Source organism: Coregonus clupeaformis, chromosome 27, assembly GCF_020615455.1.
Source record: "Coregonus clupeaformis isolate EN_2021a chromosome 27, ASM2061545v1, whole genome shotgun sequence".
Lineage (NCBI taxonomy): Eukaryota > Metazoa > Chordata > Actinopteri > Salmoniformes > Salmonidae > Coregonus > Coregonus clupeaformis.
Genome location: NC_059218.1, coordinates 25,149,236 through 25,293,414, shown reverse-complemented (window position 1 = coordinate 25,293,414; position 144,179 = coordinate 25,149,236). Strand labels below are relative to the sequence as shown.

Here is a 144,179-nt window from a genome sequence, read left to right as displayed (position 1 = left end):
CACAAAATTCTGTGTATATAGAATTAAGATACTTGTATTCCATTTTATATAGTTAACTACTCTTTCCTACAATCAAAGTATTATGAGTGTCTCCATGGTAGTTCTGCCAAGTTGCCCATGTGCCAAGATGCCAGGTCTGTGTCCTCACCATGTGGGGAGTAGACCCTGAGGTTGATTGGCACCGGTGAGATTCCCTTATTCTGCCCAGTGATGCGATCCGTCTCCGCCTCGATCTCCCCACGAACCTCATCGAAGTCTGTGAACTTCTTTCCCTTACAGTGAAGGAACTCAGCATATTCTGCAGAAGAAGAGGGCGACAGAGAAGAGGAGAGGAAAGGAGAGGAGGAGGGAGGATAGCAAAATCATTCAAGAACAATGACAAAAACAGTACACCTTTTTGAATTGAAATGAGCACAGTTGTTCTGTCATATCTTCACTTTTCATCACGCTCAGTTTGATAGAAAATGTAACAATAGATGGCACTATTGATGAAACTGTGAGACGGACACAGACCTTGCCATGATCCTAAAATAATAAGAAGCTCATTTTGTCCAATTGGGAATATAGGATATGAATAAGTGCTTAGATGTAAACACCGCTGCTACCAGGATCTCAAGTGACCAAGGTTGGTCTTGACGGTTGATAAGATTGGTGATTTGTTGTATTTATTTTGCAAAGGGATTATTTAGAATCTACCTCTCCGATGGTAGGCTATACATTACTTGAGCATTAAGGACTGAACCAGGTTTTCCTCTAGGACAGTTTGGTCTTCATAAACCTTATAATATATTGAAATGTTGTACTATACAGTAAATGCACTACAGCTGCAAACTGGGTTTCAAAAAACATATAAAGCAACACCTCACGGCACAACGCCTCTCCCCCATGTGACCAAATGTTTGTGTGTATGTACGGACATGTATGTGTAACTGATAGATGCACACACTACACACACCCACATATCATTATTATAAATTTTTTATTGTGTACATTTGTGTCTTTCGTTTTATTTTAATGTTTTAAATGTATTTAAATTGTAAAGTATTTTTGCCTGTAAAGTTTTTTCCATTATGTGTCAGGTTATATATACAGTGGGGAGAACAAGTATTTGATACACTGCCAATTTTGCAGGTTTTCCTACTTACAAAGCATGTAGAGGTATGTAATTTTTATCTCACTTCAACTGTGAGAGACGGAATCTAAAACAAAAATCCAGAAAATCACATTGTATGATTTTTAAGTAATTCATTTGCATTTTATTGCATGACATATGTATTTGATACATCAGAAAAGCAAAACTTAATATTTGGTACAGAAACCTTTGTTTGCAATTACAGAGATCATACGTTTCCTGTAGGTCTTGACCAGGTTTGCACACACTGCAGCAGGAATTTTGGCCCACTCCTCCATACAGACCTTCTCCAGATCCTTCAGGTTTCGGGGCTGTCGCTGGGCAATACGGACTTTCAGCTCCCTCCAAAGATGTTCTATTGGGTTCAGGTCTGGAGACTGGCTAGGCCACTCCAGGACCTTGAGATGCTTCTTATGGAGCCACTCCTTAGTTGCCCTGGCTGTGTGTTTCGGGTCGTTGTCATGCTGGAAGACCCAGCCACGACCCATCTTCAATGCTCTTACTGAGGGAAGGAGGTTGTTGGCCAAGATCTTGCGATACATGGCCCCATCCATCCTCCCCTCAATACGGTGCAGTGGTCCTGTCCCCTTTGCAGAAAAGCATCCCCAAAGAATGATGTTTTCACCTCCATGCTTCACGGTTGGGATGGTGTTCTTGGGGTTTTACTCATCCTTCTTCTTCCTCCAAATACGGCGAGTGGAGTTTAGACCAAAAAGCTATATTTTTGTCTCATCAGACCACATGACCTTCTCCCATTCCTCCTCTGGATCATCCAGATGGTCATTGGCAAACTTCAGACGGGCCTGGACATGCGCTGGCTTGAGCAGGGGGACCTTGCGTGCGCTGCAGGTTTTTAATCGTGTGTTACTAATGGTTTTCTTTGAGACTGTGGTCCCAGCTCTCTTCAGGTCATTGACCAGGTCCTGCCGTGTAGTTCTGGGCTGATCCCTCACCTTCCTCATGATCATTGATGCCCCACGATGTGAGATCTTGCATGGAGCCCCAGACCGAGGGTGATTGACCGTCATCTTGAACTTCTTCCATTTTCTAATAATTGCGCCAACAGTTGTTGCCTTCTCACCAAGCTGCTTGCCTATTGTCCTGTAGCCCATCCCAGCCTTGTGCAGGTCTACAATTTTATCCCTGATGTCCTGACACAGCTCTCTGGTCTTGGCCATTGTGGAGAGGTTGGAGTCTGTTTGATTGAGTGTGTCTTTTATACAGGTAACAAGTTCAAACAGGTGCAGTTAATACAGGTAATGAGTGGAGAACAGGAGGGCTTCTTAAAGAAAAACTAACAGGTCTGTGAGAGCCGGAATTCTTACTGGTTGGTAGGTGATCAAATACTTATTTCATGCAATACAATGCAAATTAATTACTTAAAAATCTCTAACAGTTGAAGTGTACCTATGATAACAATTACAGACCTCTACATGCTTTGTAAGTAGGAAAACCTGCAAAATCGGCAGTGTATCAAATACTTGTTCTCCCCACTGTATATATATATATACACTACCAGTCAAAAGTTATGACACACCTACTCATTCAAGGGTTTTTCTTTATTTTTACTATTTTTTACACTGTAGAATAATAGTGAAGACATCAAAACTATGAAATAACACATATGGAATCATGTAGTAAACAAAAAAAGTGTTAAACAAATCAAAATATATTTTATATTTGAGATTCTTCAAATAGCCACCCTTTGCCTTTATGACAGCTTTGCACACTCTTGGCATTCTCTCAACCAGCTTCACCTGGAATGGTTTTCCAACAGTGTTGAAGGAGTTCACACATTTGCTGAGCACTTGTTGGCTGCTTTTCCTTCAATCTGTGGTCCGACTCGTCCCAAACCATCTCAATTTGGTTGAGGTCGGGGGATTGTGGAGGCCAGGTCTTCTGATGCAGCACTCCATTACTCTTCTTATTGGTAAAATAGCCCTTACACAGCCTGGATGTGTGTTGGGTCATTGTCCTGTTGAAAAACAAATGATAGTCCCACTAAGCCCAAACCAGATGGGATGGCGTATCGCTGCAGAATGCTGTGGTAGCCATGCTGGTTAAGTATGCCTTGAATTCTAAATAAATCACAGACATTGTCACCAGCAAAGCACCTCCACACCATAACACCTCCTCCTCCATGCTTTACGGTGGGAAATACACATGCGGAGATCATCCGTTCACCCACACCACGTCTCATAAAGCCACAGTGGTTGGAACCAAAAATCTCCAATTTGGACTCCAGACCAAAGGACAAATTTCCACCGGTCTAACGTCCATTGCTCGTGTTTCTTGGCCCAAGCAAGTCTCTTCTTATTATTGGTGTCCTTTAGTAGTGGTTTCTTTGCAGCAATTCGACCATGAAGGCCTGATTCACACAGTCTCCTCTGAACAGTTGATGTTGAGATGTGTCTGTTACTTGAGCTCTGTGAAGCATTTATTTGGGCTGCAATTTCTGAGGCTGGTAACTCTAATGAACTTATCCTCTGCAGCAGAGGTAACTCTGGGTCTTCCATTCCTGTGGCGGTCCTTATGAGAGCCAGTTTCATCATAGCGCTTGATGGTTTTTGCGACTGCACTTTCAAAGTTCTTGAAATGTTCCATATTGACTGACCTTCATGTCTTAAAGTAATGATGGACTGTCGTTTCCCTTTGCTTATTTGAGCTGTTCTTGCCATAATATGGACTTGGTCTTTCACCAAATAGGACTATCTTCTGTATACCTTGTCACAACGCAACTGATTGGCTCAAACGCATTAAGAAGGAAAGAAATTCCACAAATTAACTTTTAAGAAGGCACACCTGTTAATTGAAATGCATTCCAGGTGGCTACCTCATGAAGCTGGTTGAGAGAATGCCAATAGTGTGCAAAGCTGTCATCAAGGCAAAGGGTGGCTATTTGAAGAATCTCAAATATAAAATATATTTTGATTTGTTTAACACATTTTTGGTTACTACATGATTCCATATGTGTTATTTCATAGTTTTGATGTCTTCACTATTATTCTACAATGTAGAAAATATTAAAAATAAAGAAAAACCCTTGAATGAGTAGGTGTGTCCAAACTTTTGACTGGTAGTGTATATATATATACAGTGGGGAAAAAAAGTATTTAGTCAGCCACCAATTGTGCATGTTCTCCCACTTAAAAAGATGAGAGAGGCCTGTAATTTTCATCATAGGTACACGCCAACTATGACAGACAAAATGAGGAAAAAATTTCCAGAAAATCACATTGTAGGATTTTTAATGAATTTATTTGCAAATTATGGTGGAAAATAAGTATTTGGTCAATAACAAAAGTTTCTCAATACTTTGTTATATACCCTTTGTTGGCAATGACACAGGTCAAACGTTTTCTGTAAGTCTTCACAAGGTTTTCACACACTGTTGCTGGTATTTTGGCCCATTCCTCCATGCAGATCTCCTCTAGAGCAGTGATGTTTTGGGGCTGTCGCTGGGCAACACGGACTTTCAACTCCCTCCAAAGATGTTCTATGGGGTTGAGATCTGGAGACTGGCTAGGCCACACCAGGACCTTGAAATGCTTCTTACGAAGCCACTCCTTCGTTGCCCGGGCGGTGTGTTTGGGATCATTGTCATGCTGAAAGACCCAGCCACGTTTCATCTTCAATGCCCTTGCTGATGGAAGGAGGTTTTCACTCAAAATCTCACGATACATGGCCCTATTCATTCTTTCCTTTACACAGATCAGTCGTCCTGGTCCCTTTGCAGAAAAACAGCTCCAAAGCATGATGTTTCCACCCCCATGCTTCACAGTAGGTATGGTGTTCTTTGGATGCAACTCAGCATTCTTTGTCCTCCAAACACGACGAGTTGAGTTTTTACCAAAAAGTTATATTTTGGTTTCATCTGACCATATGACATTCTCCCAATCCTCTTCTGGATCATCCAAATGCACTCTAGCAAACTTCAGACGGGCCTGGACATGTACTGGCTTAAGCAGGGGGACACGTCTCGCACTGCAGGATTTGAGTCCCTGGCGGCGTAGTGTGTTACTGATGGTAGGCTTTGTTACTTTGGTCCCAGCTCTCTGCAGGTCATTCACTAGGTCCCCCCCGTGTGGTTCTGGGATTTTTGCTCACCGTTCTTGTGATCATTTTGACCCCACGGGGTGAGATCTTGCGTGGAGCCCCAGATCGAGGGAGATTATCAGTGGTCTTGTATGTCTTCCATTTCCTAATAATTGCTCCCACAGTTGATTTCTTCAAACCAAGCTGCTTACCTATTGCAGATTCAGTCTTCCCAGCCTGGTGCAGGTCTACAATTTTGTTTCTGGTGTCCTTTGACAGCTCTTTAGTCTTGGCCATAGTGGAGTTTGGAGTGTGACTGTTTGAGGTTGTGGACAGGTGTCTTTTATACTGATAACAAGTTCAAACAGGTGCCATTAATACAGGTAACGAGTGGAGGACAGAGGAGCCTCTTAAAGAAGAAGTTACAGGTCTGTGAGAGCCAGAAATCTTGCTTGTTTGTAGGTGACCAAATACTTATTTTCCACCATAATATGCAAATAAATTCATAAAAAATCCTACAATGTGATTTTCTGGAATTTTTTTCCTCATTTTGTCTGTCATAGTTGACGTGTACCTATGATGAAAATTACAGGCCTCTCTCATCTTTTTAAGTGGGAGAACTTGCACAATTTGTAGCTGACTAAATACTTTTTTTCCCCACTGTATATATATATACATTTTATACTGGCCCCCCGTGGGGGTATCGAACACACAACCCTGGTGTTGCAAGCGCCATGCTCTACCAACTGAGCTACACGGGGCCCTTGATGCAGCCACCACCAAAATATAAAGAGTGGTACTCACTGATGTGTTGTATTGGATTTTCGCCAAACATAACACTTTGTATTAGGACAGAAATATCATTTCTTTGCCACATATTTGGCAGTTTTACTTTAGTGCCTTATTGCAAACAGGATGTATGTTTTGGAATATTTGTATTCTGTACAGGCTTCCTTCTTTTCACTCTGTCATTTAGGTTAGTATTGTGGAGTAACTACAATGTTGTTGATCCATACTCAGTTTTCTCCTATCACAGCCATTAAACTCTGTAACTGTTTTAAAGTCACCATTGGCCTCGTGGTGAAATCCCTGAGTGGTTTCCTTCCTCTACGGCAACTGAGTTAGGAAGGATGCCTGTATCTTTGTAGTGACTGGGTGTATTGATACACCATCCAAAGTGTAATTAATAACTTTACCATGCGCAAAGAGATATTTAATCTCCGTTTTTTTTATTTTGACCCATCTACCAATAGGTGCCCTTCTTTGCGTGGCATTGGAAAACCTCCCTGGTCTTTGTGGTTGAATCTGTGTTTGAAATTCACTGCTCGACTAAGGGACCTTACAGATAATTGTGTGTGTGGGGTACAGAGATGAGGTAGTCATTCAAAAATCATGTTAAACACTATTATTGCACACAGAGTGAGTCCATGTAACTTGTTAAGCACATTTTTACTCCTGAACTTATTTAGGGTTGCCATAACAAAAGGGTTGAATACTTATTGACTCAAGACATTTCAGCTTTTCATTTTTTAAAATACATTTGTAAACATTTCTAAAAACTTAATTCCACTTTGACATTATGGGTTATTGTGTGTAGGCCAATGACACCAAATCTCAATTTAATCCATTTTAAATTCAGGCTGTAGCACAACAAAATGTGGCAAAAGTCAAGGGGTGTGAATACTTTCTGAAGGCACTGTAAGTAAATGGTGGTTTCTTCCCTGTCTTCTGTCTGGCGGTGGCGAGAATGATGAAGAACTATGTTGAGGCTCGTCTGAGGCTTGACCGTGTGTCTGCATTGATGTTCATAAACTCCACGGACCCCCTCTCTACTCTAGCACAGTGGAACCCAGAATATATGTGACCACTTGGTTACAGCGACACCGTTCTCCCGAAGACACCGAAACCAGAGTGGCCACCGCAAAGCCCAAGGAGCCTGACCCTCTCTGGAAGTTGCTGTAGCCCTGCTTGGAATATTTAGCCTACATTCGCTATTGGTTGAGACGCTGGGCCCGTTCTAGCTTGGTATGCCAGGATGGGCAATTGGAAATGTGAATTGGGCCAAGTTGGAGGTAATAATGCATTTAGGTTATAGTTTATTGAGCTGCATGAATACACCACACCAAAAGCTTGAGCATATGGCTGTTTTAAAACGAATGTACAGAGCTATCCTTCACTTTTCCTTCAGCACCACAAATTGGTTCAACCTCTTTAATATCATTGCGCGATCCTGGCGCTGTCCTTTCAGCACCACGAAGGGCGCTACAAATGCTTAAAATGACATCTCATCAAGATCTGCTGCCTATGCCTAATAGTCATACTCATCACTTATTATTATTATTATTACTACTAAAAAATAGAAGATTATCACTTCTCACAATGGTGCTTGTTTATAAATCAATGTCTCGCAAGTTCACATAATGATTAATTTGCATTTTACATAACAGAACCAAATATAATACCATAACATAGTAGGCCTATAACTTTACTGTTACACCAAAAACACCTAATTTCTAATGAGATTTTAGGATGGTTAGTTGAAACTGAATAATAATTTTTAAATGATCATGCGTCAAAACTCAACAAGGCATGCCACTAGCCAGGATATATGCTTTGATTGAAACAAAATACAAGACTAATAATTTGTTAACAACATCGGCTCTAATTCACTCACGAAATAGTAATTCAAGAAGATCTAAATGCATATTCCCATGAACCTGATTGAGATCAATCAAATGATTGGCATAGAGATGCAGTTTGGACATTTCACCGGTAAAACGTGAATAATTATCATTCACATTTGAGAGTGGTGATGGCAGACGATGCAATTGGAGGATGCATTTTATGCATATTCCATAATGATAGGCTATTAATTTGGCTACATCTTACGGTACAAACTTTGACAGAGGAAATTATGATGTCATTAACAAAAACCAATTGCGATCCCTCACCTAAACAAATAGCACTACACCACTACTCTGGAGAGGAGGCTGGTGGAAGGGAGGGATGGGGAAGGCTTTACCTGTGGGACAGGGAGGGGAAGGGGGAAGAGTTTACCTGTGGGACAGTTGATCAGCTGGAGGACCAAGGGACGGCGGGTTACGATGCCAGAGCCACGGGGAAGAAAATCTCTGTAACACACAGAAGGAGAGAGAAGTGAGAAAAGAACCATGCTTATGGAAACACCTGGGCCCATATTCATTAAGCTTCTCAGAGTAGGAGTAATGATCATGTCGGGGCAGCAGGTAGCTTAGTGGTTAAGAGCGTTGTGCCAGTAACCGAAAGGTCGCTGGTTCTAATCCCCGAGCTGACTAGGTGAAAAATCTGTCGTTGTGCCCTTGAGCAAGGCACTTAACCCTAATTGCTCCTGTAAGTCGCTCTGGATAAGAGCGTCTGCTAAATGACTAAAATGTAAATGTAAATGTATGTCAAATTGATTAATCTAATTCATTACCTCATAGAAAGTGGGACTGTGAGACAAATTCAAGGTGAAAATGAACAAACTGTCACTGCAGTTCCAGTAAACGACTGTTGACTTAAAGTCTCTGCTGCTTTTCAGGACACACGTTCTGTTCCACCTGGCAGTCTTTGTCTGGGATGTGATGCTAATAGCTCTTTCTGAGAGTAGTCCACTTAAGAGCCTGTGTGCGTTGTAGACTCCCTCTCAAATCTTAGAATCAACTATTAAAGACTACCAGAACCCACTGGATTCTCCAATTACATTGAATGAACTACAGTACAACATACAAACCCTCCAACCCAAAAAGGCCTTTGGGATTGATGGTATCCTAAATGAAATGATAAAATATACAGACCACAAATTCCAATTGGCTATACTTAAACTCTTTAACATCATCCTCAGCTCTGGCATATTCCCCAATATTTGGAAACAAGGATGATCACCCCAATCCACAAAAGTGGAGACAAATTTGACCCCAATAACTACCGTTGGATATGCGTCAACAGCAACCTAGGGAAAATCCTCTGCATTATCATTAACAGCAGACTCGTATATTTCCTCAGCGAAAAAAATGTACTGAGCAAATGTCAAATTGTCTTTTTACCAAATTACCGTATGACAGACCACGTATTCACCCTGCACACCCTAATTGACAAACAAACAAACCAAAACAAAGGCAAAGTCTTCTCATGCTTTGTTGATTTCAAAAAAGCTTTAGACTCAATTTGGCATGAGGGCCTGCTATACAAATTGATGGAAAGTGGTGTTGGGGGAAAGACTTACGACATTATAAAATAATGTACTCAAACAACAAGTGTGCGGTTAAAATTGGCAAAAAACACACACATTTCTTTCCACAGGGCCGGGGGTGAGACAGGGATGTAGCTTAAGCCCCACCCTCTTCAACATATATATCAATGAATTGGCGAGGGTACTAGAACAGTCTGCAGCACCCTTCCTCACCCTACTAGAATCTGAAGTCAAATGTCTACTGTTTGCTGATGATCTGGTGCTTCTGTCCCCAACCAAGGAGGTCCTACAGCAGCACCTAGATCTTCTGCACAGATTCTGTCAGACCTGGGCCCTGACAGTAAATCTCAGTAAGACAAAAATAATGGTGTTCCAAAAAAGGTCCAGTTGCCCTAGAGCACACAAAAAACGATACATACCTCGGCCTAAACATCAGCGCCACAGGTAACTTCCACAAAGCTGTGAACGATCTGAGAGACAAGGCAAGAAGGTTCTTCTATGCCATCAAAAGGAACATAAAATTCGACATACCAATTAGGCTCTGGCTAACAATACTTGAATCAGTTGTAGAACCCATTGCCCTTTATGGTTGTGAGGTCTGGGGTCCACTCACCAACCAATAATTCACAAAATGGGACAAACACCAAATTGAGACTCTGCATGCAGAATTCTGCAAAAATATCCTCTGTGTACAACGTAAAACACAAAATAATGCAGAGCAGAATTAGGCCGATACCCGCTAATTATCTAAATCCAGAAAAGAGCCGTTAAATTCTACAACCACCTAAAAGGAAGCGATTCCCAAACCTTCCATAACAAAGCCATCACCTACAGAGAAATGAACCTGGAGAAGAGCCCCCTAAGCCTGGTCCTGGGGCTCTGTTCACAAACACAAACAGACCCCACAGAGCCCCAGGACAGCAACACAATTAGACCCAACCAAATCATGAGAAAACAAAAAGAGAATTACTTGACACATTGGAAAGAATTAACAAAAAAACTGAGCAAACTACTGTAGAATGCTATTTGGCCCTAAACAGAGAGTACACCGTGGCAGAATACCTGACCACTGTGACTGACCCAAAATTAAGGAAATCTTTGACTATGTACAGACTCAGTGAGCATAGCCTGGCTATTGAGAAAGGCAGCCGCAGGTAGACCTGGCTATGTGCACACTGCCCACAAAATGAGGTGGAAACTGAGCTGCACTTCCTAACCTCCTGCCAAATGTATGACCATATTAGAGACAGATATTTCCCTCAGATTACACAGACCCACAAAGAATTCGAAAACTAATCCAATTTTGATAATCTCTCATATCTATTGGGTGAAATACCACAGTGTGCAATCACAGCAGCAAGATGTGTGAGCTGTTGCCACAAGAAAAGGGCATCCAGTGAAGGAATATCACCATTGTAAATACAACCCATATTTATATTTATTTATTTTCCCTTTTGTACTTTAACTATTTGCACATCATTACAACACTGCATATAGACATAATATGACATTTGAAATGTCTTTATTCTTTTGGAACTTTTGTGAGTGTAATGTTTACTGTTAATTTTTTATTGTTTATTTCACTTTTGTTTATTATCGATTTCACTTGCTTTGGCAATGTAAACATATGTTTCCCATGCCAATAAAGCCTCTTAAACTGAAATTGAATTGAATTGAATTTATATTAGTTTCTCTTCATCTGCCTCAGTAAAAGAGATAAAGAGAGAGAGAGAGAGAGAGTGAGAAAGACAGAGAGAGAGAGAGAGAGAGAGAGAGAGAGAGAGAGAGAGAGAGAGAGAGAGAGAGAGAGAGAGAGAGAGAGAGAGAGAGAGAGATGAGTATCTTCATCTGCCTCCAGCTATCTGCGAGACTGGGAACATGCAGATGGTATGGTACACAACGTGGTCCTGAAGTGGCTGTGTGTGTGTGTGTGTGTGTGTGTGTGTGTGTGTGTGTGTGTGTGTGTGTGTGTCAGAACACACAATGTGTGTTTTATTCTGAAGGACTCTGACGACACTGCATTACGTAATGTCAGCAGCTGCCATGGTGGCATTGTTTGTATGTATGCTTCTACATTACCAGCTGACCTGACACTAGTCTTAGATAATTCACTAACAGATTTGGATCAACATCAAGGGTCTATTAGGGACATGCACTCAGATAGAATCTGATGGTGTCCTGCAAACCAAGAGTGTGTAGGCTACTACAGTGCATTTCACTACACCCGCAATAACATCTGTTGAATATGTATATGTGACCAATAAAATGTGATTTGATTTGAATAGTAGTAACGCCTGATCTCTTCATTGCATCATCACCATAGATTTTCACTTTACTATGCTTGCAGGTCAATAACAACCATGGCTGAATATTGACGGACGATGATAATAGTGAAGTATGCTCAGTGGGTTACTAAATGGACAATTAACATTGGTATTGTTATGAGGCTGCAGCTTATGAGAATATTTTCAGTTATGAATTATAATTGGCCAACTAAGAATAGTAGCCCTGCTAGCCACATAATGTGACTTCAATTGTGGATATTGCTATAATCAGAGCCACAATGCTAGCAGTTAATGAAGGCCCATTTGGCCGGGGAGGAAGATATTATGCTAATTGAACTGCAGTCTCACAACAAATTATTCTATAAGTTTTTATGCACAAATATGTTCCAGCCATTCTCCAAGGCAAACACACACAAACACATGCACACACATAAAAACACGCATGTACACACACACACACACACACACACACACACACACACACACACACACACACACACACACACACATAAGCGTGCACACTTATAAACACACATGTGTACACATAAACACACGTATGCATGCAACACGTGAAAACATAAACACACATATGTATGCATGAATGCACGCCTACACACACCTAACCTATGTCATTACAATAATGTAATGATTAAATCCATTTCATATCACTATCTGAATAGAGATAAACAGACAAACCATTGGCAGCAGTGTCTAGTCTGCAACAGTACTATTTCCTACTGTGTCAAATCAATTTCCTGCAACAGTACTATTTCCTACTGTGTCAAATCTATTTCCTGTCTACGTTCTCTCTCCTCTTGGGGTGTGAGCCTGGCTTTCTCTGCACCTTCCTCTCCTCTAGTAACATTTTGGCCCCATCACTGGGGCCAAGCTTCCTGCCATCCAGGACCTCTATACCAGTCGGTGTCAGAGGAAGGCCCTCAAAATTGTCAAAGACTCCAGCCACGCTAGTCATAGACTGTTCTCTCTAATACCGCACGGCAAGCGGTACCGGAGTGCCAAGTCTAGGTCCAAAAGACTTCTCAACAGCTTCTACCCCCAAGCCATAAGACTCCTGAACAGCTAATCATGGCTACCCGGACTGTTTGCACTGCCCCCCCACCCCCACCCCATCTTTTTACGCTGCTGCTACTCTGTTAATTATTTATGCATAGTCACTTTAACTCTACCCACATGTACATATTACCTCAACTACCTCAACTAGCCGGTGCCCCCGCACATTGACTCTGCACCGGTACCCCCCTGTATATATAGCCTCCCTACTGTAATTTTATGTAACTGTAACTTTTTTGTTGTTGTTTTATTTTACTTTTTTATAAAAAAATAAATTCATTGTTGGTTAAGGGCTGTAAGTAAGCATTTCACTGTAATGTCTACACCTGTTGTATTCGGCGCATGTGGCCAATAAAATTTTATTTGATTTGATTTTGTAGGGGACAGATGGCCCAAACCGCAGGACTCCTCCTCTACCCCTTCTCCACTACGCCTTCCCCAAAAACGCCACCATATGGACCATCCAGATGGGCGGAGGTGGCACAAACCAACCAGACCCTGTCACACACCCCACACCACTCCATCTCCATCCCAAATGCCATTCATCACTGCTATTGCTGGGGGGGGATGGCTCAAGGCAAGGCATGGTTCCTGGGGTATCCACCACACACACACATACACACACCCGCGCACACATTCATACATATGCTACATACTTGCTAAATGGACTCAGTCGCACAAATTAGCAAAACACGGATGGATGCACACATGCACATACAGTACCCATGCACACAACATCATGTAGCAATGCTGAAAAGCATTCACCACATAAATAGCCTGTTATATGTGACTGCAGGGGAAAACGCAGTGAAGGAGTGAGAAAACAAAGTCTAATCAAATCAAATCAAATTTCATTTGTCACATACACGTGTTTAGCAGATGTTATTGCAGGTGTAGCGAAATGCTTGTGCTTCTAACTCCGACAGTGAAGTAATATCTAACAAGTAATATCTAACAATTTCACAACATATACCCAATACACACAAATCTACGTAAGGAATAGAATTAAGAATATATACATATATGGACGAGCAATGACAGAGCGGCATGGACTAAGATACAGTAGAATAGTATAGAATACAGTATATACATATGAGATGAGTAATGCAAGATATGTAAACATTATTAAAGTGACTAGTGTTCCATTTCTTAAAGTGGCCAGTGATTTCTAGTCTATGTCTATAGGCAGCAGCCTCTAATGTGCTAGTGATGGCTATTTTACAGTCTGATAGCCTTGAGATAGAAGCTGTCTCTCGGTCCCAGCTTTGATGCACCTGTACTGACCTCACCTTCTGGATGATAGCAGGGTGAACAGGCAGTGGCTCGGGTGGTTGATGTCCTTCATGATCTTTTTGGCCTTCCTGTGACATCGGGTGCTGTAGGTGTCCTGGAGGGCGGGTAGTTTGCCCCCGGTAATGCGTTAGGCAGACCGCACCACCCACTGGAGAGCCCTGTGGTTGCAGGCGGTGCAGTTGCCGTACCAGGTGGTGATACAGCCCGACAAGATGCTCTCAATTGTGCATCTGTAAAGGTTTGTGAGGGTTTTAGGTGCCAAGCCTGAGGTTGAAGAGGCTCTATTGCACCTTCTTCACCATACTGTCTGTGTGGGTGGACCATTTCAGTTTGTCAGTGATGTGTACGCCAAGGAACTTGAAGCTTTCCACCTTCTCCACTGTGGTCCCGTCGATGTGGATAAGGGAGTGCACCCCCTGCTGTTTCCTGAGGTACACTATCATCTCCTTTGTTTTGTTGACGTTGAGTGAGAGGTTATTTTCCTGGCACCACACTCCCAGAGCCCTCACCTCCTCCCTGTAGACTGTCTCGTCATTGTTGGTAATCAAGCCTACTACTGTTGTGTCATCTGCAAACTTGATGATTGAGTTGGAGGGGGCTGAGCACGCACCCTTGTGTTTCCCCAGTGTTGAGGATCAGCGAAGTGGAGATGTTGTTTCCTACCTTCACCACCTGGGGGCGACACATCAGGAAGTCCAGGACCCAGTTGCACAGAGCGGGGCTCAGAACCAGGGCCTCGAGCTTAATGATGAGCTTGGAGGGTACTATGGTGTTAAATGCTGAGCTATTGTCAATGAACAGCATTCTTACATAGGTATTCCTCGTGTCCAGATGGGATAGGGCAGTGTGCAGTGTGATGGCGATTGCATCGTCTGTGGATCTATTGGGGTGGTAAGCATATTGAAGTGGGTCTAGGGTGACAGATAAGGTAGAGGTGATATGATCCTTGACTAGTCTCTGAAAGCACTTCATGATGACAGAGGTGAGTGCTACGGGGCGATAGTCATTTAGTTCAGTTACCTTCGCTTTCTTGGGTATAGGAACAATGGTGTGCATCTTGAAGCATGTGGGGACAGCAGGCAAGGCATGCCCCACCCCAGCCTGCACCTCTCCTCCACCCCAACCGCCTAATCCCACTGGGAGACTCAACCCCTCCCCCTGTCTGGTGATGGCACACAAACTTACCAGCCAGTGGCTGTCCACTATCAAAGCAAGGTCGACTATGAAGGCACTGAGGAGACAAAAATATCCACCCATAAGGAAACGGTATAAACAAACAGATATACAGTACTATATTGTGTCACACACTTGTACACACAAAACCACACACACACACACACAGACAGACAGACACAGTCAATAGACCTGTCCAGCACTGGCAACCTGCCAGGAATCTGCAGCAGAGCATCATTGACTCATACACATTTACTGCACACACACACACACACACTCCAAAGAATGCATGTATGCATGTGAATATACTGTGCCTTGCTTAGTGGAAACACTGAGAGGACGTTGTCATTGTCTGACATTCAGCTTCTTAGCCAGAGGCTTTGTGAGGAATAACAACAGAACCATGATGAGCTTTATTCCAATAACAGTCAGATAATTTCCTCTCCATTGGTTTCTCTTACACAGTCACTCTCATTGATCGACATAACAAGTTGACAGTAACATAACATATATTTATCTAAACTGACCTAGAGTCATATATTATATATATATACACATATTCAAAACACATGGTCCTGGTGGGACTTGAACCCACAACCTTAATGTTGCTAACACCATGCTCCAACACACGCCAGTGGAGCTCCTGCCAGTAATGATAATGTATTAGGCCTGGTCTAATAAATAAAATAAAATAAAATAAAATTTTATTTGTCACATGCTTCGTAAACAAAAGATGTAGACTAACAGTGAAACACTTACTTGGGGGCCATTCCCAAAAATGCATAATTGCACTCTTCAGCTTTAAATGTACAAACTACAGGCTGTAATCTAATCCTGATCAAAGGTGTGCAGCAATTACAGTCACGCTATGAATATGATAACTAGAAAAAGGAATTTCACTATCTCCAGGCCACAGTCTTAGTGGCTGAGATTGCTTGTTGTTGTCGACATGTACATCTCCAGATTACAGTCATTGTAGTGAAAGGGCCAATCAAACGGCTCGTTCTTGGCCGATGGCGGGTGCCCAGATTAAAGTAGGGGCGGGAGCCAATGAGAGGGCTTGTTGTTGGTGAGCTGTGTGTACACTCATAGATTAAATGTAATCCCTTTGAGCAGTGTAAAGGCAGCTAACCCAGCTCCACTCTCGCTCTCTCTTTCTTTCCTCTCACACTTTCCCTAGCCTCTTTCCCCCCATCTTCCACTTTCTTGCTTATTTTACCCTCTCTCACCAGAATCATTTCACAAGCAACAAATAATGATACAACTGCTTCTATCAGTGATCCTAAAAACAATAGTGTATACAAAGCATAGCCAACTGTAGAACTAGGCCCACCTTCCATCAATAATAGCCATGAAGTGCTTTGAAAGGCTGGTCATGGCTCACATCAACACCATTATCCCAGAAACCCTAGACCCACTCTAATTTGCATACCGCCCCAACAGATCCACAGATGATGCAATCTCTATTGCCCTCCACACTGCCCTTTCCCACCTGGACAAGAGGAACACCTACGTGAGAATGCTATTCATTGACTACAGCTCAGCGTTCAACACCATAGTGCCCTCAAAGCTCATCACTAAGCTAAGGATCCTGGGACTAAACACCTCCCTCTGCAAATGGATCCTGGACTTCCTGACGGGCCGCCCCCAGGTGGTAAGGGTAGGTAACAACACATCAGCCACGCTGATCCTCAACACGGGGGCCCCTCAGGGGTGCGTGCTCAGTCCCCTCCTGTACTCCATGTTCACCCATGACTGCATGGCCAGGCACGACTCCAACACCATCATTAAGTTTGCCGACGACACAACAGTGGTAGACCTGATCACCGACAACGATGAGACAGCCTATAGGGAGGAGGTCAGAGACCTGGCCGTGTGGTGCCAGGATAACAACCTCTCCCTCAACGTGACCAAGACAAAGGAGATGATTGTTGACTACAGGAAAAAAAAGAGGACTGAGCACGCCCCCATTCTCATTGACGGGGCTGTAGTGGAACAGGTTGAGAGCTTCAAGTTCCTTGGTGTCCACATCACCAATGAACTACCATGGTCCAAACACACCAAGACAGTTGGGAAGAGGGCACGACAAAGCCTATTCCCCCTCAGGAGACTGAAAAGATTTGGCATGGGTCCTCAGATCCTCAAAAGGTTATACAGCTGCACCATCGAGAGCATCCTGACTGGTTGCATCACCGCCTGGTATGGCAACTGCTCAGCCTCCGACCGCAAGGCACTACAGAGGGTAGTGCGTACGGCCCAGTACATCACTGGGGCCAAGCTTCCTGCCATCCAGGACCTCTATACCAGGCGGTGTCAGAGGAAGGCCCTCAAAATTGTCAAAGACTCCAGCCACCCTAGTCATAGACTGTTCTCTCTGCTACCGCACGGCAAGCGGTACCGGAGTGCCAAGTCTAGGTCCAAAAGGCTTCTCAACAGCTTCTACCCCCAAGCCATAAGACTCCTGAACAGCTAATCATGGCTACCCGGACTATTTGCACTGCCCCCCCACCCCCACCCCATCTTTTTACACTGCTGCTACTCTGTTAATTATTTATGCATAGTCACTTTAACTCTACCCACATGTACATATTACCTCAACTACCTCAACTGGCCGGTGCCCCCGCACCTTGACTCTGCACCGGTACCCCCTGTATATAGCCTCCCTACTGTTATTTTATTTTACTTCTGCTCTTTTTTTCTCAACACTTTTTTGTTGTTGTTATTTTCTTTTACTTTTTTATTAAAAAATAAATGCATTGTTGGTTAAGGGCTGTAAGTAAGTATTTCACGGTAATGTCTACACCTGTTGTATTCGGCGCATGTGGCAAATACATTTTGATTTGATTTGATTTAATAATAGGCCAACATAAATGAAACAAGACGATAAATAAAGTGACATACAGTAATACATCTCTCAAAGGGAAAACAATGATCATCAATAAATCACCAAATTAGACTACACTTCCCAGCAGTGCTAGCCAGTGAGTAGCCCATCATCTATTCGTGTCAGTCAGGCAGTAAAGGGCTATCTATCTACAGTATATCTTCCCTCTCACAGACTAGAAATAGGATTACAGAAAGAGAGTCGGGCCATACTACAGCCCATACTGTCCTTCTCGTGTTGGGGATACAGATAATCCCTTGCATTTTGCATTCTTCATATTATGTAATATACTGTAATTCCGCCCTGCAATAATAGTCTCTCCAATTGGACCAGTAGAGATGCATTTTTTGCCTCGTCAGCAAATGAGAGGAAGCCTACGCAGCAGAAGAGACTATTTTACATATTCTAGTCTGATGTGCTAAATGCTGCAAGCACCCGCACTCTAATAAAGGTGGGTTCTCAAACGGGGTTCTCCAGAGGAAAACAGTGCAATCCACTCTGCAGTAAGCACTTCTTTGACCTAGAACAGCTGCATCAGTAGAAATCGGTGGTGATCTGAGAAATAGATATTCATATAACTTTCAATTAGTAATTTATTTGGAAATCTGTTGACAAGGCTCATATTTCTAGAGCAATACTTCACCTTATTTCCATTATTCAGTCATTTATTATCTAAGCGATTATAAAACACAAAGGCTAGAGCTCACATGCTCATTCATGCTCATCCTAACCTAACCTTACAAAACGTACAAGTTTTGTTGCAAGGTCTTGAATCCCCCAGGTGACAGAGGTCACAGTGATAGTCTATGGCAGTATTCCCTGACTGAGTTGTTATTGTGGGTCTGCTGTACAGATGTAGGATCTTGATTTGATCCCCCTGTTGCAGGAGAACTTTAAAACTTGTATTGTTTGAGGTTTAAAAAGGCTTCTGAAGTTTGTAATTTCCACTTTGACATTTCAGACTTGATTTTCCCTTACTAAGAATGTATTAATCCCTACAAAAATGGCCATTAATTATAATCCACGTAATAATTTGCATTTCCTGTTCCTGCAGGATTATTTTCCTGCTGTAACAAACTGGCTCAAATTAAGATCCTGCATCTGTAGTGTGACATTCCTCTGAAGAGCTCTCCTAGGTCCTGAAAGCAGCCTCAGAGGAAAGTATAGGCTCTGTACACCAAACAGCCAGCAACCAACCCGTGTTCATCTGATAGGGACAGATAAAAGAATAGGTTTATGACACCTCTCATCTTCTACCCTGAAATCAGCCAATGGCTCCAGCATGCCAATCAGAGCCCAACAGTACATGATTGACAGATATGGGGCCCGGCCGCTTCCAGGAAATACACTGGGAGGCCATTTTGTGTCTGACATAAAATGTATTGTATTATAGTGTATTACATAAAGAAATATATGTTTTATTGTCACATACACCGGATAGGTGCAGTGAAATGTGTTGTTTTACAGGGTCAGCCATAGTAGTGTGGCGTCCCTGGAGCAAATTAGGGTTTAGTGCCTTGCTCAAGGGTACATCGACAGATTCTTCAACTTGTTGGCTATGCTGTGCCCTTACTGTAGTATAGGGATCAGGGACTGAGGACAAGAAAAGACACATGGGTTGTGCCATTGAAAGACATATGAGGGGAGGTCAAGGGAACGATATGAGGGTGGAGAGATGGACGCTTGTGGCTGATCACCACTGTTCTCTCTCATGGTGGGGGAGGTTCCCCTATAGAGGGCTAACCGAGGGTGACACATGACATGTGCATTACGTAGAGTGCTCAGAGTAGCAGAGAGAGAGAGGGGGTTAGATAGAGAACGTGAGAGAGTGTAAGCGGGAGACAGATAGAAAAACAGAGGGCAGAGAATCAAACCAAATCCAAAGGTATTTGTCACATGCGCAAATACAACAGGTGTAGACTTTAGCGTGAAATGCTTACTTAGGAGCCCTTTCCCAACAATGCAGAGCTAAAAAGTAAGAAAAATTACCAGATTTAAATGTTAAAAAAGAACACAATAAAATAACAATAGCAAGCCTATATACAAGGAGTACCGGTACCGAGTCAACTTGCAGGGATACGAGGTAATTGAGGTAATATGTACATGTAGGTAGGGGTAAAAGTGGCGGCATTATGCATGTGTTTTGTGTGTGTGAGCGTATGTAGTGGGTGTGTGTGTGTGTGTGTGTGTGTGTGTGTGTGTGTGTGTGTGTGTGTGTGTGTGTGTGTGTGTGTGTGTGTGTGTGTGTGTGTGTGTGTGTGTGTGTGTGTGTGTGTGTGTGTGTGTGTGTATGTGTGTGTTGGAGTGTCAGTGTAGTCCAGTGAGTGTGCATAGAGCTGGTGCAAGATAGTCGATGCAAATAAAAAGGCGGTCAATCCAAATAGTATTTTTAATCCGTGATAGTTTGCAGGCACTGCCACATCTGTTGAGCATCAGAGCCGGTGTAGTAGGATTCGATCTTAGTCCTATATTGATGCTTTGCCTGTTTGTTGGTTCGCCGGAGGGCATAGCAGGATTTCTTATAAGTGTCCCGATTAGTGTCCCGCTCCTTGAAAGCGGCAGCTCTAGCATTCAGTGTACCTCCACTGTACTCATATCCTTCCATATCCTTGTCTATACATAATGCCCTAATCTATTCTACAATGCCCGGATATCTGCCCCGTTTATTCTCTGTACCCAACGCACTAGAAGACCAGTTTTTAAAGCCTTTAGCCGTATACTTATTCTATTCCTCCTCTGTTCCTCTGGTGATGTAGAGGTTAACCCAGGCCCTGTAGCCCCCAGTATCACTCCTACTCCCCAGGCGCTATCATTTGTTGACTTCTGTAACCGTAAAAGCCTTGGTTTCTTGCATGTTAACATCAGAAGCCTCCTCCCCAAGTTTGAGTTATTCACTGCGTTAGCACACTCTGCCAACCCTGATGTTCTAGCAGTGTCTGAATCCTGGCTTAGGAAGGCCACCAAAAATTCAGAAATGTCCATCCCGAACTACGCCATTTTACGTCTAGATAGAACTGCCAAAGGGGGCAGAGTTGCAATCTACTGTAGAGATAGCCTGAAGAGCTCTATCATACTATCCAGGTCTGTGCCCAAACAGTTTGAGCTTCTACTTCTAAAAATTCACCTTTCCAGAAATAAGTCTCTCACTGTTGCCCATCTATCCTCAGAGTTCGTACTGCTTGGTGACCTAAACTGGGATATGCTTAACACCCCAGCCGTCCTACAATCTGAACTAAATGCCCTCAATCTCACACAAATTATCAAGGAACCTACCAGGTACAACCCTAAATCCATTAACATGGGCACCCTCATAGATATCATCCTGACTAATTTACCCTCTAAATACACCTCCGCTGTCTTCAACCAGGATCTCAGCGATCACTGCCTCATTGCCTGCGTCCGTAATGGGTCCGCGGTCAAACGACCACACCTCATCACTGTCAAACGCTCCCTAAAACACTTCAGCGAGCAGACCTTTCTAATTGACCTGGCCCGGGTATCCTGGATGGATATTGACCTCATTCCGTCAGTAGAGGATGCCTGGATGTTCTTCAAAAGTGCTTTCCTCTCCATCTTAAATAAGCATGCCCCATTCAAAAAATTCAGAACTAAGAACAGATATAGCCCCTGGTTCACCCCAGACTTGACTACCCTTGACCAGCACAAAAACATCCTGTGGCGTACTGCATTAGCATCGAACAGCCCCCGCGATATGCAACTTTTCAGGGAAGTCAGGAACCAATATACACAATCAGTTAGGAAAGCAAAGGCTAGCTTTTTCAAACAGAAATTTGCATCCTGTAGCACTAACTCCAAAAAGTTTTGGGACACTGTAAAGTCCATGGAGAATAAAAGCACCTCCTCCCAGCTACCCACTGCACTGAGGCTAGGAAACACTGTCACCACCGATAAATCTACGATAATCGAGAATTTCAATAAGCATTTAGCTACGGCTGGCCATGCTTTCCACCTGGCTACCTCTACCCCGGCCGCCAGATCTGCACCCTCCGCTGTAACTTGCCCATGCTCTTAAACGCAAGTAAAACTAAATGCATGCTCTTCAATCAAACGCTGTTTGCACCCGCCCGCCCGACTAGAATCACTACTCTCGGTGGGTCTGACTTAGAATATATGGACAACTACAAATACCTAGGTGTCTGGTTAGACCGTAAACTCTCCTTCCAGACTCACATTAAGCATCTCCAATCCAAAGTTAAATCTAGAATCGGCTTCCTGTTTCGCAACAAAGCCTCCTTCACTCATGCTGCTAAACATGCCCTCGTAAAACTGACTATCCTACCGATCCTTGACTTCGGCGATGTCATTTACAAAATAGCTTCCAACACTCAACTCAGCAAATTGGATGTAGTCTATCACAGTGCCATCCGTTTTGTCACCAAAGCCCCATATACTACCCACCATTGTGACCTGTACGCTCTCGTTGGCTGGCCCTCACTACATATTCGTTGCCAAACCCACTGGCTCTAGGTCATCTATAAATCACTTCTAGGCAAATCCCCGCCTTATCTTAGCTCATTGGTCACCATAGCAACACCCACCCGTAGTATGCGCTCCAGCAGGTATATCTCACTGGTCATCCCCAAAGCCAAATGAAATAAGATGGATTTCAGTTTTCCTGCATTCAAATCACCAGCCACTACCAGCACCCCCTCTGGGTGAACATTTTCTTGTTTGCTTATGGCCCTATACAGCTCGTTGAGTGCGGTCTTAGTGCCAGCATCGGTTTATGGTGGTAAGTAGACAGCAATGACAAATATAGATGAAAACTCTCTTGGTAAATAGTGTGGTGTACAGCTTATCATGAGGTATTCTAACTCAGGCGAGCCAAACCTTGAGACTTCCTTAATATTAGATATTGCGCACCAGCTGTTAACAAAGAGACCCCCCGAGTTTGCCCGACACTGCCTTTATGTCCTGCAGATTGATAGAAAAAGCAGCTAGATTTATATGTCCTTGCTCAGACACGACTCGAAGAAACATAGGATATTGACGTTCTTCAGAGCACGTTGATAGAGAGAGAGAGAGTGTGTAGGGTTTTGACAACCTCCATTACCGACAATGCACTGTGTCGTTGACCCTGTGTCTATTACATTGTCATGTCTACTCCTGCTCCTCCCCTCCGGCATTCGACGTCGCCGGTTTACTAACCACCGGCCCTGGCAACCCATCACTACGCACACCTGCGCCTCATCATCAGGCACACCTGGACTCTATCACCTTCCTTGTTACTCCCCCATATACAGTGGGGAAAAAAAGTATTTAGTCAACCACCAATTGTGCAAGTTCTCCCACTTAAAAAGATGAGAGAGGCCTGTAATTTTCATCATAGGTACACGTCAACTATGACAGACAAAATGAGAAAAAAAATTCCAGAAAATCACATTGTAGGATTTGTAATGAATTTATTTGCAAATTATGGTGGAAAATAAGTATTTGGTCAATAACAAAAGTTTCTCAATACTTTGTTATATACCCTTTGTTGACAATGACACAGGTCAAACGTTTTCTGTAAGTCTTCACAAGGTTTTCACACACTGTTGCTGGTATTTTGGCCCATTCCTCCATTAAGATCTCCTCTAGAGCAGTGATGTTTTGGGGCTGTCGCTGGGCAACACAGACTTTCAACTCCCTCCAAAGATTTTCTATGGGGTTGAGATCTGGAGACTGGCTAGGCCACTCCAGGACCTTGAAATGCTTCTTACGAAGCCACACCTTCGGTGTGTTTGGGATCATTGTCATGCTGAAAGACCCAGCCACGTTTCATCTTCAATGCCCTTGCTGATGGAAGGAGGTTTTCACTCAAAATCTCACGATACATGGCCCCATTCATTCTTTCCTTTACACGGATCAGTCGTCCTGGTCCCTTTGCAGTAAAACAGCCCCAAAGCATGATGTTTCCACCCCCATGCTTCACAGTAGGTATGGTGTTCTTTGGATGCAACTCAGCATTCTTTGTCCTCCAAACACGACGAGTTGAGTTTTTACCAAAAAGTTATATTTTGGTTTCATCTGACCATATGACATTCTCCCAATCCTCTTCTGGATCATCCAAATGCACTCTAGCAAACTTCAGATGGGCCTGGACAAGCAGGGGGACACGTCTGGCAGTGCTGGATTTGAGTCCCTCGGCGTAGTGTGTTACTGATGGTAGGCTTTGTTACTTTGGTCCCAGCTCTCTGCAGGTCATTCACTAGGTCCCCCCATGTGGTTCTGGGATTTTTGCTCACCGTTCTTGTGATCATTTTGACCCCACGGGGTGAGATCTTGCGTGGAGCCCCAGATCGAGGGAGATTATCAGTGGTCTTGTATGTCTTCCATTTCCTAATAATTGCTCCCACAGTTGATTTCTTCAAATCAAGCTGCTTACCTATTGCAGATTCAGTCTTCCCAGCCTGGTGCAGGTCTACAATTTTGTTTCTGGTGTCCTTTGACAGCTCTTTGGTCTTGGCCATAGTGGAGTTTGGAGTGTGACTGTTTGAGGTTGTGGACAGGTGTCTTTTATACTGATAACAAGTTCAAACAGGTGCCATTAATACAGGTAACGAGTGGAGGACAGAGGAGCCTCTTAAAGAAGAAGTTACAGGTCTGTGAGAGCCAGAAATCTTGCTTGTTTGTAGGTGACCAAATACTTATTTTCCACCATAATTTGCAAATAAATTCATAAAAAATCCTACAATGTGATTTTCTGGATTTTCTTTTCTGAATTTGTCTGTCATAGTTGACGTGTACCTATGATGAAAATTACAGGCCTCTCTCATCTTTTTAAGTGGGAGAACTTGCACAATTGGTGGCTGACTAAATACTTTTTTTCCCCACTGTATATAGCACTCTGTTGTTAATTCCCATCAGGCGTTATTGACTCTGTTTCCATGTCCCGACGCTACTCCTGTTTTTGTATTGTTTATTGTTCGTGTTCTATTAAACTCTCCAACTGCCCCTGCTTCCTGACTCCCAGCGTCAACGTTACACACATGAGTTGTTTCCCATAATTGTCCTTGTGTCCAAACCAAATAGTGAGTGCAATCAAGTAGGGAAGAGGCTCCCTTTGAGTAAGACAGTCAGCAAAGTTTATAGACTACAAAAGTAGGACAAATATCCAAGTCCTAACAGTGCCGTTTGCCTTTCATACATATAAATAACTGTCTGTTATGTGAGCATCTCACCAGCTGGCCAATTATTATGATCTCTGCAAACCAAAGGCTGTCACACCCACTAGAAATATCAACGCTGGGAGGCTTTGCTCTGGGCATAATGATGAGTTCTACAGTCATTATGAGATAAGCACAACTCATAACCAGACCTGTTGTGTGCTATTATCACAAATACATTCTTTCTCTTTTCTTGAATTCATTTTAGGAGAAATGTCTCCTGTATTTTCCACTAAGGTGTATGGAGAATTGTGATGTAGTTTAGGAAAGTTCAATCAGGAAGGCTGGTCTGAACGGCTTATCACTTTTAAGTTATCTAGTAAAAACAATATAATTCATATTGCTTCCTATCTTACCTCATCAGCATAGCAGGTATTTATATGGTAGTGTCATAATGTTACCTCATCAGCAAGGCATCATGTCTCTCCTCCTCATTTACTATTAGCAAGCGTGTGGAATGTCATTCACCTACTAACTTCAGCCTAAGAGCATGGCACACTAAGGCAATTACACCACGCTTGCTGATGAACCTATGGGCTCACTCGTGCAATAATAACTTTCCTTTCTTTCAACCAATGTACATAAATCTAGGGGAGTATTTACAGTGCCTTGACAAAGTATTCACACCCCTTGACTTTTTACACATTTTGTTGTTAAAAAGTGGGATTAAAATAGATCTACACAAAATACTCTGTAATGTCAAAGTGGAAGAGAAATTCCAACATTTGTAAAAGAAAAGATGTGAAAAAGAAGGACACTAATATAGAGTATCTTGATTAGATAAGCAGCGATAGACAACCATTTTCAGGTCTTGCCATAGATTTTCAAGCAGATTTAAGTCAAAACTGTAACTCGGCCACTTCACAGTCTTCTTGGTAAGGAACTCCAATGTAGATTTGGCCTTGTGTTTTAGGTTATTGTCCTGCTGAAAGGTGAATTCATCTCCCAGTGTCTAGTCGAAAGCAGACTGAACCAGGTTTTCCTCTAGGATTTTCCCTGTGCTTGGCTCCATTCCGTTTCTTTTTTATCCTGAAAAACTCCCCAGTCCTTCATGATTACAAGCATACCCATAACATGATGCAACCACCACTATGCTTGAAAATATGATTGAATTGGTGTCATAACAAATGTTTGATGAATCGTGTCATTTTACATCTGCCTGCAAGTCATCACATCGAGGAAATACATTGAGGAATGACGAATTCTAAATAGGAAATGTGAAAATGTGCCTCTACAGTATCTCTCAATGCAATATGAAACTCAGAAATGGGATCAGCAAAAAGCTAAGATTGTTGTCATGGCTGTGTAAAGTCAGTTGTTACCAACTCTCATCACTGTTTACATCCTACAGTGAGGGAAAAAAGTATTTGATCCCCTGCTGATTTTGTACATTTGCCCACTGACAAAGAAATGATCAGTCTATAATTTTAATGGTAGGTTTATTTGAATAGTGAGAGACAGAATAACAACAAAAAAATCCTGACAAATGCATGTCAAAAATGTTATAAATTGATTTGCATTTTAATGAGGGAAATAAGTATTTGACCCCCTCTCAATCAGAAAGATGTCTGGCTCCCATGTGTCTTTTATACAGGTAACGAGCTGAGATTAGGAGCACACTCTTAAAGGGAGTGCTCCTAATCTCAGCTTGTTACCTGTATAAAAGACACCTGTCCACAGAAGAAATCAATCAATCAGATTCCAAACTCTCCACCATGGCCAAGACCAAAGAGCTCTCCAAGGATATCAGGGACAAGATTGTAGACCTACACAAGGCTGGAATGGGCTACAAGACCATCGCCAAGCAGCTTGGTGAGAAGGTGACAACAGTTGGAACGATAATTCTCAAATGGAAGAAACAAAAAAGAACTGTCAATCTCCCTCTGCCTGGGGCTCCATGCAAGATCTCACCTCGTGGAGTTGCAATGATCATGAGAACGGTGAGGAATGAGCCCAGAACTACACGGGAGGATCTTGTCAATGATCTCAAGGCAGCTGGGACCATAGTCACCAAGAAAACAATTGGTAACACACTACGCTGTGAAGGACTGAAATCCTGCAGCGCCTGCAAGGTCCCCCTGCTCAAGAAAGCACACATACAGGCCCGTCTGAAGTTTGCCAATGAACATCTGAATGATTCAGAGTAGAACTTGGTGAAAGTGTTGTGGTCAGATGAGATCAAAATCGAGCTCTTTGGCATCAACTCAACTCGCCGTGTTTGGAGGAGGAGGAATGCTGCCTATGACCCCAAGAACACCATCCCCACCATCAAACATGGAGGTGGAAACATTATGCTTTGGGGGTGTTTTTCTGCTAAGGGGACAGGACAACTTCACTGCATCAAAGGGACGATGGACAGGGCCATGTACCGTCAAATCTTGGGTGAGAACCTCCTTCCCTCAGCCAGGACATTGAAAATGTGTGGTGGATGGGTATTCCAGCATGACAATGACCCAAAACACACGGCCAAGGCAACAAAGGAGTGGCTCAAGAAGAGGCACATTAAGGTCCTGGAGTGGCCTAGCCAGTCTCCAGACCTTAATCCCATAGAAAATCTGTGGAGGGAGCTGAAGGTTCGAGTTGCCAAACGTCAGGCTCGAAACCTTAATGACTTGGAGAAGATCTGCAAAGAGGAGTGGAACAAAATCCCTCCTGAGATGTGTGCAAACCTGGTGGCCAACTACAAGAAACGTCTGACCTCTGTGATTGTCAACAAGGGTTTTGCCACCAAGTACTAAGTCATGTTTTGCAGAGGGGTCAAATACTTATTTCCCTCATTAAAATGCAAATCAATTTATAAAAATTTTGCTGTGCGTTTTTCTGGATTTTTTTGTTGTTATTTTACATTTTACATTTTAGTCATTTAGCAGACGCTCTTATCCAGAGTGACTTACAGTTAGTGAGTGCATACATTCTTTTTTAATTTTTTTCATACTGGCCCCCCGTGGGAAACGAACCCACAACCCTGGCGTTGCAAACGCCATGCTCTACCAACTGAGCTACATCCCCTGCCGGCCATTCCCTCCCCTACCCTGGACAACGCTGGGCCAATTGTGCGCCGCCCCATGGGTCTCCCGGTCGCGGCCGGCTACGACAGAGCCTGGATTCGAACCAGGATCTCTAGTGGCACAGCTAGCACTGTGATACAGTGCCTTAGACCACTGCGTCTCTCACTGTTCAAATAAACCTACCATTAAAATTATAGACTGATCATGTCTTTGTCAGTGGGCAAACATACAAAATCAGTAGGGGATCAAATACTTTTTCCCCTCACTGTATATCATGTAATTATTGTAATGTTGTACCTCTTATGACAGAGATGTTAAGTAAAGTGTTTACACACTTTCATAAGACCCTGTGGGCTGAGACCCTGTGTCTCCCTCTCTCTCTAGCTCTCTCTCTTTCTCTCTCTCCATCTCTCTGCATTTACACACTTTTATAATAACTGTGGCCTGAGTCTCTCTATCTCGCTTTCTATCTCTGCTCTAATCTCTCAGTGTTTCTACAGTTCCCTGTAAAGCCAATGATGTCACCATGGGGTCAAGGGAGTGAGTGGACTGACAAAACATGGTCAGATGGTCTTCTAGTTCTTCAGGAAATGCCAGTGCCAATAAAATGGTCCTCTGTCTGTCCACACATCCAAACAGACATACAGTGTCTCTGTCTGCATCCATGCTATGAGCCACCTCCATGCTACACGCTGATAGATTCTATTAAAAGTCAAAAGGATAAACAGCAAGCAGCTTAATGAAGGCCAACAGATTAGAGTAGGGCCCCAGTAGAGAGAGAGCATTAAATTACTGTGAGAGGGAGAGTAGGATAGACAGTGAGAGAGTGGAAACACCACATGTGCATTGTGTATGTACAGTATGTTTGTATGTGTGTGTGTATGTATGTGTATGTGTGTGTGTGTATGTGTATGTGTGAGTAAACACAACAAGTGTATTGTGTGTGTGTGTGTGTGTGTGTGTGTGTGTGTGTGTGTGTGTGTGTGTGTGTGTGTGTGTGTGTGTGTGTGTGTGTGTGTGTGTGTGTGTGTGTGTGTGTGTGTGTGTGTGTGTGTGTGTGTGTGTGTGTGTGTTCATGCGTGGTGCATGAGTATGTGTGTGTGAACACAAAAGAAAACAGCAGGGAGGGGGTGCGGCAGTAGTGTGTGATCAGGAAGACCCGGGTGATGTCAGTGCAGCTGGTTAGGGAGAGAAGACTGCACGATGGTATATTCTGCTAGTCAGCAGGCAATTCATTGCGTCCAGACTGCAGTGAACATCTTAATAGGCTCTTACAGTATAAACTTGTCAGGATGACAATGCTGCTGAGAACAAGCATAATTAATATTGACCAGGACATCCAACTGTTCCCATTAACATTAAAAATAAATGTGTAGGCTGTGTGGTTTTGCATACTAAAGCAATGCATTGTATTGCGAAATTTCCAACAGCCAAGGGAGGCCTGACAATCAGTCAGTCACCTATCGTATCGCCCGGTGCTGAGCGGGTGCAGCAGCCTAGCAAAGTACTAACAGATGGATGGGGAGCCGAAGTCGAAGGGCTCAAAGCGACTCTCTCTCCCTTCTCCTTTACATGTATTTTCGCAAGGTCATACTGCAGTATAGCGGGGTTGTGTCCCCAGAGAAATGCGGTTTATCCACCATCAACACCGTGACAGTTGTGACAGGGACTATGACATAATTAGTGTTATGTATTCACTCATATCTCACATTAGGTGTACCCTAATCCGTAAATTACTGAAGGTCAGATACACATAATATCTCTCCTCTGTGGTCTGTGTTTAGTTTATGAACGACAAAATGGCAACCCTGTCTGAGAAACAACTACACATTAGGCTTTCTTGTTGGAATTGTGTGTTTAAAAGGTGCCTACACAGTACTGGGCCGTGGCCTCCAATGCGCTATGCGCCCTGAGCCTAAGGTGGAATAACCCACGAGAGGATGGGGGGAATTGCGTACCCTATTCAACCCCATTAAACAGGTATATTATGATGTCTTTAATCATAAGAACTGGAAACCTCCAATATGCAATTTGTAATATCAAAGGAAACGCACAAATGTTGGGGTATTATTTTAATATCTACTGTAGATTTGTACTACAACAAATATTAGAATAGCACCATAGAGCAAATACATAATTTATATTATTATTGTTTAAGCTTAAATACAATCGTTTTATAACAGGGAGCACTAACAACACAATCAAACGTCCATTTTGGTTAGCTATTCTATTCTGCCAATGCATATAATGCAGCAATTAGCACATGGAAGGTTTTATGTAACCAAATAATCTGTTTACAGTTATTAAGCGTGAAGATGAGGGACTGGTGATTCAAGGCAGCAATTTCAGCAACTCATCTTAATTTAATACATTCGATATAATTCTGAGGTTATCCAATGGATCTCAAAGGCTGTAAATCAAAGCATTGAGGGGGATGGGGATAGGGATGGGTCTGGGTAGGTGTGCAAGAACCATTGCAGCCTAGGAGGCTTTGATAATGGAGGGATGCATTTGCGTACAGAAACACAAAACCACTTACTTCCCAACGAAGTTCTCCAACACCGAGCTTTTCCCTGCACTCTGCCCGCCGACCACAGCAATTTGAGGCAGATCCAACTGGGAATTTTGACCGATGGCCGAGAAGGCGTCTTGCATTTTATTCACAAGAGGAATAAGGTCTTCCATCCCCCGGTTCCCCATGATTGCAAGGGAATCGGTCGCTCCTTCTCAGTAGAATCAAATGAGGGAAAGCGTTCTCTCTCGGAACCGAGCGCTTGTCCCCCCTTTATCGCCCTTCCGTTTTGAGGGTGTTTCAACGTTTGGAATCGGCCTTCTATTTACATTTTACTTGCACCCTCATTGATTACGCTTCCCCGGTGTCCCCTCTACACAGAACGCTTCTCCACTCCTCACTCTCCTCTACAGCTATATTCAACTCTACCACGCAGCACGGAGGGATGATCTCTTATCAGAATACGCTAGGGGATCCTTGCACTGACGCGCATGCACCACTCCTTGATCTATCTCAACAGAATTGCGCCCTAGGCTTTGTGTGCTCTCTCTTACCGCTATGCTGTAAGAAATAGAAAATACAGGCTATGTAAACAATGTATTTATAAATAGGCTATATTGATACATATTGATACTTTGCTACATCATAGATTAATTATGTTATGCCCATGATGATTATGTTTTGTAGGCTTTGCGTGCGTGGCAGTGTTGATCTGTCCATGGTGCTGAAATTGTTAAACGACGTCATCTGTTCTTCAGCCTGCTAGGGGAAAGAGGGCGACATGCGCTATAGACAGTCACAGTGCGCACACCGAGATATTATAAGAGGTGCGCATCCCTGTAAAATACCGGGAGCAGGTGCAGTGTCACCTCCATTCCGCCAGCAAGAATAAGCAATACCTCCCATGAATAAGTGATCTCGGCGATTTCCGTTCAAAATAAAAGTCCCGCAATAAAGACGGGGGAAAAAATACAAATGGTCAGAATTCGTAAACATTTTTTGGGAAATGTTAGCAGACTTTGAATTTTGTTTAACAATATGAAAAAAGGAAAATAGTTAATAGCCATAAAAGCACAAATAATATAATGACAATATTGTTAACAGCAATAAGAGTAATGATTAGGCCCTACTAGATAGTAATTATGGTAACAACAGTAGGCCTAATTAAATTCACAAAACATTATTTATAATGCTGCTATTAATAATAATAATAATAATAATAATAATAATAATAATAATAATATACTTATAATAATGAACTTTAGAAAACACTTTTATATCCCATTGTTCTGTCCCGTTGTTCTGTCATTCAGACTTATTCAATACTTGCATATTAGATAGATTCGTTTTATTTACACAAATACATATGCCACAATGGGTGCCATAATGGAGCACTTTCGCAGGTTACAATAAAATGGAATTGCGGTGCAGTTTACATAAGATATAAGAAAAATAATATGATTAAACAGTCCATCAGCCAGACCTCCAGATTTGGGCTGTCAGGTTAACTTGGGCCGACGATGTCTCACAGTGATTTTTTTAAAGGTCTATGTCCCTAGAGTTGGAAAATGTGTGATAGCAGTGCAGCAATGGTAGCTTTCTTTGTTATCACTCTTTCATCCCTCCATCCCATTCATTTTTCCCATAGGGATTTTCATATAGAGATCCTATTAAATTACCAGAGGGACTATGACATAAACCCTCAATTAAATGATTACGCCCGAGAAGCCGGTGTTTGAAGGATATATTGGCACGGTGTTGTTAGGCCCGAGACGAAGTACTTATCCCTTGCTTGCTAGCTAGCCAACTACGGCTAACTTACAGTCATGTCAAACAGTGCCGACAGAATAAAACAGTAGCTTCATTTCATTTGTTTAAGCTGTTTTCTAGTGACATTTATTTGGATACATCCATAACAATGAGCTAATGAGGCGCGATTTCGCCTGGCATAGAAACTGTCCTCTCTCGTCAGGACACTGTTGTTCAGAGGAGCTAGCCAACAACACAGCTAACACAATCACTTCAAACAGAAGCTGGAAAGACTGCAAACTAGCTGCAGTTCGTTTCGTTTTACCTCTTTTCAATTGACATTTGTTTGTATATATCCATAAAAATTATGCCAGCTGATTCATGATTTCGACTGGCTGAGAAACGCTGCCTACCCCTACACCAGGGGTGTCAAACGTCCAGCCCGCGGGCTGGATCAGGCCCGCAAACGGGTTTAATCCGGCCCGCAAGATGATTTTGTAAAGTATAAAAATGCGCTGCAATTTTTCAATAAAAGAAACTGCTGTTCCAATTGAGTCCACTGGATGGCGCAATAGCAATTGTGTTAAGCAAGCAAACTGTTTATACCGGGGCAGAGCAAGTAGGTCAAGCAAGTGCTGCCAGTCCGGATGAGCTACTTTGTTTTGCCCGCGATATTTATTACGGCTTCTACTATTAACATTATGTGCTTTGGCACCCTCATTGCCCCAATATGTCTCTGTCAAAAAAGAGAAAAGTGGACGCAGAGTGCAGAGTGTTCCAAGAAAAATGGTCATCCTCCTATTTATTCACGGAATTGAATGGGAAAGCTGTATGTTTGGTGTGTTGACAGCATGTTGCAGTGCTGAAAGAATATAACCTTCGTCGCCACTATGTGAGTCTTCATGCGGACAAATATGACAACTTTCAAGGACAGCGGAGAAGAGAGAAGGTGAATGAACTGTTGGCGGGTCTGAAGAAACAGCAGTCTGTGTTTACTCACAGCCGAGACATTAGTGACGCTGCAGTGAAAGCTAGCTACCTCATTGCTAATGAAATCGCAGTGGCTTCAAAATCATTTAGTGAGGGTGAATTTGTAAAAACTTGCATGATGAAGGCAGCGGAGATTGTGTGCCCTGAAAAGCGCCAGGCTTTTGCAAATATTAGCCTGACAAGAAACACAGTTGCAGACAGGATTTCCGATCTTTCAGTGGATTTGGACAGCCAGTTGAAGCAAAAAGTAAAGTCATTTATTGCGTTTTCGGTTGCAATTGATGAAAGCACAGACATTACAGATGTTGCACAACTGGCCATTTTCATCCGTGGAGTTGATGACACATTGACCATCACCGAGGAGTTTGTGGAGTTGGTGCCGATGACAGATACAACGACAGCAGCTGATATTTTCACCGCACTCGTCGGCGCGCTGGACAGGGTCGGAGTGGACTGGTCCCGCGCTGTCAGCCTGGCTACAGATGGTGCGCCCTCAATGATCGGGAAAAAAGCAGGCGTTGTGACAAAGTTCAGAGAGAAAGTGCAATCTGCAAATGGAGGATGTGATTTTTGGACTTTTCACTGTATTTTGCACCAGGAGGCTTTGTGTTGCAAGTCATTAAAGATGGATAACGTCATGAAGGTGGTCATCCAAACTGTTAATTTCATCTGATCCAGAAGCCTGAATCACCGTCAGTTTGACAGCCTTCTCAGAGAGAAAGACCACATCTATGGCCTGCCATACCACACTGAGGTAAGATGGTTAAGCCGAGGTGCTGTGCTGAGGCGTTTCTTTGATTTACGAGAAGAAATTGAACAGTTCATGGAAGAAAAGGGCAAACCAGTGTTAGAATTTCATTCCGCAGAATGGATGCAGGACCTTGCATTTATGGTGGATGTTACAGAGCACCTGAATAACTTGAACAAACAGCTGCAAGGGCGCAACAAAGTTGTCACGCAGTATTATGACAGCATACGTTCTTTCAAGTTGTAGCTGTCATTGTGGGAGACGCAACTCGCCGGTGGTGATGCAGCTCACTTCCCCTGTCTGAAAAATGTGTGCGCGACCCAACATGTGACAGACATGAAGCGGTTCAAAGATAAAATAACGGGATTTTTACGGGAGTTTGAGCAACGCTTTCAGATTTTTGGTGAACGGGAGAAAGACTTCAATGTTTTTTGCTCGCCATTCACCGTGAATCCCTCTGATCTGCCCGTCAGCATCCAACTTGAAATAATAGACTTGCAGTGTGACTCGGATTTGAAGGGCAAATTTGCCGCAGCTGGCTTGGACACATTTTATCAGAATCTCTTGCCAGGTTACCCCAACTTGACAACCCTCGCTGCAAAACTGTTGTGTATGTTTGGAACCACATATCTTTGTGAGCAAGTTTTCTCTGTAATGAGCATAAATAAAACAAAGCTGCGCTCAAGGCTCACGCACAAGCACTTGAATCACATCCTGAAGTTGGCTGCCACTCAGGATGTGACGACTGATATTGATGCGCTGGTGAAAGCTAAAAGATGCCAGGTATCAGGAGTCAAATAAACTATGCAACCCCACTTAAAGTGCTGCATGAGACACCCTGATATAGTTCTGTGATCTGTGATATACTTCTGTGAATCACTGAGGCATTGTGTGTTTGTGTGTTCTTTGTCCTCAGAATTTTCAAATAACTTGAGGTGTTTTATGATTAATAGTGATGTTGTGCTTTTGGACACACTGTCCTCAGGCTCCAGCTTTATGTTTATATGTTTTTATGTTGATGTTGTTTTTAATTGATTTTATTTTATTTATATATTTAACCTATTCTTGACTCTGTGGTTCTTGCACTTGTTTGGGGAACAGGATTTCATTCTTTTTATCTACATTTCTGCCTGAGAAATGACACCCTGATATAGTTCTGTGATCTGTGAAACAGTTCTGTGAATCACTGAGGCATTGTGTGTTTTGTGTGTTCTTTTTCTTTAGAATTTTCAAATAAACTTGAGGTGTTTTATGATTAATAGTGATGTTGTGCTTGTACTATTTTGGACACACTGTCCTCAGGCTCCAGCTTTATGTTTTATGTTAATCGTATTAAAACAATGAAAACAATCTGAAGTTGTTGTTTTTAAGTTATATATACCATGATTTTACCGGTCCGGCCCACTTGGGAATAGATTTTCCTCCATGTGGCCCCTGAGCTAAAATGAGTTTGACACCCCTGCCCTACACATTCATTACTATTGGACAGCTGGAGTTCGAATGTTAATATTGAAACAATGATGCAAATGTCGGAGAGACAGACAGCAAGGTTTATACAACTATCCGCTGTTGAAAACTAAATGTTAGTCTAAAAGAAATGTGAGATAATGTCTAGATGCTTTTTATAGTGGAGATCAAGTTTATAAAGTATGAAAAATTTATGCTCTCACTAACTGTAAGTCGCTCTGGATAAGAGCGTCTGCTAAATGACTAAAATGTAAATGTAATAAAGTGCCTGGCTGGGCTGATGAGACAGTGGATTGCGCAGTCAGATGGAACAGAGTAAATAGGCATTTTAGCGTCATAGATTTAGCCGGTGGTAATTTCTGGAATGCGGTTTAAACCAATCAGCATTCAGGATTAGATCCACCCATTGTCTAAAGTTCCATAATGGGGCGAAATGGCAGCCATCTTGGTCAGAGAGAAATCCCCCAAAAAGTGTAATTGGAATGAATGGCAGTAGAAGCATAATCCTGATTTTACTTATGCAGGAAAATAAAAGCAAGGCATGTGATCTACCAGAAATTCTGAAATGGAATTATAGTCAATATAAAATAGTCATATAATTATAAATACAGTTTATACAGGTTTTATACCCATTTTCTGTGTAAACATCCTGTAAAATACAGTATATGTAAACAGACGATAAATGTCTCACATTTTGTTTTCTTGGAAAGCTGTTTGTGCTATTATATGATACAATATCAGAATTTGTTGCATTTACAACTTGTTTAAGTCCTATCGTCAACTGATTTGAGCCAGGCTTTGGATTGACTACATTGTTTGAATGGAATGTTGGCATATTGGCAGTTAATTTGAAACATTTATGGAATCATTCCTCTAAAACTGTCTGGGTAGCTAACCAACATACAGTGCAGATACATTCTTCACATTCATTGTTTTACACAATATCTTATCACAGCACTGGCAAACCATGGTTGACCAACCTCCTGATCAACATGGCTGACCTTTGAACAAGGTGAATTCCTAATTCTATGGATTTTATCCCATTTGTGGAATGATCAGGTCAACAGAACTTTGACCTTTGACCTAGGGTACATATCAGAATTACCTGTATATGTCACGACATCCGCCGAGGCTGCCTCCCCTCCTTGTTCGGGCAGGCTTCAGCGTTTGTCGTCACCGGCTTACTAGCCACTGCCGCTCCATTATTCATCATTCCATTTGTCTTGTCTTGTCAATTACACACACCTGGTTCTTATCCCCTCATTAGACTGTGTATAAGTGTTCCCTCTGCCCCCCTTGTCCTTGTGGGTGATTGTTTGTTTGTGAGAGTAGTGTAGCTCGGTGGAGCTACTCGTACCTTGTTATTGCCGGGGTAGATATTTCCCCTGTGCCTGTTATTGTTGGAGCTACCGTTACCTTGTATTGCCAGGGTAGATTTCCCCCTGTGCCTGTTTCGTCTGTCGCTATCCAGCGCTATTGGTGTTTACGACGGAATAAACTCTGATTTCGGTGATTACCCTCCTGCGCCTGACTCCTTCTATCACACTCATCACAGAATCACCCACCCGCTATGGCGTCAGCGGGAGAAGAGCGTATGCCTGGAGTCGTGGCACAGGTCCAGGAGCATTCCACGATGCTGGCCAGCTTGGGGGAAGCGATGGATCGGGTTCTTCAGGTCGTCCAACGCCTGGAGAGGAGATTACCCAATCTGTCGAGACCAGCTGGCCAACCGGATCCAGCCACCTACACCCCAGCACCCGGAGGGATCCAGATATCCCAACCACAGGCGTTCGACGAGACGGCGGCGCTCTGCCAAGGATTCCTCCTCCAACTGGAACTTTACTTCTCCAGCATCAGGCCGGCGCCATCGGAGCGGGAGAAGGTGTCCGTCCTCGTTTCCTGCCTCTCGGGGAAAGCCCTGGAGTGGGCCAACGCGGTTTGGAACGAAGGAGGAGCCACGTTGGAGGACTACGGGGAGTTCGCTCGCCTCTTTCGGGCGGTCTTCAATCACCCGCCCGAGGGTCAAGAGGCGGGTGAGCGGCTGGTCCACTTGAGGCAGGGGATGAGGACCGTGCAGGACTTCATGTTGGAGTTTCGGACTCTGGCAGCGGGGTCCGGGTGGAACGAGCGGGCCCTGATCGACTATTTCCGGTGCCATCTGCGGGAGGACGTCCGACGGGAGCTAACCTGCCGGGACACCATGTTGTCTTTCACAAAACTGGTGGACATGGCCATCCGTTTGGACAACCTGCTGGCAGCCAGAGGACGTCCTGGTAGGGGTCTGCCCGTTTCCACCCCGGACGACTAGGATTCCGAGCAGATGGAGCTGGGTGGAGCTGCCATCCGAGAGAGCGGAGGACGACAGCGACAGTGCCACTCTGGTGGCACGAAGGGACAGTACACCACACGTCGTAGTCAAAGCACTTTTGGGCCTGGAGGTGGCAGGCAGGGCACTCACGCATCACCCCAGGTATCAAACACCCACACTTGTTCAGAGCCCTCTGCTGCGCACTGTACCCTACCTATCCACTTTCCCGATCACATGGTAGTTCCCCAGTGTAAGGCGCTAGTCGATTCAGGCACAGCTGGGAACTTTATGGACAGGGCATTCTCACGCCGTCAAGGCATTTCATTGGTTCCCCTATCCATTCCACTCCCCATCAGAGCACTTGAAAGTCGACCATTAGGGTCCGGGTTTGTAAAGGAAGTCACTGTACCAGTCACCATGATCACCCAGGAGACTCATTGTGAGCAGGTTACTTTTTCGATTATTGAGTCTCCTGCTTTCCCTGTGGTATTAGGTATCCCTTGGCTAGCACTCCACAACTCCACCTTCTCATGGCCGCAGAGGGTTTTCACAGGGTGGTCGCGAGAGTGTCAGTGTAGGTGTCTAGGTGTTTCCATTGGTGCAACCACAGTGGAAAGTCCAGAAGGTACCTCCACCGTGCGCATTCCCCCCTGAATACCTCGATTTGGCGCACATGTTTTCTAAGATGCGTGTGACTAAATGACCACCTCATCGGGCGGGGGATTGCGCGATAAACCTTCGGGTAGACGCTGTACCTCCCAGGAGTCATGTGTACCCCCTGTCACAGGCTGAAATGGAGGCTATGGAAACATACGTCACCGAGTCCCTGGGCCAGGGGTATATACGTCCCTCCACTTCACCTGCCTCCTCGAGGATATCCTTCACCAGGACCCAGCACCGTTCCTCCAGACCGTACCCCTCCCACTCCACGAGGTACTGAAGGCCCCCCACCCGACGCTTCGAATCCAGGATGGAACAGACAGAGAAAGCCGGGGCCCCCTCGATGTCCAGAGGAGGTGGAGGAACCTCCCGTACCTCAGATTCCTGGAGCGGACCAACCACCACCAGCCTGAGGAGAGACACATGAAACGAGGGGTTAATATGGTAATCAGGGGGACGTAATAACCTATAAGTGACCGCGTTGATTCTCCTCAGGACTTTGAACGGCCCCACAAACCGCGGACCCAGCTTCCGGCAGGGCAGGCGAAGGGGCAGGTTTTGGGTCGAGAGCCAGACCCGGTCCCCCGGTGCATACACCGGGGCCTCACTGCGGTGGCGGTCGGCGCTCGCCTTCTGTCGCCTGATGGCCCGTTGCAGGTGCACATGGGCAGCGTCCCAGGTCTCCTCCGAGTGCCGAAACCATTCATCCACCGCAGGTGCCTCGATCTGGCTCTGATGCCACGGTGCCAGGACCGGCTGATACCCTAGTACACACTGAAATGGAGACATGTTAGTGGAGGAGTGGCGGAGGGAGTTTTGGGCCATCACTGCCCAGGGGATGAAAGCCGCCCACTCCCCCGGCCGGTCCTGGCAATAGGACCGCAGAAACCTACCCACATCCTGGTTAACTCTCTCCACCTGCCCATTACTCTCGAGGTGAAAACCTGAGGTCAGGCTGACTGAGACCCCCAGACGTTCCATGAACGCCCTCCAGACCCTCGATGTGAACTGGGGACCCCGATCAGACACTATTTCCTCAGGCACCCCGTAGTGCCGGAAGACGTGAGTAAACAGAGCCTCCGCAGTCTGTAGGGCCGTAGGGAGACCGGGCAAAGGAAGAAGACGGCAGGACTTAGAAAACCGATCCACAATGACCAGGATTGTGGTGTTACCTTGTGATGGAGGAAGATCCGTCACGAAGTCCACCGATAGGTGTGACCACGGCCGTTGTGGAACGGGTAGGGGTTGTAATTTCCCTCTGGGCAGGTATCTAGGTGAATTGCACTGGGCGCACACCGAGCAGGAGGAAACATAAACCCTCACGTCCTTAGCTAAAGTGAGCCACCAGTACTTCCCACTAAGACAGCGCACTGCCACTGGGTGGGAGTGGGCTCCGTACGTAACGCCCGCTTGATGTCCGCGTCAACCTCCCATACCACCGGTGCCACCAGGCAAGAAGCCGGTATGGGAGTGGGATCCGTGGACCGCTCCTCTGAGTCATACATCCGGGACAGAGTGTCTGCCTTAGCGTTCTGGGAACCTGGTCTGTAGGATAGGGTGAAAACAAAACGGGTGAAAAACATGGCCCACCTTGCCTGGCGAGGGTTCAGTCTCCTTGCCGCCCGGATGTACTCCAGATTGCGGTGGTCAGTCCAAATGAGGAAAGGGTGTTTAGCCCCCTCAAGCCAATGTCTCCACGCCTTCAGAGCCTTGACAACAGCTAATAGCTCCCGGTCCCCCACATAATAGTTTCGCTCCACCGGGCTGAGCTTCTTCGAAAAGAAAGCACAGGGGCGGAGCTTTGGTGGCGTACCCGAGCGCTGAGACAGCACAGCTCCTATCCCAGCCTCGGACGCGTCCACCTCTACTATGAATGCTAAGGAGGGATCCGGATGAGCCAGCACGGGAGCCGAGGTAAACAGAGCCTTCAGGTGACCAAAAGCCCTGTCCGCCCCAGCTGACCACTGCAGTCGCACCGGTCCCCCCTTCAGCAAGGAGGTAATGGGAGCCGCTACCTGACCAAAGCCCCGGATAAACCTCCGGTATTAGTTGGCAAACTCTAAGAACCACTGCACTTCCTTTACCGTGGTTGGAGTCGGCCAGTTACGCACGGCTGAAATGCGGTCATTCTCCATCTCCACCCCTGTCGCGGATAGGTGGTACCCTAGGAAGGAGACGGACTGTTGGAAGAACAGACATTTCTCAGCCTTGATGTACAGGTCATGCTCCAACAGTCGACCAAGCACCTTGCGCACCTGGGACACATGCTTGGCGCGTGTAGCGGAGTATATGAGAATGTCATCAATATACACCACTACACCCTGCCCGTGCAGGTCCCTGAAGATCTCGTCTACAAAGGATTGGAAGACTGATGGAGCATTAATCAACCCGTATGGCATGACGAGGTACTCATAGTGCCCAGAGGTGGTACTAAATGCCGTCTTCCACTCATTCCCCTCCTGGATACGCACCAGGTTGTACGCGCTCCTGAGATCCAGTTTTGTGAAGAAGCGCGCCCCGTGCAATGACTCGGTCACACTGGCTATGAGAGGCAATGGGTAACTGTACTTCACCGTGATCTGATTTATCCCCTGATAGTCAATGCACGGGCGTAAACCTCCATCCTTCTTCTTCACAAAAAAGAAACTTGAAGAGGCAGGTGAAGTGGAAGGCCGAATGTATCCCTGTCCCAGAGATTCGGAGACATATATTTCCATAGCCGCCGTCTCCTCCTGTGACAGAGGATACACAAGACTCCTGGGAAGTGCTGCGTCTACCTGGAGATTTATCGCACAATCCCCCCGTCGATGGGGGTGGTAATTGAGTCGCCTTCTTTTTACAGAAGGCGAGAGCCAAATTGGCATATTCGGGGGGAATGAGCATGGGGGAGACCTGGTTTGAACTTTCCACCGAAGTTGTACCTACGGAAACACCTACACACCTCCCTGAGCACTGACGTGACCATCCCATGAGAGCCCTCTGTTGCCACGAAATAGTGGGGTCATGATGGGCCAACCAGGGAAGCCCCAACACCACAGGAAACGCAGGAGAATCGATCAGGAAGAGACTAATACTCTCCTCATGACCCTCCTGCGTTATCATACATAGTGGAGCTGTGACCTCCCTAATCAGGCCTGATCCTAAAGGACGACTATCTAAGGCATGTACAGGAAAGGGCACATCAACAGGAACAATAGGGATCCCTAATCTAAGTGCAAATGCACGGTCTACTAGCGCCTTATGCTGGGAATGCGGGGAAAACTCTGGAAACTTTATACAGACATACATGTGCGCAACAGGGAGCTCTGGGTGAGTCGGGTGGCTACTCACCTGGGATGATCCACCAGTGCCCTGCCTGCTGCCTCGACTCCCTGGGGAACCTCCCCAGCACTGACCAGCAGTGTGCCCTCTGCTGCCACACTTGGTGCAGGAAACGGCCCCCCCTCCGTTCACCCTTAGAGCAGCACCTCCGAGCTCCATAGGGGTAGGGTCGGAGGTGCTGGGGGATGGAATTGATGGACCCTGCTCCGGACGTCTGCGGGTGGCCAACAGATTATCCAGCCGGATGGATAAATCCACCAGCTGGTCAAGTGTAAGGGTGGTGTCCCTGCAGGCCAGCTCCCGACGAACGTCCTCCCGTAGACTACACCGGTAATGGTCGATCAGGGCCCTCTCATTCCATCCCGCGCTGGCAGCCAGGGTCCTGAAGTCCAGAGCGAAGTCCTGTGCGCTCCTCTTCCCCTGTCTGAGATGGAACAAGCGTTCCCCCGCCGCTCTCCCCTCAGGTGGATGATCAAAGACCGCCCGGAAACGGCGGGTGAAATCCTCGTAGCGAACCAACGTAGCGTCTATCCCTCCCCATTCGGCATTGGCCCACTCCAGCGCTTTCCCCGACAAACAGGAGATGAGGGCGGACACACTCTCGTAACCCGAGGGAGCCGGGTAGACGGTCGCCAGGTAGAGCTCCACCTGGAGCAGGAACCCCCCTGGCAGCCGTCCCATCATAGGCCTTTGGGAGCGAGAGCCGAATCCCACTGGGTCCAGGTGACGGAGGGGTGAGCGGTGTGGGTTGAGGTGAAGTTGATGGGGTTGTGGGAAAACCCTCTCTCTCCCATCGCTCCATGGCGTGCAGCACGAGATCCATGGCTGTGCCCAGATTGTGGAGTATCGTCGTGTGCTGCTGGACGCGCTCCTCCACCGGTAACGGAGGACTGGGTGCACCTGCTGACTCCAAATGTGGTGCGTGATTCTGTCAGGTGTCAGTGTGCAGCGGTAGGACGGAGTCAGGCGCAGGACACAGAACTGAGTAATAGACTAACTTTACTCGAAAAACAACAAATCTAATTTCCACGCAGGGAAATACATCAGCTCACAGCAGTATAAACACCAAACAAAGAACATTCACGCACAACACCATGAGGGAACCAGAGGGTTAAATAGGGAAACAAATTAACGTGATGGGAACCAGGTGTGTACAATACAGACAAAACAAATGGAAAACAGAAACGTAGATCGGTGGCAGCTAGAAAGCCGGTGACGACGACCGCCGATAGCCGCCCGCACAAGGAGAGGCACCAACTTCGGCGGAAGTCATGACACCAAAGTTACATTCCAAAAACATAGCTGCCCTCAGGGTTTCCTTTATAACGCCATTTTACAGGTAATTCTGATATGTACCTGTCGTGGAAATTGTACACAGGGACACTCGAAGTCAATCTTAAATGAATAATTATTTATTATCAGCATGCTGTAGAGGTTCCAACCAACTCAATGCACCAAGTACACATGTCGATCAGGAGCTCTAACGGGGAAGTCCCATTAGTTCTCTTATATACTGCTTACACAGAAAGTAATATTTGCATGATTTAGCTTATTAATTATTCATAATTAATTATTAATTCATGTTTGCTTCATTCATGTGACCGACCAATACTGGGTCATGCATGTGACAGACCAATACCTCACGAGGCTTCTTCTCTAAGCTGAGACCTTGAAACTGAGATATAGTTCTCAAAACAAGGGTCTGGGCGTGCTGCCAGATTGCAGATACTGATAGTGAGGATTAGTTCAATCAGTCACTTGCATGAACACAGAAATTGGTTATTAGAAAAGCACAAACATTTTTAAAAAATCATCACATACCCTAGAGGTCAAAGGTCAAAGTTCTGTTGGCCTGAACATTCCGAAAATGTGTCTGATGGATTGTTGTGAATCTAAGCTTTCCAATGATATATGATTAAAGGGTACAATTGAGCAATAACTTGTTGTATACTGACATTGTTTGTCAATGAATGGGATGAAGGGATGAAAGAAAGAGTGATAACACAGAAAGCTACCATTGCTGCACTGCTATCACACATTTTCCAACTCTAGGGACATGATCCTTCAAAAAAATCAGCATGAGACATAGTCGGCCCAAGTGAGCCCGACAGACCCCTCTAGCTCATGGATTAACCTCTTAAGGATCGGACCCTTTTTTTACATTTTCGCCTAAAATGACATACCCAAATCTAACTGCCTGTAGCTCAGGACCTGAAGCAAGGATATGCATATTCTAGATACCATTTGAAAGGAAACACTTTGAAGTTTGTAGAAATGTGAAATTAATGTAGGAGAATATAACACATTAGATCTGGTAAAAGATAATCCAAACCAAAAAACATACGTTTTCTTTTTTTCTTTGAAATGCAAGAGAAAGGCCATAATATCATATAGGAGTTTGGACGCAATTTAGATTTTGGCCACCAGATGGCAGTAGTGTGTGTGCAAAGTTTCAGTAATACTGGAATATTTTGTATAAAGTCTGCCCAAATGTGCCGAATTGGTCAATTTATACATTTTCAAGTACATAACTATAGAGAACATACAAAAATGATATGGTAATACAAAATATAAGTTTATACACCCCCAGGAATGTCATACATGATGGATAATTAGCTTATACACTAACTTTCACATATTTAGATGGCCGGGCGGGGTGGGTGTGGAGCCAGAGACACCAAGGGTTCAAACTGTAGAACCCAGTTCCTACATTTGAATACAAAAATGGATTTTATCAAACAAAAGTATGCTACATTTGATCTCTGGGATGCTTAAGATGACAAATCAGAGCAAGATGACTGAATGTAAGTACATTATTTTCCTTCAGAGGTGAATGTATCAAACCAGTTGCCGTGATACGTTTTTTGTTGTTGTGCACTCTCCTCAAACAATAGTATGGTATTGTTTCACTGTAATATCTACTGTAAATTGGACAGTGCAGTTAGATTAACAAGAATGTAAGCTTTCTGCCCATATAAGACATGTCTATGTCCTGGAATGTTTGCTGTTACTTACAACAGTCATGCTAATCACATTAGCGCATGTTAGCTCAACCGTCCCATATATGGGACACCGATCCCGTATTAAAAAGAGAAATGCATTTACAAGAACATTTCACTTTGAACAACTACCCCATCTACTGTCTGTTAAAAACCCTAACTAATGATGGAATTTGGCTTTTTTGTAGGTTTCAGTGTTACATTGAACATACATATTGCACCGTACACAATTTCCTGTACATTATGTCCCAGTAAAAGGGGGGTCCATTCTACTCAGGAGCACTTCTACCTCTGTGGCACTTTAAAGGTCTCTACAGACGGGCCGCGGTAAGCAGCGATTTTCTCACCGTGTCCGTTTACCATGGCCAATCAGCTAAATATGCTGTACGTCGTGTCACAGTAAAAGGGGATTCCATTCTACTCAGGAGCACTTCTACTTTCCAAATCCACAGATTTACACCCCAAGCAGTGTAGCTGCTCATTCTGCGGCCCTTAAAGAGTGGCCAATAAGACTCCTTTCCTGCAGTGTGTGACGTCACGAGAGGCTACACCGCTTTCAGCGGGATTGCTCAAGTAGTGCAAGGAGACAAGGTTCAAACAAAACAAGGATTTTATTATAGGTCTTGGGAAATTAACGAAAATATAACAAAATTCTGTTCTCTTGTGGCTCTTTAAGGGTTAACAGTTCAGGGATGTCTCTTCCACATCCAAAATCATAATTCTCACTCGCTCAGATAACTTTTCCCCAGCCTTACTGTAGTCCACGTTGCAGCTAGTGGCCAACCCAGCAAAAAGTCCTTCCAAATGTCTCTCACGTATTTCCACAGGTGCATATATCCAAAGGTGAGTATTTCCCAAAGGTAAGTATCTCCAAATCCTTATATTCCTCATGGAAGTGGACGTGCAGCACTCTTGTCCTCCAGAGAGCCCAGGTTGGAGACTGTGTCTCTTCCCTTCCCAAACCTTCAGCTCATCAGCTCCTCATTTGTTTCAGCTGCGTGGGAAGATTGGCCATAGAGGGGTGGAGTTCCCGACCATACCAGCAGATGGAGCCATAGCTGTCTGGGTTTGCAGCCACCTCAGGGGGATGTAACGTCCCTCCAGGACACAGCCTCTCGTGACATCACACATCCCCTCCTCGGGACCGACGTCCTCGTCGGGTAAAGGCAGCGAAGAAGGCATCACGCCGGGAGAGGGCGTCCGCATTGCCGTGGTGCTTGCCAGACTGCTCTCTCTTCAACTCCTCCAACTCTAGGACCAGGGACTCAGCCTCCTGTTGTCTCTCCTTGAGTTTCTTACTGAACGCATCAGCCTTGGTTTTAGCAGAGTTTAGCTTCTGTTGAGCAGCTTTCAGTTCCTTCTCTCTCTCTGCCTCCGCATTCTTCATCTTGTTCTCCAACACCTTGTACTTCTCCTCTGCCTTCTTCTGGACCTCCTTACTACTGCGCAGGGTCTCCTCACACTCCTCGATGGTCCTGCGCAGCCTCTCCAGCTCCTCCTGTTGCTTAGGGAAGGAGCTCTGTTGGAGTTTAGCCTGGAGGATATCTAACTCTTCTGTCTTCATGTCTAACTGTTGCTTTAACAAACGATACCTCTCAGCGGTCCCCTTCAGACCAGACAGTTCTTTGTCCAGATTCTGTAGCTCCGTCTCTGTGTCGGTCTGGGCACCTGCCATCCCTATCCGAGCCCGGGCGCGAGTGAGTAACTCGGAGGATTGCACCGGAGCCTTCCCAGGATGAGTCTTGCCTCTCCGTTTCCGAGGTACTCGGGTTATCCTCTCCTGAGACTCTCTCCAGAGTGGGTAAAAGGCTGGGCAGTCTCGTCCAATTAGGACAGGGACGGGGAGGGAATCAACCACCCCCGCCGTCGTGTGTATGGTTCCCCGTGTGCTGGTCATTGTAAGTTCAGTAATGGGGTATTCTCTGGTGTCCCCATGGACACAGGAAACTGGGAGGACTTTCCCCGGGGTCAGACACGTTGGGCCCACCAAATCCTTACGCACCAGGGTGGCCCGGCTACCAGAATCCAGTAAGGCCTCCACATCATGGTGATTCACAGTTACCGGGCAGGTGGGGGGGTCGATCTGGGCCGCCATCTACGACTCCCAAGAGCGAGGCAAAACGGTGTGTGGGTGCTGAGCTGGAGGACTCCGCAGTGGGCATAGGTTCATCGGCTGGTTTCCCACACTGCCAGGAGATATGTCCCATCTCCCCACACCGGTAACACTGTCGAGTTTCCCCCTCCTGGTGTACTCTTCTTGGACCCGCCTGGTTTCTGGCTCCCCTGGAGCCGGGATAAGTCCTGACGTGGCTGGGTTCGAGACCTTGGGGTCCTTTGGACGGGTTCTTCCCATTTGTGGTGGGGCCGCACTCCTGGGGTCTTTTCGGGAAGCATTCAGCATCTCCGCTGTGGCCTGGTACTTTTCCACAGCTTCCACGGTCAGATCAGCCGTGGTCAAGGCCTGTTGACTGATGAACCGTTTTGCCTCATAAGGCAGGGCGCGTAGGTAACGATCCACCACAACGGCCTCCACCACCGCCGCTGCTGTATTCCTCTGCGGATCCAGCCATTTCCTTGCGATTCGGACAAGTTCATGCATCTGCGCCCGAGGAGGTTGGTCTGGTTGGAAGGTCCAACTGTGAAAGCGCTGGGCCATACCAAACTTTGTGAGTCCATATCTGCTGAGGATCTCAGACTTCAGGGCATCATAGTCAGTAACCTGGTCAGGGCCCAGGTCCCGGACAGCATTCAGCGATTCCCCGGTTAGAAAGGGGGCTAACAGACCAACCCACTGTTGCTTGGGCCAGGCTTCCCTAGTGGCCGTGGCCTCAAATGCATGCAGGTATGCCTCAATGTCATCGGTAGCTCCCATCTTAGATATAAAGTCACTTGCCTTTATTGGGCGGGTATTTTGGACAACCCTCTGTCTCTGCAACTGCAATTCCTCTGCCTTCAGAAGGTTGGCTTTCTTTTGCTCCTCCAAGAGAGCCACGTTTGCTTGCATCTGGGCTTGCTGGCCAGCAACAAGGGCTTTCAATATGTCCTCCATTTCAGTCGGCGGGGAGCCTACGGCCAACTTGGAAAACTGGGTGATCAAACCTTCGGTATCCTCCTCTGACATGCACTATTAACGCTTGAGCGTGCCCGTGTTCTCCACCATCTGTGACGTCACGAGAGGCTACACCGCTTTCAGCGGGATTGCTCAAGTAGTGCAAGGAGACAAGGTTCAAACAAAACAAGGATTTTATTATAGGTCTTGGGAAATTAACGAAAATATAACAAAATTCTGTTCTCTTGTGGCTCTTTAAGGGTTAACAGTTCAGGGATGTCTCTTCCACATCCAAAATCATAATTCTCACTCGCTCAGATAACTTTTCCCCAGCCTTACTGTAGTCCACGTTGCAGCTAGTGGCCAACCCAGCAAAAAGTCCTTCCAAATGTCTCTCACGTATTTCCACAGGTGCATATATCCAAAGGTGAGTATTTCCCAAAGGTAAGTATCTCCAAATCCTTATATTCCTCATGGAAGTGGACGTGCAGCACTCTTGTCCTCCAGAGAGCCCAGGTTGGAGACTGTGTCTCTTCCCTTCCCAAACCTTCAGCTCATCAGCTCCTCATTTGTTTCAGCTGCGTGGGAAGATTGGCCATAGAGGGGTGGAGTTCCCGACCATACCAGCAGATGGAGCCATAGCTGTCTGGGTTTGCAGCCACCTCAGGGGGATGTAACGTCCCTCCAGGACACAGCCTCTCGTGACATCACAAGTGAAATGACCTAGTGGCTACATGGGTGGAATGTTATTTTCATAATTTCATCATTAATAAATGTTTGTTTTTTTAACACACAAAATCTGGTGTTTTTGTGAAACGGTTTTGTTATATTTCAGTCTTCTGTGTTGTATATAAAGTGTAATATTGAGATGCAAACTCAAAATTGAATACATTTCAACTCTATATCTGAAATAGCCCACGTTAATATATGTAGCTTAAGAAACAAGTTTTTAATGAAATCAATAATTTGCTAGTAACAAATGACATTCATATTCTGACAATCTCTGAAACTCACTTAGATAATACCTTTGATGATACAGTGGTTGCAATACATGGTTATAACATCTACAGAAATGACAGAAATGCCAAAGGTGGAGGTGTTGCCGTTTTTATTCAGAACCACATTCCTGTAAAGCTTAGAGAGGATCTCATGTTAAATACTGTTGAAGTAATATGGCTACAGGTTCATCTGCATCACCTAAAGCCCATTCTGGTGGGAAGCTGCTATAGATCACCAAGTGCTAACAGTCAATATCTGGATAACATGTGAAATGCTTGATGATGTATGTGATATCAACAGAGAGGTATATTTTCTGGGTGATTTAAATATTGACTGGCTTTCATCAAGCTGCCCACTCAAGAAAAAGCTTCACACTGTAACTAGCGCCTGCAACCTGGTTCAGGTTATCAGTCAACCTACCAGGGTAGTTACAAACAGCACAGGAATGAAATCATCAACATGTATTGATCACATCTTTACTAATGCTGCAGAAATTTCCTTTGCAGCAGTATCCAAATCCATCGGATGTAGTGATCACAATATAGTAACCATAGCTATGAAAACCAGAGTTCCAAAGGCTGGGCCTAATATAGTGTACAGTCGTGGTCAAACGTGTTAAGAATGACACAAGTATTGGTCTTCACAAAGTTTGCTGCTTCAGTGTTTTTAGATATTTTTGTCAGATGTTACTGTCACGATTGTTATAGGAACCGGACCAAGGCACAGCGTGATAGATGTACATCTTTTAATGAGTACTTTACACTAACAACAAAACGATACGTGAAGTCTAAAGGTTCACCAACACAAACCTATACAGAACAAGATCCCACAAACTAACTAGTGCCAACAGGCTGCCTAAGTATGGTTCCCAATCAGAGACAACGAGAATCAGCTGCCCCTGATTGGGAACCACCCTGGCCAACATAGAAAACACGAACTAGAACACAACATAGAAAATCACACATAGAAAATCCACACCCTGGCTCAACATATAAGAGTCCCCAGAGCCAGGGCGTGACAGTACCCCCCCCCCAAAGGCGCGGACTGCGACCGCGCCAACCAAACACAACAGGAGAGGGGCCGGGTGGGCATTCCGCCTCGGTGACCACCACTCTCTCGCTACCCCCCCGTAGCGCCCCTGGTCTGGCCCCGCTGGCCGGAGCTGGACTGGACACCGGTGGAGCGGATTGCTCTTGCTCCGGAGTGGAGCAGCTGACCGGTGCCGGACCAGGCACCGGTGGAACAGGCACGGGCCGTGCCGGACTGACGACGCGCACCACTGGCTTGGTGCGGGGAGCAGGAACGGGCCGGACCGGGCTGACGACGCCCACCACTGGCTTGGTGCGGGGAGCAGGAACGGGCCGGACCGGGCTGACGACGTGCACCACTGGCTTGGTGCGGGGAGCAGGAACAGGCCGAACCGGGCTGACGACGCGCACCACTGGCTTGGTGCGGGGAGCAGGAACAGGCCGAACCGGGCTGGCGACGCGCACCACTGGCTTGGTGCGGGGGAGCAGGAACGGGCCGGACCGGGCTGACGACGCGCACCACTGGCTTGGTGCGGGGAGCAGGAACAGGCCGGACCGGGCTGGCGACGCGCACCACAGGCTTGGTGCGAGAGGCAGGAACAGGCCGGACCGGGCTGGCGACGCGCACCACTGGCTTGGTGCGGGGAGCAGGAACAGGCCGGACCGGGCTGGCGACGCGCACCACAGGCTTGGTGCGAGGGACAGGGACAGGCCGGACCGGGCTGGCGACGCGCACCACTGGCTTGGTGCGGGGAGCAGGAACAGGCCGGACCGGGCTGGCAACGCGCACCCCTGGCTTGGTGCGAGGGACAGGCCGGGCCGGACTGGCGACACGCACCCCTGGCTTGGTGCGGGGAGCAGGAACGGGCCGGACCGGGCTGACGAGACGGACTGGAGCGAAGAGCTGACACAACCCGTCCTGGCTGAATGCCTATTTCTACACACTCTGTGTGAGGCATTAGCACAGGACGTACAGGACTGTGCACTCGTACTGGCACTACAGCACGTGGCACTGGCGCAGGATATCCGGGACCGAGGAGGGGTACTGGAGGCCACGAGCGTTGAGCCGGCACACTCCGTCCTGGCTGCATGCCCACCTTAGCACGACACGTGCGTGGTGCTAGCACAGGACGTACAGGATTGTGCCAGACCACTCGCGGCACAGTACGCAGCTCCGCATAACTCGGAACCTGCCCAGTCTCACGCTGCCTAGCCTGAGTATGGGGAGTTGGCTCTGCTCTACCTCTAGGCTCCGCCAACCTCCCTTCCAGCCCCCCAAACCTGGTGGCCTCCTCTCCTAATCCGCCGATACGTCCTGTAGCTGCCTCCAGCATCCCCGTCGTCCATGCCGTGTGCCCCCCAAAAAATTTTTTGGGGGTTGCCTCTCGCCTGTCCGACGACGGCCCGGTTGGCGCCGCTTCTCCTCTCCTGCCTGGGCATCCTCCCTCATCGCCCTCCGGTAGCGGACGGCCTCCTCCTCTGTGATTCTCCCCCAACCGAGGAGGACATCTACCAGAGTAACCTCCTGTTCCATACCCGGCGTTTGCTCCTGCACACGCTGCTTGGTCCTATTTTGGTGGGATCTTCTGTCACGATCGTTATAGGAACCGGACCAAGGCGCAGCGTGATAGGCGTACATCTTTTAATGAGTACTTTACACTAACAACAAAACGATACGTGAAGTCTAAAGGTTCACCAACACAAACCTATACAGAACAAGATCCCACAAACTAACTAGTGCCAACAGGCTGCCTAAGTATGGTGCCCAATCAGAGACAACGAGAATCAGCTGCCCCTGATTGGGAACCACCCTGGCCAACATAGAAAACACGAACTAGAACACAACATAGAAAATCACACATAGAAAATCCACACCCTGGCTCAACATATAAGAGTCCCCAGAGCCAGGGCGTGACAGTTACTATGGTATACTGAAGTATAATTACAAGCATTCCATAAGTGTCAAAGGCTTTTACTGACTATTACATTAAGTTTATGCAAAGAGTCAATATTTGCAGTGTTGACCCTTCTTTTTCAAGACCTCTGCAATCCGCCCTGGCATGCTGTCAATTAACTTCTGGGCCACATCCTGACTGATGGCAGCCCATTCTTGTATAATCAATGCTTGGAGTTTCTCAGAATTTGTGTGTTTTTGTTTGTCCACCCGCCTCTTGAGGATCGACCACAAGTTCTCAATGGGATTAAGGTCTGGGGAGTTTCCTGGCCATGGACCCAAAATGTTGATGTTTTGTTCCTCGAGCCACTTAGTTATCACTTTTGCCTTATGGCAAGGTGTTCCATCATGCTGGAAAAGGCATTGTTCATCACCAAACTGTTATTGGATGGTTGGGAGAAGTTGCTCTCGGAGGATGTGTTGGTACCATTCTTTATTCATGGCTGTGTTCTTAGGCAAAATTGTGAGTGAGCCCACTCCCTTGGCTGAGAAGCAACACCACACATGAATGGTCTCAGGATGCTTTACTGTTGGCATGACACAGGACTGATGGTAGCGCGCACCTTGTCTTCTCCGAACAAGATTTTTTCCAGATGCCCCAAACAATCGGAAAGGGGATTCATCAGAGAAAATTACTTTACCCCAGTCCTCAGCAGTCCAATCCCTGTACCTTTTGCAGAATATCAGTCTGTCCCTGATGTTTTTCTTGGAGAGAAGTGGCTTCCTCGCTGCCCTTCTTGACACCAGGCCATCCTTCAAAAGTATTCGACTCACTGTGCGTGCAGATGCACTCACACCTGCCTGCTGCCATTCCTGAGCAAGTTCTGCACTGGTGGTGCCCCGATCCCGCAGCTGAATCAACTTTAGGAGACGGTCCTGGCGCTTGCTGGACTTTCTTGGGGGCCCTGAAGCCTTCTTCACAACAATTGAACCTCTCTCCTTGATGTTCTTGATGATCCGATAAATGGTTGATTTAGGTGCAATCTTACTAGCAGCAATATCCTTGCATGTGAAGCCCTTTTTGTACAAAGCAATGATGACGGCACGTGTTTCCTTGCAGGTAACCATGGTTAACAGAGGAAGAACAATGATTTCAAGCACCACCCTCCTTTTAAAGCTTCCAGTCTGTTATTCTAACTCAATCAGCATGACAGAGTGATCTCCAGCCTTGTCCTCGTCAACACTCTCACCTGTGTTAATGAGAGAATCACTGACATGATGTCAGCTGGTCCTTTTGTGGCAGGGCTGAAATGCGGTGGAAATGTTTTTTGGGGATTAAGTTCATTTTCATGGCAAAGAGGGACTTTGCAATTAATTGCAATTCATCTGATCACTCTTCATAACATTCTGGAGTATATGCAAATTGGCATCATAATAACTGAGGCAGCAGACTTTGTGAAAATTAATATTTGTGTCATTCTCAAAACTTTTGACCACGACTGTATATGTTGTTGATGTAAAAAATATTTGATGGTCTGTGGTGTGTAATGAGGAGCAACCAGACGCTGCACTTGACACATTTATGAAATTGCGTATTCCAGTTACTAATAAGCTTGCACCCATTAACAAAATGACTGTAAAAACAGTTTAAAATTGTATGGTTGAGAGGGATGAGGCAAAAGGAATGGCAAATAAGTCTGGCTGCACAGGTGATTGGCAAACATACTGCAAATTGAGAAATCAGTTGACTAAACTGAATAAAAAGAAGAAGAAACTATAGTATGAATCAAAGATGAATGACATAAAGAATAATAGTAAAAAGCTTTGGAGCACCTTAAATGAAATTTTGGGCAAAAAGGCAAACTCAGCTCCATCATTAATTGAATCAGATGGCTCATTCATCACAAAACCCACTGATATTGCCATTTACTTTAATTATTTTTTCATTGGCAAGAATAGCAAACTTAGGCATGACATGCCAGCAACAAACGCTGACACTACACATCCAAGTATAACTGATCAAATTATGAAAGACAAGCATTTTAATTTTGAATTCCATAAATTGAGTGTGGAAGAGGTGAAACAATTATTGTTGTCTATCAACAATGACAAGCCACCGGGGTCTGACAACTTAGATAGAAAATTACTGAGGATAATAGCGAACGATATTGCCATTCCTATTAGCCATATCTTCAATCTGAGCCTACTAGAAAGTGTGTGCCCTCAGTCCTGGAGGGAAGCAAAAGTAATTCCGCTATCCAAGAATAGTAAAGCCCCCTTTACTGGCTCAAATAGCGGACCAATAAGCCTGTTAACAACCCTTAGTAAACTTTTGGAAAAAATTGAAAAAAAAGCACTGCTCTGCCATTTTAACAACACTATCAACATGGCAGGTCCTACAGGCTCTAGTTTTGTCACACCTGGACTAATGTTGAATTGTGTGGTCAGGTGCCACATAGAGAGACCTCGGAAAATTACAATTGGCTCAGAACAGGGCAGCACGGCTGGCCCTTAAATGTACACGGAGAGCAAACAGTAATAATATGCATGTAAATCTCTTATGGCTCAAAGTGGAAGAGAGATTGACTTCATCACTACTTGTTTTTGTAAGAAGTGTTGACAAGCTGAATGCACCGAGGTGTCTGTTTAAACTATTAGCACACAGCTCAGACACCCATGCATACCCCACAAGACATGCTAACAAAGGTCTCTTCACAATCCCCAAGTTAAGAACAGACTATGGGAGGCACACAGTACTACATAGAGCCATGGCTACATTGAACTCTATTCCACATCAGGTAACTGATGCAAGCAGTAAAATCAGATTTAAAAAAAAAACAGATCAAATACACCTTCTGTAAAAGCGGGGACTGTGAAGAGACATGGTATTGTAAGTATGTGATAGTGGAGTAGTGGCCTGAGGGAACACACTAAATGTATTGTGTAAAGTGTTATGAAATGTAATATCATGTAATATTTTAAGTTGTATATAACTGCCTTAATGTTGCAGGACCCCAGGAAGAGTAGCTGCTGTCTTGGCAGAAACTAATGGGGATCCTTAATCAATACAAATATAAATGGTACAGGTGTTTTCTTTTTTTAAAGTCCATAACCATGTATGTATACTTTTGTTTCAAAGTAGATTTGTTTAAGACTACCAAGAAAATGTGTGACCCTGATTTAGCCCAATGCAGTAAAATGTTAAATGCAGTACGTTTTTCATATTGGACATACATATTGCACCGTACATAATTTCCTGTACTTTGTCGCAGTAAAAGGCGGTCCATTTTACTCAGGTGCACTTCTGCTTTCCAAATCCACAGAGTTTACACCCCCAGCAGTGTCCCTACTCATTTTGCGGCCATTAAAGGTAACTAATTCAAAGGTATAGGCTACTGTAGATTTTGATCTTTGAGTACAGTTAATGTACCAAATATCCTGACAAAGTTATATTTATCTGAAAATGTGATTAAACTAGACAATTAATATGTGCGCTTGCTATGTATGCTGGACAGAGTAAAATTTGTCGGTAAATTGCTTTCTGTTGTCATAACCACCTTTCTAGTCTGTTGTGCATGGATTGCAAAGCTGTGATCAATATTGGAAGAAGTATTATACATGCTACAAATCCTACTCTGTTGGGCTAATTGCTGTTCAAGGTAACCTTTGATCATCTGAAATGTATCTTATTTCAAGGATGAGATCTTTCCTATTCTTGCCATAAACCACTGCCTTGTTATTACAAATGAGAAAATCAAGACTGTGATTATAAAGTAGATAATTTGCTAAGAAATGAACTAGAAGCACTTGTTTAGCAAAGTCCTCAAAATGAGCAGTGACATGCTGGGTGTGTAAACTCTATGGATCTGGAAAGCAGAAGTGCTCCTGAGTAGAACGGATCCCCCTTTTACTGCAACACATTACACAGAAAATTGTGGACAGTCCAATAAATGACAGGATTACCCACACCATTTTTGTAATTATCATTTAGTCTTAGATTTAAAACAAATATGTTTTCATCACATAATATCTTATAGAAATACTTTTAATAATTATTTGTATGATAACTAGTGTAAAATGTATTGATAATTGTGACAATATTCCATAATTTTCACCCAATTTACAAAGTATACAGGACGGGACTCTTATTCTGAAGGATTCCAAAAATCCGTGACCCGGAAGAGTTTAGTTAATCTTGCCTGCTTCACAGCCTCAACAGAACGATCGCTGATAACTTTCAACAGGCTGCAGACCGTTACAAACCTGCGCTTCTAAAATAATTTAAAACGATTTATCTGTTAAAAAGTAGGTTATCGTTATATGGTTAAAAAATATATATTACATGTAAATAAAATGTAGCCAGCTACCATTTATTATTCAGATTACATAAAACAAAGGCACTGAACTAAAGCTTGCAGCTAACGTAAACCAAATAGCTAGCTCTGTTGCTAATGCTAGGCTAAATTGCTAGCTAGCTAAACATTACAAACGTTATACGGTGGATAGCTAGCTAGTTATGACGTTAGCCAGAGAAGGTAGACACTGACTGTAGCGTTGCTAGTGCTGACTAGCTAGCTAGAAACCATGGGCAGGAACGTAAGAACATCCTAGCTAGAAAAACACAAATAACTTATACACTAACAAGCTGTATTGATCCTGTTCTCTATAGCCAGAGAGGCGTAGCTAGCTAACTTATGTAGCCAACGTTATACTCTGCATGATATGTAGCTGGATTCAAGGTTTATTGAGATCAGATTATCAAAAGCTTTTTTTCTCTCTCTTATCAAGATCCTGAGCCGAGGAGGTATCATCGATAGGCTTTTTTGCAAGCAACCACGGAAACGTAGCTAACAAGTTACTGAACACATAACGTCGGGATGTTTAACCCACACCACCACCAACAACAACAGCAACAGTTTCACCATCATCTGCGGCAGCTTCAGCAGCTGTTCCAGCACCAGCCACCCCCTCCGCCGCCTCCTCCTCCACCACAACCCCAACCCCCTCCATCGCACCATGTTCCACATCACCACCAAAGAGGACGGTAAGAAGTGTGAACTCGAGGTCGTGGATATACGGCCCTAAATCTGACTTGTTAGCAACAGTTGCTAAAATCAGACAATAAGTATTATGTTTATCTTGTATTAAATTTGCCAGGGGTGTGTTCAGTCAAATATGATCTAGTTATATCTTCCTCTGGTTCAGTTCATTCAACATTTCCCAATGTTGCCTAACTGTGTTTTAGACAAGCTTTCCCAAAACGCTGCAAACCGTTCTACAAGAGAACGGTGTTTAATAAAACGGAAACGACACTACTGAACGACCAGTTGAAGAACGGTGTGATTATGGTGGCCCAGAGGGAGATGTGTTTGGTGTGTGCTGCATGAGTTTTGCGATTTAAAATGGTCACACGCATATTGATCAGGCCACACCCACCAAATGGGAGCAGAAGTATCTCAAAGGCTGAGTTGTAATCATTAAACCATAGATAGCAAACAGCTGCAACGAAAATAAGTTAATATTGGACAGATAGGCCCCTCTCCATTTCGTTTGGTTCTATTTGGTTCCTAGTGAATACACTGCTGTTGAAGAACAGTGTGCACCATTTTGGGGAAACGTGTTGTTCAGTACCAATGGAGGCTGCTGAGGGAAGGACTGCTCATAATAATGTCTGGAACGGAGCCAATGGAATGGCATCAAACACATGGAAACCATGTTTGATGTATTTGATACCATTCCACAGATTCCGCTCCAGCCATTACCACGAGCCCATCCTCCCCAATTAAGGTGCCACCAACCTCCTGTGTTCAGTACCAACCGTCAGGCAACATAGCAAAAGTTGAATTGAACTGAACGTACCCCAGGATTGCGTTCAGTATGACAGAACTGTGTGAAACATTGAATTCAAGGGAAGCTGTGCTGTACGACCAGTTGAAAAACATTGTGATTATCGTGGCCCAGAGGGCGATTGCTGTATGGTGTGCTGCACGATTTCAAATGATCACACCCATATTGATCAGGCCACATATCGCCACACATACCCACCAAACGAGCAAACATACCTCAAAGGCTGTTGAAGAACGGTGCCCACCGTTTTAGGGTCACACTACGTAGCAAAAGTTTAAGCAATTTGAACGCACCCCGGTATCAAAGATAATTTAAATAAAGAGGCCTAGAAACTGCTTCTCCAATAGAAATCCCAGATCACGCTTGTAGGCGATGTCATGGCGACATAAATTAGCTAAGCTCATGCGTAGAAACACTTCATCTGGTATAACGGTCGTCTTGCGCCAAAATACGCATGTGAAGGCCGTTAAATCAGTTATTCCTTCAATATGAAGTTGATGAAAATGAAAACGTGTCAGTTTGTCTCTTTCACAAGGTTGTAGTACAGTTTCAGCTACTTAAGACATTGGCTCGAATCTAGGTTTTGCTAGTGCTGAGCGATTTAGTGTTTTTTGAAGTAGTTTCGGTTAGATTATTTTAAATACAAAAATAAAATACACTATGCATTATGTGGGTTGAATTCTGAACAACACAAAATAAAACAATTCAAAATATGTCCCATGATGGTAGTGACTGCCCATTAGTGCTTATCAATTATTAACCATAATTTATTCACATTACTTTAATAAAATATTTCAGTTGTTGTGTATATTACATTTGTTTTATTTGATGACTTTGTTATTTCATTCCAAGTCATCTCATCTCTATAGAGCTGCTGCCTATGCTGTCTGACAAAATCACTATTTTAGTAGTTCTTCAAAGTAAATAAGGCAGACTTTTATGACTGCTGAATGCCAACTATCAATCACTTAATCATGTATTTTCAGGTAGAGATACCTCGCGAAGCAACTGCTCTCTATCCCTTTGGATCGCGCATTCTTCTCTCCGTCTCCGTGTCTGCTCCACACAGACCGGACCAGTATGCGGGCAATGGATTATGGTCATTGTAGATAATTACCACGTTTTCTGCGCTAAACTATGTCTAATATTGGCCTGTTGGAAACTACAACTTGCTATTACATCGCACAGTTTGGGCTTGCGCTGATTGATCTCTAGATAAACTGTGCATCGCGATGACAGAAAAAACCCCAGAACAAAATGGAATTCAAATAATTGAACTGATGTCTGTCAATTAGTTGTTTAAAAACCAAAAAATAACCAACATTTTGGTTAATCACTCTGCACTAGGTTTTTCCTTTAGATTTAGAGAAAATTAACAACTAAGGACACATTTTTCACTTCTCCCATTGACTTGCCAAACCCTGGTCTGGTCTGCTTCACGACGCGTTCCCGGAAGTATCATGATGTTGGGCCTCTGGGTTTAGAAACTTTGTGCCAGTATGTTTTCTCCCGTTAGGTGGGTGTGGTGGGGTGTGGCCTGATCATGGGTGTGACCATTTGCAAAACTTATGCAGCACACCCCCATAATCACAACATTCTTTGACTTGTCATTCAGAACAGTATAGTTTCTGTTTTAATTAAACGTTGCACACCTTTCTGTCCTGCTGAACGCACCCCACATTTTCTTTGTATAAATAGTATTGAAAGTAACACTGGCCAACTGTTCCAAACTCTGTGGCTGTATTATATTTAAATATAAATACTGCTTAGTAATGGCCATTCTCTCCGTGGCTCTGTGATGACCAGGGCTATGGCCGTACCAGCCCCTGCTCCTCCACCTCCCCGTATGGTCAACCTGGCCACCCAGGCCACCATCATCGCCCCCAACCCAATGTTACAAGGGGCTCTAATGATGCAGCAGATGCAAGGTGAGAGCATTTCATAATGTCAGCAAACGTATAGACAAGTAGATTGACAATATGGTATTACATCTTTATATCTACATAGCTGGTGTGTACATGCAAAAGCTGTATGAGTCTCTGCAATGTTAACACTTTGTTTTGATTGCAATCCCATTGATTTGGTGTTCCTTATAGCTCCTAATGCCACCTGATAGAAACTATGGCACCACCCTATTGCTGAAAAACAGTTTGTTTCACCATTTAGATCTCTTTCTCCTCATACTCATCCCCCATCTCTGCCTCTCCCACACTTTCTCCTACCTCTCTCTCCTTCCCTCCTTCTTTCTCTGGCTTTCCAGGTAGCATGCGGGGCTTTACAGCGAGTGGGCAGCAGTTCACCCAGTTCTTTGCTGCGGGGGCCCGGTCCTCTCTCCTGGGGCCTGTACCCATGGGCATGTCCATCAAGAACCCCCACATGGGCTTCCCTGCCCGACACTACCACCCCCACACCCGCTACTACAACAACAACAACAACAACGTAATAACAACCTCTATTTAACTATGGATAACTACAAGGCACTGAGCACCCACTCTGAGCGGTTTCTGTTTGACTAGCTAAAAGTTCTACTTGAGTTTTACTCTGAGTTGTTAAGATTGCTTTGATTGTTTTGAAACTGTTGGGACAATGCTATGAGGAGGCTTAAAGGGAAAATCCACTCAAACTATATTTTGGTATTTTTTTCCATTAGTCCACATTTGATACAGTCCCAAAATGTTTTGCATGTTAGCAGTCAAGTTTTCAAGATATTGGACTTTCAAGAAGCAAAGTGTCACCGGCCACATCATCATGATGATGCAACATGCGTATAATTATACTGAATTGCTCAAATAATAAGATGTCTTTTACATTTCTTAGTCCTCTATACCTGTTGCACATGTTAACTGTTGTTGTTTGCTGAGAGAGCAGTTGATTGGTTGATCAAATGGCTCACTCTGTCCATGTAGGACTATTCTTCACGGCACCCGGATAGAAAGAGGGAGCAGAGAGCCGTGGGGAGCACAGATAACCAACCTGCAGCCAGCAGGACCCTCCCCAATGACAAGACTCTCAAAGGTAGGACCGTACCTGAACACTCAACGCAAGATAGCAACACCAGCTAGCAACGCCTGCTAGCCCTGGTGTTCATTCGCGTCTTTTCTTTAGAGCTAGTGAAATCTCAGAAGTATGAAAAGGGTTTGTTTTTTGGTTGCTTGCTCTTTTCCTATGTCTCCTTCTCTGTATGTTTTTGAGTGGGTGTGAAACATTCAATATGTGGTTGGAACAGTAGATAGCCCTGTGTCTCCCTCTCCCTACAGGTGGAGGAGTGGGAGGCCCAGATGGAAAGGCACAGCCCTCTGTGCAACCTGAGCCCAAGGAGCCAGCACTGAAGAAGCAGAGGACAGAGGGGTAAGTAACACTGTTTTGAGTTGGGAAAAAAATGCATCCAGGATATCTCAAGTTATAGAGCAGTTGGGTAGTTGTTTTGTTTACGTACCTATTCAGATTAGACTTATATGTTGAGATGAGTCCTTGGAGGGTAGCAGCTTGTAGTGACATGTAACCTTCCCCCTCTGTCCCTCCCCTCCCGTTTCCTTTCTGTCTCAGGTCAGAGGAGACTGTGGATCAGCCTCCTGAGACAGATGGGGTCCTAGGTGCAGCAGTGTATCAATGCCCACAAGATGACAGCCAGCTTGAAGGTGAGTGGTCTTGTATACCATCCTAGCCTCCTACTCTCACCGAGCTACAGCACTGGCCTTTCACATGTGGCTTGGTGGGACTAGTGCTGCCCTTATCTCACCTGTTCTCTCGTTTCCATGAACAGACTGTTTCATTCTGGAGGAGGGCGGGAGCACGGCTGGATCAGAGGCTGCAGAGGCACTAGAGGAGAGCAGAGCAGCCGAGGTGAGTTTTATCATCGCGCTTTACTTAAGACCAAACTGTCAATGTAATGCTAGATCAAACAGATAGCACCCGACTTCTGCTCCCATAAAGTGATATCATGACCTGATTTAAGGGCCCTCCCTGTGTATGAGCAGGTCCAGAGTGGAGTGTCAGCATTTACCCCAGGCCTGAAGGACTTGGCAGAGGGCAAGGCTGCCCCAGGGGTATTGGAAGGGGGGCAGGAAGAGGGCAAGGAGGGGGGTGATGCTGCCAACAAGTTCTATTGCTACATCTGCACCATCACCTGTCACAACCAGCAGGTAGCGCAAACACATACGCACGCACGCACACACACACACACCCACCCACCCTGAGGGTGTAAAGTGAAATGTGTTTGCTTTTGGATGGTCCAAGGCAAGCTCTCAGCTCGACGTATCAGACAGAGGAATCACTCTACTTCATCTCTCTGTATCTCTCTCTTTCCATCTCTCTGTATCTCTCTCTTTCCATCTCTCTGTATCTCTCTCTTTCCATCTCTCTGTATCGCTCTCTCTCCCTTTCGCTCCATCTCTTTTCCTCATTAGGACTTCCAGAGTCACATGAACAGCCTGGCCCACCAGCAGAGGATGATGGAGATCCAACACATGTCCAACGCCTGTCTGGTCACCCTGATGCCCCACGTCCAGGAGTCACTACAGGCAGGCCGCAGGGACAGCTCCTGTTTCAGGGATGGGTCAGTACTAATGCAAGTTGGTGACAAGTAAAGTAAGGACAAAAGCTCACCCAAATAGGAAGGGTCTGCCTAAACTTGTCCAATAAACACTTTTTTCGTTTTCCATTGCAAAATGTTTTGCTACGGTTTATGTCTATGAATATGACCCTGATGGTCCTCATAGAGCTGTCTGTGTTTAACACAGAGAGAAAAGTCCCGGCCTGCAGCGTTGGTGTGCCACCTGCCAAATCCACTACACCAGTACAGTCATGGACCACCGCAGGACCAGTGAGCACAAGCTGACCATCCGCACCTCCAACCCCTCCTGTACTGTCTGCAAGAGTCACTTCAAGAACCCATGCCTGTTCCTGGAACACATGGAGTCCCAGGAGCACAAGCAGAGAGTCGACAAGGTGTGTCTGACGGTCTGCTCATCTCTGCCTCGGCAGCTTGGAAATCCATTAAATTGATTACCTTTCTCGCGTCCCAGATGTGGCCCTATTCCTTATATAGTGCACTAAATAGGATTAGGGTGCTATTTGGGACGCAACACTTGACAACCATTCCCTCCCCCCTCTTTCTTATTCACTGTTCTGTGCTCCTCCCACTACAGCTTCGGGAGGAGGGGGGGCCAGCGGCCTTGGCTGAACTGGTTGCCATGGACGAACAGGGCTGTTTTGTAGATGACGAGAAAGAGGAATGGGAAGATGGTGAACAAAGCAGCTCCCATGGAAAGGTTAGGCATCTCCTTGTACACACTTTGTCACACACGTCTCTTCTTTCCTGCTCTCGCGCTTTCTCCCATGCACACATTCACTTTTTCACAGGATCAATACTGGAGACATTTTGAAGATGTTATTCATGTCGTCATTATTTTGTTGGTTTAGATCTATTTGGTCATGTGTGTGTTTGGTGTGGCAGGAGGGCTGGCCTACCCAGATGGAGGTGGCTCTACTAGAGGACGTAGATGAAGATGAGGAGTATGACCCTGACACGGTGTACGGTGAGTGACACACTCTTCCAGGGGTCACTGTCTCACAACACACCACTCACTGACTTGAAAAGCCATTCTGAATCAATCATTTATCAGTTCATGTTATTTGTATATTGCACATTATGATTTTGTCATGTGCCATTCCATTTTCATTGACTTACAGTACCTCTCTCTGCTCATCTCCCAGGTTCTAGCTTTGTGGTCCCCGTGGCTGGGTTCCTCTGTAGAATCTGCCAGCACTTCTACCATTTTGAGTCCTCAGCCCGCCACTCGCACTGCAAGTCACTCAAACACTTTGAGAACCTCAAGGTTGGTTGTATAATCGCATGTCTTGTATATGAATTAAGACACCACACACATAACATTAACGGGTTTGCCTACAGTTGTCTCGTCTGTTGCAGTCATCTCCTTTAAATCCTATATGTTTGTGCCTTCTCTCCCATACAGAAGTACAGGGCATTGCGTAGCCAGAAGGATGGGACATTGGAACCTACTCCCATAGATGGAGATGCAGAGAGCGATAGTAACCACACCATCTCAGGTTCAAACAGCCTGCCTTCAGAGCTCCTCAGCAGCCCTGCGTTACTGCAGCCCACCATCGCCACCACCACACTGAGGCCCTCTAAGCCCTGCCCTGAACCCCAGGACAACACTCCCTCAGCCTCATCTTCATCCCAGCAGGACCTCACCACTACCACCAGCAGCACTAGGGGGACCCCGGGCCAAGCCACCCCAGAGCAGCAGAGCCTAGCAGTGCCTGAGGACAAGGAGGAAGAGCCAACCCCAGACCTAGGACCAGTCACAGAAGATACAGAGGAGGAACCAGTCACGGGAGAGATGGAAGAGGAGGCAGCTGCCCAAGACGAGAAGATGGGCGACGGGAACGCAAAGGGGGCATCCAAAAGAAGGTCTGGGAGGACAACACAGAGACGTTGAGAGAGGGAGAGAGTGGAAGAAAAATATGATATCCAGTACAATCGCTACCCTAGGACAGGGTCGGTTAGTTTGGGACAAGGTCCCCCACCTCCTTTTCTGTATAACTCAATAGACCAAGAAAAGAACACCCTGGAAACGCAAAACCAGTGGTCCTCCAACCAATAGTTCCTAGGTGTTTAGGTGTTGATTTTTTTTTTATAACACAACCACAACTAGATACAGATCTATTTCTAACAGGCATTCAGTTAAACCTGATTGAAGAGGAGAACCATGGGGAAACAAATTGTGGATGTGTGTGTTGCTATTATAAAGTGTTAAAAGGGTCAAGTGAAAACAAAGGTCAATTGTAGTTCAACAACACGTTGTTGTGTTCAATCTATCTAACTCAATAACATATTGTAGCCAAGTTTATGAAGGGAGTGGTGTTGTTTTAGTCCAGGCATTTCCCACAAAGCTAACAACGGTAGCTCAAGCTTTTAGTGAGACTTAGAATGTAGCATTTTAGCAGGTGACTTTTATCTGGAAGAAGAAAAAATGTGATGGGGGTGGGAACTAAACTGTACTTTTGTTTGAATGTCAAGTAACGATGAACCTTGATTTGATTCTAGCTTTGTTGAAGTGTTACTGTCTTTGACATTTTATTGTCTAAGACATTTTTCACACAAACTCTGAACTGTTCTGCAGTTGTCTTGGGATGTGTTCGCAGGTGAGGGGATAGGATAGAGGGGGGTTTCAAAGGGGAAAAGTCCTAACTGCTTTGTCTGTTTTGCTCAGATACGTCCTGAGCTACTGGTTTCCCCTTGTCACTGTATTACTAAAGTCATTCTAACTGACTTGTTTAGCTCTTTAACCCCTTGGTTGCTGAAACTCTGCCTAAATCCCACTGGTATTGCTCCTAAGTCGCACTTGAACCTCCAAAAGGCTCTGCTATAAGCTCATATGGCTTTGTCAAGACTGGAAGAATTTTAGATCAGTAGTGTTTCTGCAATGTTAGGAAGCAGTGCATGCTTTTAGTGAGCCTTCGAATGTAGCTGCTCTTACTGCAACTCTCACAATGTTGTAAAACTGCTGGACTAGACAAGTCCTAAGACCATAAAACTTTCCTTTAGATGTGACTCAGATAGGGAGAACACGTTGGCCTAGAACAGATCCTCTTTGCCATAGTTTGTTCTCAACAGAGATAACCAGTTTTATGTAAAGTTAAGTGATCACTTATATTTTTCCTCACAGTTGGAAGCATTAGGCTTACCTATGGCCAGTTGATACAATTGGTGGATTTCCAAACCCTTTCACCCCATTAATATTTATCATTTCAAATGTCCTGCAATGTTGCATTAACAAGCTTACACATCACAACACAAACATGACACTGTAAGAGTTTAGTAGTTTTGTGCCTGTTTTCCAACCTTTTCAATTGCGTTGTTACTTCATTCTTTTTTTCACACACATCTTGTACGCTCCAGTACACTTGACTAGTAGAGTAATTTTCATTGAGTAGAATTGTCTGTACAAGAATTGCATGGCAGAGTTGTCACCTTTCAACTGGGTAACATAATATCAAGGTTATTATCAACACCAATGAAGTGGAACGATAGGACCATGAGACATGACTGGTCAAAACCCAGGGCCCTAACTGGTCAGGAAACAATCTTGGCCCCAGGCATGGAGAATTAAGTGTATTTTCCCCAGTGATAGTCAATGAGTGTAGCAGACTAGCAAAGAAACTGATAACCAGCAGCTCTGCTTTTGAAGAGCACCAATAGAAGGAATGGTATGATTCACCAGCTTGTGATTTCAAATCAAATTTTATTTGTCACATGCGCCGAATACAACGGGTGGAGACTTTACAGTGAAATGCTTACTTACAAACCCTTCCCAACAATGCAGAGTTAAGAATAATAATAATAAAAAGAAAAGTAACACAAGAATAATAAAATACACAAGAATGGAGATCTATTCATGGACCATCACAAGACATGGATAAGCATTTGTCACTGATCTCCTGGTGAGAGGATACTTCTCTACCTGAATATAGGATCATGTTTATTAAGTTGTAGACAGAACTACACAATACTAAATCAAGTAATGTAACACTCCACAGATAAGTCACCAATCACAGCAAGTAGAAATAGCCACCTTATTTTCTTCTTTCAAGGAAAATGTAAGGAATCAATCTTTCCCTCTCCCTGATTATACTTTTAAGTTAGTCGCTCTGGATAAGAGCGTCTGCTAAATGACTTAAATGTAAATGTAAGTGAATGGCCAGTTGTTTTATTAGTTAACTTGCAGAGGAAGAGCAGATGAATATTGGTTTTGATGAAGGCATGCGCAGTTGTCTTCTAGTTCAGCTGGTTCCGGTCCCACTGAAATATTAGAGGACCAGAGCGTGACGAAAGTGGTCATTTAAGAGAAATTTCAAACAAAGCTGTATGTTTCTTAATGTATTTTTATTCAACAAATGACAAACTGAGATGAACAAAATAGTTGTTTTCTAGCAGCTAGAAGTTTAATGTATTTTTTTTGGGATGTTTGTTTTCTGTATTGGGGTCATTTTAATTTATAAATAAAATATTTGACTATTGCCTCACATATTGAATATATCACACCTGTACATTGTTTGAAATGTTTTAGAGAGCTAGTGCTTTAAGTTAGCAATTCTCAAGATGTCACACTCGGTAACATTAAATATACTGTATTTATACCTGGCTAAGAAAAACTGAATAGGAAAAAGTGGAACACAGCACAAAACATAGAAAACATTACAATCTCTTGCACATCACAGAAGAACATTGACCAATGAAAGTCATATGATTTGGAATATTGCATTATTGCTGTATAGGTAGTTGCTCCACAAATATGTAAATATTGATGACTACAAACCACCAGTTATGTCAATCGCTGAGCTCATTCCGCATGCTTTCACCCCATACCAAGCACAGAGATAAATAAGTACTATTGTATCAATTGAGGACTGTATACAGGTAACTAAGCTGAAACATTAGTATACATAGTATGTGGTGGTGGATATGTGTTGGCATAACCTAATCACTTAAACACAGAGAATGAACTGTCAGCTTTAGGCTCATTTACTTCACTTAGCAGGAACCATCTAAAGATTTCAACAGCTGAGTATGGATTCAAACTGTATAGTTCAGTGGTGGGGGTTCATAATCACTACATGTAAGGGACAGAAAAGGCCAAACCCCTATTCACTCCTCTTATCTAAGTGTCAACACACCACACAGGAACACTTGAGGAAAGATGCTCATATAGATGGAAGGAATGTTGTTGATTTGTATGAGAAAATCTCTAGTAGTCAAGCTCAGTCCTCTCACTCTCCCTCTTCGCCCTTCTCCCCTTCAGTGGCTGGAGAATCCTTGTCTGGGGAGGGTTGCTCCTCTCCTGGGGCTGTAGCGGTGCTGAGCTGGACTCTAAACTCCTGCCTGGCCTGCAGGTTAGACTCCAACAGTTCATGTAATTTGCCATTCAGGGAGTCGTTGCGTTCCTCCAGGTCATCCAGGCAGGAGTTGATCTGATCCAGCATAGTGTTGATGGCTGCATACTCTGCCAAACGAGAGAGATGTGAGAACAGAGACGATGTGCAAGTCCTAACAGACAAATATAGACACCCTTTTGACTTACCTATGTAGACAGCAGAGAATGAGAACACACACACACCCACCCACCCACACCCACCCACACCCACACCCACACCATGTATCCCTTAGTCACAGCTGAAGAGATGACGCTTCCAGATGGTGCATGACATTGACATCTGAAACATACCAGTATTACCTTCTTCGTTGAATTCATCTTCATCCTCAATGATGCCATCGTCACTTGGGATGTTAGGATCTCCATTTGGTCCAGACATATTGTTGCTTACGTATAATTAACTACACTAAAATGAATTAGGGTAGGATGCGTTAACTAGCTAGGCATTGCCCATACCATAGATAGTAGCTAACTTAACAACAGATGGTAGTTGACTTAAATTACTATGTTCATCACCAGAGCACTTGACATATAAGAGAGGGTTCTAATAGAAAATTCCGCTGAAAAACGAAAAAGTAAAAATGACTAAACCGTAATGCACAAATGTGATTTTTCTTGTCTGCTAGCTAACAACGACTAGTGTCTTTGGTTTAACTCTATCCTGTCACGCACTGTCAGCTGACTGATGACAACATTGAGAAATAAGCTGTCGTCACTAGTTACCACAGCCATAAAGTCATAAACCCCTCCCATTTATATGTAGCTTCTTAAAAAGTGATTTTAAACCTAACCTTAACCACCATGTTAACCTTATGCCTAACCCTAACCTTAAATTAAGACCAAAAAGCAAATGTTTGTTTTCATACATTTTTACGATATAGCCAATTTTGACTTTGTGGTTGTGGTAACTAGTGGAAACCGAAATAAGCTGTCAGAAATGATGCCTTGACGCAATGTCCAAACATTGCTTTACAAATACTTCCAACAAATCTACATCTACAATATATTCGTTCTTGTAATTATGAGTTAAAATCGTCTAATTGTGCATGTGTATCAGATTGGAACACAATATGAGGATCTAAACATTCACATCAGGCAGTTTTGTGGCCAGTTTCGTGATGTAGTTTATCTTGTGATTTATATTAGTATATTATATTTGGCAATTCCCCTCTATCATTCATTCCAACGTCAATGTTTAACTTTTCAGTGTTTAATTTGGTGAATTTTAATGTCAAATTTCTATTGATATCTATGCATTACAGACAGTTTTCTTTATTTTGTATTGAGTACTAGGTCCTATCTCAGACTGCTTCATACTGTAATGAACAATAGGTGGCGCCAAATTACTACACATCTGGAAGAAATACGCCAGGGTACCCACGTGGCTCGGACCCTGCATACATGACAGGGACAGTCAGCTAGAAGCTAAAATAAAATAACCTTATCTAGCTAGCCACTTAATTAATCGACCATGGAGGATCTACCTGCAGATATCAAAGCGTTCCTTCTGAATCATCCATTTCTTGAATTTACGGATGACAGTAGAAAGGTTAGTTAGAACCTTTTTATACAAAATATTGTATAAACTAGCCAGCAAACGTTAGCTAGCTAATAATAATAGGCTGCGCAGCTAGCTTGTCAGCTACTAGCTTCTGCTCTGTGAAATGGCTAGCTGTATATGTGAATGATGTGAGCAAGAAGACGTAAAAAATGACAGCGTTTTGTTTTACACCTCTTTTCAGATTAAATGCACACTCAATGGACATGATTTACCTTGCAACCTCAAAGAGCTCCAGAACTTCACGAAAGGGAAGAAATATCAGAAACTAAGTTCTACTGCAGAGTTCAGCTATAGTCAATATGAACCTCATGTTGTGCCCAGCTCGAAGCAACCGTAAGTATTCCCCAAGAGTCATACTTTCAGTAAGTGACCGGTTTAGTGATTGATGGGGAGTGGGGGTTGAGCGCATGCACCACAAAGGTGCATGATCTCTGGACAGAATCCATTGTACACCCAAATACAAGGAGGCTGAACACCCCTCCTCCCCCCTCCTCCAGGTCTGCCCAGAGGTTCTCTCACTGCTACCACCAATGCAACATGGTTACATGACTTGGGTGATTATCAGCAGCCTGTCTGCCTCAACCAGTTATTTTAATTGTTACTGACCAATTCTGTATGTCTGACCTACAGCAATCATCTCTTCTGCAAGTTAACACTCAGACACATCAATCGCCTGCCACACCAGGTCTTACGGCATGTCAATGGCAAGCGGTTCCAAAAAGCAAAGAAGAAATGTCAGTACTTTTCGCCACCCAAAATGTCCTTCCTCCTACCTACACTCAAATGTTGATGCTTCCTTTCCACTTAAAGTTTTAGAGGGTTTTCCATTTAGATTTTTGTTGGGAGAGGTAGAATAGAACTACCTGAAACATCACAGATGGTTGTTTTCACTGTTGTCAGTACAGTTTATGAATTGTCTAATCTCTCCCCTAGATGAAGAGTGTGTACAACAGGGGGTGGAGTACATTCCAGCGAGCCTCCGACAGAAGAAGCCCAGAGATAGAGGTGGGGAGGGGGAGAGGGGACGCAACACCCAGAGGGGGAATGGAGCGTGGGCTCCTGACTCCAGCAACGAGGGTGGCAGCGACTCAGAGGACAGCATGAGTGACCTGTACCCATGTTAGTACCTCAGTCATTGAATGTGTAAAACAGTCAATGGTGACAATGTCTGCTGTGGATGAGCAATAACCTGATATGTTGTACATTTTATTTATTTGATCAATCTCCTTCCTTTCTGGAAGGTGAAAACTGATTTCTTGCTTTTTCTTTCCCTACAGCCTCTTTATTTTCTCTGCAAAAGGAGACTGAGGAGGGTATGGAAGAGGGAAAAGAGGTTGACTTTAAAACGGATGACGATGAGGAGATGGAAGTTGATAAACAGGCGCCACAGAAACGCAAGAAGGTCAGACGGCTTAACTCTCACAGCACTGTCTTTACACCAATAGTGTTGAGCGGTCTTCCACACAAACAGGGCTGAATATGTGGTTGTTGAATTACTGAAATTAGTAACACAGCTCTCTTTGTATCCTCAACAGGTTCAGGCTGGTGGTTTCCAGAAGAAATCCAAGAATCATAACTGGAAAAGAAAAGGTTTAAAGACCAATGTGAAAGTAAAAAAAGTAAAATAAAGGTGAATATAAAATGCTGTGTTTCTCTATTCGTACTTTGAATTTGTCGAGTGCTGATAAGTAGATGCAAACATGATAAAAGTCTACTTCTAAAAGCTAATTAACGATTTGTAGATCCTATTTTGAGCATGAGTTGACAGATCAACACTAAATCTGTAATGTTCCACACAAAAGCATTTTCCAGTTATGGCATGGATTCTGCTAATGCCCAGAAGTAAATGTAGTCCTGTTAATCATCTCAACTACAGCATTTGATCATCATATAGCTCCAATTATGAAAACGTCCCAAACGTGCTAGAGTATTCATTTTACCATAGAAGAGATTATGGAAAAGTTTGATACAGTAACTGCCAGCTAAGGTATTTAAGAACTGGGTTGTATTCATTCCGCCGATTCTGTTGCAAAACATTTCTTAAACTAGCAAACGAAATGGAGAGGGACTTACCAGGGGTGTATTCATTCCGCTGATTCTGTTGCAAAATCTAAGCAAACAGAACAAAATGGAGGGAATTAGCTGAATTTGTCTAATAGAAACTCCAAACAGTTGCAAATCTGTCTCTGGACAGATGACATGGTACACCCAAACATGATTACAGGGCTTGTGTGATTATCAGCTGCCTGTCTGCCTCTAAACCAGTTATTTTAATTGTTACTGACATTTACATTTACATTTTAGTCATTTAGCAGACGCTCTTATTAGTTAGCACATACATTATTTTATCGAACCCACAACCCTGGCGTTGCAAACACCATGCTCTACCAACTGAGCTACATCCCCTGCCGGCCATTCCCTCCCCTACCCTGGACAACGCTGGGCCAATTGTGCGCCACCCCATGGGTCTCCCGGTCGCGGCCGGCTACGACAGAGCCTGGATTCGAACCAGGATCTCTAGTGGCACAGCTAGCCAATTATGCATGTCTGACTTACAGCAATCATCTCTTCTGCAAGTTAACATTCAGACACATCAATCGCCTGCCACACCACATCTTACGGCATGTCAATGTCAAGCGGTTGCAAAAACTGAAGAAGAAATGTCAGTACTTTGCCACCCACAATGTCCTTCCTACACTCAAATGTTGATTAGGCCTATACTGCCATTCATTCCAATTAGACTGGTTTGGATATCTCCATGACTAACATGGCTGCTATTTTCACCCCATTCTGGAACTTTGAGGATTTAGTTTTGTAACTAAAACAAGAGTTTATTTTGGACAAATTCAGGAGTGTACTCATTCAGCTGATTCTGTTGCGCAACGGAATGCTTTGCAACTGTTTGGAGCAATGATTACACCCCTGATGATTGATTGAGAGGAGAACTCATTAGAGATCCTATAAAAATAAAAGTAAGGCATGTGATATATCAGAAATTGTGTAGTAGAACTATTGTCAACCTTAAAGATGCACTATACAGAAATAGCTGCGCCATTTCCTGGTTGCTAAAATTCAAATAGTTCGCCTAGTAGAGTTTTTGTAACAAATCAAGCAAGTATAGTGTAGATAATCATTGTACCAGCTAAACCTCTGTGAAATATATTTTCCATAACCAAAAATATTGTATTTTCAGCTGTTTGAAGCTGGTGTACAAAACCGAAAGTAAAAGATGCTAAAATGAAACTTATAAACGGGAAGCATAGAACAGATCTACTGCTTCATGGACTTGTTTTCAATGATAATTACAGATCTATAGCTCACATTTGTTTTCTTGGAATTATTGCTATTATTTGATACAATATCAATAGTTGTTGAATTTACAACTTGTCCTATCATCAACTGATTTCAGCCAGTGTATGGCTGTGGATTGACTGCATAGTTTGAATGGAATGTTGGTATATTGGCAGTTCATTTGAAAAATTTATGGAATCATTCCTCTAAAACTGGCTGGCTAGCTAACAAACATACAGTGCAGATAAATTAAAATGCATTATTTTACACAATATCTTATCACAGCACTGGCAGGTTGACCAACTCCCTGACCAAAATGGCTGATCTTTATACCATCATAAAAGGTTCATGGGCATTCTAGTATTCTAATTCCTAATTCTTCGAGAGACCGTGCAATCGTGGGATCTGGTTGTTACTACAGGATCTTTGCTCTTTAGCTTCTGTCGGACAGAGTATGACGTAGGAGCAACTTTGCAGGACATCTCTACACATTTCCTATATCTTTGCAGATCATAATTTCGAATTAACAACAAAGCAACCCTTTTCAGATTCGATTGGGGTAGGTGTGCGTTCATTGTTCTTGCATATATGGTGTCAAATATGCATAGCTACGTTTTCAATGCATTTTTGTTTACCTTCTAGCTAGCTTGCCTGGCTGGTCTGTGCAACGTCAATATACAAATGGGTGAAGGACCACACAAAGAACACAGTTTAATGAAAATTGTATTCGCATACTGCCTAGTCTACTTTCTAAGTGATGTTTATATATATATATATTTTTAAGTATTCTGCCATTTCTTGATAAAATATTAGTGCTTTTGCTTTGCTGCGATGTACTAGCTCTCGAAGCCAGCAGTAGCTTATGACAGCTAGCTAGCTACTGACCAAGCTAGTGAGCTAAAACATTTTAAAAAATATGTGCAATGATGATTAACGTTGATGACCTATGTTGGGCTCATATGGCTATTTATTGTTACAGGGGAGCCAACAATATCAGCCCCACAAATGATCTCCTAAACTGAGAGCATTGGCAGGAGGCATCTTGGGGTCCTTGCTCTCCTCAACAGTTGTTAGCCATGACAACTTCCTCCCCAAGGTTCACGTGGTGTGACTGTGGCAAACACAAGATTCCTGTCAAAGACACCCATGAGCTGTGCCTTCACTGTCTGGGCATCCAACATGCCAATGAGGCTGTGCTGGAGTATGGCAAATGCCCCCAGTGCTCCAAGATGGACTGGAGCACCTGCATCAACCGCCTCACCAAAGTTCAGAAGATAATGCACCGTGAAAGCCAGCAGAGGACGCACAAGGCAGCACAGTCTGAAGTTCAGCCCAAGCCTGAGACCACCTCCGCTCCCATCAAGGAACCAAAACCGGAGGAAGACCCAGTCCCCACTCTGCCCCCACCTCGGCTCTCTACTACCACATCTGTCTATTCGTCCACCATGCCAGTGTTGTTCACCATTCTCTCCCCGCCCCCAGCACAGACAGGGCCCAATTCCAGCTTCCCAAAAGACACGTTCCTCACAACTTGCTATTCAGCAGTCAGCTGACTCCACCCCATCCATGAGCCAATCAGGTTCCCACATGCTGACTTCCAGCTCCCGCAAACGACACCATTTCTCATCATGCTGCTCCAAGCACTCCAAACGGAGCCGCAGTAGCCACCGGCGGAGGCGCTCTCCATCCTCCTCGTCTTCCTCCTCCTACTGGACCTCTGATGAAGATGGATTCTGCCCCTCGGGAAAGTGGAGGAGGTCTCAGAGGGAGTCGCGGCAGGCTGTCCGGTCAGAGAGGAGACATGGGGAGGTGGTTCAACAGAGACTAGAGGCCCAGCAACAGGCCATCCAGCTACAGTGGGCCATTCTGGAGAAGCGCATTGAGGCTCTGGAGAGGAAAGGTGCAGAAGCTGTTGTGTCGTTCCCCACTTCAGCCCAAACTATACATCTTCATGCCTCCATCCCTAAGGCATCCACCTGCTCTCAGGAAAGCGAGCAGAGAGACTTATCTGGCTCTGTCAGCAAGCAGCTGGTGACTGAATCTATCTCCCGTAACATTGTGAAGCAGGAAGAGGAGCCTTCCTCCATCACATCTGCCATGAGACCTCTCAGTGATGGAGATGGTGAAGGGGAGGATGCCTCTCTGTCAACTGTAGCCCCCTGTAGCTCAGTTGGTAGAGCATGGCGCTTGCAACGCCAGGGTTGTGGGTTCGTTTCCCACGGGGGGCCAGTATGAAAATGTATGGACACACTAACTGTAAGTCGCTCTGGATAAGAGCGTCTGCTAAATGACTAAAATTTAAAACTGATGGTCCTATCTCGAAACAGGACTTACTGGCAGCTAAGGAGCTTCAGAGCCTCATAGCACGAGCCGCCAAGTATCTTGTATCTTGGCATAGATTTCATCAGCACACCAACCAGCTCCAGCCCACCAGACCCTACCATGGTTCCATAGTTTGAGGACCTGGTCTAGAGCTCTTGGCCAAACCCTGCCAGCTTGAAGCCGTACAGGGAGCTGTTCTCCAAGATGTACAGGCTTCACGACTGCCAGTCTCCAGCCTACAACCAGATGCCTCAGGTCAACTGCTTTACAAGGAGGCGCCGATCTCGGCTGAGCGATGGTGTTTCCCTGAGACTCTAGTAGAGAGGATGTACCAGACTGCTGGCATGCTTGCCAAGATGGCCAACTACCTGCGCTACCTATCCGACTACCAGAGGAGGCTGCTGCTGGAGATCACTGAGGATCGTTCAGCACAGAGTTTTGTGGCGGTCCTCAATGAGCTGAAGGTCATTGGCCAGTTCACCCTCCAGCTGTCCTCCCACCAGGCTGAACTGTCTGGAAGGGTCCTGGCTTCTTCTGTAGCCATCAGAAGACAGGTCTGGATGGCCAAGAACAACTACACAGACTCTCTGAAAGCCACTGTGGCTGACCTTCCACTTGTGGTCAGTCACACCTTTGGGATCAGCTCAGCTTCAGGCTCTAGCTCGACTGGAATGTTGTGCAAACAGGAACCGTAGTAATGGCTACTTGTTACATGTGTAAAAAGTGTGAGAAGTATGAACTTTTACCTGTGCTAAATGGGTTGAGACCACTAAATGGTTCACTTCTAGATATGCAAATAGGGAAATATTCTCTATAGTCTTAGATAGAATGTTTACTTTATCAAGGAATTTTGCAACTGTTTTTGAACAAAGGTAGTGTAGTGTTTGTGCATTGACTGCCTGTTTGGTACATTTTTTAAAAACTTTTTCCGAGATTATATTGGAAAGTATGTTTCTTGTTCAACATGAGATTTAAGATATCATGCATTATTTTTCTGCCCACTTACTACTTCACTCTTCTCCAGAGATTCTGTGATTAAACAGTACCAATATTCAAAATAGTCCATATTTAGTAACTATAGAATAGTAAAATGTGATCTTATCCTCATAGAGCATGACAATAAAAATCAGTCTGTAACATGCCAATATTGAGTCACATTGAAGATGCTGCATGATACATTACAGTAGGCCATCGTATCTAATGTCAATTAGGAATGGTCTCAGCTAATTGAGCCTACTTGGGTTTACATGCAGACGGACTAACAAATACATTTCATAAAGTCATTTTGCATTACTGAGAACTGTTCTTTTGAAAGTGGGTAACTTTTCCTGGCGTGTGTTGTTGAAAGCTGATGGGTGCCTTGCTGTTGTCTTTGGTGTTTATCGGCGTAGTGGGATGCAGGGGGACTGTGCGATGGCACTGAGCAAACATGGCATAACGTCGAACCACCTGGATCAGTATACGTGGCACACAGCGGTCGGTAGAGCAACTACCGGGGCCATCATCGCAACGCGAAGCATTGTGGGGCAGAGGCGGCCTTCTCTTCATTGAGACCGGCAAGAATTGCTGAAGTAAATATCGGAGGCAGAGGACTTCTACATTAGCTAATTAATATTCCCTTGACTTATAGAACTAAGCCTCCGTTTCGTTAGACATGGGGCAGGAGGAGCTCATGAGTCGAGCCGAAGATGTGGCGGACCAGGTAGCTAACTTCGTTGTTTCACAGGCTAAAGTTAGCTAGCTAACGGCTTGCTAGGTTGCTAACTTTTCAGACTGATTCAGAGGAACAGCGGGTTCTAGCTAGGTAGCCACAGCTACTTGAGTTATTAATTTATAGCTTGCTAATATTACTTGCACAATTAGCTAGTTACACGCATTATTTGCTAGATAACGTTTGGTAGACATTGTTTGCCAACTATCAAACGTTAGCTAGCATGATGTAGTTAGCTAATAGCTAATTACTGCAGCAGAATAAATCCACAGATAATTGCAGTGCTTTCCCTTTTGTGCTTTCCCTAGCTACTTGTATTTAGGTAGCTCACTAGCATGCTACCTAGCCAGTGAATTTGGAAGCAATGATTCAAATTCATAATTCCCGGTTAACTAGTTAATGATGCAACTCTTGCCACACAGTAGCTGAGAATTCTCAACTCCACGATATATAGCTAGCTAACGTTACCGTCCTAACCACTTCACATCTCATTCTCAATGGAGTTGAATGGCGTTGGAGTTTTGGTGGAGTTGAGAATTCTCAGCTAGCCACACAGTAACACACTATAGTTGACTGTGTCTTTGCAAAGACCTGTGCAAATTCACTCCCCCACAGAGACACCACACTCAACTCTTATAATGAAGTGTGTGTGTAAGAACACAAAATAATAGTGTTGTGTAATGTACAAGACAGAGGCAGAAAATGTGAACATATGTTCTTGTATGCCCCTTTGGTAAGTCTAGCTTTTTGCCCTGTGGTTGAAATTGCAATCCCCTTGGAATTCTGATCTATAACTGGAACGTGTCAAGAACCCCATAGTTCAGGTTACAGAGCTGTTACCCAGTTTGAAGATTGGACTGGAAGTCATATTAATACAAGCCTATAGTGCTGTATTTCAGTCAATAGGAATTCACAATATTTCAAGACCGGGGCTATTTCCTCTCGTTCTATAGCCCAGCTCTATCCATGTGAGCTTTTATGTTTGCACAGTTTACATACCCTCAGGACAGACATTAAGTAAGGGTGTAACATAGGCCTGCTGCTTTATCGAAAACTGTCTTGAATAAACCCCAGCTGATACCAAATATTTAGTTCACCCCTAGCTGTAAAATAGCAGTTTGGAAATTTCACCTCTTAAATTGCTTTGCCATGAAACATGTCTTAAGGTAGGCCTGTCCTATACGTTAAAGGCACATTTTAACAAGACAGTGCTGAAAATTCCTCACTAATAAGCTGTAACAAACAGTTCTGATCTAATGTTGGCTACTCCACTAGGCTGTAGCAGCACCTTTTAGGTCCTCTCTGATTGGCCCATTTGTGTGCCTCTATGAATGACGTGGGAGTTGTTGAACTGTGATAGGCCACCTCGAACCAGGCAGTGCTGATGTGGACTGTGTGGTGGGAGGTGTTGTGGGATGGTGTCACGAACCGGCTCAAGTTCGTAACAAAAGGGAGACACGTGGAGACAAGTAGTACTCAAAGTATATATTTATTAATTAAAGTAAACTAAATCAAATAACAATGGTGTGTGTAATCAGTAATCAGTAGTGTACGTGAGTGTTTGCATGCATAAATGTAATATGGAAAAGTGTTGAAAAGTGCCAAAGCAAACAACCCAAAAAGGCCTCAAAAATATCACAACCAAGATCAAAGTAACTGCCTGGAGAGAGTCTCCCTAATGAATGTGGAAGAGGTCCATTTATCCTGGGACACACCCGGCCCAGGTGTTTCCCATGTAGCTGACGACCCTCCCAACTCCGCCCACCGGCATCCTAACAAGGAAACAAGAACAAAGAGAGAATACGGCAGACAGAGTGGGAGGGTCGTCACACCCCCCCCCATAAGACCGGGGACCAACAAGGACCCCGGACCAACGTACCAGCCCCTGCGTCCCAAACCGACAAATTGTACATGTTCACACCTCCACTTGCCCCACCCATCATCCTGCTCTCCAGACCTCAGCAACCTTTACACAGGAAGCAACCTTTAAGAGGAAAGAAGAACACAAGACTAGGAGGGGACAAACAGGAAAGATAGAACATGACAAAATCAAAAAATGGTCGGTCACATCAATATTCATGAACAGGGCGCACGTCACCCTGCCCAACCACCTTTCCAAGGTATACAACAGTCGCCTGAGCAAACTCACATTCAGCCAAATTCATCGTGAGGCGACCCGCAGCCAGACGTCCGAACAAGGCCTGAATACGGGACAGATGCTCCTCCCAAGCATCTGCATATATCACTACATCGTCCAGATAAACAGCGCAACCGGCCAGACCAGAGACAACCCTGTTCATAACTCGCTGAAAAGTGGCAGGCGCATTACGCAGTCCGAAACTCATAACCGAATACGAGTACAGACCAAAAGGTGTAATAAAGGCAGAGATTTCACGTGCCCTACTCATCAGTGGCACCTGCCAATACCCCCTTTAACAGGTCAAATTTGCTCACAAACGTAGCTGCGCCGACTTGACCAACGCAGTCCTCCATCCGAGGAAGAGGAAATGAATCCGGCCCAGTGACATCGTTTACCTTACGGTAGTCCGTACAAAATCTATTTGTTCCATCCGATTTACTGCCCAAGATACAGGGAGAAGCCCAACTGGAGAAAGAAGGATCTGCTATTTTACTCTCCAGCATGTACCTGACCTCAGCATCCAGACAACGCAGTTTCTCTGAAGAAACTCTATAGAACCGTTGACGAATTCTTAGAATGGGGTCAGCATCTCCAATGTCAATATCATGTTCTATTAAGTTTGTACGTGTAGGTGTATCCGAAAACAACCCTGGAAATCTCCGAATCAAACCAACCCTCTCTTTCCGCTCATCAACAGGTAGATGAGTAAGAAGGCTATCTACAATCTCCAGTGTCTCTGAATTTTTCAATCTACCCTGCAGTATGCAATCGTCAGGACCAGAAACATCTTCCTGCTCCTGCACAGACCTAGCATGACCAGAACTCAGGGAATAAACAATATCAGCCAAAAGAACAGCCTTACCGTCCTCTGTAGACTCCCCCTGTTCAGTCTCAGAGGAACGTGCATAATAGGGTTTTACCAAATTTACATGGCACAGTTGGTGTGCTTTCCTCCGTTCTGGAGTGGCAACTAGATAATTTTGCTCAGTGTACTGGCGCACCACTGTATATGAACCTTGAAACTTGGCTTGAAAAGGAGAACCAACAATTGGCAGCAGAGCCAGAACCTGCTCACCTGGACTACAGTGATGAGGCTCAGCTCGGCGATCATATATGCTCTTCATCCTGTCCTGTGAAGATGATAGCTCCTCTTTAGCCATTTCACCAGCGGCATACAAGCGTCGCCGAAAATCACCCACATATGATAACAGGGACTGAGGAGGCTCGGGGAGACTTCCAGTCATCCTGGAGAACAGATAAAAGCCCACGCACCCGATGTCCAAACACTAGGTCATTTGGGCTAAAACCCGTGCTCTCCTGTGAAACCTCCCTAGCAGCTAACAGTAACCAAGGCAACCCCTCCTCCCAATCCTTATCCATCTCAGTACAATAAGCTCTCAACAAAGACTTAAGTGTTTGATGGAAACGCTCCAGTGCTCCTTGACTTTGGGCATGATAAGCGCTAGACAAGTTGTGTTTAATATGGAGTTGTTGGAGAACCTGTCCAAAGAGATTAGAGGTGAAATTAGATCCTTGATCACTTTGAATGACCTTAGGGATTCCAACCAGTGAGAGAAACTGAGTCAAAGCTTTTAACACAGCCTTAGTCGTGATAGACCGGAGAGGGTAGGCAACAGGAAACCTAGTGGTCTGACACATCACAGTCAACAAATAATTACTACCCTTTCTAGAACGAGGCAGAGGACCAACACAGTCAATAATCAAATACTCAAAAGGTTTACTGAGTACAGGAATAGGGAACAGTGGTACCGGCTTAATAGCTTGATTAGGTTTACCCGTTAATTGACAGGTGTGACAAGTTTTGATGAAATCAAAAACATCCCTCTTTAATCTTGGCCAAAAAAAATGTCGTAATATGCGATTGTAGGTTTTTCTCACACCCATATGCCCAGCAACGTCGTTGTGAGAAGTTGTCAGCACCAACTCACGAAGCCTAACTGGTACCACAACCTGACTAATCGCCTCCCCAGAAAACAACTACCATGAGACATCCACTTCCTCATCAGGACCTCCTCTTGGAGAAAATAGCCCTGTGCGACATCTCCCAACTGTTCTACAGGCACAATTTGGTCCCGCAACTCTTCTAATGTAGGGTCAGCCCGTTGCGCCTCGATTAAATCGGAGCGGGATACGGATAACGGGATAACAGGGAAAACAGTAACAGACTTCTTTATGGTATTCTCGTTAGCCAGTTCCGTGACCAAGTCATCAGGGATCATAGAACGCGTCACTGCACACGCAGAAAACACCTCTGGGAAATTCTCGCACTCTCATCAGGAATCCCTACAATTGAAGGCTTAGTAGAAACCGCTAAAGATGGAAACACGATAGGCCACACACGCTCCCCAGCCAAGTTATTTCCAAGGATCACGTCAACACCCTCAATAGGCAATGAAGGACGCACCCCCACAACAACCTCACCTTTCACCAGTCCACAATCCAACATCAGTTTATGCAATGGAACTGACAGAGTGTTCAAACCTATTCCCCTAATTAGAACACTATTCCCCGAATCAGTCTCCGCAGAGAAGGGTAACACAGATTCCAACACAAATGATTCAGAGGCACCTGTATCTCTTAGGATCTTTACTGGCACTAGGTTCTTACTTCCTACCATAGACACAAAACCCTCCGTAACAAAAGGTAAATAGTCGGGATCAATATAGCCCTTCACATGGCTCTGGGCATGAGACAATGCGTCAGGAGTGAACTGATGTGGAACAGGCGCTGCTAACGCTATAGGCCTCGATTTACCATAAGCACCTGTACTGAATTTACCCCTAGACCTAAGAATCGGACATTCATTTTTCCAATGACCTAATTCTCGACAGTAGTGACACTCTTGACCAAAGTCAGTTTTACCACGGGTATCAGGCTCAACCCCATTTGAATGAAACTCTGCCCGGGAACCGAAGTATCTCGGCGAGCGAGGCCCAAATCTCTGCAAACACCCCCACTCACTCCGAATACGGGGTTCTGCAAAAAAATTTGTGTGAGTCAACACATATTCATCTGCCAAAACCGCAGCTTCAGCGACAGTCTTTATTTTTCGTTCGTTAATGTACGTCGCTATAAGATCAGGGATTGTGTCCTTAAATTGTTCTAACATAATCAGATCACACAACCCTTGGAAAGTCATAACTGCAGAGGCGGAACACCAGCGATTGAACTGTGAAGATAATATTCGCGCAAACTCAACATGAGTCTGCTGATCATCCCCTTTTTAAAGTTCTAAATCGTTGGCGGTAAGCCTCAGGGACCAATTCATAACTCTGTAACACAGCCGTTTTAACCTTCTCATAACTAACACTGTCTGCTACACTAAGAGCTGAATATGCTTCTTGCGCTTTGCCAGTCAGCACACACTGCAACATCAAAGTGCGATCAGAATCAGGCCAACTCCTAGCGTCAGCAACACGCTCAAACAACGAAAAGAATGTCTCCGGGTCCTTTTCATTAAACTGGGGCAACAACCGTAAATTCCCAACAATATCAAATGTGTCTGGATTACGACCAAAAGAGGAACGACCCCTAGGTAACTCTGGGTCACCTTCCCAGAGCAAACTCTCCCCTGAGAGCTTTCCTTCCCTAACCAACTCTAGTCGCTCTTGTTGCAGCTTGATTTTAGCACGCTCCATATCCTGTTTAAATTCCAATTTTTTTTTTATTTTATTTCACCTTTATTTAACCAGGTAAACCAGTTGAGAACAAGTTCTCATTTACAACTGCGACCTGGCCAAGATAAAGCATAGCAGTGCGATAAATCAACAACACAGAGTTACATATGGGGTAAAACAAAACAAAAATCAAAAAAATACAACAGAAATACAATTAATATACAGTGTGCAAATTTAGCAAGTTATGGAGGTAAGGCAATAAAATAGGCTATAGTGCAAAATAATTACAATTTAGTATTAACACTGGAATGATGTGCAAGAGATGATGTGCAAATAGAGATACTGGGGTACAGATGAGCAAAATAAATAACAATATAGGGATGAGGTAGTTGGGCGGGCTAATTTCAGATGGGCTGTGTACAGGTGCAGTGATCGGTAAGGTGCTCTGACAACTGATGCCTAAAGTTAGTGAGGGAGATAAGCGTCTCCAGCTTCAGAGATTTTTGCAGTTTGTTCCAGTCATTGGCAGCAGAGAACTGGAAGGAATTGCGGCCAAAGGAGGTGTTGGCTTTGGGGATGACCAGTGAGATATACCCGCTGGAGCACAGACTACGGGTGGGTGTTGCTATGGTGACCAATGAGCTAAGATAAGGCGGGGATTTGCCTAGCAGTGATTTATAGATGGCCTGGAGCCAGTGGGTTTGGCGACGAATATGTAGTGAGGACCAGCCAACAAGAGCGTACAGGTCACAGTGGTGGGTATTATATGGGGCTTTGGAGACAAAACGGATGGCACTGTGATAGACAACATCCAATTTGCTGAGTAGAGTGTTGGAGGCTATTTTGTAAATGACATCGCCGAAGTCAAGGATCGGTAGGATAGTCAGTTTTACAAGGGCATGTTTGGCAGCATGAGTGAAGGAGGCTTTGTTGCGAAATAGGAAACCGATTCTAGATTTAACTTTGGATTGGAGATTCTTAATGTGAGTCTGGAAGGAGAGTTTACAGTCTAACCAGACACCTAGATATTTGTAGTTGTCCACGTACTCTAGGTCAGACCCGTCTAGAGTAGTGATTCTAGTCGGGTGGGCGGGTGCAAGCAGCGTTCGGTTGAAGAGCATGCATTTTGTTTTACTAGTGTTTAAGAGCAGTTGGAGGCTACTGAAGGAGTGTTGTATGGAATTGAAGCTCGTTTGGAGGTTTGTTAACACAGTGTCCAATGAAGGGCCAGATGTATACAAAATGGTGTCGTCTGCGTAGAGGTGGATCTGAGAGTCACCAGCAGCAAGAGCGACGTCATTGATATACACAGAGAAAAGAGTTGGCCCAAGAATTGAACCCTGTGGCACCCCCATAGAGACTGCCATAGGTCCAGACAACAGGCCCACCGATTTGACACATTGAACTCTATCTGAGAAGTAGTTGGTGAACCAGGCGAGGCAGTCATTAGAGAAACCAAGGCTATTTAGTCTGCCAATAAGAATGCGGTGGTTGACAGAGTCGAAAGCCTTGGCCAGGTCAATGAAAACGGCTGCACAGTACTTACACGATCATGCTCCATTTTAGCTTGTTCATGCTCCAGCTGTAACAGAAGCAGTTCCTTCTGCTGTTCAAAAAGAAGACTACTATGACTAACCGATGGAGCGGTCATTGTAACATATCGGGGAGACAACGTGTCCTCAGCAGAGGCTGCCCCAGTGGTAACATCCAGAATACCACTCTCCATCAAATTGGCCTTCAATATTAACCTAATAGAATTTTTTAGACGTTTATCACTAATTTCAACCTTGTAGTGTTCAGCAACCTTCAACAGCTGTTCTTTAGTACATAATTCTAACAATTCTTCTGATGGAAAGCGAATGAACTCGTCTACATTAGACGCCATAATCAGGGAAAAAAAATAAATAAATATATATATATCATAATAATCTTTCTCAACCCCTCTGCTGAGCACACCAGACACAAGAGAAATACAATCACACCGAGCACCACAGAAAAGAGCTGGGATATGGAGCTTCCCCAAAACCTACAATAACTCAACCCTAGTCTTCGTGCAGATTTGCGGTGGGTAATTACGCACTGTAGCCCGCTGGCAAGGAATTAAACCCCAGCACGCTGGTAGATTTCCCCAAGCCACGGATGTGCCCCGAGACAACTGCTCAGTCCACTGACACCACACAAAAATAACAAACATTTAACCATGCCCAACGTATCCCAAAACAAAACACGTCACTAAGCCTATCAGGGGAAAAAAGCTATAGCTCCGGGTAGCAAATGTCACTACCCTACCCAATCTCCCACTGAGGTACACAGCCGATTGTACTCACCTCAGACCGATGTCCCAACAGCGAGTAGAGCAAGAGTTTCCAGGCTGGGCAGGGACTGGAAACTAACCAATGTACTCTCTCCAACGCAGTACAAAACCCAAAGGCAACCAATACTGGCCTATCAAACTCAAACAAACTAACAAAATTTACAAAGAAAAACCCTACAGAATTGGACATTAACTCCACGTTCTCCCAAACACAACCAGTTCAAAATCCCGGACGAGCCCCCACTTGTCACGAACCGGCTCAAGTTCGTAACAAAAGGGAGACACGTGGAGACAAGTAGTACTCAAAGTATATATTTATTAATTAAAGTAAACTAAATCAAATAACAATGGTGTGTGTAATCAGTAGTGTACGTGAGTGTTTGCATGCATAAATGTAATATGGAAAAGTGTTGAAAAGTGCCAAAGCAAACAACCCAAAAAGGCCTCAAAAATATCACAACCAAGATCAAAGTAACTGCCTGGAGAGAGTCTCCCTAATGAATGTGGAAGAGGTCCATTTATCCTGGGACACACCCGGCCCAGGTGTTTCCCATGTAGCTGACGACCCTCCCAACTCCGCCCACCGGCATCCTAACAAGGAAACAAGAACAAAGAGAGAATACGGCAGACAGAGTGGGAGGGTCGTCACAATGGTTACTGTTCTTCTGCTGTACTTTAGTAGGTAGACGATGATCAGTTCCAATGTATTGGAGCGAAGCCAACATATGGAGGTTTAGTGAATGTAGGGCAGTTGGTTAAAGTAAGTGAGTAGGGATTGATTTCACACACACGGTAATCGCAGGTGCTAATAACCTGAAACAGGAGGTATTTCCATTATGCAGAATTGAAAGAATCTGCAGATGTTTGTAACCTAGTACTGTAGTACTTTGAGACTGACCAAAAGCAGGGTGCTTTTCTATGAGAGCCTGTATTTGTCCAACTTGCCATTTAAATATCCCATCTTCTAGGGCCTCCCGAGTGGCGCAGCGGTCTAAGGCACTGCATCGCAGTGCTAGAGGCGTCACTACAACCGGCCGTGATCGGGAGTCCCATAGGGCAGCGCACAATTTGCCCAGCGTCGTCCGGGTTAGGGGAGGGTTTGGCCGGGGGCCTTTACTTGGCTCATCGCGCTCTAGCGACTCCTTGTGGCGGGCCGGTCGCCTGCAGGCTGACCTCAGTCATCAGGGTGAACAGTGTTTCCTCCAACACATCAGTGCAGCGGGCAGGTGTTAAGAAGCGTGGTTTGGCGGGTCATATTTCGGAGGACGCATGACTCGACCTTCGCCTCCCGAGTCCGTTGGGGGGTTGCAGCGATGAGACAAGATCGAAATTGGGGAGGAAAGGGGGGTACAAAAATATATATTACCTCATTCCCTACTGCAATGCCACCAGCTGGCCTACTCTCTGTCTCTTCTCCCAAATTGCTTCTGGAATGACCTTTCATTTAATATCCTGTAGGTTTTCAGTATATTTATTTAAAGGTCCTCATTCACCCTCTTTTACTGTCAATGCTAGTGTCTTCTGAAATGTAATTGTACTGTATGCCAAATGTAGGCCTAAATGTCCCTTTCCCCTCTCTCTCCCAGTTCTTGCGGGTTACGAAGCAGTACCTGCCTCACCTGGCTCGGCTGTGTCTAATCAGCACCTTCCTGGAGGACGGCATCCGCATGTGGTTCCAGTGGAACGAGCAGAGGGACTACATTGAGGGGACGTGGGGCTGTGGCTACTTCCTGGCCACCTGCTTTGTGCTGCTTAACCTCACAGGACAGCTTGGTGAGCAAGGCTGGGATCATTAGCCTGTTTGTTTCATCAATATAAACATAAAACAATCTGCATGGGTCCAGATAGGGTCCATGCATGGATTGAAAAAGCCTGTTCAGTAGAGAGTCAATCTGGGTTTGTGCCAAAGCCACATGATTTGATCATTCATTCACTATCGACTAATTTGAGTGGTTAGTGTGGTGTGGACCTAAGACCGTAGAATGATGACCCCATGCTGTCTTTGAAGGCTGGGGAAAGATACAGGAGTTGTAATAAGTGGGAATGCCACCCCTTTTGGGGAAGATGGGGTACAGTTGTGCCGGTTCAATTGGACGAGTTTCTGCAATCCTAACCTTCTGTTATTTTATTCACTCCAACAGGTGGCTGTGTCCTTATCCTCAGTAGAAATTTTGTACAGTATGCCTGCTTTGGATTATTTGGAATCATAGCTCTACAGGTAAGGAAATATCTAATCTATTGGCATTGCATTTCATGTACCTTTCTGTGATTTTTGGCTGACAACTGAAATGGCTGACAGCCGGACACTGGCTATGTTCATGAATTTCTGGCTGTGTAATATTTCGTGCTGAATTTCTTATACTTTATTTTTTCCAGACGGTTGCGTACAGTATTTTATGGGATATAAAATTTCTGATGAGGTAGGTCTCTTCCAATAAGTTTATGAATAATATTTGTACATATTAAATTGAAAATATGCAATTGACTTTAGTCTGTTTTACATGACCAATTATATTAGTTGTTTTTAAGTGTCTTAAAACCTTAGGTACATTTTCCACTGTCCGTCTGTCCCATTAATTTTATACCCCTATACATTGAACCAGTGTTGTAGTTGAGTCACTAAACCTTGAGGTTGAATCCCAAGTCCCCTATGCTCGAGTCCGAGTCGCGTCATTAGCCCCTATGGCTGAAGTCCGAGTCACCAATGGTCGAGTCACGAGTCCATCAATTTATAGTAGGTCTTATGCAATTGTGTCTAGTAACCACCAGATGACCACTCCCTCATATATTTGTTGCTATTCATCACTAGCTCACAAGTTCTACTCAATACCTGTGTGTCACTACTTATTTACTACATCAATTAATGGTAAGTCAGGCTTTCAGATACCTTTTTTTTTTTTTATCGGCCACTGATAGTGTAGATTTTTTATTGCAAAGTGAAACCTAAAAGGAGGCTTATCAGAACCTGGCTATGGGATGCAGGGGGGAAAGTGGGAGGGTAGAGCGAGGCAACAAATTCAAAGATGGACTACTTTTCTATACTCAAGGCCAGTTAGAGACAAATGGCTAGACTGTTATTTTACTATTAAAGTCAATACTAGAGTTTTCAATTTTGTAAAGCAGTTTGTGTTTCTTAACCAGGCAAAGCTAAATAGTAGACTGGTGGTTACGGGGAAGCAAGAGAGTCGCTTGTGCGATGTGTAGCCTATGATCGGAGCAGAGTCCGCCTGCCCACAATCATCGCTTGCTCTCCCGCAGCTCACCAGCTGATGTAGGCCGGGTGTGGCGCTTCCTTCCCACTGCTACAGAACAGAACCCTCGCTGCTGTGCGCACCCAGTGCTGCTAATATTCTGCTTATCATAGTAGCCTATTCAGTCCAAGTGCAAATACGAGTCACAAGTCATGAAAATTAGGACTCGAGTCGGACTCGAGTACTGCAACACTGCATTGAACTAAGTATGGATCTTACTTCCCCTCTTCTCCTACACAATGTCGTCTCCTCACCTCCCCCCTCCCCCTCCCCTCCTCTCTCAGGAACCTTGCTCTTGGCGGTGGACTCCTGCTATTACTAGCGGAGTCACGTTCAGAAGGGAAGAGCATGTTCGCTGGCGTCCCCTCGATGGGGGAGAGCTCACCAAAGCAGTACATGCAGCTGGGAGGGAGAGTCCTGTTGGTGCTCATGTTCATGACCTTGCTGCACTTTGACCCTAGCTTCTTCTCGGTGAGTAGCCCACCACCCTGCCTCTATGGTGCCACTCAGGAGGGACTACAGTTAGAGGGGAATAAGCTGTGTAATGCATTTTCTCATGTAAATATGCGGAGATCAAGCTGAGTTTGCATGTGGGGTGTTGACAGTTTTTGTTAAGATTACGCACAATCATGTTAGTATTGTATGGTATTTAGAGATTTGACGGCCTAAGTGCTTCATTCGATTAGACAGGTTCTGGTGCAACAGTTGTACAGTAGCATTGGTGGTTCAGTCTGCAGTCTGAATCCTGACCCATGTGTCCCTCTCCACTCCCCCAGATCCTCCAGAACATGGTGGGCACGGCTCTCATCATCCTGGTGGCCGTTGGCTTCAAGACCAAGCTGGCCGCCCTGACCCTGGTAATATGGCTGCTGGCCATCAACGTCTACTTCAACGCCTTTTGGACGGTGCCCGCCTACAAGCCCATGCACGATTTCCTCAAGTACGACTTCTTCCAGACCACGTCCGTCATCGGAGGGCTGCTGTTGGTCGTAGCACTGGGGCCCGGCGGGGTGTCCATGGACGAGAAGAAGAAGGAGTGGTAGGGAGAGAGAGATACACAAACACCTCTAACCCCAGGACACACAAGGACCCCCAGGGTACACGTCATTATTCTGACCATCCACAGCAACCTCTCCCTCCACTATTCTCTGTCTCGTCCTTTCTTTTCTTTTTTCACATTTTGTTTTCCAGCTGCTGTTTTGTTTTTGAGGTCAATATGGTCGGTACTGAATTATTTTATACACCTATTTATGTCCCCTTATTTTGGTGCCAAGAAAAAGTCAGATTTTGATTAAACTGTGTCAAAGTGCAAAGTAACTCATTCATGAGTGATGGGTGGATAAAAAACATATCTTGGTTCTGTGTTGCAGAGGTATGAATATCACAATGTATTTATGGATGTTACCATAACCTTTCAGAAGAAGAAAAAAACAATTTTTTGTGAACAAGCAAAATGGTGAGTAGGTGTATCAGTTTGGTTGCCAATGAAGACGCTAATCTTTCCCTGCTTGTGTTGGATGTTGGACCATCTGTGACTTGCTCATTATATCAATCCTGAGACCTCAGGTACTGAATACGATACGATTCTCCCTCACTCTCTAGGTTGCCATCTTCCCCGCTTTTCAGAAGCCCCAGGCCTCATCCTTACACACATCCAGTCCCATGGCTGTGACTAATGGATTGTATATTGAGATGAGTTGCGGGGGACGTGTGCATTGTATACTACTATTCAAAATGTTTGATTTGAAGTTGTGCTTGATTGAATATTGAAACAATTGTTAGCACCAGAACTCTTTTTGGGCACTTTGTACTGTACATCTAGGGCAAATGCCTAACTAGTAACTGTATTTTAACAGGGCAGTAGGGGGAGCTCGACATTTATGAAACGCCATATTCTACAATCTAAAGAAGCAAGCAGAACTGGACAGAGTCTGCGATCACCCTGACTTTTTCTTTGCTCAGTGTTTTTGCTCTATACTGAATAAGAAAATAAAAATCTTCAGATTATTGATTTTCAGAAGTTTATATTGTATTTTTGATTATTTGTTTTTCAGAGATCATGGCAAATTGCAAGAAAGCATCTGCTTGCTCTGTCATGTTGACGTCAAAATTGGTATTTTATCGTGTTATCATTCCAATGGATGTATTACTGTTATTCTTGATGTATTCATCTTTGGCTAAACTCACAACCAGGGTGGGACTTCTTCCCCTTCTGACTCATCACACCCATTCAACACACCCCTCGAAAGGTGGTCGAGTTTTGATTGGCTGTTGGTTGACCCGAATTTTGCAATCACTGCTGCCCTGCAGCAGTCTGTGAGTAACACTAGCCTGTCACTAAAACCAATACTATTGCCATCTACTGGCTGTGTTTAATCCCCACCACATACATGTGAACTTTTCCTTTCCTTTTCTACCTCCCTTTCCTCTCCTCCATCCCTATCTCACTTTCCTTATCTCCTTTCCTAGTTCCTTTCCACCTTTCTTAGCTCCTTTTCCTTGCTTCCTCGTTAATTTTCTTTCCTCTAAAGGGAGTAAAGGAATAAGGAAAGGAACCTAGGAAGGGCATGAGGAATGGAGATAGGGAAGTAGGGAATGAAATGAAATTAAGCTTGTAAAGGAGAAAAAGAAAGGGAACAAGGAAGGGAATCTAGGAAAGGAGTTCGCATGTACAGGTAAAAGTCAGTAAATTAGAATATTTTGAAAAACTTGATTTATTTCAGTAATTGCATTCAAAAGGTGTAACTTGTACATTATATTTATTCATTGCACACAGACTGATGCATTCAAATGTTTATTTCATTTAATTTTGATGATTTGAAGTGGCAACAAATGAAAATCCAAAATTCCGTGTGTCACAAAATTAGAATATTGTGTAAGGGTTACATTTTGAAGACACCTGGTGCCACAAACTAATCAGCTGATTAACTCAAAACACCTGCAAAGGGCTTTAAATGGTCTCTCAGTCCAGTTCTGAAGCCTACACAAACATGGGGAAGACTTCAGATTTGACAGCTGTCCAAAAGGCGACCATCGACACATTGCACAAGGAGGGAAAGACACAAAAGGTTATTGCAGAAGAGGCTGGCTGTTCTCAGAGCTCTGTGTCCAAACACATTAATAGAGAGGCAAAGGGAAGGAAAAACTGTGGTCAGAAAAAGTGTACAAGCGATAGGGATCACCGCGCCCTAGTCAAGATTGTGAAAAAAACCCATTCAAAAATGTGGGGGAGATTCACAAGGAGTGGACAGCTGCTGGAGTCAGGGCTTCAAGATCCACCACCAAGAGACGCTTGAAAGACATGGGTTTCAACTGCCGCATACCTCGTGTCAAGCCACTGTTGACCAAGAAACAGCGCGAAAAGCGTCTCACCTGGGCTAAGGAAAAAAGAGCTGGACTGCTGCTGAGTGGTCTAAAGTCATGTTTTCTGACGAAAGCAAATTTTGCATTTCCTTTGGAAATCGAGGTCCCAGAGTCTGGAGGAAGACAGGAGAGGCACAGGATCCACGTTGCCTGAAGTCTAGTGTAAAGTTTCCACCATCAGTGATGGTTTGGGGTGCCATGTCATCTGCTGGTGTCGGTCCACTCTGTTTCCTGAGATCCAGGGTCAACGCAGCCGTCTACCAGCAAGTTTTAGAGCACTTCATGCTTCCTGCTGCTGACCTGCTCTATGGAGATGGAGATTTCAGGTTCCAACAGGACTTGGCGCCTGCACACAGCGCAAAATCTACCCGTGCCTGGTTTACGGACCATGGTATTTCTGTTCTAAATTGGCCAGCCAACTCCCCTGACCTTAGCCCCATAGAAAATCTGTGGGGTATTGTGAAAAGGAAGATGCAGAATGCCAGACCCAACAACGCAGAAGAGTTGAAGGCCACTATCAGAGCAACCTGGGCTCTCATAACACCTGAGCAGTGCCAGAAACTCATCGACTCCATGCCACGCCGCATTAATGCAGTAATTGAGGCAAAAGGAGCTCCAACCAAGTATTGAGTATTGTACATGCTCATATTTTTCATTTTCATACTTTTCAGTTGGCCAACATTTCTAAAAAATCCCTTTTTTGTATTAGCCTTAAGTAATATTCTAATTTTGTGACACACGGAATTTTGGATTTTCATTTGTTGCCACTTCAAATCATCAAAATTAAATGAAATAAACATTTGAATGCATCAGTCTGTGTGCAATGAATAAATATAATGTACAAGTTACACCTTTTGAATGCAATTACTGAAATAAATCAAGTTTTTCAAAATATTCTAATTTACTGACTTTTACCTGTATGTGTTAGGGATTAACCACGGCCAGTAGATAGGACAGGAAAGGAAGTTAGGAAAGGAATCTAGGAAAGTAAAGGAGTTCACGTGTACAGTATGTGGTAGAGATAAACCACGGCCAGTAGATGGCGATAGCATTGGTTTTAGTGATAGGCTAGTTTTATAGTCACAGGCTGCTGTGGGGCTGCAGCTGTACACATCTCGAATGTTGAGCAAAATCTTGGCCACTGCACAATATATTTGGACACGCGTTCCATACATCGTGGAGACTGGACTGGAGAGAAGACTCGAGAGTTAGAGACCTCTTTATTTCGCCATCAAGCTTTTAGAACGGTAAATACATATATAATTGTAAAATGGCGTCACTATATTTTACATTTATGTGCAAATTTAAGTTTACATTTGGCTCGCTATCAAAACATCAAACGAGATAAGGGTCACATCGTGATTGCTGCTGATTATTGAGAAGTCCATTGGCAGCTAACTACTGATTCGAATGCAACAGTTGGCATTTCAGTGAAGCATGTTAGCTAGCTCGCTAGCTAGGTAACAAATAATCAAATGTTAAGTAACATGATTCTTAACAACAGGTGTAGACTAACAGTGAAATACATAGTAGTATAACATGCGTGGTTTACATGTGTGCAGTTATTGAGCGCAAGCATTTGGAACCTGCTCTCCATTGAATTATTTACAGGTGTTTGTAACCATAGTCATTGGAGATTGATACTAGTTTCCATAATGATATTCTTACAGGAATATGGATGGATATCAACATCCTTCCACTTTCCACCCTGCATCCAGTCACAACCTTATGAATAAGCCAGTGTGTTCAGGATAGAAGATGATTGGAGATTTCCGTAACTGTATTACTCCAATGTATTTTCTAAATGAAAGATTCTCTATTTTCTTTGTATAATTCGACCCCAGATACAACAGACCCCTTTGACCGGCATCATTTGGACATAATCCTCATTATGTCTAAAGGCACAGTGGTTCTGGCCTACAGTGGAGGACTGGACACCTCCTGTATCTTGGTGTGGTTGAAGGAAGAAGGATATGATGTCATCACATACTTGGTAAGGAACACACACAAGTAAGAACCTATACTGTATGTGGGACAAGTCTGTGTGTGGGACAGGTGGGGCCAATATAACTTGAGTTCAGACAGCACACAGCCATCCAGTTGGTGCTCTCCTTTATTGTACGTCAACCTGTTAGAGCCTAAATGTGTCACTTGTGCAGCTCAAACCCCAATGAATGTTCATTTTATGCAGTTTTAGATATTTGTAAAGAAGGGATTAATTCTCCCGAGCAATCAGTTAACCCCCCCAAAAGTGCTATCTGGCTGCATAATGCTGGTGAAAAGCAGTCTGGATTAACTTTTTGCCCATAGGCCAGTTCAGAACTGCACATGATGCAGATTTTTCTCTTGTCTAACTGTTTATTCATTGTCTGGCTAGAGAAAGGGGTGGGGGTGGGGATGCTGAAGGGCTATGGCACGGTACTGTGCCTCCTGTTGGTTTTGGGGTTAGTCATTCGGAGGGTGGGAGGGAGGGATAATAACTTTAATAACTCACTTACACTTTAATAACTCTACCTAAATGTACATATTACCTTAATTATCTCGACTATCTGCACATTGACTCGGTACCGGTACCCCCTGTATATAGCCTCGCTATTGTTATTTTACTGCTGCTCTTTAATTATTTGTTACTTTTTTTTTAAATAATTAAGGGCTTGTAAGTAAGCATTTCACTGTAAGGTCTACACCTATTGTATTTGGCGCATGTGACAAATACAATTTGATTTGATTTGAGGGACAACAGAAAGGCACTGTCCCAATCGGCAACCTGTTTTTCTTGTTGAAATCACTGTCTGCTCTTGTGTTATGTTGTGATAGAAAAACCTCTGCCAAGCAAGCATTCAGAATACCACAGAGGCAGACAGACAGGAATAGCTACCTCATTTATGTGGAAGAAGACCACAGAGGCAGAAAAAAACAGGCACAGCTACCTCAGTTGAACCATTTGCATTCTTCAGTTGATTTAATGAGAGAGAGAGAGAGATACAGTGCCTTCGGAAAGTATTCAGACCCCTTGACTTTTTCCACATTTTGTTACATTACAACCTTATTCTAAAATTTATTAAATTGTTTTTTTCCCTCATCAATCTACACACAATATCCCATAATGACAAAGCGAAAACAGGTTTTTAGAAATGTTAGCACATTTATTTTAAAAAATACCTTATTTACATAAGTATTCAGACCCTTTACTCAGTACTTTGTTGAAGCACCTTTGGCAGCGATTACAGCATTGAGTCTTCTTGGGTATGACGCTACAAGTTTGCCACACCTGGCACATCTGCCACGCTGATCCTCAACACGGGGGCACCTCAGGGGTGCGTGCTCAGTCCCCTCCTGTACTCCCTGTTCACCCATGACTGCATGGCCAGACACGACTCCAACACCATCATTAAGTTTGCTGACGACACAGCAGTGGTAGGCCTGATCACCAACAACGATGAGACAACCTATAGGGAGGAGGTCAGAGACCTGGCCATGTGGTGCCAGGATAACAACCCCTCCCTCAACGTTATCAAGACAAAGGAGATGATTGTGGACTACAGGAAAAGAAGGACCGAACATGCCCCCATTCTCATCGGCGGGGCTGTAGTGGAGCAGGTTGAGAGCTTCAAATTCCTTGGTTTCCAAAACACCAACAAACTATCATGGTCCAAACACACCAAGACAGTTGTGAAGAGGGTGCGACAAAGCCTATTCCCCCTCAGGAGACTGAAAAGATTTGCCATGGGTCCTCAGATCCTCAAAAAGTTATACAGCTGCAGGCACTACAAAGGGTAGTGCGTACGGCCCAGTACATCACTGGAGCCAAGCTTCCTGCCATCCAGGACCTCTATACCAGGCGGTGTCAGAGGAAGGCCCTCAAAATTGTCAAAGACTCCAGCCACCCTAGTCATAGACTGTTCTCTCTGCTACCGCGCATCAAACGGTACCGGAGCTCCAAGTCTAGGTCCAAAAGGCTTCTCAACAGCTTCTACCCCCAAGCCATAAGACTCCTGAACAGCTAATCATGGCTACCCGGACTACCCCCACCCCCTCTTTTACGCTGCTGCTACGCTGTTTATTATCTATGCAAAGTCACTTTTAACTATACCTACATGTACATATTACCTGCACATTGACTCTGTACCGGTACCCCCTGTATATAGCCTTGCTACTGTTATTTTTAATGTTATTTTACTGCTTTTATTTTTTACTTAACACTTATTTTTCTTAAAACTACATTGTTGGTTAAGGGCTTGTAAGGAAGCATTTCATTGTAAGGTCTACTACACCTGTTGTATTTGGCGCGTGTGACAAATACAATTTGATTTGATTTTGGGAGTTTCTCCCATTCTTCTCTGCAGATCCTCTCAAGCTCTGTCAGGTTGGATGGGGAGCATTGCTGCGCAGCTAATTTCAGGTCTCTCCAGAGATGTCTGGATCGGGTTCAAGTCCGGGCTCTGGCTGGGCCACTCAAGGACATTCAGAGACTTGTCCCGAAGCAACTCCTGCGTTTTCTTGGCTGTGTGCTTAGGGTCGTTGTCCTGTTGGAAGGTGAACCTTCGCCCCAGTCTGAGGTCCTGAGCACTCTGGTGTAGGTTTTCATCAATGATCTCTCTGTACTTCGCTCTGTTCATCTTTGCCTCAATCCTGACTAGTCTCACAGTCCTTGCAGATGGAAAAACATCCCCACAGCATGATGCTGCCACCACCATGCTTCACCATAGCGATGGTGCCAGGTTTCCTCCAGATGTGATGCTTGGCATTCAGGCCAAAGAGTTCAATCTTGGTTTCATCAGACTAGAGAATCTTGTTTCTCATGGTCAGATGCCTTTAGGTGCCTTTGGCAAACTCCAAGCGAGCTGTCATGTGCCTTTTTACTGAGGAGTGGCTTCCGTCTGGCCCCTCTACCATAAAGGCCAGATTGGTGGAGTGCTGCAGAGATGGTCGTCCTTCTGGAAGGTTCTCCCATCTCCACAGAGGAAATCTAGAGCTCTGTCAGAGTGACCATCGGGTTCTTGGTCGCCTCCCTCACCAAGGCCCTTCTCCCCTGATTGCTCAGTTTGGCCGGGCGGCCAGCTCTAGGAAGAGTCTTGGTGGTTCCAAACTTCTTTCATTTAAGAATGATGGAGGCCACTGTGTTCTTGGGGACCTTCAATGCTGCAGACATTTTTTGATACCCTTCCCCAGATCTGTGCCTCGACACAATCGTGTCTCGGAGCTCTATGGACAATTCCTTCGACCTCATGGCTTGGTTTTTGCTCTGACATGCACTGTCAACTGTGGGACCTTATATAGACAGATGTGTGCCTTTCCAAATCATGTCCAATCAATTGAATTTACCACAGGTGGACTCCAATCAAGTTGTAGAAACATCTCAAGGATGATCAATGGAAACAGAATGCACCTGAGCTCAATTTCGAGACTCATCGCAAAGGGTCTGAATACTTATGTAAATAAGGTTTATAATTTTTTATTATTTTAATACATTTGCTAAAATTTATAACCATTTTTTTTCGCTTTTTCATTATGCGGTATTGTGTGTAGATTGCTGAGGATTTGTATTTATTTAATCCATTTTAGATTAAGGTTGTAACGCACAAAATGTGGAAAAGGTCAAGGGGTCTGAATACTTTCTGAAGGCACTGTAAGTTGATGTCAGAAACCCTCCGGTTGCCGGCTCACTCCACACCTGATTTTCCCCTCTGAGCTGGGTTTTGTTAAGTCTTAGTTCATGAGTTACCGTTCAAAAGGAAAAAGACATGGTTAATCAACAATCTGTGAATAAATCCCTCTATTATATTCATGGAGCAGCAGTGCACTGCTAGACTGTGCGGAAGCATGTCGGTGTTATCAGGTCATGGATGTGACCTGAATGTTAAAATGGTGGGCAATGGGACTTCAGCAGCCAATCCGTGACAAGCAATGGCTTTGGTCCCTGGCGAGAAGGACCGGGGATGAAGACGTGCCTTTTTTCAATTAGATTTGCTCAACTCCTACGTCCTCTCTCCTCCGTCCTCTCTGGCCTCCTTTTGAAAAAGGTCAAAGGTAATCGAGGAGAGGGAAAGTGGACCAAATTATGCTTGGAATCCCAAAATAAATGTATAAAGTGATCAAAAACGAATTTAGCTAATTGTGCAAGACATTCTATAGATAAAAGGATAAGTAGCATATTGTTTTTAAATGTTTGCATGCTTTTCTCCTTCCAGAAAACAATAGCTGATTCAAAGAGGGTATGGCAGAATTCAAAACAATCTTCCGCAGAGGACTCGGTTAGGATACACTTGTGCTTCCTCGCCAAAAGGGGGCTATCGATGAGGGTAGGACCGTCTTCCGTTTTGGATGACCACTTATTAGTTTCCAGGTCACGGAGTAGAGGGGGCGGGGGATGGACTTTTGCCCAAAGAAGCAAAGGCCACAGGAAATTGTTTGGAGGAGACAGGAAATGAATTATGAACCATCTCATTACGTTTCCGTGCGAAGCTGTGTTGCACAGATGGCGTTTTTGGTTTGCTTTCATGCCAAGAGCACTTAACACCTTACTGGTAATTGGTATTACGGATGCATTTTGGTGCATAGCTGGTTCATGGCTCTTGACAACAGGCTCTTGGGATGTTGACAGGGTTTGCTTTCGATTGAGGCCATGACAAGGTATGGTTCATTAGCATGTTTTCATGGCAACCAGGGTTCTGATGATTTTCTGACTAAGTGCTCTCATAATAAACATGCTAATGAAGTTTGGAGAACATGAAACATTTTCACTGAAACACTGCTGTAGTATGCTATTTTAGGCACCAGTTGATTAGATGTAACTAAAACTCTCTTGCAGGCCAATATTGGACAAGAAGAGGACTTTGATGCTGCAAAGAAGAAAGCAGAGAGTCTTGGAGCAAAGAAGGTAAAAAGCTGAGTCTAAGCGTCATGACATTGGTAAGACAAGGTAGCATAGTGGTGTGGAGGACACGGTAGACCACATTTTGCAATAGCAAAGTTGACTTTGAAAAGGTAAAAGAGGAGGTCCAGGATCTGGTTGAAGTAACAGTGTAGTAGAATCTCTTGCGAATACAATACATATACACAAAAAATATAAACAAGAAATCAAGAAATACATAGGCTAATAGTACCAGAGGCTAAAAAGCCAAGGCCAATAGCATGGTGGCTAAAATAAAACATGGCTAAAAGGAGCAAATTCTTCTTCTGAGTCTCAAGATTAGTCATTCTGAATTACATACAGTGCCGTGAAAAATATTTGCCCTTTTCTGATTATCTCTTTTTTTGCATATTTTTGATACTGAATGTTATCAGATCTTCAACCAAAACCTAATATTAGATGAAGGGAACCTGAATTTACAAATAACAAATATATATACACTACCGTTCAAAAGTTTGGGGTCACTTAGAAATGGCCTTGTTTTCCATGAAAACATACATCAGGGTTCTTCAATTCCGGTCCTGGAGGGCCGAAACACCTCTGTTTTTCATCCTCTCCTTCTAATCAGGGGCTAATTCAGACCTGGGACACCAGGTGAGTGCAATTAACTACCAGGTAGAAATAAAAAACAGAAGTGTTTTGGCCCTCCAGGACCGGAATTGAAGAACCCTGACATACATGAAATTAGTTTCAATAGGAAATATAGCAAAATGCATAGGAAATGTAGTCATTGACAAGGTTAGAAATAATGACTTTTAATAGAAAGAATAATTGTATCCTTCAAACTTTGCTTTCGTCAAAGAATCCTCCATTTGCAGCAATTACAGCCTTGTAGACCTTTGGCATTCTAGATGTCAATTTGTTGAGGTAATCCGAAGAGGTTTCACCCCATGCTTCCTGAAGCACCTCCCACAAGTTGGATTGGCTTGATGGGCACTTCTTACGTACCATACGGTCAAGCTGCTCCCACAACAGCTCAATAGGGTTGAGATCCGGTGACTGTGCTGGCCACTCCATTATAGACAGAATACCAGCTGACTGCTTCTTCCTTAAATAGTTCTTGCATAGTTTGGAGCTGTGCTTTGGGTCATTGCCCTGTTGTAGGAGGAAATTGGCTCCAATCAAGCGCCGTCCACAGGGTATGGCATGGCGTTGCAAAATGGAGTGATAGCCTTCCCTCTTCAAGATCCCTTTTACCCTGTACAAATCTCCCACTTTACCACCACCAAAGCACCCCCAGACATCACATTGCCTCCACCATGCTTGACAGATGGCATCAAGCACTCCTCCAGCATATTTCCATTTGGTCTGCGTCTCACAAATGTTCTTCTTTGTGATCCGAACCCCTCAGACTTCGATTCGTCTGTCCATAACACCTTTTTCCAATCTTCCTCTGTCCAGTGTCTGTGTTCTTTTGCCCATCTTAATCTTTTCTTTTTATTGGCCAGTCTGAGATATGGCTTTTTCTTTGCAACTCTGCCTAGAAGGTCAGCATCCCGGAGTCGCCTCTTCACTGTTGGCGTTGAGACTGGTGTTTGCGGGTACTATTTAATGAAGCTGCCAGTTGAGGACCTGTGAGGCATCTGTTTCTCAAACTAGACACTAATGTATTTGGCCTCCCACTCCTCTTTCTATTCTGGTTAGAGCCAGTTTGCGCTGTTCTGTGAAGGGAGTAGTACACAGCGTTGTACGAGATCTTCAGTTTCTTGGCAATTTCTCGCATGGAATAGCCTTCATTTCTCAGAACAAGAATAGACTGATGAATTTCAGAAGAAAGTTATTTGTTTCTGGCCATTTTGATTCTGTAATCGAACCCACAATTGCTGATGCTCCAGATACTCAACTAGTCTCAATAAGGCCAGTTTTATTGTTTCTTTAATCAGCACAACAGTTTTCAGCTGTGCTAACATAATTGCAAAAGGGTTTTCTAATGATCAATTAGCCTTTTAAAATGATAAACTTGGATTAGCAAACACAACGTGCCATTGGAGCACAGGACTGATGGTTGCTGATAATGGGCCTCTGTACACCTATTCCATAAAAAATCAGCCGTTTCCAGCTACAATAGCCATTTGCAACATTAACAATGTACACTGTATTTCTGATCAATTTGATATTTTAATGGACAACAAAATTGCTTTTCTTTTGAAAACAGGGACATTTCTAAGTGACCCCAAACTTTTGAACGGTAGTGTGTGTGTGTATGTATGTATATGTGTATATATATATGTATATGTGTATATATATATATATATATATATGTGTGTGTGTGTGTATGTATGTATATGTGTATATATATATGTATATGTGTATATATATATATATATATATATATATATATAATTTTTTTAAAGTTATTTTATTTATTTAATTAACAAAGTTATGCAACACCCAATTCCCCTGTGTGAAAAAGTATTTGCCCCCTTAAACTGGTTGTGCCACCTTTAGCTGCAATGACTGCAACCAAATGCTTCCTGTAGTTGTTGATTACCGTATTTTCCGCACTATAAGGCGCACCGGAGTATAAGCCGCAGCAGCTAAATTGAATGATATTGAATGATGTGTACATATATAAGCCGCACTGGACTATAAGCCGCAGGTGTTTTAATGTTTAATTACCATATGTAAGGGTTCGTGCACAGAGGGGATTGTCGGGAAAGAGACAAACTGTCTCGCTCTCGTAATGTCTGTCTGTCTTGCTCTCGTTCTGTCTCTCGTTCTGTCTCTCGTACCACTCTCGGTTCCACTTTTACTTTTGCGCGCTACCTGTCTCACTCTTTTCCGGCCTCCAGCTTTTCCTGCTGGAGCCCGCCGCTTAAAGGTGGGGGGCGCGGACCGGTCATAGAGCCCATAGAGTTCAAGTTGGTGGACTGTAACCTGTAAAATCCATAGATTTAGGAGGTCTTCTAGTGGCCGTTAGCTGTAAAAATCCATAGATTAGCCGCACCGTTATATAAGCCGCAGGGTCGAAAAATGGGGAAAAAGGCGCAGCGAATTTTGGCCCACTCTTGCGTGCAGAACTGCTTTAACTCAGCGACATTTGTGAGTTTTAAAGCATGAACTGCTTGTTTCAAGTCCTGCCACAACATCTCAATTGGGATTAGGTCTGGACCATTGGTACAAGGTTCTTACTGTGGAATGCAGTGTTTGGTTTTCGTCAGGAATAATGGGACCCATGTCATCCAAAAGGTTGACTGATGTTTGCCAAAAAGCACCTGGATGATCATCAAGACTCTTGGAAGAATGTTCTATGGACAGATTCAAAATTATAACTTTTTGGACAACATGGGTCCCTTCATGCCTGGCGAAAACCAAACACTGCATTCCACAGTAAGAACTTTATATCAACGGTCAAGCATGGTGGTGGTATTGTGATGGTTTGGGGATGCTTTGCTGCCTCAGGACCTGGATGACTTGCCTTAATAGAAGGAACCATGAATTCTGCTCTGTATCAGAGAATTCTACAGGAGAATGTCAGGCCATCCATCTGTGAGCTGAAGCGCAGCTGGGTCATGCAGCAAGACAATGATCCAAAATGCACAATCAAGTCTAAATGAAAATGGGGAAAAAAGCAACAAATTGGAAGTTTTGGAATGGCCTAGTCAAAGTCCAGACCTAATCCCAATTAAGATGTTGTGGCAGGACTTGAAACGAGCAGTTCATGCTTGAAAACCCCAAAAATTGCTGATTTACAGCAGTTCTGCTTGGAAGTGAGCCAAAATTCCTCCACAGCGACGTGAGAGACTGATCAACAACTACAGGAAGCGTTTGGTTGAAGTCATTGCGGTTAAAGGTGGCAGAACCAGTTATTGAGTGTAAAGGGATAATTACTTTTTCACACGGGGACATTGGGTGTTGCCTAACTTTGTTTATGAATTAAGTATGTACTTATTGTGTTATTTGTTCACTCAGGTTCCCTTTATCTAATATTAGGCTTTGGTTGAAGATCTGTTAACATTCAGTATAAAAAAATATGCTAAAGTATAGAAAATTAGGAAGGGTGCAAGTAATTTCACGGTACTGTATGTATGCATCATTACAGACGCTGGTTGATATGAAACTGATATCTTTCAATTGAACAATGAGAACAGTGAGACATTTGATACTTTGGGTACAGAGTGATGTTGAGCAGCTTGAGTCAGTTCAAGGTTGGATTGTCACTCCCTGAGGTCTAGAATTATGTGTCCTGACATCTGGGTCACAGAGTTATAGGAAATGATTAAGCAGGCAAATCGTATTACGTATTATGTGAGGATATGACATCTGGGTTGTCGTCTTCTTAGCAGCTAACATAGCAGGTCCTCACTCTTTCTGCCTTTCTCTTGCCATTTAAGATTTGGAAGCAAAAGTTTGTCAACACAAAGCAAAGCCATTACAAGTGAACTAACTGACATTGCTTGTGTATTAGGATTGTCAAGGGAGCATTTAGTGAAATATTGTTGATGTAAGCTTTAATATGAATGGTTCAAGTGTAACCTCCCTCCATGTAAACAGTGAGGGAAAAAAGTATGTGTTCCACTGCTGATTTTGTATGTTTGCCCACTGACAAAGACATGATCAGTCTATAATTTTAATGGTAGGTTTATTTGAACAGTGAGAGACAGAATAACAACAAGAAATTCCAGAAAAACGCATGTCAAAAATGTTATAAATTGATTTGCATTTTAATGAGGGAAATAAGTATTTGACCCCTCTGCAAAACATGACTTAGTACTTGGTGGCAAAACCCTTGTTGGCAATCACAGAGGTCAGACGTTTATTGTAGTTGGCCACCAGGTTTGCACACATCTCAGGAGGGATTTTGTCCCTCTCCTCTTTGCAGATCTTCTCCAAGTCATTAAGGTTTCGAGGCTGACGTTTGGCAACTCAAACCTTCAGCTCCCCTCCACAGATTTTCTATGGGATTAAGGTCTGGAGACTGGCTAGGCCACTCCAGGACCTTAATGTGCTTCTTCTTGAGCCACTCCTTTGTTGCCTTGGCCGTGTGTTTTGGGTCATTGTCATGCTGGAATACCCATCCACGACCCATTTTCAATGCCCTGGCTGAGGGAAGGAGGTTCTCACCCAAGATTTGATGGTACATGGCCCCGTCCATCGTCCCTTTGATGCGGTGAAGTTGTCCTGTCCCCTTAGCAGAAAAACACCCCCAAAGCATAATGTTTCCACCTCCATGTTTGACAGTGGGGATGGTGTTCTTGGGGTCATAGGCAGCATTCCTCCTCCTCCAAACACGGCGAGTTGAGTTGATGCCAAAGAGCTCGATTTTGGTCTCATCTGACCACAATACTTTCACCCAGTTCTCCTCTGAATCATTCAGATGTTCATTGGCAAACTTCAGACGGGCCTGTATACAGTGGGGGAAAAAAGTATTTAGTCAGCCACCAATTGTGCAAGTTCTCCCACTTAAAAAGATGAGAGAGGCCTGTAATTTTCATCATAGGTACACGTCAACTATGACAGACAAAATGACATTTTTTTCTCCAGAAAATCACATTGTAGGATTTTTTATGAATTTATTTGCAAATTATGGTGGAAAATAAGTATTTGGTCACCTACAAACAAGCAAGATTTCTGGCTCTCACAGACCTGTAACTTCTTCTTTAAGAGGCTCCTCTGTCCTCCACTCGTTACCTGTATTAATGGCACCTGTTTGAACTTGTTATCAGTATAAAAGACACCTGTCCACAACCTCAAACAGTCACACTCCAAACTCCACTATGGCCAAGACCAAAGAGCTGTCAAAGGACACCAGAAACAAAATTGTAGACCTGCACCAGGCTGGGAAGACTGAATCTGCAATAGGTAAGCAGCTTGGTTTGAAGAAATCAACTGTGGGAGCAATTATTAGGAAATGGAAGACATACAAGACCACTGATAATCTCCCTCGATCTGGGGCTCCACGCAAGATCTCACCCCGTGGGGTCAAAATGATCACAAGAATGGTGAGCAAAAATCCCAGAACCACACGGGGGGACCTAGTGAATGACCTGCAGAGAGCTGGGACCAAAGTAACAAAGCCTACCATCAGTAACACACTACGCCGCCAGGGACTCAAATCCTGCAGTGCCAGACGTGTCCCCCTGCTTAAGCCAGTACACTGTCTGAAGTTTGCTAAAGTGCATTTGGATGATCCAGAAGAGGATTGGGAGAATGTCATATGGTCAGATGAAACCAAAATATAACTTTTTGGTAAAAACTCAACTCGTCGTGTTTGGAGGACAAAGAATGCTGAGTTGCATCCAAAGAACACCATACCTACTGTGAAGCATGGGGGTGGAAACATCATGCTTTGGGGCTGTTTTTCTGCAAAGGGACCAGGACGACTGATCTGTGTAAAGGAAAGAATGAATGGGGCCATGTATCGTGAGATTTTGAGTGAAAACCTCCTTCCATCAGCAAGGGCATTGAAGATGAAACGTGGCTGGGTCTTTCAGCATGACAATGATCCCAAACACACCGCCCGGGCAACGAAGGAGTGACTTCGTAAGAAGCATTTCAAGGTCCTGGAGTGGCCTAGCCAGTCTCCAGATCTCAACCCCATAGAAAATCTTTGGAGGGAGTTGAAAGTCTGTGTTGCCCAGCGACAGCCCCAAAACATCACTGCTCTAGAGGAGATCTGCATGGAGGAATGGGCCAAAATACCAGCAACAGTGTGTGAAAACCTTGTGAAGACTTACAGAAAAAGTTTGACCTGTGTCATTGCCAACAAAGGGTATATAACAAAGTATTGAGAAACTTTTGTTATTGACCAAATACTTATTTTCCACCATAATTTGCAAATAAATTCATAAAAAATCCTACAATGTGATTTTCTGGATTTTTTTTTTCTCCTTTTGTCTGTCATAGTTGACGTGTACCTATGATGAAAATTACAGGCCTCTCTCATCTTTTTAAGTGGGAGAACTTGCACAATTGGTGGCTGACTAAATACTTTTTTCCCCCACTGTATGTGCTTTCTTGAGCAGGGGGACCTTGCGGGCGCTGCAGGATTTCAGTCCTTCACGGCGTAGTGTGTTACCAATTGTTTTCTTGGTGACTATGGTCCCAGCTGCCTTGAAATCATTGACAAGATCCTCCCGTGTAGTTCTGGGCTGATTCCTCACTGTTCTCATGATCATTGCAACTCCACGAGGTGAGATCTTGCATGGAGCCCCAGGCAGAGGGAGATTGACAGTTATTTTGTGTTTCTTCCATTTGCGAATAATCGCACCAACTGTTGTCACCTTCTCACCAAGCTGCTTGGCGATGGTCTTGTAGCCCATTCCAGCCTTGTGTAGGTCTACAATCTTGTCCCTGACATCCTTGGAGAGCTCTTTGGTCTTGGCCATGGTGGAGAGTTTGGAATCTGATTGATTGATTGCTTCTGTGGACAGGTGTCTTTTATACAGGTAACAAACTGAAAATTAAGAGTGTGCTCCTAATCTCAGCTCGTTACCTGTATAAAAAGACACATGGGAGCCAAAAATCTTTCTGATTGAGAGGGGGGTCAAATACTTACAGTGGGGAAAAAAAGTATTTAGTCAGCCACCAATTGTGCAAGTTCTCCCACTTAAAAAGATGAGAGAGGCCTGTAATTTTCATCATAGGTACACGTCAACTATGACAGACAAAATGAGAAATAAAATTCCAGAAAATCACATAGTAGGATTTTTAATGAATTTATTTGCAAATTATGGTGGAAAATAAGTATTTGGTCAATAACAAAAGTTTCTCAATACTTTGTTATATACCCTTTGTTGGCAATGACACAGGTCAAACGTTTTCTGTAAGTCTTCACAAGGTTTTCACACACTGTTGCTGGTATTTTGGCTCATTCCTCCATGCAGATCTCCTCTAGAGCAGTGATGTTTTGGGGCTGTCGCTGGGCAACACGGACTTTCAACTCCCTCCAAAGATTTTCTATGGGGTTGAGATCTGGAGACTGGCTAGGCCACTCCAGGACCTTGAAATGCTTCTTACGAAGCCACTCCTTCGTTGCCCGGGCGGTGTGTTTGGGATCATTGTCATGCTGAAAGTCCCAGCCACGTTTCATCTTCAATGCCCTTGCTGATGGAAGGAGGTTTTCACTCCAAATCTCACGATACATGGCCCCATTCATTCTTTCCTTTACACGGATCAGTCGTCCTGGTCCCTTTGAAGAAAAACAGCCCCAAAGCATGATGTTTCCACCCCCATGCTTCACAGTAGGTATGGTGCAACTCAGCATTCTTTGTCCTCCAAACACGACGAGTTGAGTTTTTACCTAAAAGTTCTATTTTGGTTTCATCTGACCATATGACATTCTCCCAATTCTCCCTCACTGTACATGGACTCAAATATGAATCCTTAAAGAGATGGGTGGGGCTTAAGAGGGTGTGAACGATGCTGAATGGGTGTAGACACAGAAGAGCTCTCCAGTAGGTGTACCAAAACATTCAAAGGCCATTTTCTCAAAAGTGAGGTTACAAGTTTATCAACTTTCAAAGCAGAATTACTTTCCCATTGTTCTTCAATCAAATACTTTTTTCCCTCACTGTAGGTGTTCATCGAGGACCTGAGGGCAGAGTTTGTGGAGGACTTCATCTGGCCGTCGGTCCAGGCCAACGCCATCTACGAGGACCGCTACCTGCTGGGCACTTCAGTGGCCCGGCCCTGCATCGCCCGCCGCCAGATCCAGATCGCACGCCAGGAGGGTGCCCAGTACGTCTCCCATGGTGCCACGGGAAAGGTGAGGGGTCAATCAACAAGGGGAGAGCAGAGAAGAACCCGGAAGGCTACATGGAACCATTAGCATATTGTTGACATCTGTCAAGGTTCATTTTAGATGTTTGTCTGTTTGTAGAAATCTAAATGGTTTCCCAATTAGCTTTTGGAGTGAGTGGAAAGGTCACATTCAAATAGCCCTCAGCTACCACAATGGCATTCATTAGTCAGCCACAAGTGAACGATACTGTGGGGAGACTGAACTGTGGGGAAATGTAGTGTCCCTGCTCCAACTGTTGATGGAGACAAATGCCACTGAAATGAGCCTTCAACCAACAGTAACTGCAAGAAGTCTCTCACTGAAAGTTTATATCAGTTTATATGCTTTTTCAACTACCATTGGAAGTGATTTTAACCTTACCTTGTCTTGGGTGAGTGAGAAATTACCTGCTTGATTATCTCTGTCTTTGCTAGTAGTTTTCAGATTGTTTCTGGACATGTTACTAGGGTTTTGTGGCTGAATGGTTAACTGTTGCTTTCAGGGCAACGATCAGATCCGATTCGAGCTCACCTGCTATGCCCTCTACCCTGAGGTTGAGGTGAGTTCTGTCTTCCACAGTTCCTCTGCATTAACACATCTGTAACTACACTACATCATCCAATATTACTTCAGATAATGCACCATACAAAGTACATGCATTACCCTCCCTCCTCTCTCTGTCTCCCGCTCAGATTATTGCTCCATGGAGAATCCCTGAGTTCTACAATCGCTTCCGTGGGAGGAAGGATCTGATGGAGTATGCCGAGGTAACACTTCCACATGATAGGATCACTTCATAACATGTTGCCTGGCAGTGAGTGTGTGATAGGATCTCTTCATACACATTAGGGATGTGACAAATGTAAACATTTTATAGTTTAAACTGCCATTTTTTAAATGGTTTAAATAAGACAGAAAATCATAAAATGACGTGAATTCACAATTCACCTATGGTCCTGTGTGTGACCGCTAGGGGGCAATGCCGTTCAATTTACCGTAGTCCTGGCTACCTAGCAGACCGCGCTCACCTTACTGCTATCCCCCACCCACTCAACAATGACGGTAGTTAATGCCATTTTAGGTTCTCTGCTGTGTCCCTCTCCTCCATGTTCTCAGTTGTCAGTACATGGGACTTCATGTCCCACTTCTCATCAATGTGTTGGCTCGCTGCAGTGATGTGTGACAGCGTGTTCATAGACATCCAACAATCTGTTGTTAACACCACGTATGGTGTTTGAATGCTCACGCTTTGTACTTGCAGAGCAATCGTACAATTTCTCCATCCGGGCCATCACGTTTTTTTGACTTGGCATCTTGTAGTCTGGTTCTAGATATGCCATCAGTGCATTGAAGCCAACATCTTCTACCATTGACAATGGCTGCATATCAACTGCAATCATTTCTGTAATCAGCGCTGTGATTTTCTCACTGTTCCTTATCGCACTGCTGCCAGCAACGGCTTGGGTCTCACGATGCCTCCCTTTCAGATGGTTAAGCGTTGCACCTGTACTGCCACTGTAGCTCAATTCCACCTCACATTTATTTGCATTTATTTTACCACCTCATTAAACTTCTCAAAGTGTTGCCATACAGGGCTTCGCTGCTGTCGCTTCCCTGTCTCACTCTCTGCCACTTTCCCAACTGTTAACAACGATGACGTGCTGAGCGCATCATATCCGTGGCAAATCATTTGAAAGATGCATATATCCTCCAACAAATGTTACAGCATCGTTGCATTAGGCATTTGTTAAATTGTTATGTTTCCCTTTTTATAATGATGATCGGAACCTGTTAGTGGTAGTTCTCTGTGATAACTGCACTGTGATTTCAATTTTGTTAAAGATGCACTATGCAGAAATTGCTCCGCCATTTCCTGGTTGCTAAAATTCTAGTAGTTCGCCTAATTTCAGTTTAAGTGACAAAACAAGCAAATATAGTGTAGAGCAGGGTTTCTCAAACTCAGTCCTCGAGACCTGAAGGGGTGTATGTTTGGGTTTTTGCCCTAGCACTACACAGCTGATTCAAATAATCAACTAATCATCAAGCTTTGATCATTTGAATCAGCTGTGTAGTGTTAGGGCAAAAACCAAAACGTGCACACCTTGGGGTCCCGAGGACCGAGTTTGGGAAATGCTGGTGTAGTGAATCATTGTACCATCTAAACCGCTGTGAAATATTTTTTTGCATAACCCAAAATATTGTGTTTAAACCTGTTTGACACTGGTGTACAAAAGTGAAAGTAAAAGATGCAAGAAAGAAACTTAAAATGTGAAGCATAGAAATAGCGCACATAGAACATATCTGGTTGTGGGTTCAATTCCCACGGGGGGCCAGTATGAAAAATAAAAAGATAATGTAAGTCGCTCTGGATAAGAGCGTCTGCTAAATGACTAAAATGTAAATGTAAATATCTACCGCTTCTTAGACTTGCTTTCATTGAGAATGAAAGACCTATAACTCACATTTCTATGTGCATTTTGTTGGCTTGCCCAAAAAGTTACATATTGTAGCTTAAAAAAAAACTGCTAGGGATTTTTGTAAAAAAAAAGTAAGATCCCAATGTCATTTAAACGTTCACACCCCTAATACACATGTTGCCTGGCAGTGAGTCTATGATAGGTTCTCTTCATAACATGTTGCCTGGCGGTGTTTGTCTTTGAGGTGGTGTTCTCCACCCTGCCCACTAGAGGGGGATCATGGCCTTTTAGTGAGCTGAAAGTCCCCTGTGTGCACCACTTTATCAAGCTTTTCTCCCTTCCCATTATTTTATTATACAACGTTGAACTCAAATAAATAACGGAATGACCAGATTTTAAGTCAAATCAACAATCACAATTGTTAAAGAACAGTTGGAGGTGATATGATTGGTTTAACTGTTCAGAACTTAGCAGATAAACATGTATTGCTCAGAGCGGGCTAGGTTAATATTCCCCTATCTGTTCAGTGTTGTCATTGACTCTTCTCTGACCTTTCCATCACCCCCAGAAACATGGCATCCCTGTACCCGTCACCCCTAAAGCACCCTGGAGCATGGATGCCAACCTCATGCACATCAGGTGAGAAAAACACCAATGATGCTCACAATACTTCCTGGTTAAATTAAGGTTGAAGAAAATAAAGTTTTACATTCTTCTACAAAAAAAGTTAGTAGCTTTAAGGCGGTATTGGCCCTTTTTGGTCATTTGTCTCCCACATTAGCTATATCCTGTAGAGCAGTGCATCCCAACTCCGGTCCTCGATTACCCCCAACGCCACACATTTTTGTTGTCTCCCCGGACAATAAGGCCTGATTCAACTTGTCAAGGGCTTGATGATTAGTTGAAAAGTAGAATTAAGTGTGCTTATCCGGGTCCACAACAAAAACATATACTGTTGGGAGTACTCGAGGACCGGAGTTGCGAACACTGCTGTAGAATGACAAAGGGAATGAATGTGTTCACCAACATACCTTCTCATTGTCTGTTTCAACAGCTACGAGTCTGGAATACTGGAAAATCCCAAGGTAAGATCTTGTTCCTGCTACAGTGTCAGAAACCTAACACCCAACACATTGGTGAATAATGCATGCATGAGCAGGCTGAGGAATCAATTAGGACAATGATGGCACCTTAACCTAACATCTCACCATTCGTCCCAGTGCCAGATTCAACAGGTTGTTACTCTCACCTCCTGCTGTCTCTGAATCACAACAGGAAACTCCTCAAGAGTTCACATTCTGTCTAGGTTCCATGTCATTGACCATACAGTATCTATCACGTCCTTTGTCCACCTACTCATATTCAACATTTCTCTCCATAGTCAACCTGCCTGGTAGTTTATAGATTATCCCTGTTTCACCTTCTCTCTTTTTTTTACAGTATAGATTATTGTGTTGTAATATGTACAAAGCAATAGCTGATAGGAGCAGAGTTGTGAAATTCTGCTAACTTTCCCAAAATTCCAAGGTTTTCCAGAAATCCCGGTTTGGGGACTCACTGATTTCCTGCTTATTCCCTCCTGATTCCATGAAACCTCCAACCAGGATTTCTGGAAAACCTGGGAAATTGGGAAAGTTACTGGAATTTTGCAACCCTAGATTGGAGAGTGTATTAAGATAAAGTTAACACAGTGGAGAGCGCAGAGTTGTCGTCGTCCCCCATCTCTTATATTGGCTCCAGCACAGACAAACCAAACCCTGAGCCCACAGTGAGACAGAGATAGTTTGATCTCTTCAGGGGTCAGAGGTCAAGGCTGTACACAAAGGTCACCCTTGACGACTCAAACCTCATCCCTCCTTGTTGTCTCCTCTCACCCTAAACCTTGCCGAGCCTGGGAAGAGCCTTGGACACACAGACACTGACTTGTCATCAGAAACGGCTCGCATAATTCCCGATTTCATGGGAGCCGGGGGAAGGGTTAGGGCAGCGTGCCCAGCTGGGCCTCCTTGGGGGACCATTGTTTCTGGTTGCGCCGCCGCAGGCTGCAACGTGGGAGGGACTCATTTCACCGTGACACCAGAATGTCACCAGTAACAGTAAAGTACAAAGGCGGGCAGACAGATGAGATGGGTGTCAGGGAGGCGAGGGGTCCCCCGCTTTTGGATTGGCGGTGCAGGGGCAGAACTATAACGCAGGCTTTTCTCTCTCCGCTGCTCGCCCTGTGGAGAAATTCATCCTGAAAAGAAACAACTCAATAGCATAGCGATGTGTAGTATGACAGTATTGTGTAATTGATTTAATTCATGGTTTTAGTCCCATTTTACTTTCACAATGAATTTATCAATGGAATTAAATACGATTAAATATTTATGGTGGAGGAGATACAAGTGATAAAAGGGATTTGAATACATTACTCGGGGCGTGTTATGATCCATTTAAGATTGAACAAACTGTAATAATTCTGTTTTTTGCTCAGTTTCTGCTCCCATAGTTATTTTAGATAATACCATTTTTCTAAGTCTACTTTAAACATTTTACTTTTGATTTGTGCCTCAATTTAAAACCATTTCAGGCTTCTAAGAAACCTTACTGTAAATTGAATGTAAAACACTGATGTAATACTACATCACTGTACTATGTAATTATTAACCTCTTATCAACATAAGCACTCAAACATGACAGTCAGTGAGTAGATATTGAAAAGGTAATCGCAACCTTCTAGTTCTCAACTGTGCATCTGCCTCCTAGGAGTCCAGTTACCCCCCAAGGCCTGAGCAGACTCCCTCCATTCACAGTGCCTCTCCGCCCACCTGTAAACACAATGGCTCCACTCTCCCCACACACAGATTAGGAAATGTCCAAATGGTCGCTCATATGTTCCTTCTGAGATAAGGCAGCCAGGGTCAGGTTGCACTGTGATTATTACCACTAGCTGGATTCTCTCCCATTACCCCAGAGGTTAGCCTTTAGCTACACCACTAGACTACATTGTCTTTATCCGCTCACATTTTACATTGTTCTTCTAGCTAGTTTTACTGGATTAGGAGCAACCGGTGGATTGAAGTTTCTATGAATTATGGAATTTTGATGATGTATTTTCTTTAAACACATTGCAATTTAAGGGCAAGCATTTCAACTCTAAGTTTAAACCCTATGTAACATATCTATCATTTGCCTTATTGATAACATGTTTTAGCTGATCTGATCATACTTGTATAAATAATGTGAAGCTATTTAACTTGAGAAGGCTAGCTAGTTGTCCTGAAACACAACCCAATATCCTCTGTGTGGTCAGTTGACCGGTCAGGGGCCAGGTCCCTGGGGCAGTGTGACACTCGTCAGCAGTCATTAAAACATCACCTCTGTCTAAATGATAGTCCCTGGCTGTGGCTGGACTTCCCCTGGCCCAGTAGCCCAGTAGGAGTGAAGGCCAACGATGTTGTGTGGTAAACCCTGAGCCCCTTTGATCAGGCCCAGGGCCCACTGGTATTGACTAAAGAGGTAGTAGCGGAACAGACAGGAAATGAAACTTGTTTTCTGTTAGTTTGGGGATGACCCGGCCCATGGCGCAGCTGCCTGGGGGGAAGGATGCCTTGGATGGTGTGTGTGGGTGTCTTTTCAAGCACAGAGGGTTAGATTTGTCATGCAACCGTCTCGCCCCTTGGTCAGATGGATGGGTCTGACCTATGATAGAGCTCTCTGTCAATCAATTCATCTCTACGTTTTAGTTGCTATCTTATAGTTTGTGCTTGTTACTAGTATTGCCTTTTAGGCAAAGCTGTTGGTAGATACTGTAGACAAAGGTTAAGATCGCTTTATTGGTCACAAGTTTCAACCCAAATTTGACTTCTGCTTCCAACCCCCCTGAAATGCACACATACACACAGAGATTTTGGAGAGGTGCGGGGGCTGCCACACTGGATGCCTGGGGAGCTGTTGTTGTGAGGGTTTAAGTGCCTTTCTCAAGGGCACAACTGCAGGCAATGGCGTCTAAGATTTGATACAGCAACCCTCCAGTTGTCAGCTCACTTCCCGACAGATTTTTCCCGTCGGATCCGGGATTTGAACTGGCAAGCCTCTCTAACCGCTAGGCTACCTGCCGCCCCATGATAAGGCCAATGATAATGTTAACCAAATGTAGCTGGGTGTTAAACATAAAAACTGGTCCACACAAATCACTTGTAATACATTCTCAATGTGCCATGTTTGCAAATGGCATTTTAAAGACAAGGCCAGACTTTAGACGTGGTGATTTAAGTGTCAGTTCCAAACCAGTGGGCCAGATGTTTTTTTTCCATCCTCCTTTCCCCTCTCTCTCCCCTCCTTTGCCTTTTTCTTTGGATGCCACCGGACTCGATTGAAAGGCAATGAGGCAGCTAACGTGTGGAAAGATAGAAATTTACTCACTTTAAGTTCATGCAGCCACAGCCCTCTTTCTAGGGGCCGCATTGAGTGGGACCACAGCAGCACCACAATATGGCAGAACTGGAGAATGGCTGCAAAAGGGAGCTATGCACAGCGACATGATGGCTGAGCTTCACGCCCCATTTGATAGCATTGCTCTCTCTTTCTCTCACTCTCGCTCCATTTCTATATTTTCCTCTCTTTCAGGGCCAGGGGCTTTGGGACAGGTCCACCTGCGGGGGGCTGGAATTGAAATGCATTGATCTTTAAGTACTGGAAACGATTCCCTCGCTCTTTCCATTTCTCTCTCTCTCACTTTCATTCACTCGCGTCTCGTGAGCATACATGTTTGAATTGATATTCCATGTATTTCCATGTGATGTTGTGTCTGTGTAGAGGTAAGAAGGATAACAGCTTTATCATATAGTGAACTCTTGCCGGCAGAAACAATGCATCTTCATTGGTTAGGATTGTGTAGGCTTTAAACCACTGTAGTAGGTAAGGCAACTCTGTAGAACACTATAGTAACCACTCAACCATACCCAGATTCACAGAGCAAGGCCTACTCAGTCTTCTGTTGTTCAAATGAAATCACGCCATCTTCCTCAGTTCTGTCCCCTTTAATAGTATGCATCAAATGGGTTTTTAGGGGAGTCATTTTGCCCCACTCCTCCTTCCTCTCGTTTGTCGTCTTGGGCGCTGAGGCAGAAAATTAAAAGGGAGAGACGGGAGCCTTCAAAGTCAATGTTGGTGTTTAGTTAAAAGGAAAGAAACGATTGCACTCGTTCCCTGACGTGAGCAATCTCTCTGCGGCTGAGAGAGATTAGTTATCGTATGATGATTTTTTTCGTCTGGTAAAGGTTTTCATTTAAATGCACCCAGTGGTTATTTTGCATAGTTCCCCTGCAATTTGCCTCAGCTCAGGGGACATTGGCCATCGTCTGGTTGTAATGTGAGGTAATTGGCAGGGGTGTCAGCCCGATTATTCAACAACCAACTCCCCCCAACTGGAAAACAACAAACGTCTGTCTCGCCTCCTACAACTTCATATGGCTCTCAGGATAGGAGGGGTAGGTTGTTGTTGTGTGGTTCCCAGAAAGATGAATTCTTCATCTGAAAATAAATAAAGGAGAAAATGTCAGTCAAAGTCAAGTCCAGAAGATGTGGAAAAGCTTATGGGGAGGGGAGGCTGGATGGCAGAATTGGGAGATTTGCTTGCGCCTTTCCAAACAGCCGGTGAATATTGTGTGGCAGTCGCTTGAGTACATCCTGTCATAGTATCAGTTGTGTTTTGACTTATGAAGTGTCTTTTAGTGGATTGGGGTCTGCCTCACTTTCTCTCTTTGTCTCTCTCTCTCTCTCTCTCTCTTCCACTTCTCTCCACCCTCCCCTCTGTGGTGAAAGGCCAAGCAGGGAAAATGAAACCAAATAGAGGAGATAAATAGGACATAGATTTTTGTCTTTTTCTCTCAGATCCTGACAGCTTTTGAAGGTTCTTTTTTTCACGCATCATCCCAGCCCCCCTCCTATTATATTTAGGCCCACAGTACATTTACATTTTAGTCATTTAGCAGACGCTCTTATCCAGAGCAACTTACAGTTAGTGAGACTGGCTACAGTGAGGGAAAAAAGTATTTGATCCCCTGCTGATTTTGTACGTTTGCCCACTGACAAAGAAATGATCAGTCTATAATTTTAATGGTAGGTTTATTTGAACAGTGAGAGACAGAATAACAACAAAATAATCCAGAAAAACGGCATGTCAAAAATGTTATAAATTGATTTGCATTTTAATGAGGGAAATAAGTATTTGACCCCCCTCAATCAGAAAGATTTCTGGCTCCCAGGTGTCTTTTATACAGGTAACGAGCTGAGATTAGGAGCACACTCTTAAAGGGAGTCCACAGAAGCAATCAATCAATCAGATTCCAAACTCTCCACCATGACCAAGACCAAAGAGCTCTCCAAGGATGTCAGGGACTGGAATGGGCTACAAGACCATCGCCAACAGCTTGGTGAGAAGGTGACAACAGTTGGTGCGATTATTCGCAAATGGAAGAAACACAAAATAACTGTCAATCTCCCTCGGCCTGGGGCTCCATGCAAGATCTCACCTCGTGGAGTTGCAATGATCATGAGAACGGTGAGGAATCAGCCCAGAACTACACGGGAGGATCTTGTCAATGATCTCAAGGCAGCTGGGACCATAGTCACCAAGAAAACAATTGGTAACACACTACGCCGTGAAGGACTGAAATCCTGTAGCGCCCGCAAGGTCCCCCTGCTCAAGAAAGCACATATACAGGCCGTCTGAAGTTTGCCAATGAACATCTGAATGATTCAGAGGAGAACTGGGTGAAAGTGTTGTGGTCAGATGAGACCAAAATCGAGCTCTTTGGCATCAACTCAACTCGCCGTGTTTGGAGGAGGAGGAATGCTGCCTATGACCCCAAGAACACCATCCCCACCGTCAAACATGGAGGTGGAAACATTATACTTTGGGGGTGTTTTTCTGCTAAGGGGACAGGACAACTTCACCGCATCAAAGGGACGATGGATGGGGCCATGTACCGTCAAATCTTGGGTGAGAACCTCCTTCCTCAGCCAGGGCATTGAAAATGGGTTGTGGATGGGTATTCCAGCATGACAATGACCCAAAACACACGGCCAAGGCAACAAAGGAGTGGCTCAAGAAGAAGCACATTAAGGTCCTGGAGTGACCTAGCCAGTCTCCAGACCTTAATCCCATAGAATATCTGTGGAGGGAGCTGAAGGTTCGAGTTGCCAAACGTCAGCCTCGAAACCTTAATGACTTGGAGAAGATCTGCAAAGAGGAGTGGGACAAAATCCCTCCTGAGATGTGTGCAAACCTGGTGGCCAACTACAAGAAACGTCTGACCTCTGTGATTGCCAACAAGGGTTTTGCCACCAAATACTAAGTCATGTTTTGCAGAGGGGTCAAATACTTATTTCCCTCATTAAAATGCAAATCAATTTCTAACATTTTTGCCATTCGTTTTTCTGGATTTTGTTGTTGTTATTCTGTCTCTCACTGTTCAAATAAACCTACCATTAAAATTATAGACTGATCATTTCTTTGTCAGTGGGCAAACGTACAAAATCAGCAGGGGATCAAATACTTTTTTCCCTCATTGTATGTCTGCTATGTTCTCAACTGAATCTCCTCCTAGTCCCATACTAAGTGATATAAAGAGCATGAGATGTCACAGTGAAATGTGAATGTCATTGTGTGTATATTACAGAGCCATGCTCCAGCTGACCTGTACCTGATGACCAAGAGCCCAGAGGACGCCCCCAACAGCCCAGATGTGCTGGAGATCGAGTTCAAAAAAGGTGCGTGTGTGTGTGTCTGTCTGAATCTCCTCATCCCATGTAGTGTGACTTTTTAGTCCTCTAGCTCAGCCAGGGTTTATGATTCAAAGTCCAGTCCTGACCTGTTAGTCCGTTCGTCCTGTCCACCAATGGCTTGGCCTAACCACAGCCCCAGGGCTGCTGTAGACCCCGTGCTACCCTGCCCTCCCTGGCTGTGTTTATCACTCTGACCACCCAGACCCAGGATAGCCCAGCCTCACACCCTGGAACAGACTGTCTAAACTAAAGCAGCCTGCCTGGGGGCATGGAGGGGACGGAAGCTTTAAGCCAGCTAATACAACTGACTGAGGGAGGCCCAGGAAAGTGTCACATTTGCACAGTCACAGAAAAGAGACACACATCCCAGCCTGGGGCTAGAAGCACAGATCCCTCTAATCTAGCTCCTGGTCACAAGTGTCTGTGTGTATAGATTGGGCTACAGGCCACTGAGGCCCGCTGGGACTTCAAAAGACATGGCAGGACATTAGCCTCTGATCAAGGTGATGACCAGTGACAGTTTTATGACGTTACTACTACATTGAAGCAGTTCAGAGAGGAATATAAAGGAAAGGAGGTTTCAACTGTGATTTACGTTTGTATCTGGGTGCTGTTTTATGCAACTTTGAAGGTTTGTGGGGTTTATTTGAGATGTATATCTAAAATAAGTGAAATTGGAGGGAGCGGGGCAATGATAAAGTTTATAGACAACTGTTAAATCCTCATTTGAAGGAAGGTTTAAAAAAAATAATAATTGTAACTGGTAATGGGAATCTGAAACTGTGATGTCATCGTATAACCTGGTTTCGCCTCTGCCCTTTGCTCATTTGCAATCAGTTTTCATTGTTTTTTTCTCTCCCCTTATTGAGTGACTATGACAAAAGCTGTTTTAGTGCCTCACACAAAGGCTTTAGCTTACTCCTCCTCCTCAAGCACAAGATCAGCGCAAGAATGTTTCATTTCATTCTCCATCTTTTCATCTCCCACCAGCCTTTTTTCACCGGGCTTTCTTACTGATTAAAAAGAAGAACGAAACTTTTTTCTTCAGCAGCAGTTTTCCCCTTCTTTCTTATCCCTCTTCCTTTCATTGAAAGAGGGGGAAAGGAAAAAGAGAGAGGAAAAATTTAAAGCAGTAATTTTTCCTACAACTGTGTCTGCTGTCCCATTGTTTGCACTGTTCATTTCAGCGCTGAAGAAAAGGGCGGGGAGGGAAAGAAAGGCCCAGTGAATGATAGACCCCGCGAGATGGAGGAGAGGAGGACGAGAGGCCCGGCCCTGCTCCCGCATTCACACCCTCACTTAATTTATTTGAACTTTTAATCTAATTATTAACTATTTGGGGGATCAGGGGGCTTTGTCGGAGCGCTATCCGTGTGCCCTCTCCAGCTCTGGGAGTTTTCCTCAGGGGCCGAAGTGACAAAGCCCTTGTCTAAAAATATTTTGTCAAGTCCTTTACGTGTCATTCGAACAGGGCTTACATTGGGGCCCATTGAAAGGCAACCAGGAGTGCTGCTTTTTTACCGGGACTTGATTGGCAACTGCAAGCATGCTAAATGCTAATGAGCGCCGGATGGATAGGGGAGTGACTATCAGCAGATTTATTTTTCTTTATTTTTTCTTCTATCCTCCATGTGTCTTCAAAAGCTCTTTTAGCCCCTGCCCCCTCCCCCGCCCATGTCCCAGTCTATTGCACCTCCTCCACCTTTGGCCTCTCTGTTGCTCATTTTAACCTATGAATACTATGAATAAGCAAGTAAATGACAGTGATTTATACACTCAGTGGCCAGTTTATTAGGTACACCACCCCTTTCATGAAGATGGTTCGCTGCTACATACAGTGAGTCACGTGGCCGTGGATTGCTATAAAGCAGGCAGACAGGCACCAAAGCATTCGGTTACTGTTCGATTTAACGTTATTATGGGCAAAACGAGTGACCTAAGCGACTTTGAGCGTGGTATGATCGTCGGTGCCAGGTGTGCCGGTTCCAGTATCTCAGAAACAGTCGGCCTCCTGGGCTTTTCACGCACAACAGTGTCTAGAGTTTACCGAGAATGATGCGACAAACAAAAAACATCCAGTCAGCGGCAGTCCTGTGGGCGAAAACAGCTGGGTGATGAGAGGTCGAAGGAGAATGGCAAGAATCGTGCAAGCTAACAGGTGGGCCACAAGCAGGCAAATAACGGCGCAGTACAACAGTGATGTGCAGAACATCTCGGAACGCACATCTCGTCAGTCTTTGTCATGGATGGGTTATTGCAGCAGATGACCACACCGGGTTATACTCCTATCAGCAAAAAAACAAGAAGAAGTGGCTCCTGTGGGCACCCAATCATCAACACTGGACAATTTAGGAGTGGAAAAACATTGCCTGTTCTGACGAATCCCGGTTCCTGTTGCATCATACTGATGGCAGAGTCAGGATTTGGCGTAAGCACCGTGAGTCCGTGGCTCCATCCTGCCTGGTGTCAACGGTACAGGCTGGTGGTGTAATGGTGTGAGGAATGTTTTCCTGGCACACGTTAGGTCCCTTGATACCAATTGAGTAACTTTTCCATGGAGAATCCCGAAGAAGTCAGGCTGTTCTGGAGGCAAAGGGGGGTCCGACCCTGTACTAGATAAATCTAATAAACTGGCCACTGAGTGTATATATTGGTTTAGTGAGTCTTTGTAGAGAAAGTTGGTGATGGAGATTGATTGGGGAGCACCTAGGCATGTGTGCTTATTAGGAATGGTCAACGCATTATCCCATGCCTCTCCAACGCGCGCACACACTCATACCGCAGTGCGAGACTATTGGTAGAAAAGGTATGGGTGACACAAAGCCCGGGTGTGTAATTCAATTAGGAAAGGCCTGTCTGTGATTTCACAGCCTTCAAATGAGCAGGGCTTTTGAATTTATTAGTACTTCACACCACATCCCATTGAAGTATTCTACCATTAACACCCCTTATCCTCCCTCCTCCCTCCACATTCCCCCACATCCAAATCTCTCTTTCTCAACCTCTACTCCCTCACTCTTTTCATGGTCTCTCCCATCTCCCTTGTGAACTGTGCCTGGGAATCAGTCTCTTCACTTTGTTAATTTTTAGTGAACAATAGGTGTAAATGGAAATGTAATAACAATTTTGCCCATATATATTGACTCAGTCAGATTCATCCCAGATTCACAAATACTGCCCATGTCCAAATCCAAAATTAGCTGAATGTGATGAGATCAGATCTGAAACAGTAAGAGAACAGTATTGTTAGCCTTAATGACCTACAGTATTATGATGATGCAGTATCTCTCCAGGCTGTTGCCGTAACTGAGTGTCTGACTGTTCCATTCCAACCCATACAGGTGTGCCCATCAAGGTGACCCACGTCAAGGAGGGGAAGTCCAAGGATACACCGCTGGACATCTTCTCCTACCTCAATGAGATTGGGTGAGTCTGACTTTCTCTTACGTCAATGAGATTGGGTTAGTCGGACAATCAGTAGGGAGAGCCAAACTGAATGAGATTCCTTTATTGGCTGCATGGAACCTCCATTAGAGGGCAGTGTGTAAACCCTTACTGCTGTGTTTTGAGCAAAGTGTGGGTGTATGTTGGCGAAAATACAGAAATATTGACTACTGTACTTGGTGTGTAAGACTTCCATTGTGGTTTCCATTGTGGTCTCTCAGAGGGAAGCATGGAGTTGGGAGGATCGACATCGTGGAGAATCGCTTCATCGGCATGAAGTCCAGAGGTAAGGCAATGACAAGGTGTAATGAGAGAGCCTATATGTATAAAGAGCTCCTGAGAGAATAAATAAAGATGTATTGAATTGAAAATAATGTATACTGTATCTCACTAGCTTTGGTTAAAATGTACTTATCTTTTATAGAGATGGACAAATACATACATTCATAGATAAGCTAGCACAAAGACACAATACCTACTCCACCATAAGTGGCAACACTTTCATGTCCTATCCATTTGTAAAGCTTCCTGTGACATCTAGTGCTTTCAGGCAATTGCAGTCATTTTATGTCAGTGTTAAAAGGAGACACTTGCTATTCCACTTGCATAAAAGTGTTGTGGAGGAAAAGCATGACCATGAACAAACAAATGATGTGCCTGTCTCTTTCCTTTCAGAGGAGATGTTTCTCTGGTTCACCTGTAAAATGAGGTTTCTGATGTGACCCACTTTCACATGCAGACTGCCCTCACATTTCTCTTTTTGCAGCCTCCCACACACAGACACACACTGTTGTTCACAGATACACGCTCCATCTCGGCAGTCAGCCACTCCTCCGCATTACTTCTAATTCCCCTCTCTCCGTCAACAGAACTTCTCAGAAACTTCCTTATTTCTGCTCTACCTGTATCCCACAGCATGCTTAAGGGCCGTGAGGGGCCAAGATGTTTGTGGTCACCATGTCCCATGTCAGACAGCACGTCACTGACTCCCTCAGTGGCCCCGGCCTCCTGCCACACTGCATTTCTACTCCTCACAATAACCTGACCAGCAAATTGACTCGCTAACACACTCCGTCTCTGGCGTAGAGTGGCAGGTAGAAAATGAAAAATGGGAAGCCCACTTTTCTCCCCCTTGGCTGCACAAAAGATCAAGGCTCATCTTTTCTACAGAAATGGGAGAGAAGTGTGAGGTTTGACGGCAGTGAATAACTAGTAAAGATTGTGTGTTGGTGAGGAGGAGGGGGAATTGCACAAAAGATGCCAGGGAGGGTTGACAGACTGAATGTGTCATTTATTTGTATGTCTTGGGGAGGTGGGGTCAAGAAGGCGGGGTATGGAAATGGTTGTCAAGAATGTTGTCAGTTCTCGGCAAAACATTCAATGGTGTATGTAAGTGGTGTACACCTGTCAACCCTTGTCTGAGCTCTGAACTCTCCACTATGTGACGAACCATGTTGTACTGAGGATTTGTAGAGAACTTTATAGTGATGATTAACTGGTTTGATTGGTATATTAATGGGGGGGTGGGGGAATCTTGTTGTTTTTCAGGCTTTTTAGATCGCTATCAGACCAACTTCAACTTTTCTTGTTTCAGGAATATAGGCCTAGTTGAATTGAAGAACCACAATTCTGAAGTCTGTATGTTTTGGTTCTTGATCAGAGGAACCTCAGGAATGCAAAGCAGGAAGCAGGCTTAATGTGTGTATGCCTGCATTCGTGGGCTGTACGCCCAAAGGGGTGCATCAGCTCAGCCCAGGTGGGTTAATGCTTAGTCTTAACCCCTCTACCCCCTCTAGCAGAGTTGGCCTACCTACAGATAAACTGTTTAAAAGATTAATACCTGGAAATCACTGGTGTTTTTGTCTGCCTAAGCTTAACGAAGCCACAGTTGATTTAGCAAAGGTAACATAGCCTTTTATTGTTCATTTGTCTTTCTAATCTATCTTTGGGGTGCTTAAAGTAAATTAGGTTAAAGGGCAGTTTTAACAGTTTTATCAGATAGTGACAGTTGAAATATCCCTGTTTTGCCCACTGTTGACTTGTCTTAGTGGCTCAGATTGCCACTTTTTGAGGTTTAGATAATTAGCAGATTTGCTAAGTCCTGTTTTGGGCAGCCGGTGCTTTGTAAGTGCTTCTCAATTTTCAGATTATGTTTGGGTCCCCCCCTCACCTTCAGGTAGGCTACATCTAAGACAAGAATTGTATAGGACTTAGAAAGGTGCCCCTTCTCCTAACAGTGAATTGAAGTCCCAACACAAGACGCCCATCCGCAGAGTTTAAATCCCAGAGACTGAATGGAAAGGATGAAGGACTTCCGCCACAGGAATATCCTCCTTCAATCTATCCTGTTAATGCTGCCCACACGCAACCGTAGTCGATTAAACAGAGATGGCCCAGTGTTTAGCGTATTTGAATGGAATTATTTGAACAGAGAAACACTATCTCTTCTTCTCTCCTCTGCTCTGCTCTGGTCTCTTTTCGGCCTTCTCTTCTTTTCTTCTCGACCTCATAAGACAGACAGCTGAGTGACAGCTTCATTTCTCCTGTCATCCCCCCCCTCTCTCCGGGGGCCTCCTACCCTGTCATTTGCCCGCGACAGGCTCATTCTGACTGGGGTGATATACTGTGGTGCTGGCCTGTCTGTCAGCCACAGTGGAGGAGGAGGACGGTGAAGATGGCTGGTGCCTAATAGAGCTGTCTGAGTTTAGTTGGTCCTGGAAGGAAGTACACTGAGGTTGTCATGGACACAGGACCAACAGGGACCTCTTCTGATCAATTTCAAATAAAATTGTATTGGTCGCATACACATATTTAGCAGATGTTATTGCGGGTGTAGCGAAATGCTTGTGTTCCTAACTCCAACAGTGCAGTAATATCTAACAATACACACATCTAAAAGTAAAATATGTAAATATATTGTTTGGGGTGTGGGGGGGGGGGAGCCACTTCAGACTATTTTGAAATGCAACGCAACCTATGTGCTTAATGTGTCTCTACACCTTTCGTTCCTCACCTAGTTGTGTGTGTTTCTGTGCTCCCCAGGTATCTATGAGACCCCAGGAGGCACCATCCTGTACCAAGCTCACCTGGACATTGAGACCTTCACCATGGACCGAGAGGTCAGGAGGATCAAACAGGGCCTAGGGGTCAAGTTCGCTGAGATGCTCTACAACGGTACGTTTGGCGTATAACGCAAAAAACACAAACATTAAAAACAATGCTCATACAGCATTCAGAAACTGTGCATTCACTTCATATGGAGTGCATGATCATTTTCTCTCCTAGAACACACACAAAATGGTTAGTCAAAAACTATTCCGCCTCAAGATAATATATTTGATAGCAACTGCTCAAAAAAATAAAGGGAACACTAAAATAACACATCCTAGATCTGAATGAATGAAATAATCTTATTAAATACTTTTTTCTTTACATAGTTGAATGTGCTGACAACAAAATCACACAAAAATTATCAATGGAAATCAAATGTATCAACCCATGGAGGTCTGGATTTGGAGTCACCCTCAAAATTAAAGTGGAAAACCACACTACAGGCTGATCCAACTTTGATGTAATGTCCTTAAAACAAGTCAAAATGAGGCTCAGTAGTGTGTGTGGCCTCCACGTGCCTGTATTTACATTTACATTTTAGTCATTTAGCAGACGCTCTTATCCAGAGCGACTTACAGGAGCAATTAGGGTTAAGTGCCTTGCTCAAGGGCACATTAACGTCATTTAGCAGACGCTCTTAGCCAGAGCGACTCACAAATTGTATGACCTCCCTACAACGCCCTGGGCATGCTCCTGATGAGGTGGCGGATGGTCTCCTGAGGGATCTCCTCCCAGACCTGGACTAAAGCATCCGCCAACTCCTGGACAGTCTGTGGTGCAATGTGGCGTTGGTGGATGGAGCGAGACATGATGTCCCAGATGTGCTCAATTGGATTCAGGTCTGGGGAACGGGCGGGCCAGTCCATAGCATCAATGCCTTCCTCTTGCAGGAACTGCTGACACACTCCAGCCACATGAGGTCTAGCATTGTCTTGCATTAGGAGGAACCCAGGGCCAACCGCACCAGCATATGGTCTCACAAGGGGTCTGAGGATCTCATCTCGGTACCTAATGGCAGTCAGGCTACCTCTGGCGAGCACATGGAGGGCTGTGCGGCCCCCCAAAGAAATGCCACCCCACACCATGACTGACCCACCGCCAAACCGGTCATGCTGGAGGATGTTGCAGGCCAGCGTTCTCCACGGCATCTCCAGACTCTGTCACGTCTGTCACATGTGCTCAGTGTGAACCTGCTTTAATCTGTGAAGAGCACAGGGCGCCAGTGGCGAATTTGCCAATCTTGGTGTTCTCTGGCAAATGCCAAACGTCCTGCACAGTGTTGGGCTGTAAGCTCAACCCCCACCTGTGGACGTCGGGCCCTCATACTACCGTCATGGAGTCTGTTTCTGACCGTTTGAGCAGACACATGCACATTTGTGGCCTGCTGGAGGTCATTTTGCAGGGCTCTGGCAGTGCTCCTCCTGCTCCTCCTTGCACAAAGGCGGAGGTAGCAGTCCTGCTGCTGGGTTGTTGCCCTCCTACGGCCTCCTCCACGTCTCCTGATGTACTGGATCAGCAGGAAGCATAGGAACTGAGAAGTGGTCTGTGGTCACCACCTGCAAAACCAGTCCTTTATTGGGGGTGTCTTGCTAATTGCCTATAATTTCCACCTGTTGTCTATTCCATTTGCACAACAGCATGTGAAATTTATTGTCAATCAGTGTTGCTTCCTAAGTGGACAGTTTGATTTCACAGAAGTGTGATTGACTTGGAGTTACATTGTGTTGTTTAAGTGTTCCCTTTATTTTTTTGAGCAGTGTAATTTTCACTTGCTTTCAAAGCACTTTACATTGATGAGAAATTGGTAAAATTATGCAAAATACGTTACACTGAACTGGGTAATAAATTATGCATGGCAGAGGGCAGCCATTTTGTGCCAGAACACCTCACACAGTAGCCATCTCTGTGATTGACAGGTGAGGAGTGACTGTTACTAGTTCTCTGCCTCTCATAGAGGTAATGTGTATCTGTGTGACTGAATGACTGGGGCCTAGGCCTCCTGTCCGCCTGGCCCTGGCTCAGGTGTCCTAATCCCCCAGGCCGGCCTTCCTTCATCCCTATAATAGGATCACAGCCGTTAGAGACTGATTACTGAGCCACTGCAATTAAACCCTCATGAGAGGAGAGAGCTGGCCAGGCAGGCAGAGAGACCAGGGAGAGAGAGCAAGACAGAGGTACAGGCGCTAGCTAGCTCCCTCCAGGAGGGGGGCAGAGATTAAACTCATTATAGTCTTAAAGCGTGAAATACCACTGTCTCTGCTTGGTCTCTGCCTGGCCCACTGCATGGTCTAAAGGCACAGGGGATTCTCTGAACAGAACACAGTACGGAGAGAGAGAGAGAAAGAGGACAGCTGTGGCTGGATCCATCCACTCAGCCCTGGCCTGACTGTATGATATTCACACACCAGTGCAGATTCAGTGGAAAGGGAACGGGGGAGAGGATTGTTCTTGGGATTGGGAGGTGGAAGGGCATGGAAGAGAGCGAGAGCCACCCCATGGAGATGGGCATCGTTGCCCTCTATCTCCCAAGTCCAGCTGTCCCCCAGACAGACAGCAGGTCACCTGGGTGAAGCAGTTGAGTGGGGAGGAGGGGAAGGGGTCTGAGCCTCACCTGGAGCGATGGGACAAGCGCTTGCATGAGGAGTGGGATGGGAGAAGGAAGTGGGGTGGGTGGGGGGGGGTCACATATATGCACAATTGTGCCACCCTTCTAATGGAGGCTTAAGGAGGATGTCCATAACATCCCCGTGCGCTGGGGGTGGTAGTAGTATGTATACATCTATTTCCTTGTTGTCCCCAGGTTTCTGGTACAGTCCGGAGTGCGAGTTTGTGCGCCACTGCATAGACAAGTCCCAGGAGAACGTGGAGGGCAAAGTGCAGCTGTCTGTCTTCAAAGGCCAGGTCTACATCCTGGGCCGTGAGTCGCCCAAATCCCTCTACAATGAGGAACTGGTCAGGTAAGGACCTATAGCATTGTGTGCATGTGACTAATCTCTGACTCTGGGTACAGTATAATCCGTTCACTGCATATATGCAGTATCCCTATTGTTTGCTCAGGTCACTTCATTCTCCACTGACCCCACACCAACATTAAATGGACACTGGCTCAAAAGACATCAGTGTGGAGCAGGGGTGTCAAGCTCAATTCCTGGAGGGCTCTCTCCCCATTGGCCTCTTAGCTGTGGAACAGTGAGTCCATTCAGGCCCCTGACCCCCAATGCCCTCTATGCCCTCTGGGCTGGCTCAGTGCTGACCAAAGCAAAGCCTCCATATGCCCCGTTCCATCTCCCTGCCACCGCTAATGGCATTTCCAGCCAAAGGAGAGGAGAGCGCTGCTTTTAGGGCCCAAGCACAGGTTTCATGCTAGTTAAGCAGGGAGAGCTGTGCAGCTGAGAGCTCAACCTCTCTCGCGTTCTCTGAACACACACACACTCCTGTTGGTGACCGAGTGTTGGATTGCACTGGAGGATAAGTTCTTAGGGGCGCTATTCTGAGGTTAACAGATGTGCTGAGTGTCCTGTGAAGGATCCCATTGTGGCCCAAAGTCCACTTATACCACCTGAAGAACTGCCCCCACACACACACACCATTTCACCCTCCAACCCCATGCTTAACCGTAAGACCCTGGTGGGCAGCTAGCTGCGTCTTTTCAACAGGCTCCAGTAAACAGTGTCATTAACACAGTGGTATAGCATCACACACAGGCTGCATTGATCTGGGACAAATGTCAAAATGTTGCCTTTGGCAGTCAATTAGACCACATGGTTTTTCCTGTGTATTCACCTTCTGGAAACCTGCTTCCACAGCCATTCAACACCTCATAGACAGCACTCATAAGATGGCAGGTAGGGCCTTGCCTTTCTCTCCACGGAGTCTTTTTTTTTTCTGGCGTTCTTTGATTTCCTCCAGCCCAGTGTGTCTGTGAAGGATGAGTGCACGTCTTAGATTAGCAGCTGGGGCTCAGTGGAGGAGGAGCGGAGGGTGTCAGCACTGCAGGTAGAAACTACTGTAATTAGGTCCTATTCCCACTACGATATATGAAGGCGAGTCTGAGTAGCGGTGTGGCGAAAGATTATTCTACTTTTCAATTCACATTACATCCTTGCCTTACGTTTTGTTGTGGCTGGCAACGCGACATTCTTGGTCCGCAGCTCAAATTGAGCGTAAATATAACAGTAGCCAGTAAGCACAAACTATTCAGCAATAACCAGGTTTCCATCCAGCCTTTCTATGCGAGTAAAGTACATGTCGGATAAAGTTCACAACAGGCCTGCTGGAAACAGCTAATTTGTCGGCAAACTTTCCAAATGTCGACAAAACAAAATACACTCAACAAGGTGGGTTCATTTAGTCGGTAAAATGAATTATGCGAGAAATGGCGGTGGAAACACGTTTATACGCAAATATTTATATAATAACCATCATATCAAAGTAAACTTGGAGTCATGCAATGACTCGTGTGGTCCTCCCACTACGACTTGGGAAAGCATGCAGTTATTAGGCTACAGATGAAATAAGTTATGATGAACTTCACAGGGTGGTGAAAGTGCATGGTGATGAGCTTGATGCTCCTTTCAATAAATATCGAGGGTCTTATTCTGGTTACATGATGATCGATGCTTGGCTGCCATTTGACAAATAGAAATAATATAGCTCTGTCCATAATAATCTCATCATGTAGGCTTTACCCGGCCTGTATCTACGAGCTGTTGTCTAGAGCGCATGTGCCGATACCAGAGTGGGCACATTCGCTATACAGTATAACGCACATTTATTTTGTGAGAACACCATCAGCAGAGTTGAAAATGCGATGGAAGCCCATTTAACTTGTATTTTTAATTCGGTACATGGGAATTTAACCGCACAAATTATTTTTTATGTGCACTACGTCATCAGCACAGTTTTTTTTAATCAGCAATAAGTCAATTTGAAGGAAACATCTCTGGTGGGAAAATGCGTGTATTGTTTTTATGCTGATTTTAGAATATTTGCATGAAAATCTGTCGCCAATTGGATGGAAACCTAGCTTTCATTGAATAATACAACAACCATATTACACTTAAGCAATAAGGCCCATGGGGGTGTGGTATATGACCAATATACCACGGCTAAGGGCTGTTCTTATGCATGACATAACGCCTTAGCCGTGGTATATTGGCCATATTGCACTCTTGGATAATACAACAACCATATTGCACTCTTGGATAAAACAACAACCATATTGCACTCTTGGATAAAACAACAACCATATTACACTCTTGGATAATACAACAACCATATTGCGCTCTTTGATAATACAACAACCATATTGCGCTCTTTGATAATACAACAACCATATTACACTCTTGGATAATACAACAACCATATTACACTCTTGGATAAAACAACAACCATATTACACTCTTGGATAATACAACAACCATATTACACTCTTGGATAATACAACAACCATTTTACACTCTTGGATAATACAACAACCATATTACACTCTTGGATAATACAACAACCATATTACACTCTTGGATAAAACAACAACCATATTACACTCTTGGATAATACAACAACCATATTACACTCTTGGATAATACAACAACCATTTTACACTCTTGGATAATACAACAACCATATTACACTCTTGGATAATACAACAACCATATTACACTCTTGGATAATACAACAACCATATTGTACTCTTGGATAATACAACAACCATATTGTACTCTTGGATAATACAACAACCATATTGTACTCTTGGATGATACAACAACCATATTACACTCTTGGATAATACAACAACCATATTACACTCATTTACATTTTACATTTTAGTCATTTAGCAGACGCTCTTATCCAGAGCGACTTACAGTTAGTGAGTGCATACATTTTCATACTGGCCCCCCGTTGGAAACGAACCCACAACCCTGTGGGTAATGTTATTCACTGTCCTACCTCTCCTCTGTGCTAGACGGGTGTTGGAATAACTTCAGCTTAGAATGAGCACTCTGTGACTGCCAAAGCCCTTCCCCAACCACATAGGCCTACACAATAACTTGACTTACTCCCCTCTTCTTTTGCCCAGTATGGACGTGCAGGGAGACTATGACCCATGTGATGCCTCTGGGTTCATCAAGATCAACGCTGTCAGGTCTGTGTCCTTCATAAGCAAACTCAATTGTCAAAAAAGTTATATTTTCAAGAAGGCTTCTTGAGCGTTAACCATCTTTTTTTTGATAAATGTGCTAACTAACTCTCTGTTCTCTCACTGCAGGCTAAGGGAGCACCACCGTTTGCAGGGTGAAGCTCGCTCCAAGCACTAGGGCTTGGCGGTCAGCCTTGGATCATCTTTCTCTCCACTGTGTCTTCAGCAGCTTTAGACTTCCCAAAGTTTACTCTCTCACCCCTCTTGCCTTACCAGAGTAGTTTTCTAGTTTAATATTTCCTATTAGGAGGTGTTTGTTACCGTATGTTCTAATAAAACATATTTGGGTCATTGAAGTGTATTGCTGTCACACTTAATGTTGTGCTTAAGAGAGTAAATGAAAATGCTTACATTGATTTAGTATATTTGACAGGTGTCCTTTTGGCACAGAACAGTCGTATCTAGGCGCTGTTCCGTCAGAGGGTTAAGGGTATCAGGGAAGCTGTATCATGTTAACAGTACAGGGAGGGGAAAAAGTATTTGATCCCCTGCTGATTTTGTACGTTTGCCCACTGACAAAAACATGATCAGTCTATAACTTTAATGGTAGGTTTATTTGAACAGTGAGAGACAGAATAACAACATAACAATCCAGAAAAACGCATGTCAAAAATGTTAGAAATTGATTTGCATTTTAATGAGGGAAATAAGTATTTGACCCCTCTGCAAAACATGACTTAGTACTTGGTGGCAAAACCCTTGTTGGCAATCACAGAGGTCAGACGTTTCTTGTAGTTGGCCACCAGGTTTGCACACATCTCAGGAGGGATTTTGTCCCACTCCTCTTTGCAGATCTTCTCCAAGTCATTAAGGTTTCGAGGCTGACGTTTGGCAACTCGAACCTTCAGCTCCCTCCACAGATTCTCTATGGGATTAAGGTCTGGAGACTGGCTAGGCCACTCCAGGACCTTAATGTGCTTCTTCTTGAGGCACTCCTTTGTTGCCTTGGTCGTGTGTTTTGGGTCATTGTCATGCTGGAACACCCATCCACAACCCATTTTCAATGCCCTGGCTGAGGGAAGGAGGTTCTCACCCAAGATTTGACGGTACATGGCCCCGTCCATCGTCCCTTTGATGCGGTGAAGTTGTCCTGTCCCCTTAGCAGAAAAACACCCCCAAAGCATAATGTTTCCACCTCCATGTTTGACGGTGGGGATGGTGTTCTTGGGGTCATAGGCAGCATTCCTCCTCCTCCAAACACGGCGAGTTGAGTTGATGCCAAAGAGCTCGATTTTGGTCTCATCTGACCACAACACTTTCACCCAGTTCTCCTCTGAATCATTTAGATGTTCATTGGCAAACTTCAGACGGCCCTGTATATGTGCTTTCTTGAGCAGCGGGACCTTGCGGGCGCTGCAGGATTTCAGTCCTTCACGGCGTAGTGTGTTACCAAATGTTTTCTTGGTGACTATGGTCCCAGCTGCCTTGAGATCATTGACAAGATCCTCCCGTGTAGTTCTGGGCTGATTCCTCACCGTTCTCATGATCATTGCAACTCCACAAGGTGAGATCTTGCATGGAGCCCCAGGCAGAGGGAGATTGACAGTTATTTTGTGTTTCTTCCATTTGCGAATAATCGCACCAACTGTTGTCACCTCACCAAGCTGCTTGGCGATGGTCTTGTAGCCCATTCCAGCCTTGTGTAGGTCTACAATCTTGTCCCTGACATCCTTGGAGAGCTCTTTGGTCTTGGCCATGGTGGAGAGTTTGGAATCTGATTGATTGATTGCTTCTGTGGACAGGTGTCTTTTATACAGGTAACAAGCTGAGATTAGGAGCGCTCCTATTCTCAGCTTGTTACCTGTATAAAAGACACCTGGGAGCCAGAAATCTTTCTGATTGAGAGGGGGTCAAATACTTACTTCCCTCATTAAAATGCAAATCAATTTATAACATTGTTGACATGCGTTTTTCTGGATTTTTTGTTGTTGTTATTCTGTCTCTCACTGTTCAAATAAACCTACCATTAAAATTATAGACTTATCATTTCTTTGTCAGTGGGCAAACGTACAAAATCAGCAGGGGATCAAATACTTTTTTCCCTCACTGTATATGTAGATCAGTAGATGACGCTGTTGCCTAGTGGAAGGTTGGTTGGTTGCACTTGTGTGTTTGGGCCTTGTTGCTAGGCTAGCTGTCATCTACTGTAGTGGAAGTGATGAGGCTATTTCAGGTCTGTGACGGCACAACTGGAGTGAAAGGACAGGCCAATTGGGGGTAGACGTATATCATGCTCAGCATGTGTGCTCTGCTTTGTTCATTATTATCCAAACTGCATATGGACAGAGACAGCCTGGAAGGGACAAACTTATGAAGCTTTTGTATTGCAGTTAAATGATACCTTCTCTTTTGAGTCTCTCCATTGACATAGATGTGTGTCTCACTGCAGAATCAATGTTAAATGATTGAATTTAAACTAACTGTTTTTAAAGTGTTTTTAAATCCAGGCTCTGTCGTAGCCGGCTGCGACCGGGAGACCCATGGGGCGGCGCACAATTGGCCCAGTGTCGTCCAGGGTAGGGGAAGGAATGGCCGGCAGGGATGTAGCTCAGTTGGTAGAGCATGGCGTTTGCAACGCCAGGGTTGTGTGTTCGATTCCCACGGGGAGCCAGTATGAAAAATAGAAAAATAAGTAATGTATGCACTCACTCTGAATAAGAGCGTCTGCTAAATGACTAAAATGTAAATGTAAAGTTAGTGTCTTATTATTTTTCATTCTTCCACTCACACTATATGATCCAAACCCCCTCCAGGTCTTTGGGTGTCCCACACCGTTGAAGAGGGGGATAGGCTGGATGAGGGGTGATTGGCCGCCCTGAGCCTGAGGTGGACCCAGGCAGGAGCCCTCCTGCTGAGCTTAATGGCCGGTGGGGGATCCCCAGGTGCTTTCAGTCCCACCAGAACCCCTCAACCCTGCTCAATTACACCGCAGGCGTCTCAGTCTGCCTGGTCAATTACCAGCTAGCCCTGGCATTTAGAAACGCGTGCATACGTTCAGCAGGTCGCCTGTAATCACTGGCCTTTTGGGGGGGGATTGCTTGTGCAGAAAATGAGTGATTCAGATTAGCCAGTGAAGCTGAAGGAGAAAGGAGGGTAGGGTAGTACGACTGTCACTCTCAATCTGTGTTCTGTGGTGGGGGCTCAGTATAGCTCTGTGTAGGGGGAAGATAGTTATGACCTTTCACCTTTGTGTCTTACCCCAGGTCATTAGCCATATAAATGAAGCAGACTGATATGTGAACACTGCTAGGTGTGTGTGCGTGCGCACATTAGTTTGTGTATGCGTGAGAGAGTGGTGGAGAGCTGTGGTCTGTGGCAGCAGTCAATGTGCCACAGTCCAGAGCATTAAACGCTAGCCTGTGCAGGGATTGGATGACATCATGAGAACGGCCTCTGCAGTGTGTACCATGTGTGTTGCCGGTGTCGTCTCGTGTTCCAGCGCCAGCCAGCCTCCTGCTCCGCTCTGCCCGCCTGCCTGTGGCTTCACGGCTACCTGCGTCTCGGCCAGGTATGAAAGCGGGGACACCTGACCAAGGGAATTAATCATCCTTGACCCTGAGTCAATTACCCCTCATTACCCACTCTGTGTCGGCCTCTCCAGGGAGCAGTGCCACAATGGGACAACATGAAAGTCAACGGCGTCACTGAATGGAGCCCTAATGGATGCTCTTCTGTCTGTCTCCGTAGGAGCCGATCTTCACTCTCTGTCACTCTCTCACTGCACACAAAGGACACCATTGTTCCCAGGTTACTGTGGCCTCTTGAGACGGAGCCTCTAGTATTCTGTGACAGAGAGGGTGCACTGGTGCAGGTGATTTGTCTCTGCTGTAGCGAAGATTCTGAACTACATGGACTGTAGTCCAATTTGTAACTGCAATATCTCAAATTGTGAATTACTTCAGTTCAAATTATAAAAAAATTATTTCTCTCGGAATTCATCTGTACCTGCTCTTCAGTATATAACTGAACGAGAAACGGTATCTTCAATCAAGTCATCCTCATAACGTTTTCTATAAACCAAAGTTAATGGCAAACATCGTAACAGTAAAGGAGGGAGAGCTGGGAGTCTATTAAACACATACGATGAGTCTATTCTCTAACATCAGAATGTCGTGGGTCATTTAATCCTAGCCTACCTGTCTGATGGAGTCTGGGGTCCCAGGTTCACTGACCTCTGCTCTAAACGTCAGACAGCACAAAAGAAGCTGGAACAATAACAGTCCGCAGGAGGTCAATTACCTGCAATTAGAATGCAAGGCAGGTCCCGTCATTATGGTGAACCTGTAACCTAAGACCACAGCCCCATAAGCTTCCTCTATTATGTCTGTAGTGCACTTCACCCTGGGATTGGGAGTGTAGACTCTGCATCACCTGTGTCCACCGTTCCCAGCTATACACCTTGGAAGGGTGGCAGTAAGGCATGAGCGCATTCCTTCCCTGTGTTCTCTCCATCTGCACTAAGGTAGTCTCTCGTGACAGATGGAAACATTAAGAGTCCAGTTCTTACATGAGCTTTGGTTCTGGGTACCGAGTAGATTGGCACTGAGGAAGGAACTGGATGGGTGAAATCAAATTCACAGTATGCATTTACAGTACCTTATTGCCTTCAACTATCCTGTGTTTACAGATCAGTGCAAACGAAGATGTGTGGGGAGGCAGACATTTTTGACTGTTGAAATGCACCCAAATAATATGTATACTACCGGTCAAAAGTTTTAGAATACCTACTCATTCAAGGGTTTTTCTTTATTTTTACTATTTTCTACATTGTAGAATAAGAGTGAAGACATCAAAATGAAATAACACAATGGAATCATGTAGCAACCAAAAAAGTTTTAAACAAATCAAAATATATTTTATATTTGAGATTCTTCAAATAGCCACCCTTTGCCTTGATGACAGCTTTGCACACTTGGCATTCTCTCAACCAGCTTCACCTGGAATGCTTTTCCAACAGTCTTGAAGGAGTTCCCACATATGCTGAGCACTTGTTGGCTGCTTTTCCTTCACTCTGCGGTACGACTCATCCCAAACCATCTCAATTTGGTTGAGGTCAGGGGATTGTGGAGGCCAGGTTATCTGATGCAGCACTCCATTACTCTCCTTGGTAAAATAGCCCTTACACAGTCTGGAGGTGTGTTGTGTCATTGTCCTGTTGAAAAACAAATGATAGTCCCACTAAGCCCAAACCAGATGGGATGGCATATCGCTGCAGAATGCTGTGGTAGCCATGCTGGTTAAGTGTGCCTTGAATTCTAAAAAAATCACAGACAGTGTCACCAGCAAAGCACCCCCACACCATAACACCTCCTCCTTCATGCTTTATGATGGGAAATACACATGCAGAGATCATCCATTCACCCACACCGCGTCTCACAAAGACACAGTGGTTGGAACCAAAAATCTCCAATTTGGACTCCAGACCAAAGGACACATTTCCACCGGTCTAATGTCCATTGCTCGTGTTTCTTGTCCCAAGCAAGTCTCTTCTTCTTATTAGTGTCCTTTAGTAGTGGTTTCTTTACAGCAATTCGACCATGAAGGCCTGATTCACACAGTCTCCTCTGAACAGGTGATGATGAGATGTGTCTGTTACTTGAACTCTGTGAAGCATTTATTTTGGCTGCAATTTCTGAGGCTGGTAACTCTAATGAACTTATCCACTGCAGCAGAGGTAACTCTGGGTCTTCCTTTCCTGTGGCGGTCCTCATGAGAGCCAGTTTCATCATAGCGCTTGATGGTTTTTGCAACTGCACTTGAAGAAATGTTTAAAGTTCATGACATTTTCCGTATTGACCTTCATGTCTTAAAGTAATGATGGACTGTCCTTTCCCTTTGCTTATTTGAGCTGTTCTTGCCATAATATGGACTTTGTATTTTACCAAATAGGGCTATCTTCTGTATACCCCCCCCCCCCTACCTTGTCACAGCACAACTGATTGGCTCAAATGCATTAAGAAGGAAAGAAATTCCACAAATTAACTTTTAAGAAGGCACACCTGTTAATTGAAATGCATTCCAGATGACTACCTCATGAAGCTGGTTGAGAGAATGCCAAGAGTGTGCAAAGCTGTCATCAAGGCAAAGGGTGGCTATTTGAAGAATCTCAAATATAAAATATCTTTTGATTTGTTTCACACTTTTTTGTTTACTACATGATTCCAAATGTGTTATTTCATAGTTTTGATGTCTTCACTATTATTCTACAATGTAGAAAATAGTAAAAATAAAGAAAAACCCTTGAATGAGTAGGTGTTCTAAAACTTTTGACCGGTAGTGTATGTAATTCTCGATGTTATGAAACCAATGTGTATTACAATGTGACATTATCTGCATAGCATGTAGAGCAAATTAGTCCATCAATATTTTAGAATATGAAACCAATTTCACCTGGTTGGGATGGAGTGTAATGCTGCCTAATCCAGCACCAGAGGGTTTAACAACGGTCCCCAGAGGATTTCCCAGAAAGCTAATGGGCCTGGAAAAGATGATGAGGTCATCCTCTCACTGCGGAGTGAGGCGGGGAGATTTACGACAGGCCGAGACACACCACAGATTGGTTCTGACTATTACTATGTACTGTTCTACTGTGTAAAGTGGAACCACTGGGATTAATGGATGTAGGCACTACGTGACTTAATCCCACTTTACTGGGATGAGATGTGAGGACGGTACAAGGATGTTTCACAGACGGTGACATGTGACACCAAAGATGTCTTGCCAAGTCCACCACCATGTTCGACAAATCAAATCAAATGTTATTTGCCACATGCGCCGAATACAACAGGTGTTGACATGACCGTGAAATGCTTACTTACAGCCCTTAACCCACAATGCATTAATTTTTTTTATAAAAAAAGTTAAATAAAACAACAAAAAAAGTGTTGAGAAAAAAAGAGCGGAAGTAAAATAAAAGAACAGTAGGGAGGCTATATACAGGGGGGTACCGGTGCAGAGACAAGGTGCGGGGGCACTGGCTAGTTGAGGTAGTTGAGGTAATATGTACATGTGGGTAGAGTTAAAGTGACTATGTATAAATAATTAACAGAGTAGCAGCATCGTAAAAAGATGGGGTGGGGGTGGGGGGGCAGTGCAAACAGTCCGGGTAGCCATGATTAGCTGTTCAGGAGTCTTATGGCTTGGGGGTAGAAGCTGTTGAGAAGCCTTTTGGACCTAGACTTGGCGCTCCGGTACCGCTTGCTGTGCGTTAGCAGAGAGAACAGTCTACGACTAGGGTGGCTGGAGTCTTTGACAATTTTGAGGGCCTTCCTCTGACACCGCCTGGTATAGAGGTCCTGGATGGCAGTAAGCTTGGCCCCAGTGATGTATTGGGCCGTACGCACTACCCTCTGTAGTGCCTTGCGGTCGGAGGCCGAGCAGTTGCCATACCAGGCGGTGATGCAACCAGTCAGGATGCTCTCGATGGTGCAGCTGTATAACTTTTTGAGGATCTGAGGACCCATGCCAAATCTTTTCAGTCTCCTGAGGGGGAATAGGCTTTGTCGTGCCCTCTTCACGACTGTCTTGGTGTGTTTGGACCATGATAGTTCGTTGGTGATGTGGACACCAAGGAACTTGAAGCTCTCAACCTGTTCCACTACAGCCCCGTCGATGAGAATGGGGGCATGCTCAGTCCTCTTTTTTTCCCTGTAGTCCACAAATGAATTGCAGTATGTTTAATGTGAAGCAAACCCAGGCTGTGAAAGTATATCAGAGAAACATATAACAGCCTCTCGTTTTGCAGGCCAACCTAGCTGTCTAATATGTATGGATCCTGTGTTCACAGCGGTTGGGACAGACTTATTTCTGGTGTCAATGGACACTGGTATGTTACTTCCTCTCCCCACAATCTATAAACAGATGGAGGGCCATTATGGTCAAAGCCTTGTCTTTGTTTGGACCCAGCCAGTGATGAAATATTGATGGAAAATTAGAAATATTTTGCCTCCTGCTTAATGTTGCCCATCTGAGAGGGTTAATGAGTGTTTGGGATTCCCTGTCTCCTGTTACAGCTACTAGACTTATGGGGTCTGTCCCTCTGGGGCCAGGGCTAATCGATAGCCTTTTACAATGCCAGATTAAGTTCCCTGACTATCTATTGGTCTAGTTAGGTCTTTGTGGCCAGGCTGAATCTTGTTCACCAAAATACAATATATAAATATGTTGGGAAGTTTGGTAGATTTACAATGTGGTCCCTGCACAGACATATGGTCCCTGCACAGACATTCAATTTCATCATCGGCAAAATAATATCCAACACACTTTCTTAGCTTTTCATATTCACAATAGTATTATAACAGTATTATGTTACCTGCTGTCTACTCCACTCCATTCATACCTCTCTTTTCCTCTTTGTCACAACAGAGTGTTGGTGTAGGGATAGATGTGAATGATTGTTTTCCCTGTGCCCCATTCAGACCAATACAAATCAATAGATGACAAATCCATGGGGTTTAAAGCTTCTCTGAGAGGGGCTTTCCTCCCCCAGCCAGTCCCATAGAGGGAGTGGGCAGCCAGGAAGTCTTCATAGATCTCACCAGGGAGGAGCAGCCAGGATCAGAGGGGTCTGGTCTCTATCTATCCCATAACCAGCTGCCCTGTGGTCTCAGACCAGCCCCAAAACCCACCGCCCCCACCAACTCCCCAAGGCAGCAGTAATGTAGTATGTTTATCTCAAATCAATAGATTTATCTCCCTTGCAGTGACTACGCTCTCTGGCTCCCTCCCTGGAGTCTGCTGGTTTGTTTGCAGGCCCACTCATTATGTCCTTCGATTTGTTTCTGGAAGAGGTGGTGAATGGATGAGTGGCCTATCAGGTTCAAGGTGGTGATCCTGCTTGAGTGTGAGTGTATCGCTAGGAAGCTGATTTTAATGTTTAATGCCCCTGTTTACACTGAGTATACAAAACATTAGGAACACCTGCTCTTTCCATGACAGACTGACTGGGTGAATGCTATGATCCCTTATTGATGTCACTTCTTAAATCCACTTCAATCAGTGTAGATGAAGGGGAGGAGGCAGGTTAAAGAATGATATTTAAGTCTTGAGACAACTGAGAAATGGATTGTGTATGTGTGCAATTCAGAGGGTGAATGGGCAAGATAAAATATTGAAGTGCCTTTGAATGGGGTATGGTAGTAGGTGCCAGGCACACCGGTTTGTGTCAAGAACTGCAACACTGCTGGGTTTTTCACGCTCAACACTTTCCCGCGTGTATCAAGAATGGTCCACCACCCAAAGGACATCCAGCCAACTTGGCACAACTGTGGGAAGCATTGGAGTCAACATGGGCCAGCATCCGTTCGACACCTTGTAGAGTCCATGCCCCGACGAATTGAGGCTGTTCTGAGGGCAAAAGGGGGTGGAACTCAATATTAGGAAGGTGTTCCTAATGTTTACTATACTCAGTGTACTGTATATGTGCATATGGTGTGAGTAATGATTGATGCTGATTGGCAGTGGTCGGTTGGAGTGGGACTTGTTAGGCATTAGCATCTTCGTACATTCTGAAATCTTCATCAGAGCCACTTAGAGCCACTTTTTTCTTAATGACCACTTTACACTGCTACTCTAATCAGGGAAATACACAGTGCAATGGTAAAGTATATAAACTCAGCAAAAAAATATTATCTGTCTTTCAAAGATAATTCGTGCTTCCCATGCTTGTTCAATGAACCATAAACAATTAATGAACATGCACCTGTGGAATGGTCGCTAAGACACTAACAGCTTACAGACGGTAGGCAATTAAGGTCACAGTTATGAAAACTTAGGACACTAAAGAGGCCTTTCTACTGACTCTGAAAAACACCAAAAGAAAGATGCCCAGGGTCCCTGCTCATCTGCGTGAACGTGCCTTAGGCATGCTGCAAGGAGGCATGAGGACTGCAGATGTGGCCAGGGCAATAAATTGCAATGTCCGTACTGTGAGACGCCTAAGACAGCGCTACAGGGAGACAGGAAAGACAGCTGATCGTCCTCGCAGTGGCAGACCACGTGTAACAACACCTGCACAGGATCGGTACGTCCGAACATCACACCTGCAGGATAGGTACAGGATGGCAACAACAACTGCCTGAGTTACACCAGGAACGCACAATCCCTCCATCAGTGCTCAGACTGTCCGCAATAGGCTGAGAGAGGCTGGACTGAGGGCTTGTAGGCCTGTTGTAAGGCAGGTCTTCCCCAGACATCACCGGCAACAACGTCGCCTATGGGCACAAACCAACCGTTGCTGGACCAGACAGGACTGGCAAAAAGTGCTCTTCACTGACGAGCCGCGGTTTTGTCTCACCAGGGGTGATGGTCGGATTCGTGTTTATCGTTGAAGGAATGAGCGTTACACCGAGGCCTGTACTCTGGAGCGGGATCGATTTGGAGGTGGAGGGTCTGTCATGGTCTGGGGTGCTGTGTCACAGCATCATCGGACAGAGCTTGTTGTCATTGCAGGCAATCTCAACGCTGTGCGTTACAGGGAAGACATCCTCCTCCCTCATGTGGTATCCTTCCTGCAGGCTCATTCTGACATGACCCTCCAGCATGACAATGCTACCAGCCATACTGCTCGTTCTGTGTGTGATTTCCTACAAGACAGGAATGTCAGTGTTCTGCCATGGCCAGCGAAGAGCCCGGATCTCAATCCCATTGAGCACGTCTGGGACCTGTTGGATCGGAAGGTGAGGGCTAGGGCCATTACCCCCAGAAATGTCCAGGAACTTGCAGGTGCCTTGGTGGAAGAGTGGGGTAACATCTCACAGCAAGAACTGGCAAATCTGGTGCAGTCCATGAGGAGATGCACTGCAGTACTTAATGCAGCTGGTGGCCACACCAGATACTGACTGTTACTTTTGATTTTGACACCCCCCCTTTGTTCAGGGACACATTATTCAATTTCTGTTAGTCACATGTCTGTGGAACTTGTTCAGTTTATCTCTCAGTTGTTGAATCTTGTTATGTTCATACAAATATTTACACATGTTAAGTTTGCTGAAAATAAACGCAGTTGACAGTGAGAGGACGTTTCTTTTTTTGCTGAGTTTACATTTGGATAACCTTCACCACTAGAGGGCTAGATGAAGCACATCATATTCTGATATAATCCCTGTTGAAGAGCAAATGGAATCAAACGAGACAGAATTCAACTGAAGATCCATGTCTTTCTCACACAATGAGAGAGAATAATCAATCGGAACAACTTGCATTTTATAAATACTTCCTTGACGTTATTTTCGTTTCCATGTGATATTCATTTTCATTGTTGTGGAAACAGACATACACATTAACCAGGGTTGTAAACTGTGAGCCTGAAGGGAAATGTCTGTTGCTTTTAAAGTATCAAGTATATTCTGTTTACTATTCCTGCTGATGTGGGTTTTTATTTCTGTCTGGGTGGGTTTGAGTGGCTGTAAGCACTGTGGGCTCCTGTCATCGGAAAGGATTCACTTTAGACTTTGACTTATGCAGTGATGACAGGCGAAGATTTAGCTGCTGGGAAAATGGCAGCCAAACACCCTCTCAGTCGCAGATAGACATACACAATAAAGTGAATCTTTTCAGAGGAAAGAGCTGGGGAAAGAAGAGAAGAATAGGACAGGTGGGGAGGGAGGGCAGGAGAGAGTGGTGGAGGGAAGAGGTGGGGTTGATTGGTGGCAGGGAGGGGTCATGCTGTCCCAGAGGAGAGAGAGAAATAGTGGAAAATATCCGTAATTTTCACCACAGGATCCGATGTAATTGAGCCATTTAAAATACAGATACAGAGCTGAATCAAAGCAAAGTGGCTGGGGGTTGGGGGCTGAGGAAGCTGAAAAGAAAAGGGGGGGATAAGGAGGTAAACGTGTACATTTCCTGTTATTGGAGAAAGCCAGTCTGTTTTCAAATGTTCATCCGTCAATCTTTTTTTGTATTGCAGGATTTGACCTGTCAGGGATGTTTTATTTTTTATTTTAAGGTACTCCTTCTCCAGCCATCATTCAGTTTCATTTAGTTTCTCCGTTCTTTTTCACTTTTGTATCAAAGTGATACTTACTGATCAGTTGCCTTTTCCTCCTGCCTGATATCCTTTTTCATTTTCCTTTTGTCTGTAGTTTTCTTATAATTACACTACACTGGTAGTGAAAATGATATTTCCTCTTTACTGCCTTTGAAGTTGCATTTTATGAAACTTTTTTTGGGGGGAGATTTCCTCTCTCCATAGACAATGATTTGTATTTGAAGGAAAACTGAAAGCTGGACAGAGATAGGGATACTTAAGAGGGTTCTCAATGAAACAATATCCCTGTATGTATCCTGCCTTTAGAATTCCACATCCATGCTGAGAGCTACTGCAATTATAAGGCAATTACAGTTTCATATGACCCCTTCTTGAGGGAGAGAGGGTGAAATATTCAGCGGTAACTGGGATAAGTGTGCTAGTGTTTGTGTTTAACCTTTCTATTTCCCAACAATCCCCAGAAAGGTACTGTTTTCATAATCCTGCATTTTCTGAGATGTTGTCATTTAAAATGGTGTTAAATTAGCTTCTTATTTATAGCTTCTGTCCACATATGTTTATTTTTTCAAAGTGATTACTGAACAAGCCCAATATCTGGATATTTAATGGTTCTGGGGTCATCTATAATGTAGCGCAATCAAAGCATTTATAGTATGTCTGTCATTTAATGAGTGACAGTGTCAATGTTCAAAGTATTGGCCATATGTTGTCCTCTGACCATCTGTGCTCAGTTATTCATATACCACCGATATTATAGCTCGTAAGCAACCAATATGTTTTATATTGTCTGTTGATAAAACACTTTGAGAAAGATGCAAATCCTCACTCATATCAACAAATGCATTTTAAAAGGCAAATGAGCAGTCAGATATGTATGCTTGCACTTTTTTCACAACTGCATGAATGCGTAGGCTTAGCAGTACTGTACTTCACTCGAAACCAGTTCAAACACCTGCATTTAGACAGCAGCCCGATTCTGATATTTTTCCACTAATTGGTCTATTGACCAATCACATCAGATCTTTTCACATCAGCTCTTTTTCAGAGCTGATCTGATTGGTTAAAATACCAATTAATTAAAAAAATATCAGAATTGGGCTGCCTGTCTAAACGCAGCTATGGAGACTGACAATTGCTGGTCAATTGTATATGTGCATTTATTCCTCCTAACCCATTTATACTGTGGTAGGTCTACGTCACAAGCCTGAAGCAAGTGGAACATTCAGAGGAAAGTCATGTTTTTGTAATTTGGAAGGAATCCCACAGGCTGGTTATTCTTCAGCCTGTTGTTGTAAAGCTTAGCTCTTGCCACACACACAGACACACACAGTGAGAAAGTTTGTACATTTCTGTTGTTGTAAAGCTTAGCTCTTGCCACACACACAGACACACACAGTGAGAAAATGTGTACATTTCACCACAGACAACCCAGGAGACAAGAGACCCTTCTCAACAATGATGGAGAGGAGAGGGAGCAACATGACACTTGATCAGCCTCGTATGGTAACCACACTCTGCACGCCCCACCACCCCCTCCATTCTCATGAAAGTTCCCACTGTTGACTGGCAGGACTCCAGAGGCCCACCACACCTGCTTTGGCTATCCCTGTTCTCCTGCACCGCTGGGAGAGAGAGAGACTGGGGGCTGCAGGCGGCTGAATCTTTAATGGTTCTGTGTGAACGCCTGACTAACGCTTTGCTACCAGAATTGTACTTCCCTTCCTACCCATCCCTGAGTCTGAATACATTACCGACCACATGGTAGTAATAGCGGCGCAAGATCATACTTCACTAAAATGTGAGATCTTAATTTAGTGGTGTCAGTCTGGCTATGGTAATAGAACCCCCTACTTCTAGGCCACTTAATTTCTTCTCTTCTTTTTTGGAGGTGATAAAATGCATGAGGCTGAGAAGGCAGGAAAATTGATATCTCTGTGTGTCCGTAAGAGGCAGCAGACCAAGGCAACGTCAATCTCCTTGTCTCACAGGCCACTATAATCAGTCATGTCCAAGCACCCCCCAGCATTGACACACATATGTCTATATCCCACACATACTGTATACACTGAGTACACAAAACATTAAGAAAACCTGCTCTTTCCATGACATAGACTGACCATGTGAATCCAGGTGAAAACTATGATACGTTATTGATGTCAATTGTTAAATCCACTTCAATCAGTGTAGATGAAGGGGCGGAGACAGGTTAAAGAAGGATTTTTAAGCCTTG

The 144,179-nt window shown here is 44.4% G+C and overlaps 7 protein-coding genes across 30 annotated transcripts in view; 5 read left to right on the top strand and 2 right to left on the bottom strand.

The window, feature by feature from the left end:
- LOC121541675 (dynamin-1) overlaps positions 1-31,516 on the bottom strand; it is a 100,206-nt gene extending 68,690 nt beyond the window's left edge. For 12 of the 22 annotated variants that reach the window (XR_006657518.1, XR_006657519.1, XR_006657520.1 and 9 more), the window contains exons 1-3: positions 30,800-31,510; positions 8,225-8,298; positions 149-298 (exon numbers count right to left, since the gene is read on the bottom strand). Coding sequence is in view for 19 of the 22 variants with exons in the window: in XM_041850891.2 (XP_041706825.2) it covers positions 149-298; positions 8,225-8,298; positions 30,800-30,960 (385 nt within the window). In the remaining 3 variants the exon portion in view is untranslated. Of the gene's footprint in view, positions 1-148; positions 299-8,224; positions 8,299-30,799 lie in introns of all 22 variants that reach the window. The other 10 variants (XM_045208093.1, XM_045208102.1, XM_045208095.1 and 7 more) reach the window with 6 other exon arrangements.
- A 24,684-nt stretch (positions 31,517-56,200) lies between these two features.
- Positions 56,201-64,508, top strand: LOC121541673. The gene is made up of 15 exons (XM_041850878.2): positions 56,201-56,289; positions 56,773-57,028; positions 59,638-59,759; positions 60,092-60,270; positions 60,738-60,846; positions 61,089-61,179; positions 61,378-61,469; positions 61,595-61,674; positions 61,809-61,973; positions 62,238-62,386; positions 62,571-62,778; positions 62,979-63,101; positions 63,287-63,368; positions 63,547-63,668; positions 63,807-64,508. The coding sequence occupies exons 2-15, from the start codon at positions 56,862-56,864 to the stop codon at positions 64,293-64,295; spliced, it is 2,178 nt and encodes a 725-aa protein (XP_041706812.1). The 5' UTR covers positions 56,201-56,289; positions 56,773-56,861; the 3' UTR covers positions 64,296-64,508.
- A 2,217-nt stretch (positions 64,509-66,725) lies between these two features.
- LOC121541674 (bublin coiled-coil protein-like) lies at positions 66,726-68,478 on the bottom strand. Of its 2 annotated transcripts, none has more exons than XM_041850880.2 (2): positions 68,082-68,478; positions 66,726-67,859 (listed from the first exon to the last, which is right to left on the bottom strand). In XM_041850880.2, exons 1-2 carry the CDS (start codon positions 68,167-68,169, stop codon positions 67,627-67,629), a joined length of 321 nt encoding a protein of 106 aa, XP_041706814.1. In that variant the 5' UTR covers positions 68,170-68,478; the 3' UTR covers positions 66,726-67,626. The 2 variants fall into 2 exon arrangements, with proteins under 2 accessions (XP_041706814.1, XP_041706815.1); XM_041850881.2 differs by having other exon boundaries at positions 68,091-68,471.
- A 675-nt stretch (positions 68,479-69,153) lies between these two features.
- On the top strand, positions 69,154-70,996 carry LOC121541170 (surfeit locus protein 2). The gene is made up of 6 exons (XM_041850149.2): positions 69,154-69,339; positions 69,533-69,684; positions 69,982-70,085; positions 70,285-70,470; positions 70,629-70,753; positions 70,887-70,996. The coding sequence occupies exons 1-6, from the start codon at positions 69,262-69,264 to the stop codon at positions 70,977-70,979; spliced, it is 738 nt and encodes a 245-aa protein (XP_041706083.1). The 5' UTR covers positions 69,154-69,261; the 3' UTR covers positions 70,980-70,996.
- Positions 70,997-72,973: 1,977 nt separating this feature from the next.
- Positions 72,974-74,877, top strand: LOC121541672. 2 transcript variants are annotated; one of them, XM_041850877.1, is made up of 2 exons: positions 72,974-73,201; positions 73,622-74,877. In XM_041850877.1, the coding sequence occupies exon 2, from the start codon at positions 74,209-74,211 to the stop codon at positions 74,875-74,877; it is 669 nt and encodes a 222-aa protein (XP_041706811.1). In that variant the 5' UTR covers positions 72,974-73,201; positions 73,622-74,208. The 2 variants fall into 2 exon arrangements, with proteins under 2 accessions (XP_041706811.1, XP_045064027.1); XM_045208092.1 differs by having other exon boundaries at positions 73,622-74,873.
- Positions 74,878-76,482: 1,605 nt separating this feature from the next.
- Positions 76,483-90,025, top strand: LOC121541671 (surfeit locus protein 4). The gene is made up of 6 exons (XM_041850876.1): positions 76,483-76,666; positions 86,354-86,540; positions 86,909-86,985; positions 87,144-87,187; positions 88,303-88,489; positions 88,795-90,025. The coding sequence occupies exons 1-6, from the start codon at positions 76,619-76,621 to the stop codon at positions 89,059-89,061; spliced, it is 810 nt and encodes a 269-aa protein (XP_041706810.1). The 5' UTR covers positions 76,483-76,618; the 3' UTR covers positions 89,062-90,025.
- A 2,423-nt stretch (positions 90,026-92,448) lies between these two features.
- LOC121541670 (argininosuccinate synthase) lies at positions 92,449-130,256 on the top strand. The gene is made up of 15 exons (XM_041850875.2): positions 92,449-92,628; positions 93,226-93,374; positions 98,193-98,261; positions 106,813-107,001; positions 107,519-107,575; positions 107,709-107,783; positions 110,002-110,072; positions 110,488-110,518; positions 117,101-117,191; positions 120,548-120,632; positions 120,872-120,936; positions 123,693-123,824; positions 126,562-126,718; positions 129,841-129,906; positions 130,030-130,256. Exons 2-15 carry the CDS (start codon positions 93,273-93,275, stop codon positions 130,076-130,078), a joined length of 1,239 nt encoding a protein of 412 aa, XP_041706809.1. The 5' UTR covers positions 92,449-92,628; positions 93,226-93,272; the 3' UTR covers positions 130,079-130,256.
- Positions 130,257-144,179: the final 13,923 nt, after the last annotated feature.

Bases quoted from the DNA above. Each gene is read 5' to 3' on its own strand.
- LOC121541673 (XM_041850878.2), top strand. From the start codon at position 56,862: ATGTTTAACCCACACCACCACCAACAACAACAGCAACAGTTTCACCAT. The intron at 60,847-61,088 runs GTAGGACCGTAC...CTCTCCCTACAG, and splicing joins CAATGACAAGACTCTCAAAG to GTGGAGGAGTGGGAGGCCCA. The intron at 62,779-62,978 runs GTGTGTCTGACG...CTCCCACTACAG, and splicing joins ACAAGCAGAGAGTCGACAAG to CTTCGGGAGGAGGGGGGGCC.
- LOC121541674 (XM_041850880.2), bottom strand. From the start codon at position 68,169: ATGTCTGGACCAAATGGAGATCCTAACATCCCAAGTGACGATGGCATC. The intron at 67,860-68,081 runs GTATGTTTCAGA...CTCGTTTGGCAG, and splicing joins CAACGAAGAAGGTAATACTG to AGTATGCAGCCATCAACACT.
- LOC121541170 (XM_041850149.2), top strand. From the start codon at position 69,262: ATGGAGGATCTACCTGCAGATATCAAAGCGTTCCTTCTGAATCATCCA. The intron at 69,685-69,981 runs GTAAGTATTCCC...TCTGACCTACAG, and splicing joins GTGCCCAGCTCGAAGCAACC to CAATCATCTCTTCTGCAAGT. The intron at 70,471-70,628 runs GTTAGTACCTCA...CTTTCCCTACAG, and splicing joins CATGAGTGACCTGTACCCAT to CCTCTTTATTTTCTCTGCAA.
- LOC121541672 (XM_041850877.1), top strand. From the start codon at position 74,209: ATGAGCCAATCAGGTTCCCACATGCTGACTTCCAGCTCCCGCAAACGA.
- LOC121541671 (XM_041850876.1), top strand. From the start codon at position 76,619: ATGGGGCAGGAGGAGCTCATGAGTCGAGCCGAAGATGTGGCGGACCAG. The intron at 87,188-88,302 runs GTAGGTCTCTTC...CTCCTCTCTCAG, and splicing joins GATATAAAATTTCTGATGAG to GAACCTTGCTCTTGGCGGTG. The intron at 88,490-88,794 runs GTGAGTAGCCCA...CCACTCCCCCAG, and splicing joins TTGACCCTAGCTTCTTCTCG to ATCCTCCAGAACATGGTGGG.
- LOC121541670 (XM_041850875.2), top strand. From the start codon at position 93,273: ATGTCTAAAGGCACAGTGGTTCTGGCCTACAGTGGAGGACTGGACACC. The intron at 107,002-107,518 runs GTGAGGGGTCAA...TGTTGCTTTCAG, and splicing joins CCCATGGTGCCACGGGAAAG to GGCAACGATCAGATCCGATT. The intron at 120,633-120,871 runs GTGAGTCTGACT...GTGGTCTCTCAG, and splicing joins TCCTACCTCAATGAGATTGG to AGGGAAGCATGGAGTTGGGA.